At 42.9% G+C, this 131883-nt stretch overlaps 2 protein-coding genes, 1 long non-coding RNA gene and 1 pseudogene across 5 annotated transcripts; 3 read left to right on the forward strand and 1 right to left on the reverse strand.

Annotated features, from left to right (window-relative positions):
- The first annotated feature begins 3392 nt into the window (after positions 1-3392).
- On the forward strand, positions 3393-11161 carry LOC139538710 (Na(+)/H(+) exchange regulatory cofactor NHE-RF3-like). The gene is made up of 9 exons (XM_071341091.1): positions 3393-3499; positions 4928-5137; positions 5446-5662; positions 6284-6420; positions 7544-7739; positions 7983-8179; positions 8833-9036; positions 10377-10751; positions 10921-11161. Exons 2-9 carry the CDS (start codon positions 4931-4933, stop codon positions 10975-10977), a joined length of 1590 nt encoding a protein of 529 aa, XP_071197192.1. The 5' UTR covers positions 3393-3499; positions 4928-4930; the 3' UTR covers positions 10978-11161.
- A 762-nt stretch (positions 11162-11923) lies between these two features.
- Positions 11924-49468, reverse strand: LOC139538712 (Golgi pH regulator-like; annotated as a pseudogene).
- Positions 46981-83442, forward strand: LOC139538711 (OX-2 membrane glycoprotein-like). Of its 3 annotated transcripts, XM_071341093.1 has the most exons (9): positions 47425-47850; positions 48227-48340; positions 49231-49285; positions 49423-49498; positions 49690-50010; positions 52156-52485; positions 66685-66969; positions 72130-72234; positions 79227-83442. In XM_071341093.1, the coding sequence occupies exons 4-9, from the start codon at positions 49426-49428 to the stop codon at positions 79235-79237; spliced, it is 1125 nt and encodes a 374-aa protein (XP_071197194.1). In that variant the 5' UTR covers positions 47425-47850; positions 48227-48340; positions 49231-49285; positions 49423-49425; the 3' UTR covers positions 79238-83442. The 3 variants fall into 3 exon arrangements, with proteins under 3 accessions (XP_071197195.1, XP_071197194.1, XP_071197193.1); XM_071341094.1 differs by lacking the exons at positions 47425-47850; positions 48227-48340 and adding an exon at positions 46981-47056; XM_071341092.1 differs by lacking the exon at positions 48227-48340.
- An 11381-nt stretch (positions 83443-94823) lies between these two features.
- LOC139538713 (uncharacterized) lies at positions 94824-129730 on the forward strand. The gene is made up of 3 exons (XR_011667789.1): positions 94824-95043; positions 112851-113124; positions 125514-129730. It is a non-coding gene; the product is annotated as an uncharacterized lncRNA (long non-coding RNA).
- The last annotated feature ends 2153 nt before the right edge of the window (positions 129731-131883 follow it).

Consider the following 131883-nt stretch of genomic DNA (forward strand, 5'->3'; position numbering starts at 1 on the left):
GTGTGTGTGTGTGTGTGTGGATGCAGACACCAAATCACTTCAGATTTGACTAATGGTTGAGTGAATGCTGACCTCGGGCAGCCCTTGCCCATCAGACTCTCTGTCTCTGACCTAATCGACACAAACACACAAAATAACACACCTATCTGTGTATGACACACACAAACACACATACACACACTTCTTGATTCTCTCCCTCTCTTATCTCTCTGTCTCATTGTCTTCAATCCCATACAACTACAACCAATTCATAAATCTGGCTTGCAGTTGTAGTACAAAATGGGTTTCCTGTCACGACTTCCGCCGAAGTCGGTTCCTCTCCTTGTTCGGGCGGCGCTCGGCGGTCGGCAGCGCCGGTCTTCTAGCCATCATCGATCCACTTTTCATTTTCCTTTTGTTTTGTCTTGTCTTCCCACACACCTGGTCTCATTTCCCTCATTACATGTTGTGTATTTAACCCTCTGTTCCCCCCATGTCTTTGTGCGGAATTGTTTATTATAAGTGCATGTGCACGTTTTCTCTGGTGCGCGACGGGTTTTTTACCCATTTGTTTGTTGTTCTGGTTTCCGGTGGTTTTATGAATAAAACTGCTCCGTTGATTACCCAGTTTTGCTCTCCTGCGCCTGACTTCCCTGCCGCCAGTTACGCACTCCCTTACATTTCCCCTTGAGTGAATATTTATTTATTTTCTCTTCTGTCTTGACAGCAGGAGGCAGAGATCAGCTGAGGGAATCCTCTCAAACCTCTGTCACATGGACCCAGATTACCAGCATCAAGGTATGTATTGGTCCAGGTCTGATTGTAACAGTCCCAGCAAATTCACATTTCAATCTTTAACCCTAACCCTAAATTCAATTGTCAAAGATTGTACTTTGTCATAATGATACCTGAGTTGAGATGCGTCTAGATATCATTGGATAAGCTGTGTGTCTGGCTTTATAGTGACCATCAGTGAGTAAAAGACAGACAGATATGAGTGGATTCATTACTTTTATACTGTTCTAAGCTGTTCACAGAGACTGGAAGAGTTTCATCCAACCAGATCACACAATTTCGATTTTAGCAGACACTATTATCCAGAGCAGATTTCTCACCTAGTCAGCTCGGGGATTCGTACCAAGTGACCTTTCGGTTACTGGCCCACCGCTCTTAAAGGCTAGGCTATGTGACACCCTAGTAGTAGTACCAAACTGGCTCCCCTGACAATAAAACATTCTTCATAGATCAATCAACCATTACATCGAACACTGGCGCTGTCCGAAAACTCATACTATCGTACATTTTAAGAATGTGAAATTTAGAAAATAGTACTCCAAATGAGTCATCTAATGCGTGATTACGTTGACTACCCAGCAAGGTCACCGATGATACAAGTCCATATTTTTTTAATCACTTTGAAATTTGACCTTTGGAACAACTTCTGGTGCCAATGGTTGCATGTTTGAATCCAGCGATTGAAAGTTGCTTTTGAGATTTTTGTTTCAAAGCCTATCCAAAACCTTAACCATTACCTTAACCATTTGGAGTTAATGCCTAATCTTAAGATTTCAGAGTTAATGCCTAAACTTAACCCTAACCGTAAATATTATGGAGTTATTGCCTAAACTTAACCTTAAACAATTCAGAATTTGACATTTGGGACAACTTTGAAATTTGACATTTGAATGAATATCTAATTCTGACGTGAGACTGTGTGAGCTTATTGCAGCCCCGCCATTCGTTCATTTTGGTACAGTGTGTCAATTTATCTGATTATCAGCTGTTGTCAAACATGAGTCGGAAAAGATAAGTGATTTGTACTAGATCAAACACCGAAGTGAGTATGCAGTTTAAGTATGTAGTAAGCTGGTACGGGTATTAGGATACACCCATTGGCTACAGGAGCATCATGATATGCCTATTGAAACTGAAAAGGCACGTGCCTCTCTTTATTCAATTGCGGATATATATTGAACAAACGTAAACGCAACATGTAATAATTTCAACCATTTTACTGAGTTACAGTTCATATAAGTAAGTCAGTCAATTGAAATAAATTCATTAGTCCTTGATCTATGGATTTCACATGACTGGGCAGGGGCACAGCCATGCCTCGGCCTGGGAGGGCATAGGCTCACCCACTGGGGAGCCAGGCTCAGCCAATCAAAAATATTTCTCCCCACAAAAGTGCTTTATTACAGACAGAAATACTCCTCAGTTTCCTCAGCTGTCCAGGTGACTGGTCTCAGACGATCCCGCAGGTGAAGAAGCCGGATGTGGAGGTCCTGGACTGGCGTGGTTACACATTGTCTGTGGTTGTGAGGCTGGTTGGACACCGCCAAATTCTCAAAAAATAAGTTGTAGGAGAACTATGGTAGAGAAATGAACATTCCATTGTCTGGCAACAGCTCGGGGACGTTCCTGCAGTCAGCATGCCAATTGCACGCTCCTTCAAAACTTGAGACATCTGTGGCATTGTGTTGTGTGACAAAACTGCACATTTTAGAGTGGCCTTTTATTGTCCCCAACATAAGGTGCACCTGTGTAAGGATCATTCTGTTTAATCATCTTCTTGATATGCCATGCCTGTCAGGTGGATAGATTATCTTGGCAAAAGACAAATGCTAACTAACAGAGATGTAAACAAATTTGTGCACAACATTTGAGAGAAATATGCTTTTTGTGAAACATTTCTGGGATCTTTTATTTCAGCTCATGAAACATGAGACCTACATGTTGCATTTATATTCAGTATAAATATGCAGTACAAACTTTATTTTCAAGTTTCCTATTCACACAAAATGTTTTCAAAGATATTACATTTGGCCTCAGCCATTCATAAGATGGGTGTGACGCCCCTCATATTGGTGGCTTGGTTTGTTCTGATACACCTTATCTTCATTTAATTCCATCATCTATGGAGAGAAACCGTACTATAAGGAGGACTATCCCACAGATAAAGTCAATTTCCATAATAAAACATGCAATTCTTCCATCCTCGCAATATGCCCACAGTCAGCCAGTCTTTGCTCCCATTAACCCTGCATTATGTTGCCAAGCCTTGATCCTTGACATTGAAAGTAGCTTTCTCCACCATTTTCTGTCACCTTTGACCATCTGCACAGATAACTGGGTTGTGTTTGGGACAGTGGTTTTAAAGGGTTACCTGGACTGGGCTGTTCAGACATTTCATTTGTTTTACCTTTATTTAACTAGGCAAGCCAGTTAAGAACAAATTCTTATTTTCAATGACGGCCTAGGAACAGTGGGTTAACTGCCTTGTTCAGGTGCAGATCGACAGATTTTTACCTTGTCAGACATGCATCTCCCAAGACGCTCCTGCCATGAGACACTGTTAAATAACTCAGCATTTAGGTCAACCTTTGGACTGTCAAAGTCCTTCAGAGAGAGAGAGATGGGGAAAGAGGGAGAGAGAGAGAGAAGACACAGATAGAGATAACACCTGAGCATTAGGAGAGCTCCTCCTTCGGACTGGGACTGGGAGTAGAGACAGGAGGAGGTGAGTGAATGTTCTACTGTTTCTCTAATTAATGCTATATTTATTAACATGGTCAATTCTACGATTTGCTCATTCTTTTTGATATTGCATGTCCTGGTTATCTTATTTTTTGGCGGGTGTTGGCAGGTGTTTTCTGTAAGAGTGTAATTGACACAGAGAAAGATCAGAGATATAGGAGCAGTGGATAGAGGGGGTCCATATAACGCTCTAGGGGTGAGACTTTAGGGTTAATATGTGACATGTACCCCCACACTTTAGTGAGGATTCAAACTCATGGGATATCATCCCTCTAAATAGCATCATGGTTCCACTCAAGGTTTCTTCCCAAATGTAGATGGAGTTTCCTTGCAATTGTCATCTTGTGCTAGCTTATAGGAGTTGAGGACTCCATCTTATTCCAGCAGACACAGCAATCTACAGGGACTATGTAATGGAATAAATGATACAATTTGACATATTACAGTGTTCATCATAATCTAACAGTTGGAAATAGATGAGCAAACTGTAGGACAGATAAATATCAGCCAGAACCACACCCAGACTTACACTACACTTACACCTGAACACACACACGTCCGTCACATCTTTCTTTCTCCCTGTGATAACAGAGTATTATACATTATAAGTATTCCTACGTTGAAATTCTTTATTTGGGGGTCAAAGTTCACACATTCTAGTTAAAAGAGCCCTTCGCACCTTCAGCTGGCCCTGGCTGCCGTTAACCATTAACACCCTGCTCACGGCCACGGGAAAGTTGGCATAGCAGGTTAACCTTCTTCTGGAGATGTCAGCAGTTGGCCTAACTATTCAAACAAAGGTCTTCAAGAGTGTAGATCTTGGTGTGTGTGCGCGTGAGTTAGGGACTCGCCCGTAATGATTGTCAGAATAAACTCCAGAGATCTGTCAGTAAAGTTTCAATCTGTGTAATCAATGACCACGGTCTTCAGCAGAACCCCACACTGTACATCTCTGTGGAAAATCTAGTATTTTTTGTCTCTCTGTTTATATCTCTGTTTCTATATGACCAATCAGATTTATGTTGTGCAATTGTTCCACTCCACACCCAATTGACTTCCATTTATCTGAGGGTGTAGTTACCGTACAGTATGTACCTGTGAGCTGCTACAGAATAGCTACGTTTTACAGCACATTGCGTTATTGGGGTAATTTGGCAAGTCTGACAATGGGGGAGTTTAGGACATTGAGATTAGATAAAATCGGGTTTACCACTGCTACACACAGGGGAGGATCTGAGGGTGAAAAAACATTTTTGTAGGGAGTAGAAGGGAAGTTTGTGTGTGTTAGCATTCTCACACTGTCTGCATTGCATGTTATGGCTGGGTAATAATAGAGGGTGACTGTGCGCACCAGTATGTGGTGTGGTTTAGTGTGGCGTGTTGTGTTCTTACCCTGTGGTGTCTGTTGTAGGACATGGCTGAGTACAAGCCCAGGGTGATAGTTCTGAGTAAGAAGCCAGGTCATAGCTTTGGCTTCTTCCTGAGGGTGGAGAAAGGCGAGGATGGTCACCTGATCAGGAACCTTGAGATGGGTGGGCCGGCCGAGCTGGCGGGTTTGAAGGATGGAGACCGCATTCTCCGGGTCAACGGAACCTACGTGGATGAAATGGACCACTCACGGGTGAGGAGGGGAGTGGAGCTGACAGGGCTAGCAGTTGTCCAATTGCACATTAACCCCTAGCTTCTCCCACTGTTATTGTATTGAAATTATACAGGTGTAAGCAACATGGTAATAGTAAGATAATAGTATGGTAATAACCTTATCCTCTGGTATTGTTCACACCTATCAAATCATGTAAAGTGCCTTGAGTAGGTACCAGTTTGGGTTTGGTAAATGTGGAATTACTAGATACCTCTAGAGCCATAGGTACTGCTGTAACAACATACCATGCTTTGTCCCATCTCTTTGTGCTGTGTGCCCTGGGTTAGGTGGTGGACCTGGTGAAGGAGAGTGGTGCATCCGTCACCTTCCATGTTCTGGATGTGGCGTCCTACAAGCAGGCCAAGACTGAGGGGGTGGACCTTTCTGACCCCCACCCCAAACAGCCCACCATGAACGGAGTGGCAGGAGAGGCACCCAAACCCAAACTCTGCTACCTGGCCAAGTCCAGCGGGGGTTACGGCTTCTCTTTGCGCTCTGTTAAAGGTGAGAGGGGTGGGGCACACACACACACACACACACACACACACACACACACACACACACACACACACACACACACACACACACACACACACACACACACACACACACACACACACACACACACACACAGATGAAATCTCTTTGGTTATTTTTTTGATTGTGTGTTTTACAGCTGATAGGACACATAGCAATTATTGTCATCTCTGTTTTTTTGCTTGTTGATCAAGCAAGAAATAAACACATTATCATTGTCTCGCATAGGCAGCAGCATACCACTCTCCATCCCACTGCTAGCTTCCTTATGAAACTAAGCAGGGTTGGTCCTGGTCAGTCCCTGGATGAGAGACCAGATGCTGCTGGAAGTTGTTTTGGAGGGCCAGTAGGAGGTACTATTTCCTCTGGTCTAAAAAATAAATTCCCCAGAGCAGGGATTGGGGACATTGCCCTGTGTAGGGTGCCATCTTTCGGATCAGTGTCCTGACTCTCCTTTGTCACTAAAAATCCCATGGCACTTATCGTAAGAGTAGGGGTGTTATACTGTACGTCTTTTGCATATCCAATGATAATGATTTTATGGTTCTATTTTAAACTCCATTTTCTTTCCTCCATTTCCTGACCCAGGTGAGGTGGGCATGTTCATGGCAGAGGTGAACCCAGGGGGTGCGGCCGAGAGGGCAGGGGTCAAGGCCAACGACCGTCTGATAGAGGTCAACGGGGAGAACATGGAGAACGCCACTCATGACAAGATAGTAGAGAAGGTTAGGATTCACCCCATATTTACACTACTCTGTGGTGAACTTTAAGTTCAATATCTGTCATGTTATTCTACAGCCTGTCAACACGATGTTCAAATCAAATGTTATTTGTCACATGCTTTGTAAACAACAGGTGTAGATTAACAGTTAAATTCTTATGGGCCCTTCCCAATACACAGAAAAAAAAGAGAAATAGAAAAATAATAACACAAGGAATATATACACAATGAGTAACATCAACGTGGCTATATACATGGGGTACAAGGACCGAGTCGATGTGCAGGGGTACGAGGTAATTGAGGTAGATATGTACATACAGGTAGGGATAAAGTGACTAGGCAACAGGATAGATAATAAGCAGTAACAGCAGTGTATGTGATGAGTCAAAAGAGCTAGTGCAAAAAGGGTCAATGCAGATAGTTAAATAGTAAAGCAATAGCTACCTGGACTAACTATTTAGCAGCTCTATGGCTTGGGGATAGAAGCTGTTCAGGGTCCTGTTGGTTCCAGACTTGGTGTATAGGTACCGCTTGCCGTGCGGTAGCAGAGAGAACAGTCTGACTTGTGTGGCTGGAGTCTTTTTAGGGCCTTCTGACACTGCCTGGTATAGAGGTCCTGGATGGCAGGGAGCTCGGCCACAGTGATATACTATGCCATACGCACTACCATCCGTAGCGCCTTGCGGTCGAATGCCAAGCAGTTGCCTTACCAAGAAGTGATGCAGCCAGTCAAGATGCTCTCAATGGTTTAGCTGTAGAACCATTTGAGGATCTGAGGGCCCATACCAAATCTTTTCAGCCTCCTGACAGGGAAGAGGCATTGTCATGCCCTCTTCATGACTGTGTTGGTGTGTGTGGACCATGGCAATACCTTAGTGATGTGGACTCACTCAGAATGCAAGAGTTGGGACAATGATAATTTGGCAAATCAGTTTTCCTGATTCCATCTTTGTTCTAAGGGCAGCTTTGCCTTGAGAGCAGAAACAAATGTGATTGGTCAAGTTAAGGAAAGATATGTCATAACAAGTCTTTATTCTACATGTCTATTCTTCACAATTCATTTCTATCTGAAAATTCTTTAACATTACACCATACTTAAAGAGCCCCTGTTGTGGCCTCTCTGTCAGGTCAAGGCATCAGGCAGCAGAATCATGTTTCTATTGGTCGATGAGGACACCGACAAGTTCTACAAGAACAAACGCATCAGGCTAGGTGCGGGGCTAGCCACAGTGAAGTTCCTCCCACTGAAGCCACGCATTGTAGACTTGTTCAAAGGATCAGACGGCTATGGATACATCCTAAAAGCTGAGCCTAACAAGACAGGTGTGTGTGCTTGTGTGGTGTGTGAATTTTGAAAACTTGGTTACACTTTACTTAAAGCCAACCAGTACAATGCATTAAGATGCGGTTATAATGACTTTTCAGAATGTATGAATCCCTTATAACAACACATCTACTAATAGCCACATAGGATTATTAATATTAGACTATTAACCAACAGCAGTCATCAGTCTGCATCATTTTAAACAATAAGGACATGCACTGTAAATATCGTCCCACCTGCAGGCCATTTCATCAAGGACATTGACAGGGGCAGCCCAGCTGATAGGGCGGGACTAAAGGAGATGGACAGGCTGGTTGCCGTGGAGGGAGAGGAAGTGGACAGTTGCAGCCATGAGCAGGTGGTGGACAGGATCAGGCAATGTGGCAACAAGTGCTGCCTCCTGGTGGTCGATGAAGACACGGACACGCTCTACAAGATGGTGAGTAGTCAGGGAGAAATCTTTCCTGTTGGATTTAGGAAATAAATGAATGAAACGACAGTCAAAGGAGTTGGCTAAAGCACATAGGCCTACAAATCTGGGTCAGTTTAAGTGTCTCAGAGTAGGAGTGCTGATCTAGGATCAGTTTTTCCTTTTGGATTATATTAAATGAAAGGGGGGAAGCTGATCCTGATGAGCACTCAGAAACTTTTTGAATACTCAGTGAAAGTAACCTCCTTTTCCACTTTACTTCCAGATCATGTCACCTAATCTTTAATATTAATGATAACATTAAATTACATTACATTTGTTGAGTGCTTTTCATTTTCACTCAAAAAGCTATTTCGATCGGGATTCATAATTATATAATTTTATATATATATGTAAAAGTATGTGTTATTCGATTTACTTCTGCCAGATGCCTTTTATAAAGAGTTTGCACTTAAGTCCATTGTGCTACATTTTTGCCCTTTGAAGACCATTCAAAAAGCCTACAGAAGTTTAAAAAAATTAAAGGCTGAGGGGCAGTCATTTCCTGGTAACTATCATTGCATATATTACAGGCTCGGGAAGTGGCCAGAGAGACAGGGCAGTAAAGAAGACTACAGTGGGGATTGAGATGTAGGTCTGAGATTAATTGTGATATTCCACAGGGAGGCGTGTCTCCTCTTTTCTACTTGGAAGAGATGGGATTCCTTCTTCCAGCGAGCCCTCCACCCAGCTACCCAGAGTGCATCCCAGTCCTTGCCCCAGCCACCACAGCGCTCCTCAAGCTGTGTAAGATGGAGAAGACCTCCGCTGGGTACGGCTTCCACCTCAACAGTATCCAGGGGGTCTGTGGCCTGTACATCAATGAGGTAAGTACAATGTAAAGCACCTACTATACTCAATGGGTAGCCAAACGGATAAGATCCTGCATCCCAAATACATGAACTTAACAAGACTGTTAATCAGATATGGGAAATATCAAGGGAACAAAGCACATAATAACCTCAATTTCATACACAACATCAAATCAAATCAAATCAAATCCAATTTTATTAGTCACATACACATGGTTAGCAGATGTTAATGCGAGTGTAGCGAAATGCTTGTGACAACATGACCAAAAGTATGTGCACACCTGCTCGTCGAACATCTCATTACAAAATCATGGGCATTAATATTGAGTTGGTCCCCCCTTTGCTGCTATAACAGCCTCCACTCTTCTAGGAAGGCTATCCACTAGATGTTGGAATGTTGCTGCGGGGACTTGCTTCCATTCAGCCACAAGAGCATTAGTGAGGTCGGGCACTGATGTTGGGTGAATAGTCCTGGCTCACAGTCTGCGTTCCAATTCATCCTGAAGATGTTCGATGGGGTTGAGGTCAGGGCACTGTGCAAGCCAGTCAAGTTCTTCTACACCGATGTCGACAAACTATTTCTGTATGGACCTCCCGTGCACAAAGCAAAACAATTCCAGACAAATTGTCATGCTGAAACAGGAAAGGGCCTTCCCCACACTGTTGCCACAAAGTTGGAAGCACAGAATTGTCCAGAATGTCATTGTATGCTGTGGTGTTAAAGTTTCCCTTCAGTGTAACTAAGGGACCTAGCCTGAACCACGAAAAACAGGCCCATTATTCCTCCTCTACCAAACTTTACAGTTGGCACTATGCATTCGGACAGGTAGCGTTCTCCTGGCATCCGCCACACTCAGATTGGTCCGTCGGACTGCCAGATTGTGAATCATGAGACATCACTCCAGAGAACGCGTTTCCACTGCTCCAGAGTCCAATGGCGGTGAGCTTTACACCACTACAGCCGACGCTTGGCATTGCATATGGTGATCTTAGACTTGTGTGCGGCTGCTAGGCCATGGAAACCCATTTCATGAAGCTCTCGACGAACAGTTCTTGTGCTGACGTTGCTCCCGTTTTGTGAGCTTATGTGGCCTACCACTTGACGGCTAAGCCGTTGTTGCTCCTAGACGTTCCACTTCACAATAACAGCACTTACAGAAATTTGACAAACGGACTTGTTGGAAAGTTGGCATCGTGTGACGGTGCCACGTTGAAAGTCACTGAGCTCTTCAGTAAGGCCATTCTACTGCCAATGTTTGTCTATAAAGATTGCATGGCTGTGTGCTCGATTTTATACACTTGTCAGCAAAGGGTGTGGCTGAAATAGCCAATTCCACTAATTCTCTCTCTCTCAGGTGGTGAAGGGTGGAGCTGCGGACAGGGTGGGTATGGAGGACGATGACATTGTATTGGAGGTGGACGGTGTAAACGTGGAGCAAAGCAGTCACGAGCAAGTGGTGGGGTTGATCCGTAACAGCGGCAGCTCACTGGTGCTCCTAGTGGCTGGGAAGCAGGCCTACGACCACTTCAAAGTCAAAGGGGTGGCCATCACACCCCAGCTCCTCACCCCCGCGCCCACAGCCAGGTCCCCATCCCCACCCCCCTCCCCAGGCCAAAGACTTACACCAGCACAGATAGACACGCCAGCCACTCTGGAGGAAGTCCGAGAGGAGGAGGAGGAGGAGGAGGAAGCTAAGCCATACATCCCACTGCCCCAGACACGAGAGAGAGTGAGTGACATTACAGAAATGTGCTCGAGTGCCTTGGTACCTTCTGAACTAGATTCAAATGACTCTGAATTTATAGACTAAAACCAAAGTATTCAGAAGCAAGTTAGTATCAATTGTATTTGCCCACAATTCGATTGCAGACAATTATTTGACTCTTTCTCTCCCTTAGACTCCATCTGTGTCTTCAGCAGCATCATCTTGCTCGAGTGTTGATGAGAGACTCTGAGAAGTCACCAATGAGAAACAACTTCCTGACCTTTACTGTCTCCTGTCAACCTTTGTACCATGCAGGATAATGTGGATATCTTGGCATAAAAACTCTGATCAAACTAAATACATTCCAATGACAGAGTCTGTTTAAAGGTATGAATGCAATTGGTTTAAAATAGTAATAAATAGTTATGTATTTATTGATGTATAATTTAATTGATCAGTTAGATGCCACTGTTACCCAACAAACATATGGATTGATATGATCTTATTACAAGCACCTGCAATGTAGACAGAGAGCACTAGTAATACCAGTTCAATGTGTTATACTATAACAAAAACCATATAGCAACATCGGCCTGCACCTTAATCATAAAGCTGTCATTTAGATAGCATTTAAATGGTTATTTATTTTAGCAGATCCAAAGAGGCTTTCTGCTCAGATGCCAAATACCGCTCTCACAAAGAGACAAAGTACCCAGTCCCAGATCTGTCTATAAGTCACTATTCACTTATTCTCTGCTTAACTTGTTTGGGCTGCAATCCCGACAAAGGTACACTTATGACAACATCCAGCTCAAGTGCAAGGCCCGAAATTCAAAATCTAGTTTGTTAAAATATTTAACTTTCACACATTAACAAGTCCAATACAGCATATGAAAGGTAGACATCTTGTGAATCAAGCCAACATGTCCGATTTTTAAAATGTTTTACAGGGAAGACAAAATATGTAAATCTATTAGCTAACCACGTCAGCAAAAGAGAGCACTTTTCTAACTCCATCAGTTTTTTACTCCGTCACTAGCTATCACTAATTCGACCAAATAAAGATATATATAGCCACTAACCAAGAAACAACTTCATAAGATGACAGTCTGTTTTTTTTGAAAAATGTGCATATTTATGGTATAAATCATAAATTACATTTCAGCTACAATCAGAAATTGCACCGAAAGCAGCCATAACATTTACAGACACCAACGTCAAATAACTAATTACTCATCATAAAACATATCTGAGAAATACATACTGTGCAGCAATTGAAAGACAGGATTCTTGTGATTCCAGACAATATTTCCGATTTATTAAATGTTTTACAGCGAAAACAAAATGTAGCGCTATGTTAGCATAGCCACAATAGCCAGACACACTTGGGCGCGCACGACCAGTTGACATGCACGACAGATATATGAAATAACATTATAAATTGGGTCTTACTTTGGCTGATCTTTCATCAGAATGTTGATCAGGGTGTCCTTTGTCTAGATGAGTCGTTGTTTTGAGTCAGGATGGCAACTTTCCCTTCTCACTTAGCATTGGCACTGGTCGACTGGCACGGATTTGTCCAACGTTAAAAAAGTCAGAGAACGGAACACGCAAAACTCCCGAAAAAAATTCAAATAATCTGATTAAACTATATTGAAAAAACATACATTACGATGATATGGTCTCATTTATCAAATAAAAACCCAGCCGGAGATTGTTCCCGTCCAAAACAGCAGCAAAACAGAACACAATATCACTCCCAAGACGCGCGCTTCAGACTTCCGGAAGTGGTCGGTCACGTCAAAGAAATAGCTCTTATTCAACCTCTGAACAAGATATTCACTAAATTTCTTCTCTCATACCCTCTTGACACCCAGAGCAAGGCGTACGGAGTGTACGTAGGGTCTTACGTATAATGACCATGTATAGGCATAACGTTGAAGCGAGCATAGATTTCTGACATTCTACTTCTTGGTCAGGGAAAGTGCTGCCAAATGACTTCTGTACCACTCAGAGAAAAAATTAGAACGGTTTTAGAAACTAGAGATTGTTTTCTATCCAATATTAATATTAATATGCATATTGTAAGAGCAAAAATTGATTAAGAGGCCGTTTGAAAATTGGCACATATTTTCCAGTTTTTCCAATACGCCCCCTGCTTAACTGGTATATTTATAGTGGCATTGCAGTACTTAAAATAAAGGGAACGAAGTAACTAATAACCACATAAATGTGTTTATTCTGTAGCTTTCCCACCTGTGTGAAAGCACAGTAGAGTACAGTAGATATTCGCACACATTCACCAACAAACAACCCCAGGTACATGACATGTACAGACTGGACACCATGAAAGATGCTAGCCAATAGCATCATGGACAATGGGGATACATTTCTTCTATAATTTTGAGTATTCTGTTTGTCAAAAATAGAGTGTAAACTTCAGGTAGTGATGGTCTTTACAACCCATTCATACAACAAAGCTAGTGTTGCAGTGAAGCTGGTCTGTGCTGTATACTATGCAGTTCTCCTGTGGTCAGATTCATTTAAGGCTAGAAAAAAACCTGTGTCCAACGGGCCAACAGCACGATGACACATCCTCATCGTTAGCTACATTGTTTTAGTCATTCCCCCCCACGTTCACCCCAACATTAGTCCAGCTTTCCATGGCACCAATTCCCCTCCATTGATTCCCCCCGACACCAATGGTCCAGATGGCCACGCGTCGGCCCTTCCTGATTCAGGAAACACAGGCTAAACCTCTTCTTCTCGCCACCACACAGACGGACCAGAGATTTAAAAAAGAGAACATCTAAATCCCACAGACTCAAAGTTCAGTTCTGGACGCCAGCTGAGCTTCCAGGTAAAGGGTCAAGTTCAAAGTGGGGTCAGGGGGTCATGTGCTCCTCGGGCGCCTGTTTGTGGGCGAGGTAGAGGAAAAGGATGCTGGAGAGGGCACTGACGAGGAAGATAACGTCGAACCATCGGTGGTAGAAGTTGTACTGCAGCTCGCCCAGCACCTCGGTCACCATAGAGCGATACTCTAGAGGCATGCTCATCCTCATGAAGAGAACGGACGAGACAAAGTACATCCCCTGAGAGAAACAAGAGAGAGACACGCAGGATGTCAGTTGTCTTTGCACTAACTTATCTAAAGATTGAATAGACAACTGATCACAAAAAAAGCATTTGCACTGAAATATATGCACTCTGCTCTTTGTCACAAATCTTGCATATAACAAAACACATACTGACCATGATTTGAGCTAGGACCAGCACTATAACATTGGAGGACTTGCTGCTGGAGATGGCATAGAAGAACTAGAGAGAAACAGAGAGTCAAGATCAGTGTTAGGATACATCGTAACATGCCTCGGTAGACTGACTACTTCCTGTCTGTAGTTGGCTTACCTTGATGAGTGTGATGAGAAGGCCTCTAATAGAGGTGACGATGATGATGCCCACCAGGATGAAGGAGATGTGCTGAGACCAGAAGTTTACCTGCCGAGGAGAGGATATGTAAGGAAAACTAGAGCAACAATAGAACACACCAATACAACTTACTATTTCCATTTGGAATTATCCCATAAAGGTGAATATTGAGTACAGAAGGACATTTTCATAAAATGACAACCATTAACATTACTTGAGGTGTGTGTGTGCATGAGTAGCAAAACTCACATCAAACTGAATGCCTAGGTAGTTAACAGTGATCTCAATCCTTCTAGTCACTGGATCAGTCTTCCCAACACGGTCAAACACAATGTTAATGGTGGCCTTAGAGGGACAAAAAAAACAGAGTAACTACAGATATAGTTTTGGGGCCTGATGTGGATATGATAAACTGACTGTATGTGAAGTATAAGGTCATTCTATTTGAAAGCAAAAACAATATGGGTAGAAGAACAAATGTTTTAACTTACAGACACAATACATGTTACTAAATAGAGATCAAAAGACAATGAATATTCTCTAAACTGACAGATACCAAACTCAAACTTGATTTTCTCAGATTCCTCTGTTTCTAAGGCTGTCAAGCAAGCTAACCAGTGCTAGTCGGGCCAAGATGAATCTAGGTCTCAGTCAGACTATGTCTGTAACTCTTACCATAAAGATTTTCCACACACAGTAGATGGAGAAGAAATAACCCAGGAAGTTGAAGTATTTCCCCTGGAATGTCTTGGAGTATTCAATCCGCTCCTACAGTCCAGGAAAGAGTGAAGAGAGGGACAAAGACACATTATTACAATCAACCAAACGTACATAACAATAGGCTTAGCACAAAACACAACACTACACTACCAGTCAAAAGTTTGGACACCTACTCATTCAAGGGTTTTTCTTTATTTTTACGATGTTCTACATTATAGAATAATAGTGAAGACATCAAAACTATGAAATAGCATAAATGGAATCATGTAGTAACCAAAAAAAGTGTTAATGACACACAGCTGTACATTTCAATGAAACATGGTGAAGCCCCAAAATTGCCCTCGCTAGAAGCCTGTGTTTCAGACATAAGGAAGTGGATGGCTGAAAACGTTCTACTTTTAAACTCGGACAAAACAGAGATGCTTGTTCTAGGTCCCAAGAAACAAAGAGATATTCTGTTAAATCTGACAATTAATCTTGATGGTTGTAAAGTCGTCTCAAATAAAACTGTGAAGGACCTCGGCGTTACTCTGGACCCTGATCTCTCTTTTGACAAACATATCAAGACTGTTTCAAAGACAGCTTTTTTCCATCTACGTAACATTGCGAAAATCAGAAATTTTCTGTCCAAAAATGATGCAGAAAAATTAATCCATGCTTTTGTTACTTCTAGGTTAGACTACTGCAATGCTCTACTTTCCGGCTACCCGGATAAAGCACTAAATAAACTTCAGTTAGTGCTAAATACGGCTGCTAGAATCCTGACTAGAACCAAGTAAGTTGGTGGTTGAAGATATCCCTCTAGTGGTGTGGGGGCTGTGCTTTAGCAAAGTGGGTGGGGTTATATCCTTCCTGTTTGGCCCTGTCCGGGGGTATCATCGGATGGGGCCACAGTGTCTCCTGACCCCTCCTGTCTCAGCCTCCAGTATTTATGCTGCAGTAGTTTATGTGTCGGGGGGCCAGGGTCAGTTGGTTATATCTGGAATACTTCTCCTGTCTTATCCGGTGTCCTGTGTGAATTTAAGTATGCTCTCTCTAATTCTCTCCTTCTCTCTTTCTTTCTCTCTCTCAGAGGACCTGAGCCCTAGGACCATGCGTCAGGACTACAGGGCATGATGACTCCTTGCTGTCCCCAGTCCACCTGGCCTTGCTGCTGTTCCAGTTTCAACTGTTCTGCCTGCGGCTATGGAATCCTGACCTGTCCACCGGACGTGCTACCTGTCCCAGACCTGCTGTTTTCAACTCTCTAGAGACCGCAGGAGCGGTAGAGATACTCTTAATGATCGGCTATGAAAAGCCAACTGACATTTACTCCTGATTTATTATTTGACCATGCTGGTCATTTATGAACATTTGAACATCTTGGCCATGTTCTGTTACAATATCCACCCGGCACAGCCAGAAGAGGACTGGCCACCCCTCATAGCCTGGTTCCTCTCTAGGTTTCTTCCTAGGTTTTGGCCTTTATAGGGAGTTTTTCCTAGCCGCCGTGCTTCTACACCTGCATTGCTTGCTGTTTGGGGTTTTAGGCTGGGTTTCTGTACAGCACTTCGAGATATTAGCTGATGTACGAAGGGCTATATAAAATAAACTTGATTTGATTAAACAAATCAAAATATAATCTATATTTTAGGTTCTTGAAAGTAGCCACCCTTTTCCTTGATGATAGCTTTGCATACTCTTGACATTCTCTCAACCAGCTTCACCTGGAATGCTTTTCCAAAAGTTTTGAAGGAGTCCCCACATATGCTGAGCACTTCTTGGCTGTTTTTCCTTCACTCTGCAGTCCAACTCATCCCAAACCATCTAAATTGGGTTGTGCTTGGGTGATTGTGGAGGCCAGGTCATGTGATGCAGCACTCCTTCACTCTCCTTCTTGGTCAAATAGCCCTTCGACAGCCTGGAGATGTTTTGGGTCATTGTCCTTTTGAAAAACCTATGATAGTCCCACTAAGCCCAAACCAGATGGGAAGGCGTATCTCTGCAGAATGCTGTAGTTGTCATCCTGGTTAAGTGTGCCTTGAATTCTAAATAAAAGTTTCACCAGCAAATCACCCCGACACCATCACACCTCCTCCATGCTTCACGGTGGGAACCACACTTGTGGAGATCATCCGTTCACCACTCTGCATCTCACAAAGACAAGTGGTTGGAACCAAAAATCTCAAATTTAGACTCAGACCAAAGGACAGACTTCCACTGGTCTTATGTCCATTGCCTGTGTTTCTTGGCCCAAGCAAGTCTCTTATTGGTCTCCTTTAGTAGTGGTTTCTTTGCAGCAATTCGACCATGAAGGCCTGATTCACACAGTCTCCTCTGAACCGTTGATGTTGAGCTGTGTCTGTTACTTGAACTCAGTGAAGGATTTATTTGGGCTGCAATTTCTGAGGCTGGTAACTTTAATGAACATATCCTCTGCAGCAGAGGTAACTCTGGGTCTTCCTTTCCTGCGGCGGTCCTCATGAGAGCCAGTTTCATCATAGCGCTTTGATGGTTTTTGCGACTGCACTTCAAGAAACTTTAAAAGTTCTTGAAATTCTCCGGATTGACTGACCTTCATGTCTTAAAGTAATGATGGACTGTCGTTTCTCTTTTCTTATTTGAGCTGTTCTTGCCATAATATGGACTTGGTCTTTTACCAAATGGGGCTATCTTTTGTATGCCACCCCTTGTCACAACACAACTGATTAGTTGAAATGCATTTAAGGAAAGAAATTACACAAATTAACAAAGCACACCTGTTAATTGAAATGCATTCCAGGTGACTACATCATGAACACCTTTTGGGTTAATACATGATTCCATATCTGTTATTTCATAGTTACTATTTTCTATATTGTAGAATAATAGTGAAGACATCAAAACTATGAAATCAAAAAAAGTGTTAGACAAATCAAAATATATTTTAGATTCTTCAAAATAGCCATCCTTTGCCTTGATGACAGCTTTGCACACACTTGGCATTCTCTCAACCAGCTTCATGAGGTAGTCACCTGGAATGTATATATATATATTCCAGGTGTGTGTGTGTGTGTGTGTGTGTGTGTGTGTGTGTGTGTGTGTGTGTGTGTGTGTGTGTGTGTGTGTGTGTGTGTGTGTGTGTGTGTGTGTGTGTGTGTGTGTGTGTGTGTGTGTGTGTGTGTGTGTGTGTGTTTGTGTGTGTGTGTAAAGCCTGCATGTCTTTATGTGTGACAAAGAACATAATATGGGGGGGAAATTATTCAGGTACTGCATCTTGATATCTCCTCTGAATGAATAATATTTACACACATTTTTGGGGCACTCAATTCTTTTTAGAATATGGTAACACAGAAAACAGAGTATGCTTTGAACATAAATACTGTTTACTTAAGTAGAATGTTTGGTTGTTAAGCACCAATGTTTTGATTTGGAACTCAATGATTTGGGACTCAGTTTTGGTGGCAACAACCCCAAGACTAGATGTGCAACTGGTTTCTGCTTTTCCAAGACGATCCAATCCGTAGCACAGATGGCACAGGGACATCAGTATCTTCCTGCAAGACCATCAGATTCCATCAACAATGGTAAGAAATATTGTACTGCACACCTGTGGATTGAAATTCTAGCTGCGTGGACCTGACCGGAGGACAATGAGCCCCGCACACTACACAGACCTCAACGCAACAAACTAGTGTGAACCGGATCGAAGCAGAGAGGAGGCCTTTTGGGGCACTGGCAGGGTGAAACGTGTTCACCCTTCCCCAAGTTAAGTAGCCTGCACCTCTTTCATTTCATCCGCAGCCATTGACAATCCTCAAATTCCATTTAGCCATTGGATTGAAAGACAAGTCATTGTGAATTACAGCTATTTTTCTGGCTGAACACTCCCAGTGTCTCCCCCACTGGCTTTTGCTCCAAATACTTTGAATACCTTCACTATCGTGAAGAGGCATTGTCCTCTAAAAAATCCCCAATAACATTACTCTTACATCACCTTATCAAACTTTGTTGATTTTAACATTGAGTTGTGTGAATGTATTATCCATTATTGTTTGTTTTTGCTTTGGTATTACTATTTTGGTTTATTGTGAATTTGTTGAATCATATTTGGAGATGTGTTGTGTATTTGACCTATGGCACCATAGTGCAACATCACCATTTGCTGACAGAATCTTTGTATTTCACTCAGTACACCACCCAGGAAGCCTGCTGCAGCTCAAATAAGAGCGTGCCTGATGTGTGTGTGTGTGGGGGGGGGGGGGGACCACGGAACATTCCAAAAGGACTTTTAAACAGAACTTTCACCGTTTTCATCTTTTTGGACTTTTATTGTGTGGAATGCCCTTCTGCCTGGTGTTTGTTTGAATGGTCTACACAGTAGACTATACAGACTGCTCCTCAACAGTAGTTAGGGCTTTTATCAGGGTTCTACTGGACCGATGGTCAAGCCCCTGTTACGTGTGTGTGTGTTACCTTGGTGGCCTGCAGGTCCACTGTCTCCAGGAAGAGCTGGCGACTCCAGAGCATCCACTTCCTGCTGAATCAGAAACAAATCAGAAGAGGGGGGGGTCAAGGAAACGTCTCTCACACACACACACACACACACACATACACACACACACACACACACACACACACACACACACACACACACACACACACACACACGATGTGAAGGATATTCTCGCTGTGCGTTGGTGAGGTTGTGACACTTTTGATCATCCCCCAGAATCCTGTCTGTTTGTTCTGGTCCTCCCCTCGCTGGTACATCTGCCTCCGCGTCATGGCAATGCTGCACGGACAAAACACAAAACATATGACATCAAACACTGGCACAAGACAACAGCACGTGATTCTCTCTCACGCTCACCGTTTCTTCTTGCTGATGACCATGTCCATGGTCTGAAGAAGTCTCCTCTCCAAGGCAAGAATATCACTCTCTGTCACATTCCTGTAGATAAAGATGTAATGCATCACACAGATATAAATGTAGTAAGGGTACTATGTTTACTGGTGAATAAAAGGGTAGGTCATTTAGGAGTGACGAGTACAGTATGTGAGGTGTAGAGTAGTAGGTGTCTATGTGGAGTTAGAGAATGGAATTGTAGGTAATGTAGTTGTTTAATGCTGTTTTTGACTATACAGACTTAGTACACTAACCGTAGAAAGTAGGACATGTAGGTGTAAGGGCAGTTGACGGCACCAAAGCCGGACAGGAGAGCCATCAGAGTGACCCCATGACACCAACACGACTGATCAGCTGCTCAATGGACAGGATACCTGAGGTACAGAGATTGAACATAATGTTAAACCTGTCTTGCCCCAGCGTTCCGCTAGCGGAACTCCTCCCACATTCCACTGAAAAGGCAGAGCGCGAAATTCAAAAAATATTTTTTTGAAATATTTAACTTTCACACATTAACAAGTCCAATACAGCAAATGAAAGATACACATCTTGTGAATCCAGTCAACATGTCCAATTTTTAAAATGTTTTACAGCGAAAACACCACATATATTTATGTTAGCTCACCACCAAATACAAAAAAGGACAGACATTTTTCACAGCACAGGTAGCATGCACGAAACCAACCAAACTAACCAAGAACCAACCAAACTAACCAAGAAACAACTTCATCAGATGACAGTCCTATAACATGTTACACAATAAATCTATGTTTTGTTCGAAAAATGTGCATATTTGAGGTATAAATCAGTTTTACATTGCAGCTACAATCACAGCTACCATCAAAAATAGCACTGAAGCAGCCAGAGTAATTATAGAGACCAACGTGAAATACCTAAATACTCATCATAAAACATTTCTGAAAAATACATGGTGTACAGCAAATTAAAGACAAACATCTTGTGAATCCAGCCAATATTTCCGATTTTTTAAGTGTTTTACAGCGAAAACACAATATAGCATTATATTAGCTTACTACAATAGTCTACCACACAACCGCATTCATTCATCAAGGCACGTTAGCGATAGCAATAGGCACGTTAGCGTTAGCGAATAAACCAGCAAAAGATTTTAATTTTCACTAACCTTCATAAACCTTCATCAGATGACAGTCCTATAACATCAGGTTATACATACTTATGTTTTGTTCGACAATGTGCATATTTAGAGCTGAAATCAGTGGTTATACATTGTGCTAACGTAGCATCTTTTTCCCAGAATGTGCGGATATTTCTATTAGACTCTCACCTATTCTGACCAAATAACTATTCATAAACATTACAAAAAAATACATGTTGTATAGGAAATGATAGATACACTAGTTCTTAATGCAATCGCAGTGTTAGAATTCTAAAAATAACTTCATTACGACATAGGCTTACGTTATGGCGAGATAGTGCTCAAAACCTGGGCAAAAAACTAATAGTACACAGTTCGACAGATATATGAAATAGCATCATAAAATGGGTCCTACTTTTGATGAGCTTCCATCAGAATGTTGTACAAGAGGTCCTTTGTCAGGAACAATCGTTGTTTGGTTTTAGAACGTCCTTTGTCCCTCTTGAATTAGCAAGCACACTAGCCAAGTGGCGCGAAGCTCTCCATCGTCAACAAACACAGACAACGCAACACGCCTAACGTCCCGAAAAAAATTCAATAATCTAATAAAACTATATTGAAAAAACATACTTTACGATGATATTGTGACATGTATCAAATAAAATCAAAGCCGGAGATAGTAGCTGCCTATAACGACAGCTTTCCAGAAGGCAATTCCAGGTCCATCCTCGCGCTTTCCAGAAAACAGGAAATGGGTGACACGTCATTCCAAGAGGATTCATTCCACCTCAGACCAAGATAAACACCCCATTTCTTCTCTCACTGCCTCTTGACATCTAGTGGAAGGTGTATGACGTGCATGTATACTAATACGTATCATGCCCATTTATAGGCATGCCCTAGAACAGAGCATCGTTTTCAGACTTTCCACTTCCTGGTCAGGAAGTTTGCTGCCAAACGAGTTCTGTTTTACTCACAGATATAATTCAAACGGTTTTAGAAACTAGAGAGTGTTTTCTATCCAATAGTAATAATAATATGCATATTGTACGAGCAAGAATTGAGTACGAGGCCGTTTAAATTGGGCACGATTTTCCCCCAAAGTGAAAACAGCGCCCTCTGTCCTCAACAGGTTAAATTCTATGCCTATCACTGTTACAATCCAGTACCTTCAGATCTACTAGAGGTGTGCATGAGTAGGGGCTACGCGTTGATTTGGAATAGGGCCTTACACACAGCAGGGCTTGACATTAACTTTTTTAGCCACGAAAGTTCAAGTCACTTGTACTCCCCAAAAAAGGACTGTAACACCAAGTGCCAAAAAGGTGTTGCATGACGCAAGGAACCACTTCACAAAATAACATTCATTATTATCCCTGGTACTGACAATGGAAGGCTGCTGGTCTCTGATCCCATCTATTATAAAGTGTCTTCTGCCATTGTGGCCTTGGGCAAGGCACTTAACCCCCACAATGTAAAATACGGCACTGATAGTTTACTGTATAAAACACATGTGGTCCATCAACCTTCCATCTGGATAGCTACTAGGTGTGCAGGCTTTTGATCCAACCCTGCTCAAACACACCAGTCAGCTTATCAAGGTCCTGTTGAGCAGCTGATATTTTACATTGCGGTGTGTTCGAACAGGGCTGGAACAAAAGCCTGCATACCCAGTAGCTTTCCTGGAATCTCCTGGAGGACGGTTGGCCACCCTGCAACATAAAATAATTCCCTCATTCAATGAACCGGGGATCAAAAGACTGAGGTGGGCGAGGTAAGACGTAGGTTAAAATAGTCAGTGTTCAGGGGAGATCCTGACAGCATAGGAGTTACTTGTCAATCAGGCTATTCTAGGGATATTTTTGTAACTTTGTCAGAATTACATGGCCAGTATTGAATAGAAGAGAATCCTAGTCAATAATGAGCGCTTGAGAGATAGTTTATTAACAACTGTAAAAATAAAAAAAATAAAGTTATTTTAGGACATCGGACATGACAATGCATGCTAATAGCTAGACATTAATACATGCTAACAGCTAAATAATTAACTAGCGAGATAGCCAATTCAAAACATAGTTTGTAGTTTGTCTGGTTATCTAGTTAGTTGGACTGGGCGATATGGCCAAAATATAATATCACAGTATTACATTTTATTTTGTAATGTTTTTTAATAATACAGGTTATACATTTGCTTTATGAGTGGTGTGTGACCCTAGGGTGGCAACACATATATTCTAAGTGATTTCAATGGGCCTTTCTCCATTTCTCCAATAGAAAATGTTTCATTTCTGCATTTCCTGTACTCATTTGAGGTCATTTTCACACTGCAATGTAGGGCTGCACTATATGGGCAAACAATCTAGGCTTTATTTTTAACCAAATGTTGCAATTGCGATTTGACTAGCGATTTGGAGCAAAACACTTGGGTGAACTGTTGGAATAATGGAAATTGAATGGTTATTCTAATTCTATAGTTAGAATATAATAATGTGCAATTTGAACACAGTGTTGTTTGACATGACCACGAATGAAAATGCCAGGAGTTATTGTGACAGGGTAGGAACACAGTGTTAAGTGTTTCCTAGGGGACCCTATAATCTTTGGCTACATTGAATGTTTTGTCTTAGCTACTTCATGTAGCTAACAGATTCATGCTTTGTACATTCCTCTTTGATTTAGAAGATACTGTTTCACAAATAACACTGATTTAGGCCTACACCATCACTGGTATTATCAGGCTGTATTACAGGGTTCCCCAACTGGAGGCCCAAGGGCCGAATTTGTCCCCCCAAGTTCTCAGCAAAAAAAACAAAACGTTTCATTGTAGGACATAAAAGATCGTAAACAACACCAGGGAATCAGCACCATGGTGATCAATTTTTTTGTTTCCCCATTTTTCTCCTTAATTTTGTGGTATCCAATTGGTAGTTACAGTCTTGTCTCATCGCTGCAACTCCCGTACGGACTCGGAAGAGGTGAAGGTCGAGAGCCGTGCGTCCTCAAACACAACCCAACCAAGCCGCACTGCTTCTTGACACAATGCCCATTTAACCTGGAAGCCAGCCGCACCAATGTGTCGGAGGAAACACCGTATACCTGGCGACCATGTCAGCATGCACTGCGCCCGGTGCAGTACAGTGAAATTATTATATTTTATTCAAATATTATATATCTGTTAAGGCTTCCAGTGGTCAATTTACAGGCTACATGTTTTTTAAATTTGTATTATGTTCTGGCCCCCCGACCATCCAGTCAAGAATCTTGTTGATGATCCCTGCTGTATAGCTAGTTACGTTTGCTCTGACTCAGTACATTTAGCTGCTAGCATTAGCGGCTAACACGATTTAGACCCAACTTGCTAAAACAAACTAGCAGTTTGCAGATGTAAGAAACACAAACTAATAGTGTGCTTATAGAACGCAAATGGATTTATATTAAGAAGCAAAGTGAAAACAGCATTGTCGTCATTGTCATGGCTCCTCCTCTGCAGTGCAGGGGGCGGTTCCTCCTGCAGGCAGAGGAGGGTCGTTAGTGATTGGAGCCACCTGGGCTCAGGGTATAAAACTGTTCACTAATCTCTCTCTCGCTCTCTCTGCTCCTCCAGGTATGCTCATGATTTGTTTGTTCCTTTGTAGTTTTGCATAGTTTTCACTCAGTCATGTTCACACACACATATTCACGCATCCATGCACTTTACATACACCTTACATTATGATACTTCCACACCTCATTCCTTTTTCTTAGTTTAAGTTAATAGTTTGTTGTAGAATAAAGAACCTTTTTAAATTGGCCTATACCTGTTGTTCGTGTCCCCTCATTTTTGTCACAGGCTATGAGCCGGCTTGTGACATCATCAACATTGTTGCATGTGCTGCATTGACCATGCAGACTGAACCCAAATGTCTCATGGTCGAGGAACAACAAACACGCTCTAGAAGTGACAGGGGGCGGGGCTAGAACTGTGTGGAAAGCAGCATGGAGAGAGAGAGAGAGAGAGAGCGAAGAGATGACTCAAGTAGCGGAGTAAACTATAGAATTGGACGTTACACACGGTGTATCACATTTAACAAACCAAACATTCAAATTCCCTTATAGAAGGTAAAGTAAAAACCCAAACCGGTCCGTGCATCAATACTGGTATATCGTAAATTATGTTATATTGCCCAGCCCTACTAGTTAGTCAGTTGTATATCATTATTTTACCTGCTGCTCAAATGTCTGTCTCTCTCTGGCACACGCAGGTGATGCACACACAATTACCTTTCCAGGATTTTCATTGCTGACCATAAATGAGCTATAACTGGGCAAATAACTCACTAACTAGCAATGAATATCCACAAAATGTGCACACATGGCTAGGCTTGCTTTGAGCTCAAAAACGCATCTCGCAACTGCATGATTGAAAGAGCACTCTTGGCTGTCAATGCAGGCCTACAATAATTATACTACGATGAGCTCTGTAGAGATTAGGAGGGCAGTGTGCAACACATTGCATCCGGAGGACACTGATTCAATTCAGATCAGAGTAGCCTAATTGTTTGATATTTAGATTTTAGCATAATTTTTTTACTTGTCCTTCTGACAATTTAAATCTATATTCTTCTTGACCGACTATTTTTTGTACTTGTCCCGGGCAAGTGTTAATGTCGAGCCCTGCACAGCAGTGGGAGAGTGAGAATAGGGAGAGGGGGAAGGGTAGGCACTCACCGTGTTTGGGACTAAGGATGGGGAAAGGGTCCCCCAACTTCCAGAAGAAATACATGAAGGTAAACCAGATGACACAGGCAAAGAGCAGCTTCTGTCTCTGCACTAGACACAAACACACAATATACACTTCAGAGACTGCGTGTAAGAATCCCCAGCAAGAGAGCACCCATCATACACTGTAGCATCAAACATGGAAGGATCAATTCATTTATGCTACAGCTGGACTAATATGGACAAAATGTCACTCACACAGGCGGATGTTGCTGACGACAAAGTAGCCAATATAAAAAGGCACTACGAAGATTAGAACCAGTAGAATCACATACAGGTTGAACTTCCAGTGGAAATACCTGGAACTGAGGGACACAGATACAAGGACATATATGACACATCAGCTAGCCTATGTTAGCTCGTTGATGAGAGCAAAGTATAATACTGAATAAACGTGGTAACGTAAAGAATGGATTAAACTATTGTACTAACTTAGTTTCTAAGGCACCCAGTATCTCAAAGATGATAAGCTCAAACATGGTGCAGGAGAAGGCAACGGTGATGGAGAACACCACCTGGACCACATACTGTCGTACCTGTTGACCAGAACATGACCACAGGGTTAGATTAGGCTGTAGGTGCGGTCACAAAATATCACTACTGTCTAAGCACCCATGCTGATGTATTAGTCACTTTCTGTTTCATGGTGGTTCTCACAACTGGTCTTATAGGCAGTTCCAGGAACAGAATGACAGCAAGCCATCTAGCTACAGAAATAAAGGCACGGCCAGTAGACTAGCTAAATATCCTTTTCCCCCAAAAAATGTGTCACTGGCCTACACACCCCATAATGTCAAAGTGGAATTCTGTTTATTGAAATGTTCACAAATTAGTAAAAAATGAAAAGCTGAAATGTCTTGAATCAATAAGCATTCAACCTTTTTTTTAGTGCAAGCCTAAATACGTTCAGGAGTAAAATGTAGCTTAACAAGTCACAGACGTTGCATGGACTCACTAATAAAATTATTTAACATGATTTTTGATTGACTACCTCATCTCTATACCCCACACATACAATTATCCGTAAGGTCCCTCATTCGAGCAGCGAATTTCAAAAACATAAAGACAGGGAGGTTTTCCAATGCCTCGCAAAGGGCACCTATTGGTAGAGGGGTAAACATTTAAAAAAGCAGACATTGAATATCCCTTTTGTCCTGAAAACAAAGTGTTATGTTTGGGGCAAATACTGAGTAGCACCCCCCATATTTTCAAGCATAGTGGTGGCTGCGTCATGATATGGGTATGCTTGTAATAGTTAAGGACTGGGGAGTTTTTCAGGACAAAAAAGAAACAGCTAAGCACAGGCATACCCCTAGACGAAAACTAGTCTCTGTCTGCTTTCCACCAGACACTGGGAGATGAATTCAACTTTCAGCAGGACAGTAACCAAAAACACAAGGCCACATCTACACTGGAGTTACTTACCCTGAAGACAGTGAATGTACCTGAGTGGCCAAGTTACAGTTTTGACTTAAATCTACTTGAAAATCTATGGAAAGACTTGAAAATGGTTGTCTAGCAATGATCAACAACCAATTTGTCAGAGCTTGTAGAATTTTGAAACGAATAATGGAAAAATGTTGCACAATCCAGGTGTGGAAAGCTCTTAGAGACTTACACAGAGAGTCACAGCTGTAATCGCTGCCAAAGGTGCTTCTACAAAATATTGACTCAGGGGTGTGAATACTTATGTAAATTTGTATAATGAAATTTTCGATACATTTGCAAAAATGTCTAAAAACATATTTTCACAACTTTGTCATTATGGGGTATTGTGTGTAGAAGGGTGATACAAATATATATTTAATACATTTTAAATTCAGGCTGTAATGCAAAAAAATGGGGAATAAGTCAAGGGGTATGAATACTTTCTGAAGGCACTGTAGCAATAACGTTACTTGTGTAGCTAGTAACTAATATAACATACCTCATAGTCTTTGAACAGCTGCCGCATGAAGAACAGCCACCCAAAGCCAAAGAACAGCACCTGGGAAGAGAGTTGGATGATTTCCACGTTAGTTAACTTGCACCAGACAGTGAGTGTATGTGCAAACATCCTAACGTTAGCTGGCTAAGCAACAAGATCCCAAAATGGTGTGATGCGTTATCTAGCTAACGTAAACTCACGTAAACTCGTACATCGCCTTGATCCGTATAATTGCCCTTATTTTAGCGACCCAAAAACGTAATACTTCCAGATCAACTGTAATGTCAATACCATTGTAAAGCACAATTTCTCCCCTTTCCAACATTATCAATTACATGACCTAAACGCTGCCCGTTTCTGTATAATTCAAGCAGGCAATGAGCCCCGAGCTTAAAAATGTCGGGTGGGGAAGCGAAACTAATGCGTGATAGTGAGAAGGAGAGATGTTGTGTGGGAAAATAGCTTTTTTTCACTCGATCTGTCCAACTTATCACCTTATCGCCTCTAAAATGTAAATAAAACACTATAAAGAGTTTATATAATGTGTCATTACATACATATTTGAAGGTTTGTGTCGAATTTGAATCGGGTTTTTAGGGCGGTGCTAAAGTGATCTTAGAAGTAAACAGCGGCTTTGAGAATGATGACGCAAAAAATTACTAGGTATCCCCCCCTTACCCCCGTCACTGTCCATTTCTTGTTTTTAAACGATGAGAGAAGTGCTACACCTGGTGGAGAGAGATTGTAAGACAGAAATAGTTGCTTTATGCGTGCTGTACGTTACGACATGACACGTCACGATGTAACGGAGGGTCCGTTTTTTCAACTTTTCTCCAATACTATAGAGCCATTACTATGTCGATCAACGCTTGAATAGAAACCTAATTCACACCCCCGATTTTGAAGTCAACACAGTCGCCACAGTCCCATTAGTTTTCTTTGTAGCCTCGTTTGAATGTTGCGGTTGCGCACATTTGTACGGAATGGGGTGAATTTATGTTCAATATCAAACGTTAGTTCTTACCTGTGAGGTGAACATGATCACTGAATCCATAAGAAACAACATTTTGATCAGGAAACCACGGCCTAAAATCTATAGAATACTTCCAGTTCAAAGGTTCTACATTCAGGTCATGTCTGACCACAATACAAATGTCAACTAACACGTAACAACGTGGTTATTTTGTTATTATTTGCATTGTGGAAACGCGTTGTTGACCTGTGAACTTGCTGAACTGAGGTCTACGTCATCAGAATAAGAGGGAAAAGTCCATTCCGTCGCAATAACGTGACGTACCAAAATGCGTTTGGACAGAGAGGAAGAGGCCATGCGAGATGTTTCACTCTCACTAAAATCTGTCCAAAATAAGGCCAATTTGTTTCTATGGGTTTATGTTGGGACAACAACTCCCATTGCTAGAGCGGAGACATGAGCATTTCATAATTATATAGAGATCTCTGCTTGAATGGTTTATTAAGTTTAAAGGGATAGTTCACCCAAATTACATCAAGTCGGTGACCATCGTTTGGTCAAGGCTTTCAAAGTGTGTTGTATTAAGGTTATAAAAATTATCAGACTTGCAACTAAATATTGACTGCATGAACTTGACAAAAATTATGTGATCAAAGGTCATGCAGTTTTTGATTAAGTCGCCAACTGCACCATGCAGCCATCACCTGCATTGTGGGTGGCACTATTGGTCAACCACACATGAGGGTGTTTTTGTTTGACCTACACAAACGTGGCTAAAGACGTGACTGAATCAGGAACCAACTTTTCTTTTATTCTAAAGCAACAGGGGTTACAAATGAAAGTAATATTTGAGACATCTCTCTCATCAATTCATTATACACCTTATGTTTTCATTGTGTTATACTGTAGGGGCGGCAGGTAGCCTAGTGGTTAGAGCGTTGGGACAGTAACCGAATGGTTGCTACATCGAGGTAAAAATCTGTCGTTCTTCCCCTGAACAAGGCATATAACCCACTGTTCCTAGGCCGTCATTTTAAATAAGAACTGGTTCTTAACTGACTTGCCTAGTTAAATAAAAAGTTTATTTTGACATTTATCCAGAAAAACTTTTAAATCAACAATATCAGCTCTGTTGATACTGACATGTTGATCTGAGCCTTGCTGTTGGAAAACCACTAGTGTCTGACTTTCAGCTGTCGCAGATGCACCTCCCCCAACTTTACTCGTCAACTTTTGTCTACAGTAGGCTTCGTTAGGCTTACTGCTCAAACCCACCCGTTGATTTCCTTACCATGTAAGCAGTCTATGGACACAGTCTGGTCTCATAGTCAGACTAGACATAACTTACTAAATGTAAATCCAGGACACTCAAATTAGTATGACATGCTACATTTGGTATGGTTACAGAAGACAGAAGGTTACTTAAGGGGGAAAAAAGGTAGGGAGATTGGTTGTGTAGCTCAAACATCTCATCACAGACAACTTTAGCATAAGCAAATACTTACTAAATTTTAGCTACTGTGCACTGTTTTGCAGGATAGCTATCCCAAAAACTTTAACTTAACTCCTCACCTTAACCCTAGCCTAGCTAATGTTAGCCACCTAGCTAACATTAGCCACAACAAATTGGAATTCGTTACATAGAGGTTTTGCAAATTCGTAACATATTGTACGAATTGCAAATCATACCATATTGTACATATTGCAATTCGTAACATACCATACAAATTGTAATTCGTAACATATCATATGAAATGGATGATGGACATCCACAAATTAATACATACCATACGAAACATAACATATCAGACAAATGAGTGTCCCGGATTTATCCTTACTATGTTACGTCTACCCCTGAGTCCAGGTTGAGGGTCAAGGTTTGACAGCAATTCATGCTTTGGTTTAGTTTCCCTGGCACTGTTTCCACATGCTAACATTTTAGCATTTGTGGCACAAATCCCATTCAAGTCATGGGACCGATATGAGCATTTTTCACGCATCATGTTCATAGCATCTATAAGTGACTTTGTTCAGCTTCACAATCAATTTTAGATACTTTCGGATGATTTGGACATGACCATGACATGGGTAACCGTACAATAGCATAGACCTACATTCTGAACTTTTTATAAATTCCCCCCTATACCATACTTAGTTTGAACCCCGGGAAGTTTGGCAGGAGGGCAGAGCCCTCTACCTAGAGCTCTCCCCTCCACTAAAGTCCTTAGAATCTTCCAAACCAGGATTGAGTTCAGTTCAATTGAACGTTTGCTATGTTGTGGAATGTTTTGTTTCCCAAAACGTTCTTGAACAGACTTTGAGGTACGTTATCTCCATTTGACGGGTGTTGTGGGGTGTCGCTTGAAGCAATGAGTGATGTATTTAACCCAACCCCTGCTAATTTTTCCACTGGTTGTTTAGGACAGTACCGTTTCCGTTTAATTTAATGTTCTATTATGTTTTTTTGTACTGAACACAGCCCAGGTTTGCCACTATACTGTTATGATGGGAGACAAACAACGGACAAGTGTTCAATGGCTACAAACAATTCTTATTTCAATGATTTAGAGCAGGGGGGTCAAACATTCCATGGAGGACCTAGACAACCAGGTGAGGGGAGTTCCTTACTAATCAGTGACCTTAATTCATCAATCAAGTACAGGGGAGGAGCGAAAACCTGCAGGCACTCAGCCCTCCATGGAATGACTTTGACACCAGGGGTGTATTCATTATGCCGATTCTGTTGCAAAACTTATCTTCCCGAATTTGTCTAATAGAAACTCTTGCAACTCTTTGGACTAATAATTACACCTGTAATTTACAGTAAAGATTAGCCTACATAATTTGCAATAGTTTATAAAAAATATGTTTAGGCCTAATGATAATGACTAACAATAAGATTGATGGCCTATATGCACAAGGAGGGCGGTAGTTGCTCGGTTGGGCCTCTTCTGACTGGGCTTCAAACAAATGCTTCCAAAATAGAGTACCACAGTTTGAGTCATAATACCCATAAAACCTAGCTGTCAAATAGGGAAGTGGTTCCAATCGTTTTTCCCAAAGGGGATTTTAGAAAGACTTAAAATAAGGGCTATGTTTTGTGTAGGCTTACCCTGCGGTATGGTTTTGATAACTGTGTCAATCTCTCTAGGACAAGGTGACTATCAATATATTCACCTGTATTTACCCCACAAAAATGTAATGCTAATTAGCTGCTAATGTGGCTATCATAAAGAACTACAAATGCTATGAGGATCTGGACTAGACTGCAGAATCGAGGCAAAGGTAAGAATCTCTAGATTTACTATCAACTGTTAACTAAATGTAGTAATGAATACATTTGCGAAATTTCTTTAAATGGATAATTCTGTGAACTGTGTTGTGCGAGTTTTTAATTGGCACAATACCTGTCCTGTTAGCAAAGGTGACAGCTAGAGATGATGTGCAGGAGCTTGCAGGGATTTGTAGTTTTGCATGATCTCTACTTTAATACCTAATTAACATTTTCGTATGTGAGAGTAAACAGAGCGCAATATATTGATAAAAGTCACCTTGTCTGAGAGATTTACATGGTTATCAAAACGTCATGCCAGGATAAGCCTACACAAAACACAGCCCTTATTTTAAGTGTTTTGAAAAATCCCCTATGGGGAAAAATGATTGGAACCGATGTCCTGTTTGACTGCTAGGTTTTATGGGTATTATGACACCTCCACTGTGGGGCTCTATGATCATGGAATAAAGCCCATAAATGTATGGATTATGTGAGCAGTGCTAACAATATACAGGTAATTATTACAAACATGTTCTGACATGAATGAATATTATTTGTGTATGTCGGCGCTTCGGTGATGTGTGATAGGCTTCATAAGTTTTCCACTTTTTAATATGTCATAGAGAGAGCAATGCAATCTAGAAGACACATATGGCAGAAACTTGCAAAACATTAAACCACTGGGGGTTGTATGTCAGTCAGAATGGACTTGAATGTAATAAATTATGCTTATCTGCAGAGCTCACGGTTGTGTTCAGATCGTAGAGCCTACTCAATAGATCAACACACCTCCAACCACAACCTAACCATCTCCTCTGACCCACGCAGGCAATGGCCTTCAGCCCTATACTGTGTAGGGTTCTAACTTCAGTAACCACATCCTTGTACACAGGAAGTAGAGGCATGAGTATGCAATTTATGCTCTAGAGGCTCTGCAATGGGAGACTGTGTTGCTCTCTGTAGCCATGGCATTAGAGAAACAATTTTGTGGTTCAGCGTAAAGACCGGCAATGACGTTTTATGTAAAATAGAAAAACCCATGGTAGCACTGAGGTGAGAGAGAAGAGCGAGAGAGAGATACAAGGGAAAGGGGGATACCTAGTCAGTTGTACAACTAGGCTATAGTGCATCGTCAAACAGTTGTGATTGAAAGAGGAAACGGGCACCATTGGTCCTACCTGACACAGATCTCATAGGATCAGCTTCTGGGACAAATGAAGTCCCATCATATCATAGTCTTCCTCACTCTCCAGCTCCTCTCCATAGGTAAGAAACATTTATTGATTGTCTTACGATGACCTATTTACTTTAAATTTCCACTAATATAAACATCTCCTCCTTCCTCCCTACAGAGGTCCCAGAGGTGTTGGCTGTGGCTAAGACAATGACAGCTTTTGAGGGTCAGTTCATCATTTTGACCTTACCTAGTGAGCAGATTGAGCCTCAAAGTCAGGTTGAATGGAGATATAGCCAACCTGGGAAAAATAAGCTGCTGTCTATAGTACAGTTTAACAAAGATGGTGACCACAAGACAACCATCTTTAACAACCGGACGCAGATCCAGAATAATGGATCTCTGACTATCCAGGGTCTCCGTCAGGGAGATTCAGGGGATTACACCTGCAGTGTGATCTCCACAGGCAGAACCATCCAGACATACATTGTTACTCTGAATGTGCTGGGGGAGAGGGAATCACACCCAACTGTCAGTGTCATCTCAGGTAAGAGCAGTTTATTTTTATTTTCTGAGGCTATTTTCAGCTCCGAGTCATTTGTAGGAACAGACAGAAGCTCAGACCCCTTGAGCACTATATAAATGATTTAAGTTCAAAAGCTTTAGTGCCAGTTTAGGGTAAAACATTTAATTTCACTGTGTTTGACATTATACAAAAAATGCTGTGTTGTTTGGTTGACCCAACTGCTGTTTTGCAGGCATTGGGTCATTTAATTAGGTAGTTTGCATTAAACACTGCTGGGTTATTGATGCTGGGGGCTGGGTTATTAGGGCTGGGTTATTAAGATATGACCTAGTGTGTCAGATCAGAAGACTGGAGGCATAGTTTAGTAGGGGTGTGGCTTTTTTTTCACCCATGAGAGTAAATGTCATTCATTCCTGTTAATCTATTCTGTTCTATAGTTATCAAACATTAGCATTTTTGTAGCTTCAATGAGCCTTACAGTAGTGTATGAATTCCCCTAAAAGCCTATGTCAAATCAAATCAAAGTTGATTTGTCACGTGCGCCGAATACAACAGTGAAATGCTTACTTACAGGCTCTAACCAATGGTGCGGGGGAAAAAAGGTGTGTGTGTAGGTAAGTAAAGAAATAAAACAACAGTAAAAAGACATTTGAAAAAAGAGTAGCAAGGCTATATACAGACACCTGTTAGTCAGGCTTTTTGAGGTAGTATGTACATGTAGGTATCGTTAAAGTGACTATGCATATATGATGAACAGAGAGTAGCAGAAGTGTAAAAAGAGGAGTTGGCGGGTGGTGGGACACAATGCAGATAGCCCGGTTAGCCAATGTGCGGGAGCACTGGTTGGTCGGGCCAATTTGAGGTAGTATGTACATGAATGTATAGTTAAAGTGACTATGCATATAAGATAAACAGAGAGTAGCAGCAGTGTAAAAGGAGGGGTTAGGGCCGTCCAATGATTGCACGTTGGCGAGTATTATTGACGGTAACGGCAGCTTTCCTAGTTGCCTTCTGCGGGTCCGGACGAGGCATCCTGCTCTTCGTCCTCTGCGTCGCTTCCTTTTGCGAATAATTGGGATGTCTACCCTGTGGGGTGTTTGGAGAATATCGTGTGAGTCCTGCTTGTTGTTGTTGAAGAAATCTTCGTTTAATCCGAGGTGAGTGATCGCTGTCCTGATATCCAGAAGCTCTTTTCTTCCGTAAAATACGGTTGCAGAAACATTATGTACAAAATAATTTACAAATATCGCGGGGAAAAAAACACATAATAGCACAATTGGTTAGGAGACCGTAAACGGCGGCCATCTCCTCCGGCGCCATATGTAAATCTCACTGTTGGGATACAATCAGGTAGTATGTTTATTACCTATTCTAATAAGGTAATCTTACTATTCTAGACGAATGTGGAAAATGCACACAAAATAAGGGGAAATTTGAATGTAAACTTTACATGATGAACAGGAATGACATGGGTGGCCAATATGATCTACCTGAAAGCCAAACCCTAATTAGCCACGCATCCTGAAAATAACCTAAGGATTACACTAAAAAGAGCCAGCTGCTAAGCCAACCCACTATGAGAGTTAAAAAATACACAATTGATTGTTAAATTAACCCATTTTTGGGTAATCCCAACAACCCAACTGTCTGGGTCAAAATTGACCAGTGTGTGTTCTGTCCAATATTTACCCAGCGCTGGGTTACCAAATAATCCAAATTTGGTTGTTTTTAACGCAGCATGTTTTAGTGGCCTGAATATTTATTTTTAGATTTTCAGATTCACAGAACATGACTACAACCAACACTTCATCTAGCACCCCAGATGTGCCAGTTGTTGGGGCTACAGGGGTAGCACTGTGGATTATCATCACAGCGGGTGGATGCTCAGCAGTGTTTCTTACTAGTGTGCTGGCTTTGGTTGCATTTCAATGGAGAAAGAGGCAAAGATCCAGCACAGGTAAACTATTTTGACAATCTTTTTTGGGAGAAAATTGTATCTCAATTTACAATGTTATTTTAAGTGATGTATGTTGCATAATGATTAGGTCCTAGAGCTTCACACGACCTTGTAACCTGACCAAAAAAAAACTCTGGACCCTAGAATTGAATGTATTTAATGTAATGTAACTGATTTGGAGTGAGAGTAACTGATCTGATGTGAGTTAAATGATCCCTTCCACAGATGAACCTGTCTACAGTAACACAGCTTACATCAGACACTGTCATGTCAGGGACGCCTGCCAATCCTGTTAACACTCCGGGAGTTACCAGAGCAACGACACGTTCTAGCGCTGGAAGGGGGATGATAGGAGAAATGTCTTGAGTGATAAGGATGAGAGGGAAAGGAGAGAAAAAGATGTAGAGAAAATAAGAGAGGGATGCAATTCCAGCTTCAAGGTGGAGAGCAAGAACAGGTAATAGGGTGAGATCAGAGATGCATGAGAGAAACTTAATTAAATGTCTAGTTTCAATAAACAATTGAACTGAACTGCAATGTCTTCTTAGTGACTCTTCAATTTGCCTCAGTGTCGAGAACGCAGCTAGGTGAAGTGAACGTTTGCGCTCGCATACTCCCTTAAAATAACTTGGCTTGAAAAACTAGAAAGAAAAGAGTCAATATTAATGTTTGTCCGTCTTGAGACGCTGTAGCCAAATCAAATCAAAAAGTACAATTTCTCAAAATAGGCTGAATTAATCTAAGATAACTCAAGAAATCTGTAATTAATTTTGATGTTTGCAGAGGTCTTAGTCGCACTATTTTCCATCTAAGATGTTTTGTGTAGTATATTTCAAGTGAAACATTTTTGCATGAACATGGTCATCTCACATTGAATGACAACAAACACTTCATTGAAGAATCCCTACTGTTGACCAATCCCCAATGAAGGGGCGTAGACCAAACTCTGAATGCTGGCGAACACCAAAACAAGCAGACACCTTTTTCATAACATGACCATCAACCCAGAAGCACTCGCTTCTGTCATAATGAAGTGCTTTGAGAGGCTAGGGACCATATCACCTCCACCTTACCTGACAACTTAGACGCACTACAATATCGCCCCAACAGATCCACGGACAACGCAATTGCGATTACACTGCTCTATCCCACCTGGACAAGAGAAATATAGTACCTATGTAAGAATGCTGTTCATCGACTACAGCTCAGCCTTCAAAATCATAGTGCCCTCCAAGCTCATCACTAAGCTCAAGGCCCCAGGTTTGAACCACTCCCTGTGCAACTGGGTCCTGGACTTTCTTACAGGCTGACCCCAACTGGTGAAGGTCGGCAATAACCCTTCCGCAACGCTGATCCTCAACATGGGTGCCCAACAGGGGTGTGTGCTAAATCCCCTCCTGTACTCCTTGTTCACCCATGACGGCATGGCCATGCACGCCCACATTTACATCGACGAGCCGCAGTGGAGAGGGTCAAAAGCTTCAAATTCCTCGGTGTGCACATCACTGACTACCTGAAATTTGTCTTGGCCCCTGAGAACCTCACAAAATTCTACAGATGCACCATTGAGAGCATGCTGTCGGGCTGTATCATGGCCTGGTACAGCAATTGTATCATCCGCAACCTCCTGGCTCTCCAGAGTGTGGTGCTGTCAGCCCAACGCATCCTCTGGGGCACACTGCCTGCCCTCCAGGACATCTACAGCACCCAGTGTCACAGAAAGGCCCAAGAGATCAAGACGTCAGCCACCTGAGCTATGGCCTGTTCACCATTAACCCGCCTTTGCCCAGTACCCTGCCTTGAACCTTAGTCACTGTTATTAGTTGGCTACCACCCGACACTCTACCCTGCACTTTAGAGACTGCTTTGCCCTATGTAAACTCAGCAAAAAAAGAAACGTTCTCTCACTGTCAACTGCGTTTATTTTCAGCAAACTTAACATGTGTAAATATTTGTATGAACATAACAAGATTCAACAACTGAGACATAAACTGAACACGTTCCATAGACATGTGACTAACAGAAATGGAATAATATGTCCCTGAACAAAAGGGGGGTCAAAATCAAAAATAACAGTCAGTATCTGGTGTGGCCACCAGCTGCATTAAGTACTGCAGTGCATCTCCTCCTCATGGACTTCACCAGATTTGTCAATTCTTGCTGTGAGATGTTACCCCACTCTTCCACCAAGGCACCTGCAAGTTCCTGGACATTTCTGGGGGGAATGGCCCTAGCCCTCCCCCTCCGATCTAACAGGTCCCAGACGTGCTCAATGGGATTGAGATCAGGGCTCTTCGCTGGCCATGGCAGAACACTGACATTCCTGTCTTGCAGAAAATTATGCACAGAACGAGCAGTATGGCTGGTGGCATTGTCATGCTGGAGGGTCATGTCAGGATGAGCCTGCAGGAAGGGTACCACATGAGGGAGGAGGATAAATAATAAAATGCAAATTAATTACTTAAAAATCATACAATGTGATTTTCTGGATTTTTGTTTTAGATTCTGTCTCTCACAGTTGAAGTGTACCTATGATAACAATTACAGACCTCTACATGCTTTGTAAGTAGGAAAACCTGCAAAATTGGCAGTGTATCAAATACTTGTTCTCCCCACTGTCTATATTTTTAATCTGTAGTCTAGGACCCTATAAAAGTGGAGGGGCCCCATAGCCTCTCCCCTTCTATTAATAGAACACAAGCATAATCAATTATTATAATTAACCAAACATTTGGTGCAGCCCCTATCATGACCCCAATTTGACCCCATCATTTACAACAGACCTACAAGCCCTCAGTCCAGCCTCTCTCAGCCTATTGTGGACAGTCTGAACACTGATGGAGGCATTGTGCGTTCCTGGTGTAACTCGGGCAGTTGTTGTTGCCATCCTGTCCCTCAGGTGTGATGTTTGGTAAATCCGACAACAACTCTATTCTCCTGATTCCTGCTTACAAGCAAAAATGAAAGCAGGAAGCACCAGTGACTCGGTCAAAAAAATGAGGCAGATGCTAAATTACATCAGTCACTGGCTTTATCAAATCAAATTTTATTTGTCACATACACATGGTTAGCAGATGTTAATGCGAGTGTAGCGAAATGCTTGTAAGGGACAATAAGTGCATCGAGGACGTCATCCCCACAGTGACTGTACGTACAGTGGGGAGAACAAGTATTTGATACACTGCCGATTTTGCAGGTTTTCCTACTTACAAAGCATGTAGAGGTCTGTAATTTTTATCATAGGTACACTTCAACTGTGAGAGACGGAATCTAAAACAAAAATCCAGAAAATCACATTGTATGATTTTTAAGTAATTCATTTGCATTTTATTGCATGACATAAGTATTTGATCACCTACCAACCAGTAAGAATTCCAGCTCTCACAGACCTGTTAGTTTTTCTTTAAGAAGCCCTCCTGTTCTCCACTCATTACCTGTATTAACTGCACCTGTTTGAACTCGTTACCTGTATAAAAGACACCTGTCCACACACTCAATCAAACAGACTCCAACCTCTCCACAATGGCCAAGACCAGAGAGCTGTGTAAGGACATCAGGGATAAAATTGTAGACCTGCACAAGGCTGGGATGGGCTACAGGACAATAGGCAAGCAGCTTGGTGAGAAGGCAACAACTGTTGGCGCAATTATTAGAAAATAGAAGAAAATAGAAGAAGTTCAAGATGATGGTCAATCACCCTCGGTCTGGGGCTCCATGCAAGATCTCACCTCGTGGGGCATCAATGATCATGAGGAAGGTGAGGGATCAGCCCAGAACTACACGGCAGGACCTGGTCAATGACCTGAAGAGAGCTGGGACCACAGTCTCAAAGAAAACCATTAGTAACACACTACGCCGTCATGGATTAAAATCCTGCAGCGCACACAAGGTCCCCCTGCTCAAGCAGGCGCATGTCCAGGCCCGTCTGAAGTTTGCCAATGACCATCTGGATGATCCAGAGGAGGAATGGGAGAAGGTCATGTGGTCTGATGATTCAAAAATAGAGCTTTTTGGTCTAAACTCCACTCGCCGTGTTTGGAGGAAGAAGAAGGATGAGTACAACCCCAAGAACACCATCCCAACCGTGAAGCATGGAGGTGGAAACATCATTCTTTGGGGATGCTTTTCTGCAAAGGGGACAGGACGACTGCACCGTATTGAGGGGAGGATGGATGGGGCCATGTATTGCGAGATCTTAGCCAACAACCTCCTTCCCTCAGTAAGAGCATTGATGATGGGTCGTGGCTGGGTCTTCCAGCATGACAACGACCCGAAACACACAGCCAGGGCAACTAAGGAGTGGCTCCGTAAGAAGTATCTCAAGGTCCTGGAGTGGCCTAGCCAGTCTCCAGACCTGAACCCAATAGAAAATCTTTGGAGGGAGCTGAAAGTCCGTATTGCCCAGCGACAGCCCCAAAACCTGAAGGATCTGGAGAAGGTCTGTATGGAGGAGTGGGCCAAAATCCCTGCTGCAGTGTGTGCAAACCTGGTCAAGAACTACAGGAAACGTATGATCTCTGTAATTGCAAACAAAGGATTCTGTACCAAATATTAAGTTCTGCTTTTCTGATGTATCAAATACTTATGTCATGCAATAAAATGCTAATTAATTACTTAAAAATCATACAATGTGATTTTCGGGATTTTTGTTTTAGATTCCGTCTCTCACAGTTGAAGTGTACCTATGATAAAAATTACAGACCTCTACATGCTTTTTAAGTAGGAAAATCTGCAAAATCGGCAGTGTATCAAATACTTGTTCTCCCCACTGTACATACCAGAAGCCATGGATTACAGGCAACATTCGCACTGAACAAAAGGGTAGAGCTGCCGCTTTCAAGGTGCGGGACTCTAACCCAGAAGCTTATAAGAAATCCTGCTATGCCCTGCGACGAACCATCAAACAGGCAAAGCGTCAATACAGGGCTAAGATTGAATCATACTACACCGGCTCCAATGCTCGTCTTATGTGACAGGGCTTGCGAACTATTACAGACTACAAAGGGAAGCACAACCGAGAGCTGCCCAGTGACACGAGCCTACCAGATGAGCTAAATCACTTCTACGCTCGCTGGGGCATGCATGAGAGCATCAGCTGTTCCGGACGACTGTGTAATCACGCTCTCCGTAGCCGACGTGAGTAAGACCTTTAAACAGGTCAACATACACAAGGCTGCGGGGCCAGACAGATTACCAGGACGTGTGTTCCGGGCATGTGCTGACCAACTGGCAGGTGTCTTCACTGTCATATTCAACATGTCCCTGATTGAGTCTAAGACCAACATGTTTCAAGCAGACCACTATAGTCCCTGTGCCCAAGAACAAAAAGGCAACCTGCCTAAATGACTACAGATCCGTAGCACTCACGTCCGTAGCCATTTAGTGCTTTGAAAGGTTGGTAAGGGCTCACATCAACACCATTATCCCAGAAACCCTAGACCCACTCCAATTTGCATACCGCCCAAACAGATCCACAGATGATACAATCTCTATTGCACTCCACACTGCCCTTTCCCACCTGGACAAAAGGAACACTTATGTGAGAATGCTATTCATTGACTACAGCTCAGCGTTCAACACCATAGTACCCTCAAAGCTCATCACTAAGCTAAGGATCCTGGGACTAAACACCTCCCTCTGCAACTGGATCCTGGACTTCCTGAAGGGCCGCCCCCAGGTGGTGAGGGTAGGTAGCAACACATCTGCCACGCTGATCCTCAACACTGGAGCTCCACAGGGGTGCGTGCTCAGTCCCCCCCTGTACACCCACAACTGCATGGCCAGGCACGACTCCAACACCATCCTTAAGTTTGCAGACGACACAACAGTGGTAGGCCTGATCACCGACAACGATGAGACGGCCTATAGTGAGGAAATCAGAGACCTGGCCGGGTGGTGCCAGAACAACAACCTATCCCTCAACGTAACCAAGACTAAGGAGATGATTGTGGACTACAGGAAAAGTAGGACCGAGCACGCCCCCGTTCTCATCGACGGGGCTGTAGTGGAGCAGGTTGAGAGCTTCAAGTTCCTTGGTGTCCACATCAACAACAAACTAGAATGGTTCAAACACACCAACACAGTCGTGAAGAGGGCACGACAAAGCCTATTCCCCCTCAGGAAAGTAAAAAGATTTGGCATGGGTCCTGAGATTCTCAAAAGTTTCGACAGCTGCACCATCGAGAGCATCCTGACTGGTTGCATCACTGCCTGGTACGGCAATTGCTCGGCCTTTGACCGCAATGCACTACAGAGGGTAGTGCGTACGGCCCAGTACATCACTGGGGCTAAGCTGCCTGCCATCCAGGACCTCTACACCAGGCGGTGTCAGAGGAAGGCCCTAAAAAGTGTCAAAGACCCCAGCAACCCCAGTCATAGACTGTTCTCTCTACTACCACATGGCAAGCTGTACCGGATTGCCAAGTCTAGGACAAAAAGGCTTCTCAACAGTTTTAACCCCCAAGCCATAAGACTCCTGAACAGGTAATCAAATGGCTACCCGGACTATTTGCATTGTGTGCCCCCCCCCCCACCCTCTTTTTATGCTGCTGCTACTCTCTGTTTATCAGATATGCACAGTCACTTTAACTATACATTCATGTACATACTACCTCAATTGGGCCGACCAACCAGTTCTCCCGCACATTGTCTAACCGGGCTATCTGCATTGTGTCTATCTGCACCCGTTCCACAGGTGCATTAATTGTTTATGGTTCATTGAATAAGCATGGGAAACAGTGTTTAAACCCTTTACAATGAAGATCTGTGAAGTTATTTGGATTTTTATATGACGTATTACATTATATGACGTGCATAAGCCACTTTTTCCCCCTTTTGTTTCTTTCTTCTAAGTATTGGGTCATTACCAGCACGCCAAGCAAATGATATGATTACGTTTTTTCAAAGGTTTGTGTTCTTGGTTACCATGGCTGTGAATAGTGACAGTGGATGTCAAGGAGGGAGGTTCATATTTTGATGCCTGGAAATGATAGAAAAATAAAGGTAAATATTGCTTATTGTACATCATAGGCTATAATCTCATCAAATTATGTCAGATTTTTTAAAATAATGTTTTAATTATGTGTATTTTAGTATACATTGTATGCTAGCTGTTCAACTGGAGTTAGCATGCTAGAATCCTATTTATGACCAAATACTGTAAAAAATGTATTCCCACCATACGTCATTACCACCACATAAGGAACTGTGATGCTAAGGACAGAATGTGGTGGTAATGACTAAATGTATCAGGTCATACATTTGTTAATTTAAGACTGAAAAGAAACACATTACATATGATCATGGTTAAGTTGAAATTGAACACTTATTTGCTAAAGAAGACTACTACATTTTGTATTATGTTACGGTGATTGAGTAATTTTGATGTTTATTTATGTGACTTTTTCTATAAGAAGCCCCCTAAATTAACCAAGGAGAGGACAAGGACATACATTATATACACAAATGTATGTGGATACCCCTTTTGAAACTTCTTATGGCTGCACTCCCGGTAACGGGATCGATATGACAACAGCCAGTGAAAGTGTAGGGCGCCAAATTCAAAAAACAGAAATCTCATAAATAAAACTCCTCAGACATACATGTGTCTTATACCATTTTAAAGGTAATCTTGTTGTTAATCCCACCAAAGTGTCCGATTTCAAATATGCTTTTCAGCGAAAGCACTACAAACGATTATGTTAGGTCACACCAAACCACAATAAGCACAACCATTTTTCCAGCGAACGATAGTAGTCACAAAAAGCAGAAATATAGCTAAAATGAATCACTAACCTTTGATGATCATCAGATGACACTCATAGGACTTCATGTTACACAATACATGCATGTTTTGTTTGATAAAGTTCATATTTATATAAAAAAAATCTGAGTTTACATTGGCGCGTTACATTCACTAGTTCCAAAAACATCCAGTGATAGTGCATAGCCACATCGTTTCAACAGAAATACTCATCATAAATGTAGATGATAATACAAGTTATACACATGGAATTATAGATATACCTCTCCTTAATGCAACCGCTGTGTCAGATTTCAAAAAAACTTTACAGAAAAAGCAAACCATGCAATAATCTGAGACGGAGCTCAGAACAATAGTCAAATTAGCCGCCATGTTGGAGTCAACAGAAACCAGACATTACATGATAAATATTCCCTTACCTTTGATGATCTTCATCACAATGCACTCCCAGGTCCACAATAAATGCTTGATTTGTTCGATAATGTCCGTTATTTATGTCCAATTAGCTACTTTGGTTAGCGCGTTTGGTAAACAATTCCAAAGTCACAAAGCGCGTTCACTAAAATGTGACGAAATGTCCAAAAGTTCCATAACAGTCAGTAGAAACATGTCAAACGATGTATTGAATCGATCTTTAGAATGTTGTTAACATACATCTTGAATAACGTTCCAACCGGAGAATTACATTGACTTCAGTTGAGCGATGGAACGGAGCTGCCTCTCACGTGAACGCGCGTGGTCAAAGCGTGGTCACCTCATGGCAGTGGTTACTCATTCCTGTCTCCTTTCGCCCCCCCTTCACAGTAGAGTCATCAGCCAAAATTCTATTGACTGTTGACATCTAGTGGAAGCCGTAGGAAGTGAAAACTCATCCATATCTCGCTGTAATTTCAATGGGACCTTGGTTGAAAATCTACCAGCCTCAGAAAAAATCCAAACAGGAAGTGGAATTTCTCAGGTTTTTGCCTGCCATATGAGTTCTCACAGACATAATTCAAACAGTTTTAGAAACTTCAGAGTGTTTTCTATCCAATACTAATAATAATATGCATATATTAGCAACTATGACTGAGGAGCAGGCCGTTTACTCTGGGCACCTCTGTGCACCTTTCATCCAAGCTACTCAATACTGCCCCTGCAGCCATAAGAAGTGAAATGATTGGATTCGGCTATTTCAGCCACATCGGTAGCTGAAAGGTGTTTAAAATCGAGAAAACAGCCGTACAATCTCCATTGACAAACATTGGTAGTAGGATGGCTGGTACTTAAGAGCTCAGTGACTGTCAACGTGGCATCGTCATAGGATGGCATATTTCCAACAAGTCAGTAAGTCAAATTTCTGCCCTAATAGAGCTGCCCTGTTATTCTGAAGTGGAAACGTCTGGGAGCAACAATGACTCAGCCGTGAAGTGGTAGGCCACACAAGCTCACAGAACGGGACCACTGAGTGCTGAAGTACGTAAAAAATGGTCTGTCCTCGGGTTGCAACACACTACCGAGTTCCAAGCTGGCTCTGAAAGCAACGTCAATACAAGAACTGTTCGTCGGGAGCTTCATGAAATGGGTTTCCATGGACGAGCAGCCGCACACAAGCATAAGATCACCATGCTCAATGCCAAGCGTCGGCTGGAGTGGTGTAAAGCTAGCCACCATTTGACTCTGGAGCAGTGGAAATGTTCTCTGGAGTGTTGAATCACGCTTCACCATCTGGCAGTCCGATGGACAAATCTGTGTTTGGCGGATGCCAGGAGAACGCTATCTGCCCCAATGCATTGTGCCAACTGATAAGTTTGGTATAGGAGGAATAATGGTCTGGAGCTGTTTTTTATTGTTCGGGCTAGGCCCCTTTGTTCCAGTGAGGGCAAATCTTAACACTACAGCATACAATGACATTCTAGACAATTCTGTGGTTCCAATTTAGTGGCAACAGTTTGGGGAAGGCCCTTTCCTGTTTCAGACCATTTTTTTCAGCATGGCAATGCCCCTGTGCACAAAGCGAGGTCCATACAGAAATGGTTTGTTGAGATTGTTGTGGATGAATATGACTGGCCTGCACAGAGCCCTGACCTCAACCCCATCGAACACCTTTGGGATGAATTGGAACGCTGACTGCGAGCCGGGCCTAATTGCCCAACATCAGTGCCGGACCTCACAAATGCTCTTGTGGCTGAATGGAAGCAAGTCCCCATAGCAATGTTCCAACATCTAGTGGAACGTCTTCCCAGAAAAGTGGAGGATGTTATAGCAGCGAAGGGGGGGGCCAACTCCATATTAATTCCCATGATTTTGGAATGAGATGTTCGACGAGCAGGTGTCCACATACTTTTGATAATGTAGTGTTTATAAACAAAATCAAACAAGATCCTATAAGATACCAAGAGTATCTTAAGAAACAAAAAAAAGATACCTCAAGAGAAAATAAATTGTGTTGAGAGACTGATTGGAAAGTGGTGTGTTGTGAAATATGATGGTGACCCTTACACTGGTATGATACAAGATGTTGAAAAACCATGAGTCGTGAGGGAGCCAACCGATTATTTGGCCAATGAGAGAGGACATTGTATGGTACATTACCAACCAGAAAATGTGCTTGGGCTTGTCCCTGAGCCTCATCCAGTGACAAAATGGCATGTGATGCTTGATGGCGACGTCTGGGAGGAAATTTGGTCTCTCGTTATGCAATAGAGTGATCGGACCCCTTTTTGCACATTTTTGCCTAAAATGACATACCCAAATCTAACTGCCTGTAGCTCAGGACCTGAAGCAAGGATACATGTATGCATATTATTGATAGAATTTGAAAGGAAAAACTTTGAAGTTTGTGGAAATGTGAAATTAATGTAGGAGAATATAACACATTAGATCTGGTAAAAGATAATGCAAAGAAAAAACATGTGTTCCCCCCCGTAATCTTTGAAATGCAAGAGAATGGCCAAAATGTAATATTCCAGTTTAGGTACAATTTAGATTTTGGCCACTACATGGCAGCAGTGTATGTGCAAAGTTTTAGAGTGTTCCAATGAACCATTGCATTTCTGTTCAAAATGTTGTATCAAGACTGCCCAAATGTACCTAATTGGTTTATTAATACATTTTCAAGTTCATAACTGTGCACTCTCCTCAAACAATAGTGTGGTATTATTTCACTGTAATAGCTACTGTAAATTGGACAGTGCAGTTAGATTAACAATAATTTAAAACTGTGGTGGGGAGCGTAATTGGTGGCAGAGAAGTCAGGCGCAAGAGAGCAGAACTGTGTAATAACCGCAGATTTATATAAGCAAAACCAACGGCATCCAGAACAACAAGAATAAATGGGCACAAAATAACCCGTTGTGCGCTCCCAGGGAACGTTCACAAGCACTACAATAAACAATCCCACACAAAGACATGGGGGGAACAGAGGGTTAAATACACACCAAGCAAATTAGGGAATAGGAACCAGGTGTGAGGAAAAACAAGACAAAACAAATGGAAAATGAAAAGTGGATCGACGATGGCTAGAAGACCGGCAACTCCGAGCGCCGCCCGAACAAGGAGAGGACCCGACTTCGGCGGAAGTCGTGACAAAAACATCATTATATTCTTAAAAAGTATGGTCTCAGCTACTTAGATCTTGTTTCCAGACAGAGTGAAGAAAATATTCAGATACAAATAAGTTTCAATAGGTTTTATTTTCAAAAACATTTAACAAACAAAAGTGTCTGTATTTGCAAAATCAACCTTCAACCTGTTTGGGCTGATTTTACCCTATTTTCTTCTAACAGGAAATCAGGATGGCAGACATTTTAATGGTTGACTGACAGGCTACCCAGACTGCCTCTAATCTTTTAAAATGTCTCAAGGTAAGGTATCTGGTATTAGTGTACCAAGTTTGATAGTTGTCATAAAATTGAACAATTATCAGCTGGGCTACTAGGAGTAAACCGAAGCTACTGTATATGCCTTTGAACTTTCAGTACGCAGCACTAAAGGGCAGCCTGCCCACACCACAAGCTGTTGAATCGATAGCTGTGCCTTTTTGTCTGCACCCCTATTGTGCGGTAAAAGGACATGCAGAGGCATGACCAGTGTTGGCACCATGACATAAACCTACAATTTCATGCATTACGAGAAAACCGGTCTTTTCCTCTGTTGCCCAATGCCCTTTCATATAGATGGGTTAGCGGACAACGTCACGAAAACAATGTCTGCGCTTCCATGGGACAGCATGTTTTTGTGATTCTGGATGGCCAGATTACAAGCAAGATTGACAAAACTCCAATGTGGGGAATTGTAAATAGCTCGTTTCATCTTGTTCTTGATACTATAGCTTGTTTTAACGGATGTCATGTAATTGTGCAAATGTGTATGTTTAAAAATATATATATTGGAGACGAAATATAGTTGACATGTTGTCAACAATCTAAGACAATCTGTTTTGCCCCATAGTTGAGCACGCGTCGGTTTAGTTTTGGAACAAATAACCCGTCCATTCACTCGGTCCTGATTTGAGTAGACTCTCACAGTAGGCGTGATTTTACCCGGACCAGCTCTAAATACACCCGTAATAGACACTCAATGAAATACACGGACCATGAGAGTAAAGTGTGCAATCTAGCTATCAAAGTAACGCCCGCAGGCTACACCAAACACAGAGGTAAGCTATTAAATGTATTGTAAGAGAACGTTTCAGGATAGTGCGGTCAATCCACGAAATGGGCGCGTTTTACGTTGCTGTGATATTGAAGTAGAAATTGACCACCAATATTGAATTTTAAAAGCTTGTTATATTAAATGAAGTGCACTTTAATATAGACCACACGGATAGTCGTTTTTATGTGAATAACGACTTGCTAAAATTCTGCATTTTGACATGTCCCTTGGTGCACCCTCTGTGACTTCTAGGAAGATTTTAACCCCAAAATGTCTCAAGTTTTTACCATCATTGTAAAGCTAGTTATTTTGTTGCTTTGACAAATTCATTTCTGAAGATTATTTAATGTGATTAATTTACGTTTGTCTCTCATTTTAAGGTAAACCCTGTTTTGTGAACGGAACTCAACTTAATATGGTGAAACTATTCCTTTAAATATTTGGTTCAAAAGAAACATTGAAGATATAATAGTAAAATCATAGTGTAAAAGCAGGTGAGCTGGTTCTACTCTTTGTGGTCATTTGCAGGTGTTTCGTGATGGGGAAACTAAGTGATTCTAGCATAACATGTCAATGCTGTTATGCATAGACAGGCTAGACATGATAACCAAACTTTGCATCTGCACTGTATTTTAAGTAAATGTGTTTTTGTAAAATGCCTGTAAATTGTTAAAAGTCGTCCTTGTGGATAGAGTTGCATGGTTTGTTTAACTTTAATCATTGGTGTTTGTTTGAGTCTCAGCATCACTCTGTTACCTTGAAATTGCACTCCTCATACTTTCTGGCACATAGTGTTGTTCTTTATTTGACCTCTTGAGATGGGAACTTGTTTTTTATGAATTAATGGTCAAATCAAGTGTTTTTAGCATTTTTTTCATCTCCCTGTACCTCTGAACCCCTTCCTGCCGAATATGATAGTGGGGGCGCAGCCCAACGTTTTGAAAGCACTGGTCTAAGTGTTCATAGGATAACAGGTTATTTTTCACAAGAACTATTTCAAAGCTGTCAAGTGGCCTAATCTTATTCAAGAAAGTGAAGCGATTGCATTTTACTACACAGCCCTTTCCATTTTAGGCAAAACTCAAAACAGTCTTTTGTTTTTCTTTGAGGTGGGCTAGGCTTTATTCAATTGGATATTTCGAAAGCAAATGCTGGGTTCATGATCATTTATCCTCAATGGACTCAATTGTAGCCTCGGTAGAGCATGGCAACCATTGAATCAAAGGAAAGGCTTGTGTGTAATGGGCGTGGCTGATCCCTTGATGATGGAATGATGCCCTGCATTTTGCCTTAAAATGTCTAAGTTAACTGATCCTATATCTGCACTTCAAAGGCAGATTTCAATACGGGCTTAACCCAAATTCATGTGTGTCATCTTTCCTAGGAGACAGAGCGTAAGATGAGACTCCTATAAACCACTCAAGAAGCGTGTTCATACCGTAAGTTGAAGTCTTTTGGATGATGGCACAGACAGAGGTTATTTGGAACTATTTTAGTTAATGAGTGACTTACCCTGGTCTTGGAGAGCTTTGAACTTTGACCCCAGTCCAATGCCTCTCTACTCTGCCCAATGCAGACTATGATGTGTGAGTCCTCCCTGATGCGATGCCTGCAGCTGTGTGCGTCCCTACTGATGGTGGTCAGACTGCAGTGTGAGTGGACATAGCACTAGACATATTGACAAATTGTTATTTTTATTAGGAAGTTCACATATATTGTAGCAATGCACGTTTCCACCAACCAATATGTTGTATACAGTGCTAGACATTTTACATGCCACAAGTGCATGAGTTGTTTGACTGATCTGCGATCCCTGTTGACCCCTCCCCTATCCGTGTCCCAGGCAAGGTAACGGCTCCTGAGCGCGTGGAGGCCCCAGTGGAGCTCCCCTTCACTCTGTCCTGCATGGTGTCCAAGGGGCATGGGGACAGCCTGAAACAGGTGCGCTGGCTGGATGTCCAGAACAAGACTCTGTTGACCTACGAGCCCAGCCAGAAGGACAGCGTGAGCGGCCAGCAGCATGTAGAGCTGGCCCCCTCCCCCAAGGACACCTCAGCCATCACCATCCGCAGGGTGGGCTTCAGAGACGAGGGCTGCTACACATGCATTTTTGACCTGTACCCCTCGGGATCGCAGGAGGGACACACCTGCCTCACCGTCACATGTAAGTAGAGGAGACCGTTCAGATTGACTCTGCCATTGCGGTGTCACTCTTTGATAGTAGTCTAAGGCTCACACCTGAGTACATGAGCATATGCCAATCATTGTTTCATCATTTTCACTTTCCTGTGTGTCTCTTTCCTGCCCTCATTCCCTCCCTCCTTCTGAATCGGTGATCTTAGGAGTTACTATGCCAACTGAGAGGAACAGAAAGAAAGGACTGAATGTTCTGGTCAGCGGCTTGGGCACTCTGATAAAGTTTAAGAGGAGCCTGTTATTGTTTCTGAATAAAATGTAAACTCTATTTTCTGCACATCCTTTTGTTTGGTGCCCTACATTGTTCTCAGTGGACTCTCAGTGCATGCTACCTATCTGGAGATTAGAAAAACGAATCATACGCCTTTCCCTATTCACTCCTCTTTTGATTAACCTCTACCAGGGTTCCCAAACTGGCGGGTGATTTTATTTCATTGTTGGACATAAGACTGAAAACACCAACATGCAACATTTTCTCCAGCGTGCCAGTGGCCATCGTGCCCACTGAAGTCTGTTACAACGACGAACTGCAGTCAGGAAAAGACCCTTGCGAGGTCGACGAGCACGCAGATGAGCTTCCCTGAGCCGGTCTCAGACAGTTTGTGCAGAACTTGTTTGGTTTTGCACACCCGCCATTTCATCAGCTGTCTGGGTGGCTGGTCTCAGACAATCCCGCAGGTGTAGAAGCTGGATGTGGAGGTCCTGGCCTGGTTACACGTGGTCTGCGGTTGGGAGGCCGGTTGTATGTACTGCTAAATTCTCTAAAACGACATTGGAGGCAGCTTATGGTAGAGAAATGAACATTCAAAGGCTCTGGTGGACATTCCTGCAGTCAGCATGCCAATTGCACGCTCCTTCAAAACTTGAGACATCTGTGGCATTCTTGTGACAAATCTGCACATTTTACAGTGGCCTTTTATTGTCCCCGGCACAAGGTGCACCTGTGTAATGATCATGCTGTTTAATCAGCATCTTGATATGCCACACCTGTTAGGTGGATGGATTATTTTGACAAAGGAGAAATCAAATTCTATTTTTCACATGCGCCCAATAAAACGGGTGTAGACTTTTCCGTGAAATCCTTAAGAGCCCTTTACCAAAAATGCAGTTCAAGAAATAGAGTTAAAAGTTCTCTAGGATAGGGGGCAGCATTTTCACGTTTGGATGAAAAGCATACCCACATTCAACTGCCAGCTACTCATCCCCAGAAGATAAGATATGCATATTGTTAGTAGATTTGGATAGAAAACACTCTGAAGTTTCTAAAAACGGTTAAAAACGGTTAAAACTGAATCATGTCTGTGAGTATAACATATTTTGAGGTCACTCTTTTCAATGGATTTTCATTGGGAATACAGATTTCTAATTGACCTTTCTAATTGAAAAGTTAGATTTTTATAGTATTTATTTGAATTTGGCGCTCTGCATTTTTACTGACTTTTGGCCAAGTGGGACGTTAGCGTCCCACATATCCCAGAGAAGTTAAGAAAATATTTACTAAATAAAAAGTAACCAATAAAATAACAATAATGAGGCTATATACAGGGGGTACCGGTACAGAGTCAATGTGCGGGTGTACAGGTTAGTCGAGGTCATTTGTACATGTAGGTAGGGGTAAAGTGACTATACATATATAATAAATGCTCACTAACATGGGTGTAAAAAATAAATAAAAATTGTGCACAATTTGAGCGAAGTAAGCTTTATGGGAAATTTCTGTAATCTTTTATTTCAGCTCATGAAACATAGGATCAACACTTTAAATTATGAATTTATATTTTTGTTCAGTGTAGTTTATGATCCCTGTTCTATACTATAGAGATGTCAAGACTTCCATCCCCATGTGTTTTGTTTTATGTTCCCATATCAGCATTTTAAATAGAAGCTGTGGGAGCATACTCATGTGTTATTGATGGGTCCTGTGTGGTTACTGACCACTGGCTGAGGGGAGGGGATGCTCATACTGACAAACAGAAACAGCTGTTGCAGACAGAAAGCTAGATGCACAGATAGCATACCATAGTGCGTGTGTGTGTGTACTCGTCTGTCTGTCTCTCTGTCTGTGTCTGCCTTTTTCAGCCTGTGTTAGCATGTTCTTTCCTCTCTCCTCCAGCCCGTGTGACTACAGAGGGTAACAAGACAGCGGTGAGTGGTAAGGCGGCAGCCCTGTCTTGCTCCTATGGCCTGCCAGAGAAGGTACAGCAAGTGCTTTGGAGACATACAGCAAAGCAGCGGGACTCAAGCGCAGTAGCCTCCTATGCCAAATACAGCGACCCCATGATCGAGCCACCCTACCAGGAGAGGGCCAGGCTGACCCCCTCCCTCTCCCACAGCCAGCTGTCCATCAGACCGGTCATCATCCAGGATGAGGGCTGCTACACCTGCGAGTACCACACCTACCCAGAGGGCACCAAGAGCGCTACCGTCTGCCTCACTGTCTTTGGTAGGGTTAAATTAAACATCCTCCTCACTGTCTATAGTAATGAGAGTAATCTATAGTAATGATAATAGATTATAATGCCAGCATACCTACCTTCAGGTGCTTGTGTTTTACACTGTGCTGTGTGGGTGTAACTCAGAGTGAGCCTGAGTAGTGCATGATGTTTGAATCCCCAGCATGATAGTTAATATGATACAGACCTGACTGTGCTGAACGAACCAGACTGGTGAATGCTCTTTCACTCCGTAGAGTACAGTAATATACAGTGCAGACCCTAAGGTGAGGAATAATATGATATGCTGCTATTGTGTTTGGCTGATGGTGGTCAATGTACTCTGAAATTTTAGATTACAGCAGTGGAATGTTTTTGTTTGCTTTTGCATAGTTTCACCTAGTGAAGAGGGGGAGATAATTTGATGTGGGTGTGAATGTATGTGTGTTCATGGGCTCTGACCTCTGTGTCCACTGACAGCATTCACAGTCTTAAATGATGGAAACTATAGTAGTGACAGTGAAAGAGGCAGTATAACAATGTGTAGCTCCTCCTAGTTTGATTACTGCTGCTACAGTATGCTATAGCACAGAGGGGCTCCCTGAACAGCCGTATATTATATATGTGGGCTGGGACTGGGCAGGTCAGGAGTACTGGACCTGCAGTCAGCTCTGAAGGGATCGAGGTAGAAAGGAGTGTCTCTACACACTGCTTTTCCTGACATGGGAATGGCTGAGATGGAGAAGTACAGCCCTTACACAGTAGGGCTGTGTAATTAATGGATGTTGCTGGTAATGACTCTTCAGTGATGAGGTTCAGATGGGATTACATCCAGGTGGGTTATTTCCCTGATTTACTGTAAAAAGTATGAGACCCATGCACAAGTACGCGTGCATGCACATACAGTACACACACGCATTGTTCATTTCCGTGTCAAATCAGTGTTTGATTATCATTAGTTTTCTGTCTGTTTGAAGTTGTGGTGTTTGTGTGATTAAGTGAAACAGAAACACAGGCTGGTGGTGTGTCTGCCTGAGGGAGCACTGCCAGAGAGTTTACATTAGCACTGAAGAATGGATCTATTAAAGGGAGAGGGGGGTGTAAAGTGTGACACCCAAAGTCATGACTGTATTACTGTTTCACGCAGACAGTGATCCCTACTGTCTCATCAACCTTCCCTCTCTCGCGGCTTTCACCTTTCTATCTCTCCTTTTCCCTTTTTCTCTCACTCACTCTCCGTCTTTTCCCTTTCAGCCCAGTCAAACAGCAAGGCTTTTGTCTCAAATGGAACTGCCAACGATTCCAGCAGAAAAGCGTGAGAGATGCCGGAGATAACAATTTTCTTGCACTTTCTTCACCACTGTCATCTCACTTTCTCTCTCACACTCTCTCTACTTCTATCGCTGTCTCTGTTGCTGTCTCTATTTCTATTGCTCTCTGTATCTCTCTCGCTCATTAATGTACTGTATGATATCACAGTGCAATGTTCCGTTGTTTGAATTCCTCTAGGGTTTGCCCCACCTCTACCACAGATCTTCTCCAGGTTGTTGGTTCATATGATTAAGTGTAGAAATGCCTGTGAAGACCATGCTGCCGTCAGGGCCAAATATCTGTGGCCAATTCCATTGAATAACATTCCTTCCACAGCTCTGAGGACAAAACATTTTAAACAGAGGCGATGTGTTGCTTATGGAGCTCAAGTACACACGTACAGTGCATTTGAAAAGTATTTAGACCCCCTCACTTTTTCCACATTTTGTTACGTTACAGCCTTATTCTAAAATTGATTTTTGTTTCCATAAGTATTCAGAGCCTTTGCTATGAGACTCGAAATTGAGCTCAGGTGCATCCTGTTTCCATTGTTCATCCTTGAGATGTTTCTACAATTTGATTGGAGTCCACCTGTGGTAAATTCAATTGATTGGAAAGGCACACACCTGTCTGTATAAGGTCCCACAGTTGACAGTGCTTGTCAGAGCAAAAACCAAGCCATGAGGTTGAAGGAATTGTCCATAGAGCTCCGAGACAGGATTGTGTCGAGGCACAGATCTGGGAAAGCGTACCAAAACATTTCTGCAGCATTTGTATTTATTAGGGATCCCAATTAGCTACTGCTCTTCCTGGGGTCCAAACGCATTAAAGCACTTAAATTACATATAAAACAAAAGATACAACAGTACATCATATAACATTATTACACCACTACATATCTACAATACAAAATGTTTAATACCACCATACAACAATTTCACAATGTATGCGTATGCATGTCTCCTCACAATCCCCTTTGTTCCATAAGGTGTATTTTTACCTGATTAAAAAAAAATCTGATTCTACTGCTTGCATCACTTACCTGATGTGGAATAAAGTTCATTCAGCTTGTCAATAGCTCTTACAAAAACAAGTAGTGATGAAGTCAATCTCTCTTCCACTTTGAGCCATGAGAGATTGACATGCATGTCATTAATGTTCACTTTCCGTGTACTTTTAAGGGCCAGCAGTGCTGTCCTGTTCTGAGCCAACTGCAAAAGTCCCTCTTTGTGGCACCTGCCCAAACTACTGAACAGTAGTCTAGGTGTGACAACTAGGGCTTGTAGGATTTGCCTTGTTGATAGTATTGTTAAGAAGGCAGAGCAGCACTTTATTATGGACATACTTCTCCCCATTTTAGCTACTGTTGTATCAATGTGTTATGACCATGACAGTTTACAATCCATGGTTACTCCAAGCAGTTTAGTCACCTCAACTTGCAAAATTCATTATGAGATGTAGTTGTGGTTTAGGGTTTAGTGAATGATTTGTCCCAAATACAATGCTTTTAGTTTTGGAAATATTTAGGACTAACTTATTCCTTGCTACACATTCCGAAACCAACTGCAGCACTTTAAGTGTTGCAGTCATTTCAGTTGCTGTAGTAGCTGACGTGTATAGTGTTGAGTCATCCGCATACATAGACATACTGGCTTTATTCAAAGCCAGTGGCATGTCGGTAGTAAATATTGAAAAATCTAAGGGGCCTGAACAGCTACCCTGGGGAATTCCTGATTCTACCTGGATTATGTTTGAGAGGCTTCAATTAAAGAACACGCTCTGTGTTCTGTTAGACAAGTAACTATTTATCCACATTATAGCAGGGGGTGTAAAGCCATAACTAGTTTTTCCAGCAGCAGACTATGATCGATAATGTCTGCTGTCTGCTGAAAAGCTGCACTGAAGTCTAACAAGACAGCCCCCACAATCATTTTATCATCAATTTCTCCATCAGTCATTTGTGTTGTGCTTGTTGAGTGTCCTTCCCTATAAGCTTCCTGAAAGTCTGTTGTCAATTTGTTTACTGTGAAATAGGATTATATCTGGTCAAACACCATTTTTTCCACCCGAAGTTCACTAAGGGTTAGTAACAGGCTAATTGGTTGGCTATTTGAGCCAGTAAATGGGGCTTTACTCTTCTTGGGTAGTGTAATGACTTTAGCTTCCATCCAGGCCTGAGGCACACACTTTTTAGTAGGTTTAGATTGGAGATGTGGCAATATCGTCCGATATTATTATCCTCAGTAATTTTCTATCCAGATTGTCAGACCCTGGTGGCTTGTCATTGTTGATAGACAACAATCATTCTTTCACCTCTTCCACACTGACTTTACGGAATTCAAAAGTACCATTCTTGTCTTTCATAATTTTGTCAGATGTACTTGGATGTGTAGTGTCAGTGTTTTTTGCTAGCATGTCATACCTAAGTTTGCTTATCTTGCCAATGAAAGTGATTGAAGTAGCAATATCAGTGGGTTTTGTAATGAATGAGCCATCTGATTCAATGAATGATGGAGTCGAGTTTCCCTTTTTTCCCAAAATGTCATTTTAAGGTGCTCCAAAGCTTTTTACTATCATTCTTTAAATAATTTATAGTATCATAGTAGTTTCATAGTATAGCTTCATAGTATAGTTTCTTTTTATGTAGTTTAGTCACATGATTTCTTAATTTGCAGTACATTTGCCAATCAGTTGGGCTGTCAGACTTATTTGCCATACCTTTTGCCTCATCCCTCTCAACCATAACATTTTTAAATTCCTCATCAATCCAAGGGGATTTAACAGTTTTTACAGTCATTTTCTTAATGGGTACGTGCTTAATAGTAACTGGAATAACACATTTCATAATTGTGTCAAGTGCAGTGTCATAGCAAATATTTTTCACATTATCAACATATGAATCACTACAAAACGTATTGTATGACATCTTATACATTATATTAGGCCCAGCCTTTGGAACTTTGGTTTTCATAGATATGGCTACTTTTTTGGGATCACTACATCCTATTGATGTGGATACTACTTTAAAGCAAATTTTGGCAGCATTAGTGAAGATGTGATCAATGCATGTTCATGATTTCATTCCTGTGCTGATTGTAAATTCCCTGGTAGGTTGGTTGACAACCTGAACCAGGTTGCAGGCACTGGTTACTGTTTGAAGTTTTTTCTTGAGTGGGCAGCTTGATGAGAGCCAGTCAATATTTAAATCACCCAGAAAATATACTTTTCTGTTGATACCACATACATTATCAAGCATTTCACACATATTCTCCAGAAACTGACTGTTAGAACTTGGTGGTCTATAGCAGCTTCCCACAACAATGGGTTTAAGGTGAGGTAGATGAACCTGTAGCCATATTACTTCAACAGTATTTAACATGAGATCAAATATATTTATATAGCCCTTCGTACATCAGCTGATATCTCAAAGTGCTGTACAGAAACCCAGCCTAAAACCCTAAACAGCAAGCAATGCAGGTGTAGAAGCACGGTGGCTAGGAAAAACTCCCTAGAAAGGCCAAAACCTAGGAAGAAACCTAGAGGCACCAGGCTATGAGGGGTGGCCAGTCCTCTTCTGGCTGTGCCGGGTGGAGATTATGAACATTTGAACATCTTGGCCATGTTCTGTTATAAATGACCAGCATGGTCAAATAATAATAATCACAGTAGTTGTCGAGGGTGCAGCACCTCAGGAGTAAATGTCAGTTAGCTTTTCATAGCCGACCATTAAGTGTATCTCTACTGCTCCTGCGGTCTCTAGAGAGTTGAAAACAGCAGGTCTGGGACAGGTAACACGTCCGGTGAACAGGTCAGGGCTCCATAGCCGCAGGCAGAACAGTTGGCCAGGTGGACTGGGGACAGCAAGGAGTCATCATGTCAGGTCGTCCTGAGGCATGGTCCTAGGGTTCAGGTCCTCCGAGAGAGAGAATTAGCGAGAGCATACTTAAATTCACACAGGACACCGGATAAGACAGGACAAGTACTCCAGATATAACAAACTGACCCTAGCCCCCCGACACAAACTAATGCAGCATAAATACTGGAGGCTGAGACAGGAGGGGTCAGGAGACACTGTGGCCCCATCTGATGATACCCCCGGACAGGACCAAACAGGCAGGATATAACCCCACCCACGCACAGCCCCCACACCACTAGAGCGATATCTTCAACCACCAACTTACCATCCTGAGACAAGGCCGAGTATAGCCCACAAAGATCTCCGCCACGGCGCAACCCAAGGGGGGGCGCCAACCCAGACAGGAGATCACGTCAGTGACTCAACCCCTGTAATAGGGTTAGAGGCAGATAATCCCAGTGGAGAGAGGGGAACCGGCCAGGCAGAGACAGCAAGGGCGGTTTGTTGCTCCAGAGCCTTTCCGTTCACATTCACACTCCTGGGCCAGACTACACTCAATCATAGGACCTACTGAAGAGATGAGTCTTCAGTAAAGACTTAAAGGTTGAGACAGAGTCTGCGTCTCTCACATGGGTACGCAGACCATTCCGTAAAAATGGAGATCTATAGGAGAAAGCCCTGCCTCCAGCTGTTTGCTTAGAAATTCTAGGGACAATTAGGAGGCCTGCGTCTTGTGACCGTAGCCTACGTGTAGGTAGGTACGGCAGGACCAACTCGGAAAGATAGGTAGGAGCAAGGCCATGTAACACTTTGTAGGTTAACAGTAAAACCGTGAAATCAGGAGGCTAGCACTGGAGTAATATGATACATTTTTTGGGTTCTAGTCAGGATTCTAGTAGCCGTATTTAGCACTAACTGAAGTTTATTTAGTGCTTTATCCGGGTAGCCGGAAAGTAGAGCATTGCAGTAGTCCAACCTAGAAGCAACAAAAGCATGGATTAATTTTTCTGCAGAATTTTTGGACAGAATTTCTGATTTTTGCAATGTTACGTAGATGGAAAAAAGCTGTCCTTGAAACAGTCTTGATATGTTCGTCAAAAGAGAGATCAGGGTCCAGAGTAACGCCGAGGTCCTTCACAGTTTTATTTGAGACGACTTTACAACCATCAAGATTAATTGTCAGATTTAACAGAAGATCTCTTTGTTTCTTGGGACCTAGAACAAGCATCTCTGTTTTGTCCGAGTTTAAAAGTAGAACGTTTTCAGCCATCCACTTCCTTATGTCTGAAACACAGGCTTGTAGCGAGGGCAATTTTGGGGCTTCACCATGTTCCATTGAAATGTACAGCTGTGTCATCCGCATAGCAGTGAAAGTTAACATTATGTTTTCGAAGGACATCCCCAAGAGGTAAAATATATAGTGAAAACAATAGTGGTCCTAAAACGGAACCTTGAGGAACACCGAAATTTACAGTTGATTTGTCAGAGGACAAACCATTCACAGAGACAAACTGATATCTTTCCGACATAAGATCTAAACCAGGCCATTACTTGTCCATGTAGACCAATTTGGGTTTCCAATTTCTCCAAAAGAATGTGGTGATCGATGGTGTCAAAGGCAGCACTAAGGTCTAGTAGCACGAGGACAGATGCAGAGCCTCGGTCTGATGCCATTAAAAGGTAATTTACCACCTTCACAAGTGCAGTCTCAGTGCTATGATGGGGTCTAAAACCAGACTGAAGCATTTCGTATATATTGTTTTTCTTCAGGAAGGCAGGGGGTTGCTGCGCAACAGCTTTTTCTAAAATTTGAGAGGAATGGAAGATTCGATATAGGTCGATTTTTAGTTTTTTATATTTTCTGGGTCAAGGTTTGGTGTTTTCAAGAGAGGCTTTATTACTGCCACTTTTAGTGAGTTTGGTATGTTCAACATAGGAGGGCCAAGCACATGAAGCAGCGCTTTAAGTAGTTTAGTTGGAATAGGGTCCAGTATGCAGCTTGAAGGTTTAGAGGCCATGATTATTTTCATCATTGTGTCAAGAGATATAGTACTAAAACACTTAAGTGTCTCTCTTGATCCTAGGTCCTGGCAGAGTTGTGCAGACTCAGGACAGCTGAGCTTTGGAGGAATACACAGATTTAAAGAGGAGTCTGTAATTTGCTTTCTAATGATCATGATCTTTTCCTCAAAGAAGTTCATGAATTTATTACTGCTGAAGTGAAAGCCATCCTCACTTGGGGAATGCTGCTTTTAGTTAGCTTTGCGACAGTATCAAAAATAAATGTAGGATTGTTCTTATTTTCCTCAGTTAAGTTTGAAGAATAGGATGATCGAGCAGCAGTGAGGGCTCTTCGATACTGCATGGTACTGTCTTTCCAAGCTAGTCGGAAGACTTCCAGTTTGGTGTGGCGCCATTTCCGTTTAAATTTTCTGGAAGCTTGCTTCAGAGCTCGGGTATTTTCTGTATACCAGGGAGCTAGTTTCTTATGGCAAATGTTTTTAGGGGTGCAACTGCATCTAGGGTATTGCGCAAGGTTAAATTGAGTTTCTCAGTTAGGTGGTTAATTGATTTTTGTACTCTGACGTCCTTGGGTAGGCAGAATGAGTCTGGAAGGGCATCAAGGAATCTTTGTGTTGTCTGACAATATATAGCACAACTTTTGATGCTCCTTGGTTGGGGTCTGAGCAGATTATTTGTTGCGATTGCAAACGTAATAAAATGGTGGTCCGATAGTCCAGGATTATGAGGAAAAACATTAAGATCTACAACATTTATTCCATGGGACAAAACTAGGTCCAGAGTATGACTGTGGCAGTGAGTAGGTCCAGAGACATGTTGGACAAAACCCACTGAGTCGATGATGGCTCCGAAAGCCTTTTGGAGTGGGTCTGTGGACTTTTCCATGTGAATATTAAAATCACCAAAAATTTGAATATTATCTGCTATGACTACAAGTTCCGATAAGAACTCAGTGAGGAACGCTGTATATGGCCCAGGAGGCCTGTAAACAGTAGCTATAAAAAGTGATTGAGTAGGCTGCATAGATTTCATGACTAGAAGTTCAAAAGACGAAAACGTCATTTTTTGGGGTGGTAAATTGATATTTGCTATCGTAAATCTTAGCAACACCTCCGCCTTTGCGGGATGCACGGGGGATATGGTCACTAGTGTAACCAGGAGGTGAGGCTTCATTCAACACAGTAAATTCATCAGGCTTAAGCCATGTTTCAGTCAGGCCAATCACATCAAGATTATGATCAGTGAGTAGTTCATTGACTATAACTGCCTTTGAAGTGAGGGATCTAACATTAAGTAGCCCTATTTTGAGATGTGAGGTATCACGATTTCTTTCAATAATGGCAGGAATGGAGGAGGTCTTTATCCTAGTGAGATTGCTAAGGCGAACACCGCCATGTTTAGTTTTGCCCCACCTAGGTCGAGGCACAGACACAGTCTCAATGGGGATAGCTGAGCTGACTACACTGACTATGCTAGTGGCAGACTCCACTAAGCTGGCAGGCTGGCTAACGCTAGATAAACTAATATCATCAACCATGTGTAGTTAACTAGTGATTTATGATTGATTGATTGTTTTTTATAAGATAAGTTTAATGCTAGCTAGCAACTTACCTTGGCTTCTTACTGCATTCGCGTAACAGGCAGGCTCCTCGTGGAGTGCAATGAGAGGCAGGTGGTTAGAGCGTTGGACTAGTTAACTGTAAGGTTGCAAGACTGAATCCCGGAGCTGACAAGGTAAAATTATGTCCTTCTGCCCCTGAACAGGCAGTTAACCCACTGTTCCTAGGCCGTCATTGAAAATAAGAATGTGTTCTTAACTGACTTGACTAGTTAAATAAAGGTGTAAAAAAATTTTTTTGCCATTCCGATTAATCAGTCGACCTCTAGTCTGGGAGCAAGACATCTGTGTCCGCGACGGGGCTGGTTTTCTTTTTGTAATCCGTGATTGACTGCCACATATGTCTCGTGTTTGAGCCGTTGAATTGTGACTCTACTTTGTCTCTATACTGGCACTTTGCTTGTTTAATTGCCTTGCGGAGGGAATATTTGCACTGTTTTGTATTTGGTTGTGTTTCCGGTCGCCTTGCCATGATTAAAAGCGGTGGTTCGCGCGAATGCTGCCATCAATCCACGGTTTATGGTTAGGGAAGGTTTTAATGGTCAGAGATGGAACGACGTCTCAGATGCACTTGCTAATAAACTCGCTCACTGAGTCAGCGTATACGTCAATGTTATTGTTTGAGGCTATCTGGAACATATCCAAGTCCACGTGATCGAAGCAATCTTGAGGCGTGGAATCCGATTGGTCAGACCAGCGTTGTATTGACCTGAGCATGGGCGTTTCCTGTTTTAGTTTCTGTCTATAGGCTGGGAGCAACAAAATGGACTCATGGTCAGATGTGCCGAAGGCAGGGTGGGGGAGGGCTTTGTATGCATCGCAAAAGTTTAAGTAGCAATGATCCAGAAAGCTACCAGCTCTTGTCGCACATTTGATATGCTGATAGAATATAGGAAGTATGGTTCTTAGGTTAGCTTTGTTAAAATCCCCCGCTACAATAAATCGCAGCCTCAGGATGTATGGTTTTCATATTCTAGTGGAGTTCTCTCAGGGCCGTCGAGGGATCTACTTGGTGGGGTTAAACACGGCTGTGACTATAATCGAAGATAATGCCGGTCGGCATTTGATTGTAAGGAATTCTAGGTCTGGTGAACAAAAGGACTTTACTTCCTGTATGTTGTTGTGATTACACCATGAGTTGTTAATCATAAGGTAGACACCCCCGCCCTTCTTCTTACCAGAGAGATGTTTGTTTCTGTCGGCATGATGCGTGAAGAAATCGGGTGGCTGTACCGACTCTGACAACATATCCTGTGTGAGCCATGTTTCCGTGAAACAGAGAACGTTACAATCTCTGTCTCTCTGGAAGGCAACTCGTGCAACTCGTCCACGTTGTTATCTAGAGATTTTACATTGGCGAGTAATATGCTCGGAAGTGGTGAATGGTGTGCTCGCCTTCTGAGTCTGACCAGTAGGCCGCTCCATCTGCCTCTTCTGCGGCGACAGCATTGTTTTGGCTCGGCCTCTGGGATAAGATCGCATTTCCAGAGTGGAGGTTGGAATAAAGGATCTGCTTCGGGAAAGACATATCCCTGGTCGTAATGATGGTAAGTTGACATCGCTTTTATATCCAATAGTTCTTCTCGGCTGTATGTAATAACACTTGAGAATTTCTAGGTTAACAATGTAAGAAATAATACATAGAAAACTATGTAGTTATTTGTTTTTTTAAGAACCTAAAGTGAGGTGACCATCTCTGTCGGCGCCATCTTGCACTGAGGTATTCAGGGAAATTAGGGGGACATGCATTAAGTTACTTACATTGTGTCTGCCAATGCCCCTAGTATAATGTACATTTGTTGCAGCACTTTGACGACACAATGGTAGGGATTAACAGAGCTGGTCTTGGTCATTGATAAGCCATTGTTTCAACGCAGCCTTGAAATGCATTTAGAGTCCAGGAGCCAAGATGATTTGGATGGACTCTGTCATTCCTGTAGAGCAGTGGTTCTCAAACTTGTTATAGTCCCGTACCCCTTCAAACATTCAACCTCCAGCCTGCGTACCCCCTCTAGCACCAGGGTCAGCGCACTCTCAAATGTTGTTTTTTGCCATCATTGTAAGCCTGCCACACACTCACTATACGATATATGTATTCAACATAAGAATGCGTGTGAGTTTGTCACAACCCGGCTCGTGGGAAGTGACAAAGAACTCTTATAGGACCAGAGCACAAATAATAATACAATAATAATCAATAATTTTGTTCTTTATTTAGCCATCTTACATATGAAACCTTATTTGTTCGTCAAAAATTGTGAATAACTCACCACAGGTTAATGAGAAGGGTGTGCTTGAAAGGATGCACATAACTCTGCAATGTTGGGTTTTATTGGAGAGAGTCGGTCTTAAATCATTTTCCACACAGTCTGTGCCTGTATTTCATTTTCATGCTAGTGAGGGCAGAGAATCAACTCTCATGTAGGTACGTGGTTGCAAAGGGCATCTGTGTCTTAACAGCGCGATTTGCCAAGGCAAGAAACTCTCAGCGCAGCCCTATCCAGAAATCTGCCAGTGGATTCTAATTTAAATTAAATTTTCACAGAACCGCTTGTTGCAATTTCGATGAGGCTCTCTTGTTCAGATATCAGTAAGTGGACTGGAGGCAGAGCATGAAAGGGATAACGAATCCAGTTGTTTGTGTCGTCAGTTTCGGGAAAGTACCTGCGCAATTGCGCACCCAGCTCACTCAGGTGTTTGGCTATATCACATTTGACATTGTCCATAAGCTTGAGTTCATTTGCACACAAAACAATCATGCAATGATGGAAAGACCTGTGTGTTGTCCTTGTTAATGCAGACAGAGAAGAGCTCCAACTTCTTAATCATAGCCTCAATTTTGTCCCGCACATTGAATATAGTTGCGGAGAGTCCCTGTAATCCCAGATTCAGATCATTCAGGCGAGAAAATAATCCAGATAGGCCAGTTGTGTGAGAAACTCGTCATCATGCAAGAAAAAAAAACGTGTCAATACCTTGCCCCTTGATAACCAGCGCACTTCTGTATGTTGTAAACGTTTACATGGTCGCTGCCCATATCAGTGCATAATGCAAAAAATACATGAGAGTTCAGGGGCCTTGCTTTAACAAAGTTAACCATTTTCACTGTAGTGTCCAAAGTGTTTTTCTAGCTGTCAGGCATTCCCTTGGCAGCAAGAGCCTCTCGGTGGATGCTGCAGTGTACCCAAGTGGCGTCGGGAGCAACTGTTGCATGCGCGTTACCACTCCACTATGTCTCTCTCACGGCTTTTGCGTCATCTGTACAGATACCAACACATCTTGACCACCAAAGTCCATTCGATGTCACAAAGCTGTCCAGTACTTTAAAAATATCCTCTCCTGTTGTCCTGATTTCCAGTGGTTTGCAGAAGAGGATGTCTTCTTTAATTGACCCCCCATAAACATAACGGACATATACCAGGAGCAGTGCCAGGCCCGCCACGTCTGTCTCATCCAGCTGTAACGCATGTAATTCACTGGCTTGTATGCGAATCAGTAATTGTTTCAGAACATCTCCTGCCATGTCACTGATGCATCGTGAAACAGTGTTGTTTAAGACATTGTCTCTAGTTTTTTGGGGCCTTTTCCCCCAGCATTGTCCCAGCCATTTCCGCAGCAGCAGGAATAATTAAGTCCTCCACAATAGTATGGGGCTTTCCTGTCCTAGCCACTCGGTAGCTCACCATATAAGACGCTTCTAGCCCCTTCTTATTAATGGTATCTGTTGCTTTTATGTGCATGTCTTACTACTCGAAAGTCGTCTTTATTCTCGCTCAAAATACTCCCGTGGACTATTTTTCAAATTGTCATGTTTCGTTTCTAAATGTCTGCGCAAGAGTGAAGGTTTCCCGCGAGAGAGTAATGGTTCACGTGATTGGATGTTAATTATTTGACATTATGTTATTTCGCTGAACACTAGATGGTTTAATTTTCATTTTGGGCAGTGAAACGAGGCTACTCAGGCGAGGGGGGGGGGGGGGAACTCACCCACGTTGGAAAATATAAATGTACTGTGAGGATTATATATTTTTTTTATCAATCACATTTTTATTTGGCATACCCCCGACGGCATTGCTCGTTCCCAAGTTTGGGAATACCTGCTGTAGAGTATCTTCTGTTTCCAGAAGGTGTCAGTTATCTTTAAAAGTGATTCCAGCAGAGCTACAGTAATATTTTTGACAGATGTATAATGCCAGTAGCCTGCTGAATCTTTCACACCAGCGGCTCAATGATGGTACTGGACCTGAAATTATTGGCAGTTTTTTTTTAAGTCTTTTAATGCAAAAATCTGTTCTTTTAAAATTCATTTTCAGATGTTCCAAGCTAGCCCTCCTGATGTTGTTTGACCCCACATGGACTACGACAGCGTCCGCTCCCAGCATCTGTCGTAGAACAGACGGACTGTACTCGTGCTCCTGAGTAGCACAGGGTTTTTGCATTGGGAACTGAGATGTTTCTCACCATAGAGCTGCTGGTGATGTTGAATGGGCCAGTCTCTCAGGCAGCCTCACGGTCTGATGAGGGTGGGAGCTCTGAGGATCTGAACCCGAGGTACAAGCTACAGGAAAGGGAGACAGAACAGAGGACGAAGACGCAGGTACCTACGGATCCGATGTCAAATGGGAATGGAAATCAATTAACCGAGGTCTCTCGTTCAGCTTACGTTGCGCTGGGAGTCTAGATAGGATCGAGGGAAAGCAAAGTCCAGAGAGATCCTTGATGAAAGCGTTCAGGACCTCAGTCTGGAGCGAAGGTTCACCTTCCAAATTGCAGAGGAGAATGTGAGAAACTCTCCAAATGCAGGTGTGCCAAGCTTGTAGCGTCATTCCCAAGAAGACCCAAGGCTGTAATCGCTGCCAAAGGTGCTTCAACAAAGTACTGACTAAAGGGTCTGAATACTTATGTAAATGTGATATTTCCATTTATTTTTTATCATTTTCAAAAATGTCTAAACCTGTTTTTGCTATGTCATTATGGGGTATTGTGTGTAGATTGAAGGGGGGAAACTATTTAATACATTTTAAAATGAGGCTGTAACGTAACAGAATGTGGAGAAAGTCAAGATCTAAATACTTTACGAATGCACTGTATTCACAAGCTTAATGTATTCACACATTGATATCATCTGTGACATTGATTCTCTGCCCAAATAAGTTTGGATATCCTCTGTTTATCTTTCTTAACTATACTCTGTTATTGACATCAGAATCACAAAACTAGACACGTTTCAGTGGTTAACTTGGTGTAACCCAACTAAAGCTTTTAGATTTTCTTTTGTGTTCCAGGTAATCAAAAAGAGTCTCTATCCAGGACAAAGTCATAGTTAAAGTAGGTCACCCAACTGAAGAACGCTGATTCAGTAAACCCAATATTGATTTTTGGTTGTATCTGTGTCTTCCCCAGTACTGCCTAAGCCCCAGGTGAGCTACAAGAGCACGTCTCCAGGGGTTATTGAGGCCAACTGTACAGCCGTGTCCCGGCCCCCGGCGGAGATAGTGTGGAACGTGGAGAGGGACAACCGAACTATGGGACCCCCTGTGACATCACAGGTCCAGCAGGGGGATGGGACCACCCTAGTCATCAGCACCCTCAACGTCCAATCAGGGCTGCTGAAGGATGTGTCCGTCAAATGTCTGGTCCACCATAAGGGTCTGGAGTCACCCATCGCTGTTTCTATGAATACCAAGAGTGAGTGAGACACACACACACACACACACATTGGGAGGATGCAAATATCTCAATTTATATTGACTTCGAGCTTACACTTGTTTTTAAGTTAGCTGCTTTTGGAAAAAGTAGCCTGACAAAACCAAAGCCAAGAATACTGATCCCTGAGGGATGGATGTGAACATTGTCTGGCAAACATTTAATGACTTATCGTAAACAGTGTGTAAGAGTTTAGATCTGTTTTTGTTGAAGTCATTGCCAAGCAGGTTTAGTTTACACGCTCAAAGGGTCACCTCCAAAATGATTGTCTCCCTTGATAAAAATGAGCAAAAAAGACTATGAAGTAAATAATACAAATACTGAGCTATATTGCTATTTCGTTTAACAACAATTTTTTTTCTCAAAGATAAGGGTCAAAATGATTGGCACCCCTGTTTCAGTACTTTATGCAACTTCCCTTGTGAGGATAACGACACAGACTTTTTCTATAATGTTTTATGAGATTGGAGAACACATTGGGAGGGATCTTAGACCGTTACTCCATACAAAATGTTTACAAACCCTTTAAATCCTTTGGTCTGCGCTTGTGGACTGCCCTCTTCAATTCAAACCCCAGGTTTTCAATGGGATTGAAGTCTGGAAACTGATATGGCCACTGCGAAATTTAGATTTTGTGGTGAAATTACCATTTCTTTGGGGATTTTGACTTGTGCTTGGTTGGGGTCATTGTCTTGCAGCCCAATAAGATCAAAAATCATCACCATATTGTAGATATTAGGTTATTTCCTGCACAGGCATCCTTTTCGTTGCCAAACCCACTGCTGGTGTACGTGACCTATTTTCGACTAATCTGACCATAGCACCCGGTTCCCATCCTAGTGCCAGTGCCGTTTAGCAAACTCAAAGTGTTTACATTCTTGGTTGCTCCCAATTAAGCCTTTTTTTCTGACAACCCTTCCAGAAAGCCTATTAGCGTGCAGGTTGCGTCTAATTGTAGATTTGGAGACCCCAAGATGCGACAAATCAAATCAAATCATGTTTATTTTATATAGCCCTTCGTACATCAGCTAATATCTCGAAGTGCTGTACAGAAACCCAGCCTAAATCCCCAAACGGCAAGCAATGCAGGTGTAGAAGCACGGTGGCTAGGAAAAACTCCCTAGAAAGGCCAAAACCTAGGAAGAAACCTAGAGAGGAACCAGGCTATGAGGGGTGGCCAGTCCTCTTCTGGCTGTGCCGGGTGGAGATTATAACAGAACATGGCCAAGATGTTCAAAATGTTCATAAGTGACAAGCATGGTCAAATAATAATCAGGAATAAATGTCAGTTGGCTTTTCATAGCCGATCATTAAGAGTTGAAAGCAGCAGGTCTGGGACAGGTAGGGGTTCCATAACCGCAGGCAGAACAGTTGAAACTGGAACAACAGCAAGGCCAGGTGGACTGGGGACAGCAAGGAGTCATCATGCCCGGTAGTCCTGACGTATGGTCCTAGGGCTCAGGTTCTCCGAGAGAGAGAGAGAAAGAAAGAGAGAAGGAGAGAATTAGAGAGAGCATACTTAAATTCACACAGGACACTGGATAAGACAGGAGAAGTACTCCAGATATAACCAACTGACCCTAGCCCCCCGACACATAAACTACTGCAGCATAAATACTGGAGGCTGAGACAGGAGGGGTCAGGGGACACTGTGGCCCCATCCGATGATACCCCCGGACAGGGCCAAACAGGAAGGATATAACCCCACCCACTTTGTCAAAGCACAGCCCCCGCACCACTAGAGGGAAATCTTCAACCACCAACTTACAATCCTAAGACAAGGCCGAGTATAGCCCACAAAGTTCTGTAATTCTCAAAGCTCTCCCTCGCCCTCCATTTGGCAAATCTGACCACAATTCTATCCTCCTGATTCCTGCTTACAATCAAAAAATAAAGGAGGAAGCACCAGTGACTTGGTCTATGAAGCAGATGCTAAACTACAGGACTGTTTTGCTAGCACAGACTGGAATATGTTCCGGGATTCTTCCGATGGCATTGAGGAGAACACCACATCAGTCACTGGCTTTATCAATAAGTGCATCGAGCACGTCGTCCCCACAGTGACTGTAAATACATACCCCAACCAGAAGCCATGGATTACAGGCAACATTCGCACAGAGCTGTCGCTTTCAGGGAGCGGGACTCTAACCCGGAAGCCTATAAGATATCCCGCTATGCCCTCCGACGAACCATCAAACAAGCAAAACTTCAATACAGGACTAAGATCGACTTGTACTACACCGGCTCCGACACTCGTCGGATGTGGCAGGGCTTGCAAATTATTACAGACAACAAAGGGAAGCACAGCTGAGAGCTGCCCAGTGACACGAGCCTACCAGGCGAGCTAAATAACTTCTATGCTCGCTTCGAGGCAAGAAACACTGAAACATTCATGAGAGCATCAGCTGTTCAGGACGACTGTGTGATCACGCTCTCCGCAGCCGATGTGAGTAAAACCTTTCAACAGGTCAACATTCACAAGGCCGCAGGGCCAGATGGATTACCAGGACGTGTATTCCGAGCATGTGCTGACCAACTGGCAAGTGTCTTCACTGACATTTTCAACCTCTCCTTGTCTGTCTGTAATACCAACATGTTTCAAGCAGACCACCATAGTCCCTGTGCCCAAGAACACTAAGGTAACCTGCCTAAATGACTACCAATTCGTAGCACTCACGTCTGTAGCCATGAAATGCTTTGAAAGACAGGTCTATGGCTCACATCAACACCATTATCCCAGAAACGCTAGACCCACTCCAATTTACATACCGCACCAACAGATCCACAGATGATGCCATCTCTATTGCACTCCACACTGCCCTTTCCCACCTGGACAAAAGGAACACCTATGTGAGAATGCTATTCATTGACTACAGCTCAGCATTCAACACCATAGTGCACTCAAAGCTCATCACTAAGCTAAGGATCCTGGGACTAAACACCTCACTCTGCGACTGGATCCTAGACATCCTGACGGGCGGCCGTGGTAAGGCTAGGTAACAACAAATCCGCCACCCTGATCCTCAACACGGGGGCCCCTCGGGTGCATGCTCAGTCCCCTCCTGTACTCCCTGTTCATGACTGTACGGCCAGGCATGACTCCAACACCATCAAGTTTGCTGATGACACAACAGTGGTAGGCCTGATCACCGGCAATGACGAGACCGCCTATAGGGAGGAGGTCAGAGACCTGACTGTGTGGTGCAAGGCCCACAACCTCTCACTCAATGTGATCAAGAATAAGGAGATGATTGTGGACTACAGGAAAAGGAGGACTGAGCACACCCCCATTCTCATCGAAGGGGATTTGGCCTCCTTGGCGTCCATCACCAACAAACTAACATGGTCCAAGCACACCAAGACAGTCGTGAAGAGGGCACGACAAAACCTATTCTTCCTAAAGACTGAAAAGATTTGACATGGGTCCTCAGATCCTCAAAAGGTTTTACAGCTGCACCATCGAGAGCATCTTGACTGGTTGCATCCCTGCCTGGTATGGCAACTGCTCGGCCTCCGACCGCAAGGCACTACAGAGGGTAGTGCGTACGGCCCAGTACATCACCGGGGTCAAGCTTCCTGCCATCCAGGACCTATATATATATATATATATATATATATATATATATATATATAATCAGGCTGCGTCAGAGGAAGGACCTAAAAATTGTCAAGGACTCCAGCCACCATTGTCATAGACTGTTCTCTCTGCTATCGCATGGCAAGCGGTACCGGAGTGCCAAGTCTGGGTCCAAGAGGCTTCTAAACAGCTTTTACCCCCAAGCCATAAGACTCCTGAACAGCTAATCAAATGGCTACACAGACAATTTGCACCCTCCCACGCTGCTGCTGCTCTCGTATTATCTATGAATAGCCACTTTAATAACCCTACCTGCAGTGTACATAATTACTTCAATTACCTCTCCACCGGTGCCCCCGCACATTGACACATTGACTCTGTACCGGTACCCCCTGTATATTGTTATTTACTGCTGCTCTTTAATTATTTGTTTTTCTAACTTTTTCTTTTTGGTATTTTCTTTCAACTGCATTGTTGCTTAAGGGCTTGTAAGTAAGCATTTCACTGTAAGGTCTACACCTGTCACATGCGCAGACTACAACAAGTACAATTTTATTTTATTTTAATCTGTGGCCCTTGGATTTCCTTTGCCTCCTGAAACATCTTCCTCACTGTGCGTGAGGACAAGATACTGTACACATGCGTCCTTTTACAGCAAGTTTACCACTGTTCCAGTGGTTTTAAATGTCTTATTATTGCCCTAGTAATGGTAAGTGGTATATTTATTTATAAAACATTTTTTTACCCATTGTTGGATTTATGAAGGCCAAGTAACCTAGCTGTTAAGCGCGTTGAGCCAGTAATCAAAAGATTGCTGGTTAGAATCCCCAAGCCGACTATGTGAAGAATCTGTCTATGCCTTTGAGCAGAGCACTTAACCCTAATTGCTCCTGTAAGTCGCTCTGGATAAGAGCATCTTCGAAATTACTTAAATGTAAAAGGTAATGTAAATGTCTCTTAATTTTTTTGTTCTTTGCCTTTCCCCATGGTAATGGATGACAAAGTGTTTATACCCCAGTGAAACGGGAAGCCATGGAAGGCCACAATTCTGCTGTTTCTTATTAAACTGAGATTAATTTAAAGTACTATGTTATTGCTGATTAGATTTTTTTAATACGAATATTTAGGGGTGCTGATAATTATGACACTTATCTGTTTGAGATTAGTTGTATTACTTGTTCAACAAAATGTATTTCTCAAAGTGATTGGGAAATTATATTATTTTACATTAATACATTATTTTGTTGTTGCATACAATATACTGTAGCTCAGTATTTGTTTATTTTTGTACTTTTTGCTCCATCTTTATCAATTGTACCAATAATTTGGGAGGTGACTGTACGTAATGAAATGAAAACTGTTAATCTGAAGCTGTTTAAACCAATTAACATTCTTGATACTTTTATGAAGTTTGATTTGTGGGCAGATTTTTTTCCTTTCTCTCTCTCTCTCGCTCACTGAATCTGTCTCTCGATCCTCTGTCTCTCGATATCCTCTCTATCTCATCAGTTTCACTCTGTTTCTATCGCTGTTCTTTCTCCCTCCCTCCCCCTCTCCCTGTCTAGTTGGGACAGCTTTGACCATCCTGATCTCGGTGACCACTGTAGCTGCTCTGCTGGTCATAAGTCTCTGCTTCTGCCTCTGGAAGTGTTTCTTGCGGAAAGAAGACGGTGAGTGTGTGTGTGTATCCCCCTCCATCGACCGATCTCAATGGAGGTGTTCACTTCCCCCATAAGAGTCCTTATCCAAGAACAATACTTTTTTACTTTGGCCCAGAGGAAAGCGGGAGAAAGGTCCTCCTCGGTTTCTGTGTGAGAAATGTTCTGACCTCATTGACCTTGCTGGCTATTTTTGAGCTCTCAGGCTAATAGTTGTCACCACCATGATTCCATGCAGCTGGGATAGGGTTTTTCTCCAGGATTCATTCAGGGTGTGTTTCTGTGCGTATTGTGGGAATTGTGTAACTACAGTGTGTTTGTCCTGTGTATGTTTATTGAGTGAGTGCTACAGTATAGTGTTCCTGTTCCTTCAGTTTCCTGGTATGTTCTAGGCATGTGTTAAAGTTTTCCTGACTGCCTCACCACCTTGACATTAATTTCAGAGGAAGTTGATCTTGAATGACCTGGTCGCTGCTGTTTGGATGAGAGGTTTATGATACCACGGTGTGTGTGTGTGTGTGGCAGGTGCCACCCTCATAGTACATTACTACTGTTTGGATGAGAGGTTTATTGTGTGTGTGTGGAAACACCCTCATAGTACAGTAGAGGATGGATCTGAGGTCATTATCACCTTAATTAATTGTGTGTGTTTGAGCATGTACAGTAGGCATGGAAACACCCTGGGATTTAAGTGACCCAATTTTGTGTGTGTGCCTTGGTCTCAGTGATGCCAGAAGGCAAAAGGAAGTGTGATACCAGGGGACAAAAGGGTTATGGAATTATGCATCCTTGGAAATATTGAACCTGTGGTTGGCATTTGTATGATTTATGATGCTCTAAAGTAAAGAGGATCATTGTTTGCTAAATATAACCAGAAACTGGGACAAAGATGCATCCATTCCTGGCTCTTAAAATTCCAGGCATGACTTATGTGAGTTGGAGGAATTGAACTCTGTCCATGTCCCTATGCTGACAGCTGTCTTCAGTCACTACAGAGTAACTACAAATATGAAACATTGCAGCTGGCCAGATAGAGCTGTTTTTAACTCATCTGTTTTAGATGCTATAGTTCTTCTAAATGGTACAGAGAACCAATACAAGAAGCTAACATCCCAACTCCACATGGGGGGAATTGAGTCTGCTTGCCTATTACCTACACTCGACCTGGAAAGCTACCGATGATGGTAGGAGTGTCCATAGAGTCAGCTATCTGCCATACTGTATTTTTATTTTGAGTCTTGAAGGTTTTTCTCCTCAGGGCTTGAGGGAAGCCAAAGTCCGCTACCCAAGAGGTGTAAAGCGGCGTTTACTGATTCTAACAGCAGACCTATTAGCTTGCTGCCTGCTCTTAGCAAACTGTTGGAAAACATGGTGTTTGACCAAATACAATGACATTTCTCTGTAAACAAATTGACTACTGACTTTTGGCATGCTTATATAGAAGGGCACTCAATATGTACTGCCCTAACACAAACAAACATATGATTGGTTGAAAGGAATTTATAAGAAGAAGATTGTGGGAGCTGTACTGTTAGATTTCAGAGCAGGCTTTGATATTATTGACCATTACATGTTGTTGAAAGAACATGTTTTATGGCTTTTCAATCTCCGCTCTGAATCCACGATATGGCAATCTAAGAACTCAGAAGGTTTTCTTTCATGCAAGCATCTCTGTCAAACATGTAAGGTGTGATGTACCGCAGGGCAGCACTCAAGGCCCTTGGTATTACTTTAGATTGTAAACTGTCATGGGCAAAACATAGATTCAATGGTTGTAAAAATGTGGAGAGGTACAGTGCATTCGGAAAGTATTCAGACCCCTTCACTTTTTCCACATTTTGTTAGGTGACTGCCTTGTTCTAAAATACAGCATAATGACAAAGCAAAACAGGTTTTTATAAATTTTTGCTAATAAAAAAAAAAATTGGATTTCACATAAGTATTCAGACCTTTTACTCAGTACTTTGTTGAAGCACCTTTGGCAGCGATTACGGCCTCGAGTTTCATTGGATATGATGCTACAAGCTTGGCACACCTGTGTCATGACTCTCCTGTGAGGATCCAAATATCAGGTTACCATGGATCAACTTCTACCAGAGTATTGATGTGGGGGTTTTGTGACACCTCACACCCGGTCGTAAACTTCTGCAGCAGAGGACCATTTTTAGCTTTTAGTATTGGTGGTTGGAACGTCCTTTTGTTACAGAGACCTTTTGCTGCCCAAAAACTCTAACTACCAAAAGTGGACACTGGAATAATATTCCTAACATCCGATAGTGGGGAATGATGAGAGATGATCTATGGAATATGAATGTCGATTTTGTAATGTCATTAAAAATGTTATAAAAATGTTATTACGAAAATATTGTAAGTATACACACTGTAAATGTCAGGGTTACACTGATTATGTAAATTCTGATAATGTTTTGTTAGGATAGGAATATGAATTTAGTTTTCTAATGAAATCATAGTTTTTGATGATACTTTGTCCCAGTAAGTAGCCATGCCCGAGGGAGCTCAGAGTGTATCAGCGTGACGGAAACGCCCCCTTTTTACCAGAGAATAGAAAGGATTAGTTGAGAATTAACATATGGGACCAGAAGGACTCAAGCTGCAGGTTAGTTCTCCATTGGTTACGAGCCTGAAAATCAACACGAAGTGAAGACGACAAAGTAGCCCCTCTAACAATCAATGTTACGGCTGAGTAGCTGTTCTATCTAAGAAAGTGAATAAGTAGAACCGTCCTGTTACTCTCTTCAAATCATTGTCAACTACACTGCTCTCATCAGTCCACTGGGGATCATCGACGTGGCTGATTAGCTGTCTTCAGAGAGCGGCTCTTCCTGGGAGTGAACGTAAACACCACCCTGTTAGTCTGCTTCAGACTTCAGGACAAGGACATTGTGACCTCTTGTGGACAATCAGATCCTTACACTTAAGAGCTCGGGAGAAGGACAACGGAACCATTTCCACGAAGGCCTGGGTGCAACAGAGATAAACGACGAAGGAAGACATCCAAACACGTAAATACATTAATTACTTCTTAACCCAAATGGGCGGCGGTTCGGGGCAAAGTATTATGATTACTGTGAGCGTAGTTCCAAGTGTATAAGTTTCTCTCACTTTCTCCCTTTGTTCCTCTACTCCTCCCTCTTTTCATAAACAAGCAGTCATGTTGTTGTTAGTCCGCTAGGGACCTGTTTCTAATGTATTAAGTTTCTAATCAATAACCTATACCGTGTGTGTGATCATTTAGTTAGTAAATAAATAAATCAATTTGTGTGATACGGAATGATCAGTAAAGCTGTGGTTTCTGCAGAAGCAAGGAGTATGCGTCGTTTAGAATTATGAGACTAATATGAGATAATGATTATCGACATATCTGGGGTTTCATTCGGGAGATGGTAACGCGTTAAACAACTTATTCTGTGGTGCTCCAAATCCTAATGAGTTAATTGTTACATGATGAAATTAATCGAGTAACAATTAAACCTAAACTCAGCAAAAATAGATTCGTCTCTTTTTCAGGACCCTGTCTTTAAAGATCATTTGTAAAAATCCAAATAACTTCACAGTTCTTCATTGTAAAGGGTTTAAACACTGTTTCCCATGCTTGTTCAATGAACCATAAACAATTAATGAACATGCACATGTGGAATGGTCGTTAAGACACTAACAGCTTACAGACGGTAGGCAATTAAGGTCAGTTATGAAAACTTAGGACACTAAAGAGGCCTTTCTACTGACTCTGAAAAACACCAAAAGAAAGATACCCAGGCTACCTGATGATCTGCCTGAATATGCCTTAGGCATGCTGCAAGGAGGCATGAGGACTGCAGATGTGGCCAGGGCAATAAATTGCAATGACTGTACTGTGAGATGCCTAAGACAGCGCTACAGGGAGACAGGACGGACAGCTGATTGTCCTCGCAGTGGCAGACCACGTGTAACAACACCTGCACACCCGAACATCACACCTGCGGGACAGGTACATGATGGCAACAACAACTGCCCGCGTTACACTAGGAACGCACAATCCCTCCATCAGTGCTCAGACTGTCCGCAATAGGCTGAGAGAGGCTGGACTGAGGGCTGGACTGAGGGCTTGTAGGCCTGAGTAAGGCAGGTCCTCACCAGACATCACCGGCAACAATGTCGCCTATGGGCACAAAGCCACCGTCGCTGGACCAGACAGGACTGGCAAAAAGTGCTCTTCACTGACGAGTCGCAGTTCTGTCTCACCAGGGTTGATGGTCGGATTCTCGTTTATCGTCGAAGGAATGAGCGTTACACCAAGGCCTGTACTCTGGAGCGGGATCGATTTGGAGGGTCCGTCATGGTCCGGGGCGGTGTGTCACAGCATCATCGGACTGAGCTTGTTGTCATTGCAGGCAATCTCAACGCTGTGCATTAAAGGGAAGACCTCCTCCCTCATGGTACCCTTCCTGCAGGCTCATCCTGACATGACCCTCCAGCATGACAATGCCACCAGCCATACTACTCGTTCTGTGTGTGATTTCCTGCAAGACCGGAATGTCAGTGTTCTGCCATGGCCAGCGAAGAGCCCAGATCTCAATCCCATTGAGCATGTCTGGGACCTGTTGGATCGGAGGGGGAGGGCTAGGGCCATTCCCCCCAGAAATGTCCGGGAACTTGCAGGTGCCTTGGTGGAAGAGTGGGGTAACATCTCACAGCAAGAACTGGCAAATCAGGTGCAGTCCATGAGGAGATGCACTCCAGTACTTAATGCAGCTGGTGGCCACACCAGATACTGACTGTTGCTTTTGATTTTGACCCCCATTATTCCATTTCTGTTAGTCACATGTCTGCAGAAGTTGTTCAGTTTATGTCTCAGTTGTTGAATCTTATGTTCATACAAATATTTACACAGTTGACAGTGAGAGGATGTTTTTTTTGTTGCTGAGTTAGTTGATTCGATACATAACAGTCATCAGATTAATGTTTAGTCACGTCACAACACCTGTATTTGGGGAGTTTTTCCCATTCTTCTCTGCAGAGCCTTTCAAGCTCTGTCAGGTTGGATGGGGACCGTCGCTGCACAGCTATTTTCAGGTCTCTCCAGAGATGCTTGATCGGGTTCAAGTCCGGCCTCTGGCTGGGCCACTCCAGGACGTTTAGAGACTTATCCCAAAGCCACTCCTCTGTTGTCTTGGCTGTGTCCTTAGTGTCGTTGTCCTATTGGAAGGTGAACCTTCGCCCCAGTCTGAGTTCCTGAGCGCTCTGGAGCAGGTTTTCATCAAGGATCTCTCTGTACTTTGCTCTGTTTATCTTTCCCTCAATCCTGACTAGTCTCCCAGTCCCTGCCGCTGACAAACATCCCCGCAGCATGATGCTGCCTCCACCATGCTTCACCGTAGGGATGGTGCTCAGTTTGGCTGGGCGGCCAGCTCTAGGAAGTATCTTGGTGGTTCCAAACTTCTTCTTCTTGGAGACGACTGTTCTTGGGGACCTTCAGTGCTGCAGAAATGTTTTGGTACTCTTCCCCAGATCTGTGCCCCGGTCCAATCCTGTCTCGGAGCTCTACGCACAATTCCTTCGATCTCATGGCTTGGTTTTGGCTCTTACATGCACTGTCAACTGTGGGACTTTATATAGACAGGTGTGTTACTATCCAAATCATGTCCAATCAATTCAAATTACCACAGGTGCACTCTAATCAAGTTGTAGAAACATCTCAAGGATGACTCATGGAAACAGGATGCACCTGAGCTCAATTTCGAGTCTCATAGTAAGGGTCTGAATACTTATAGAAATAAGGTATTTCTGTTTTAGATTTTTAATACATTTGCAAACATTTCTAAACATCTGTTTTTGCTTTGTCATTATGGTGTATTGTGTGTAGATTTCATGAGGGGAAAAAATAATTCAATACATTTTAGAGTAATGCTGTAACGTAAGAAATTGTGGAAAATGTCAAAGGGTCTGAATACTTAACAAATGCACTGTATGTCCATAATAGAAACACTCTACTTTTTTGACACAACACTCCAAAAAGCAAGTCCTGCAGGCTCTAGTTTTGACTTACCTTGATTATTCTCCAGCCGTGTGGACAAGTGCTGCAAAGAAAGACCTAATTAAGCTGTAGTTGGCCCAGAACAGAGTGAGATGTCTTGCACTTCATTGTAATCAGAGGGCTAATATAAATTCTATATATGCCAGTCTCTCTTGGCTAAGAGTTGAGGAGAGACTGACTGCATCACCTATTTTTATTAGAAACATTCATGTGTTGAAATTTCTAAATTAACACACAGCTCTGACACACACACACTTTTTTGTGGGCCCCAGGAGGAGTAGCTTCTGCTTTCACAACAGCTAATGGGGATCCTAATAAAATACCTGTTCTGTACTTGCTGCCCTACCGTTGGCCTCTTTCTGTGTGGACTGTGGGGTAAACTAAATGAACCTCTGTTTCATCGCTGGTTTTAGCATTGCCACTTTATGGCTCTATGGAGAATGGGGATATTATACACAAAGGATAGTATGGGGACAATAACAAATAACTGTGGGTACAAGTATAAGACAGACATTTGTGGTGGAGAACCATGGTCAGACTGCCAGCCAGGCTTAGATGGGTTTAACACAGTATAACACGTTTAATAGAGCACAATATTCTGATCCTAAAAGGAGAAAGATTAAGTCTCTGAAATCTTCCCAGAGGCCTCACACAGTGCCAGTAAATTAGATGGGAGAATTTGAGTTACAGTATGTGTTGATTGTCTGTGTGTTTCCTTGATACTGGTTAACAGACTTTGAGGCAGATATAGGCCTTAAGTGGAAACTTGATTTAAATGCCTGGTTGGTCTCACTGCGTTATGGAGCCTCTATCACACATTGACCATCTGAACCCAATGACCCAGCACTGACTTCTATCTGACCTTGTTCATTTCAGTTACAGTTATTATATAATGTAATTTTGCTCTACTTGCTTTAGTGTATTGTATCTCTCTTTTTCCTCTCTCTTTCACCCTCTCTCCTCTGCACAGATGCAGTCTAAAAGGAGGAAGTGAAACTCAGCCACTCAGCGACTGTTCCTCAACATTCTACTGCACTTTCAGAAGTTAAGCAAGGCCCACCTCAAGAAGGCACAGAATACAATCTGTCGTGACCAGCATCACAGGGTCACTGAGAAACTGAATCCATCAACACAACATCTTTTGTTTCGTCACAATGGTTCGTATTCACGAGTTTGAAGTGTTTCAGAGTAGAGGTGCTGATATGCGATCAGATTTCCCTTTTAGATCATAATGAATAAGATAATATTGACTGAGGAGACCTGATCCTAGATCTGCACACCCACTCAGACTGTTTGTGAATACTGGCCAGTATGATCACAACACATCCTAACAGAACAGCTCTGAACCTAACCTTGTCCTCTGGTAACCCCAATTGGCATCCATATCTATCATGAAGTGTGATGCTGACTGAGTATTTTGTTCTTGTAACTGCTTTGGTTTCTTTGTGGCATTTTAAAATATTTTCCCAAGATGAATGTGGTTTGCACGACCTAATGGACCTAGGTTGTAGGAAAACTCTGAATGATGTGAAAATACATTTTAGTATTCAGTGATCCTAATGTCTTACGATACACTGAATGCAGATGAGTAAAGTTATTGTGTTGGATTTTACACTTTAATGTCCAAACTTTAGACCACTGCAACGCAGCTCCTGTGGAAGACCTGTCCTGTTTGAATCCCCTAGAATATATTGTTTTGATTCTACTCTTGATGTAATCTTAATTTATCATAGCCTATCTGTAAGCTTTCAACCCCAGGACCCAGATTCACAAAACACTTCAAACGCAAAACTTAATTAGAAGCTTCATAAGAAAAGCTTTGTTAGTACAAATCCTCAAACATTTCTTTAAGAATTCATGCTTTTCTTACGAACTTCTCAAATATCTTTTTACAAACTTTCTTTTTAAGATGATTGTCGCAAAGCAACTGAACTAGCTCGTTATCTTGCGGGCAAGGGCAATCTTATTAGCATATTTCTTACTGCGATAACTGGAGAGAAAATTGGGGGTGGGGGATTTAAAAACAATCAATACTGGAACTTTCACATGAAGTTTGAGTCAATTAAACATGTTCAATTGCTTTCATTATCTTATTTTCTCACTTCCATGCATTTAAGCCCAGGCTTTAGCTATCTTGAAATTAACAACATTTCCAAGAGGAAATCCACTAACTTTATTTTAGAATCACATTTCTTCTTAACAATTTTCTGAGGAAGAAACTTAAGAACATTTTAAATAACTTTATTGAGGAATAGCAACTTTTTGTAAGTGTATAAAGTTAAGAAAAAATTGCACTTAAGAATACATTTCTTTTAAAGATTGTTTTGTGAATCTGGGCCCAAATCTCACACACATTGTAGACCTCTTACTCAGAACTGTAGCAGGGTTGGAGAGTCTGTGGTAGACTATGGTCAGATAAAATTATTTCATTGCCATTTAAGGATGAATAAATGTGGTTATAAGTAAGAATGTCAGCGTGTGTGTTTTCAGATCAATCAATCAAATGTATTTATAAAGCCCTTTTTACATCAGCCGACGTCAAAGTGCTATACAGAAACCCAGCCTAAAACCCAAAACAGCAAGCAATGCTGATGTAGAACCACGGTGGCTAGGAAAAACTCCCTAGAAAGGCAGGAACCTACAGTTGAAGTCGGAAGTTTACATACACCTTAGCCAAATACATTTAAACTCAGTTTTTCACAATTTCTAATATTTAATCATAGTAAAAATTCCCTGTCTTAGGTCAGTTAGGATCACCACTTTATTTTAAGAATGTGAAATGTCAGAATAATAGTAGAGTGATTTATTTCAGCTTTTATTTCTTTCATCACATTCCCAGTGGGTCAGAAGTTTACATACACTCAATTAGTATTTGGTAGCATTGCCTTTAAATTGTTTAACTTGGGTCAAACATTTAGGGTAGCCTTCCACAAGCTTCCCACAATAAGTTGGGTGAATTTTGGCCCATTCCTCATGACCAAGCTGGTGTAACTGAGTCAGGTTTGTAGGCCTCCTTGCTCGCACATGCTTTTTCAGTTTTGCCCACAAATGTTCTATAGGATTGAGGTCAGGGCTTTGTGATGGCCACTCCAATACCTTTACTTTGTTGTCCTTAAGCCATTTTGCCACAACTTGGAATTATCCTTGGGGTCATTGTCCATTTGGAAGACCCATTTGCAACCAAGCTTTAACTTCCTGACTGATTTCTTGAGATGTTGCTTCAATATATCCACATAATTTTCTTTCCTCATGATGCCATCTATTTTGTGAAGTGCACCAGACCCTCCTGCATCAAAGCACCCCCACAACATCATGCTGCCCCCCCCTCCCCGTGCAAGCCTCCCCCTTTTTCCTCCAAATATAACGATGGTCATTATGCCAAACAGTTCTATTTTTGTTTCATCAGACCAGAGGACATTTCTCTAAAAAGTTTGATCTTTGTCCACATGTGCAGTTGCAAACTGTAGTCTGTAGCTTTTTTATGGCGGTTTTGGAGCAATGTTTTCTTCCTTGCTTAGCGGCCTTTCAGGTTATGTCGATATAGGACTCGTTTTACTGTGGATATAGATACTTTTGTACCTGTTTCCTCCAGCATCTTCACAAGCTCCTTTGCTGTTCTGGGATTGATTTGCACTTTTCGCATCAAAGTACGTTCACCTCTAGGAGACAGAACTCGTCTCCTTCCTGAGCTGTATGACGGTTGCGTGTTCCCATGGTGTTTATACTTGCGTACTATTGTTTGTACAGATGAGCGTGGTGCCCTCAGGCGTTTGGAAATTGCTTCCAAGGATGAACCAGACTTGTGGAGGTCTACAGTTATTTTTCTGAGGTCTTGCCTGATTTCTTTTGATTTTCCCATGATGTCAAGCAAAGAGGCACTGAGTTTGAAGGTAGGCCTTGAAATACATCCACAGGTACACCTCTGTTATGCTAATTGACATCATTTGAGTCAATCAGAAGCTTCTAAAGCCATGACATAATTTTCTGGAATTTTCCAAGCTGTTTAAAGGCACAGTCAACTTGGTAAACTTCTGACCCACTGGAATTGTGATACAGTGAATTATAAGTGAAATAATCTGTCTGTAAACATTTGTTGGTAAAATTACTTGTCAAGTAGATGTCCTAACCGACTTGCCAGAACTATAGTTTGTTAACAAGAAAGTTGGAGTTATTGAAAAATGAGGTTTAATGACCCAAACCTAAGTGTAAACTTCCGACTTCAACTGTAGGAAGAATCCAAGAGAGGAACCAGGCTCTGAGGGGTGACCAGTCCTTTTCTGGCTGCACCGGGTGGAGATTATAACAGTACATGGCCAAGATGTTCAAACGTTCATAGATGACCAGCAGGGTCAAATAATAATAATCAGTGGTTGTAGAGTGTGCAACAGGTCAGCACCTCAGGAGTAAATGTCAGTTGGCTTTTCATAGCCGATCATTCAGAGTTCGAGACAGCAGCAGGTGCGGTAGAGAGAGTCAAAAACAGAAGGTCCGGGACAAGGTAGCACGTCTGAACAGGTCAGGGTTCCATAGCCGCAGGCAGAACAGTTGTAACTGGAACAGCAGCACGACCAGGTGGACTGGGGACAGCAATCTGTTTTCAGATTCCATGGTGAGATGTTTTGATGTGATTTTTAGTAGAATACGCCATGGTGAGATTCTATGGGTGCCTTCTGAGGAATTCTATATGGCTGGTTGGCTGCCAGTACTGCTAGGGTGTATTTAAAAAAAAAAAAAAGCCACCAACACATTTTAAAGTGGCCAGGTCATCAGTATTATTAGGTCTCTGCAGATTCAAGCTTCATGAAATTCTGACCTTATTTTATTAGCTTGTATAAGCGTAGGACATGAAGCAGTCAAGGTTGATTTGCTTTTTAGGAGAAAACTATCATGGTTTGCTATCATATTTCATCTAGGTTTTTCTCTGTGTCGTCATACACATCACTACTTGTTCGGATCTTTATTTCTACTCTGTACATTGATTGCTGTGATCCGGGGTGTAAGCATTGAATATGTGTGTGGAGGGCTGTCTTACCAGGTAACATGCTTTTCATAATGTCAGTCACCTCACATGCAGAAATGCAACTAGCCACATTAAAGGTTAACACGGCTCCCCCCGTATGAAGGAAGATGCTGTTGCTTGAAAATGTATGATGTCATGAAATGTAAAATAAAGAAATTAGAAATAGGTGGTATGTTATTGCTTATTGAATACATTTGCAATTTATACGGAAAATGTCAAGTTGAAATATTTTCTGGAGGTTTTTGATTATGCGCCTCAGGAATGGAATTCTGGGTGCAGTCTCTGTACACCTGTATTAACCTTAGAGAAAGAGGAAAAGGTGGAGGTATTCTACTCTTGGCTGTTTGTACAGATCTGGCATCCATATGCACTTTGTTCCAAGTCTGTTTTATCCTGAGCCAGGGGTTTGAGAGGGGCACGGAGCTTTGGAGAACACACTCACAGCTGCAAATCGTCCAGCATCAATCTGTAAGGCCAGTTCTACAGAGAAGGTGGGTTGGAGTGTTTATTAGTTCTGCGCCCTTTTTTTCCCAATGTTTGTAATAGAGCCTCTAGCATGGCTGGGGAAATGATTGTGTGTCTTCAGGACTAAATCAAACCCAAAAGTAATAATCAGCTGTAACAGTTTTCACAGGCTCATTGTAGACACAAGAAATTTGGATACTTGCTCCACCAGTATAAGGTTTGGAATCTGCCAAGATTCTCGTGCATTCCTCCCATTAGGCTGCATTGGCCTCCAGTGATGCAAACAGCTTCCCTTATACTAGGAGATTTATTCTATTGTGCTGCTTGGGTTGATTTTGAACCAAACCCACAGTAATACGCTTCCCACCCACCTTTTCTGCTCTGTCATAAAGAATGACTTCAGTCCGGTTCCAATCTGCCATGTCTCTCCAGCTGTCCCCATCTACCACCCCTCCCTCCGATTGTGTGTTCTCTCCATCCTTCTGGTGGCTGAAAGAGGGCTTTGTCCACTAAATAAAACACACACAGCCACTAGTGTGTCCAGGCCTGCAGATAAGACCAACACGCAGATATGAGAGCATGGGCCAATTTTATGTATGTGTTTGTTACAAGGGAAAAGGTCAGAGGCAGTGACTGACATACGCTCATATTAGGGGGATGAATTCCATTCAGCCCAATCTAAAGGGAGATTCATTAACCCTTTGATGGCCTTCTTAATTACACTATAATATAAACCCCCTTAATTTATAATGTATGTCCTCATGTCTCAGCAGGTCCTAACGGCCTTGTTTTTATCTAACTAAATTATGATTGTGGAGCCTTATGCTGCAATAACCAATACGTCCACATGGCGCAGGCAAAGGCTTAGTCAGTGACGCCGAAGGAGAAGGCTGTCGTTTTACGACCCCCGTAACCTATATTGTGTGTTTTTTCGTGGTATTTGTAAGTTATTTTGTACATAATGTACAAAATTGGCTACATTGGGTAGCCAATTTGTAGGGGTACCGGTTAGTCGGGCTAAATGAGGAAGTATCTACATGAATGTATAGTTAAAGTGACTGCATATATGATAAACAGAGTAGCAGCAGCGTAAAAGAGGGGTTGGGGTGGGACACAATGCAAATAGTCTGGGTAGCCATTTGATTACCTGTTCAGGAGTCTTATGGCTTGGGGGTAAAAGCTGTTGAGAAGCCTTTTGGTCCTAGACTTGGCACTCCGGTACAGCTTGCCATGCGGTAGTAGAGAGAACAGTCTATGACTGGGGTGGCTGGGGTCTTTGACAATTTTTAGGGCCTTCCTCTGTCACTGCCTAGTGTAGAGGTTCTGGATGGCAGGCAGCTAAGCCCCAGTGATGTACTGGGCCGTACGCACTACCCTCTGTAGTGCCTTGTGGTTGGAGGCCGAGCAGTTGCTGTACCAGGCAGTGATGCAACCAGTCAGGATGCTCTCGATGGTGCAGCTGTAGAACCTTGAAGAAATCTGACACGTTGGCTGGATTCACAACAAGTGTAGCTTTAATTTGGTGTATTGCATGTGTGATTATATGAAAGTTTAATTTATTTCATTTTTATTTGAATTTGGCGCTATTATCTGAGGACAGCACCCCATCAAACAAACACAGACAATCAAATTTCATCCCACCAGGCGCGACACAAAACTCAGAAATAACGATATAATTCATGCCTTACCTTTGAAGAGCTTCTTCTGTTGGCACTCCAATATGTCCCATAAACATCACAAATGGTCCTTTTGTTCGATTAATCTTCAAAATGTCTATTTATTTGATCCAGAAAAACACCGGTTCCAACTCGCGCAACATGACCAAAAAATATCTAATAAGTTACCTGTAATCTTTGTCCAAACATTTCAAACAACTTTCCTAATCCAATTTTAGGTATTTTTTAACGTAAATAATCAATCCAATTTAAGACTGGATAAACTGCGTTCAATAGCAGATGAAAACAAAGTGGAGTGAGCTTTCAGGTCGTGCGCCCCAACCACAACAGTACACTAGACTCGACCCTCCTTCTGAACACTATTTCTAAAGACTGTTGACATCCAGTGGAAGTGATAGGAACTGCAAGCAAGTGCCTTAGAAATCTAGATCCACATAGAAAACCCATTGAAAATACTGTCACCTCAAAAAAACATTTTCCTGGATGGTTTGTCCTCGGGGTTTCGCATGCCAAATAAGTTCTGTTATACTCACAGACATCATTCAAACAGTTTTAGAAACTTCAGAGTTTTTTTCTATCCAAATCTACTAATGATATGCATATCCTAGCTTCTGGGCCTGAGTAGCAGGCAGTTTACTTTGGGCACGCTTTTCATCCGTAATTGTGAAAATACCGCCCCCTAGCCTAGAGAGGCTAACTGGTGTCCCCGCATATTTACTCTGTACCGGTACCCCCTGTATATAGCCTCGCTATTGTTATTTTAATGCTGCTTTTTAATTATTTGTTACTTTTATTTTCAATTTTTTTAGTTATTTGTTTTTTACTTAACTTCTCTGGGATATGTGGGACGGTAGCGTCCCACATTGCCAAAAGCCAGAAAAAATGTAGCGCGCCAAATTCAAATATATTACTATAAAAATCAATCTTTCATGAAATCACACATGAAAGACACTAAACTAAAGCTACACATGTTGTGAATCCAGCCAACGTGTCTGATTTCAAAAAGGATTTACGGGGAAAGCACACCAAACAATTATGTTAGCTCAGTACATAGCCACAGAAAAACATAGCCATTTTCCCAGCAAAAGATAGTAGTCACAAAAAGCAGAAATAGAGATAAAATTAATCACTAACCTTTGATGATTTTCATCAGATGACACTCATAGGCCATCATGTTACACAATACATTTATGTTTTGTTCGATAATGTGCATATTTATATCCACAAATCTCTGTTTACATTGGCTCCATGTTCAGAAATGCCTCCAAAATATCCGGAGAAATTGCAGAGAGCCACGTCAAATAACAGAAATACTCATCATAAACTTTGATGAAAGATACATGTTTTACATAGAATTAAAGATACACTTGTTCTTAATGCAACCGCTGTGTCAGATTTCAAAAAAACTTTACGTAAAAAGCACACCATGCAATAATCTGAGACGGCGCTCAGATTTAACAACATTTCTCCGCCATGTTGGAGTCAACAGAAATACGAAATTATATTATAAATATTCCCTTACCTTTGATCATCTTCATCAGAATGCACTCCAAGCAATCCTAGTTCCACAATAAATCGTTATTTTGTTCGATAATGTCCATTACTTATGTCCAAGTAGCTACTTTTGCTAGCATGTGTAGTACACGTGTCCATACGCTCGCGCAGATGCAGGCAAACGTCCAACGAAAACTTCAAAACGTTATATTACAAGTCGAATAAACTGGTCAAAGTAAGTAGAGAATCAATCTTCAGGATGTTGTTATCATATATATCCAATAACGTTCCAACCGGAGCATTCCTTCATGTCTGTAGAAGTTATGGAACGCAAGGCGATATCATGAGGAAAGCTCACTGGTTTGGCTATATGGTGTGCTCAACATTTCACATAAACCATGGAAAGCCCCCAACCTGTAGCCAGCACAAGCATACAAACACGTGCATCTGTGCATAAATATACACCAACACACACACACACTCACTCACTCACTCATACTGAGTGAGTAATATGCACACATATAGACACAGGCACACACACTTAGTCACACACAGGGACATAAAATGTTCGGTATGAGTTATTTTTCCCTGTTATATCCCCAAATCATCACTAATAATCACTAAAGTGGCTCAGTGGTTTCTTCATTATAATAAATATTTTGATAGTCAATAACAAATGATGGTTTATCATCATTATGTGTGAGATAACGTTTGTGATACACACTGCTAGCTGACATTATTTTGCTCCTCTAACTCTGAGGTGTGATGTGAAGGAGGGTTCACACTCAGAAGCACATATTCTCCAGCTCTAACCCTTGCCCACCTGTCTCACCCCAATCCCCCGATCTTTAAATCATATTTTTTTTCTCAGAAATACTGCTGCACTGCGGTTAACACACTGCTCAACATTTCCATGACACCAGGAAGAGTGTGTCATAGAGTGTGTGAGTTACATATATATAAAAAAACATGAATCTCCCCAAGGAGTAACATTTTCATCCCAAAAATATGTTCAGCTTTCCTCTTTTTCAGTGAGAAGATCCATCAAAGAAGACAACTTAAACAGTAAAGCAGTCAGCAGCACCGTGCCGTTATGGTCTGGATGAGGTCTCTTTCAGAGCCTATGGGCTCAGTGAACTCGGATGGCTGCGTACTCTGAGCATTCATCCTGGATGGTTGGGATATGGGGGGGGTTTCGGGGACTCTCTAGGGGTCTGGTGGTTTGACCCTTTTTTATTTTATTTATTTTTATTTTATTTCTATTTGACCTCCAGCTGTGATATCCGAGGAAGGCAGAGTTCCGTTTGTCATCAGGAGGCTGTGTGCCGATGCCCTGTTGATGTGTTTGCCATAGGGACCATTGTTGTAGAGATTGCCGGAGTGGGCAGGGTTTGGTGTGAATGGTGATGATGGAAAGGTTCCCTTAGAGCAGGAGGAGAGGTCTGGACATGGTGCTGCCTGTGTGGACATTTCCATTAAACACAGAGAAAAACAATTAGACAAAGTCAGGACAGCAAGGCTTCCATTTTGTACAAATTTAGTGTATTGAGGACAAGTTTTGTCATGATAGCAAATGACCCATTGGTTAATAGTAAGATGCTATAAGATTTCCTTACCTGCTCCTTTATCCCGTTATTTGTTGACAATGTTGGTCCTGAATGATGTGTATATTTTAGAAAGTTAAAGTGACATGTTTGCTGTATTTCAACCTTGTACACAATAAAAGTTTTCAGTATTAAATGGGTCTAAAAAAAACTGGAGCTGAAGCTTACCTAGAGAAAACGATTTAGTGTGGAGGTGCTGACTAACGGTAAATAAACTGTAAGCTATAAAAACAAAGAGTCGCACACTCTACATGTATAACCTCCCAGCAATTTATTAAAAAAAACACAAATGTTTCGGCATCATTGTGCCTACTGGGAGGTTATACATATGGAGTCTGCAACTCTCTTTGTTTTTATAGTATTAAATGGGTAACAGCATTACTCACCTTTTACATCCATAAAGGCAGAGGAATGAGATTGCTGTCACCACGACCACCAGCAGTACTGTTCCCACACAGATGTAAACATACGGCAGCCAGCTCAGATATTTCTCATCATGCTTTGCATTTGGTGAGTCGTCTGTTAGAGTAGAAACAGAGGTCTTAAAACTTCTTATGGCTGCAGGGGCAGTATTGAGTAGCTTGGATGAAAAGGTGCCCAGAGTAAACTGCCTGCTCCTCAGTCCCAGTTGCTAATATGTGCATATTATTATTAGTATTGGATAGAAAACACGCTGCAGTTTCTAAAACTGTTTGAATGATGTCTGTGAGTATAACAGAACTCATATGGCAGGCAAAAACCTGAGAAAAAAATCCAACGAGGAAGGGGGAAATCTGAGGTTTGTAGGTTTTCAACTCATCGCCTATCGAAAACACAGTGGGATATGGGTCAGTTTGCACTTCCTACGGCTTCCACTAGATGTCAACAGTCTTTAGAACCTTGTCTGATGCTTCTACTGTGAAGTGGGGCCGAAGGAGAGGGGAATGAGTAAGGTCTGCCATGAGCTGACCATGCTCTGACCATGCGCATTCATGTGAGAGCGAGCTCTGTTCCATAGCACTTCAGAAGACAATGGATGTTTCCGGATGAAACATTATTGAAGATTTATTTTAAAATCATCCTAAAGATTGATTCAAAACATCGTTTGACATGTTTCTACTGACTGTTACGGAACGTTTTGACATTTCGTCTGCTTTTAGTGAACGCGCTTCGTGACTTTGGATTTGTTTACAAACACGCTAACAAAAGTAGCTATTTGGACATAAATGATGGACATTACCGAACAAAAAGAACATTTCTTGTGGGAGTCCTGGGAGTGCATTCCGACGAAGATCAGCCAAGGTAAGTGAAGATTTATATTGCTATTTATGACTTTTGTTGACTCCACAATTTGGCGGGTAACTGTATGGCTTCCTTTTGTGAATGAACGCTGTTCTCAGATTATTGAATACTGTGCTTTTGCCGTAAAGCTTTTTGAAATCTGACACAGAAGTTGCATTAAGAACAAGTTTATCTTTCATTCTATGTAAAACATGTATCTTTCATCAAAGTTTATGATGAGTATTTCTGTTATTTGATGCTTGTTTGTAGGTGACCAAATACTTATTTTCCACCATAATTTGCAAATAAATTCATAAAAAATCTTACAATGTGATTTTCTTATTTTTTTTTCTCCTTATTTTGTCTGTCATATTTGAAGTGTACCTATGATGAAAATTACAGGCCTCTCTCATCTTTTTAAGTGGGTGAACTTGCACAATTGGTGGCTGACTAAATACTTTTTTGCCCCACTGTATATATTTTCCGAATGTTGAAACCAGGCTCATTTTTGGTTCTGAATGAAAGTTGAAAATAAGTCATTTAAGTCATCTATGATTGGTTCAGATTTGGACCAAAAGGCCGGTCCGGAACTGCACTAAAAAGGTTGTCCAAAAGTCGGCGTCGGGCCGTGCTTACTGAGGTGTAGCCTACAGTGTTGTCTGAAATGTGTGGTAAGCCAACCATTTGTAAAACACCAGAAAACTACGCCCAATAGCTGTCGGCTCTGCTTACTGGGGTGTAGGCTACCATCTCAGCCAGCAATTTCATTTTATGAATGCCCATCCATGTGGTAGGCCCACCGTTTGTAAAAGCATTATTTTTATTAGTCCTGATTCCTGTGAGTAATCAACTTGGCTATTTACGCTCTGAATATCAGCTACCCAACTTCATCAGAAGTTATCCTATTCCTATTTGCAATGTTTTTACACAGCGGGAAATGTATAATTTACTGTGTTAAATGAGGCCTCTCCTTTAACATATCCCCCGCGCATCCTGCAAAGGTGGAGGTGTTGCTAACATTTATGATAGTAAATTTCAATTTACAAAAAAAAAAATACTGCGTTTTCTTCTTTTGATTTTGAGCTTCTAATAATGAAATATATACAGCCTAATCAATCACTTTTTATAGCTACTGTTTACAGGCCTCCTGGGCCGTATACAGCGTTGCTCACTGAGTTCCCTGAATTCCTATCGGACCTTGTAGTCATGGCAGATAATATTCACATTTTTGGTGACTTTAATATTCACATGAAAAAGTCCACAGACACACTCAAAAAGGCTTTCGCAGCCATCATTGACTCAGTGGGTTTTGTCCAAAATGTCTCTGGACCTACTCACTGCCACAGTCATGCTCTGGACCTAGTTTTATCCTGTGTAATAAATATTGTGGATCTTAATGTTTTTCCCCATAATCCTGGACTATCATACCACCATTTTATTACATTTGCAATCACAACAAATAATCTGCTTTGACCCCAACCAAGGATCATCAAAGCCGTGCTATAAATTATTGGACAACCCAAAGATTCCTAGATGCCCTTCCAGACTCCCTGCACCTACCCAAGGATGTCAGAGTACAACAATTGGTTAACCGCTTAACTGAGGAACTAAATTTAACCTTGTGAAATACCCTGGATGCAGTCGCACCCCTAAAAACAAAAACATTTGTCACAAGAAACTAGATCCCTGGTATACAGAAAATACCAGAGCCCTGAAGCAAGCTTCCAGAAAATTGGAACGGAAATGGCGCTCCACCAAACTGGAAGTCTTCCGACTAGCTTGGAAAGACAGTACCATGCAATATCGAAGAGCCCTCACTGCTGCTCGATCATCCTATTTTTCCAACTTAATTGAGGAGAATAAGAACAATCCCAAATGCATTTTTGATACTGTTGCAAAGCTAATTAAAAAGCAGCATTCCCTAAGAGAAGGAGGCTTTCGCTTCAGCAGTGATTAATTCATGAATTTCTTTGATGAAAAGATCATGATCATTAGAAAGCAAATTACGGACTCCTCCTCCTTCTCCAAAGCTCAGTTGTCCTGAGTTTGCACAACACTGCCAGGACCTAGGATCAATGGAGACATTCAACTTTTTTAATCCTACAGTATATCTCTTGACACATTCATGAAAATAGTCATGGCCTCTAAACCTTCAAGTTGCATACTGGACCCTATTCCAACTAAACTACTGAAAGAGCTGCTTCCTGTGCTTGGTCTTCTTATGTTGAACATATTAAATGGCTCTCTATCCACCGGATGTGTACCAGACTCATTAAAAGTGGCAGTAATAAAGCCTCTCTTGAAAACACCAAACCTTGACCCAGAAAATGTAAAAGTCTATCAGCCTATATCGAATCTCCCATTCCTCTCAAACATTTTTGAAAAAGCTATTGCGCAGCAACTCACTGCCTTCCAGAAGACAAACAATGTATACGAAACACATCAGTCTGGTTTTAGACCCCATCCTAGCACTGAGACTGCACTTGTTAAGGTGGTAAATTACCTTTTAATGGCGTCAGACCAAGGCTCTGCATCTGTTCTCGTGCTCCTGGACCTTAGGGCTGCTTTTGACACAATCAATCACCACATTCTTTTGGAGAGATTGGAACCCTAATTGGTCTACACGGACAAGTTCTGGCCTGGTTTAGATCTTATCTGTCTGAAAGATATCAGTTTGTCTCTGTGGATGGTTTGTTCTCTGACGAATCAATTGTAAGTTTCAGTGTTCCTCAAAGTTCCGTTTTAGGACCACTATTGTTTTCACTATATATTTTACCACTTGGTGATGTCCTTTGGAAACATTATGTTAACTTTCACTGCTATTCGGACGATACACAGCTGTACATTTCGATGACACATGGTGAAGCCCCAAAATTGCCCTCCCTGGAAGCCTGTGTTTCAGAGTTAAGGAAGTAGATGGCGGCACATTTTTACTTTTAAACTCGGACAAAACAGAGATGCTAGCTCTAGGTCCCAAGAAACAAAGAGATCTTCTGTTGGATATGACAATTAAATGGAAGCAAATGAACGAAATGTGGACCTACCTGAATGTGTCCAATAGAAACTCTCGTATTGCTCTGTTTGCTTCGATTTGGTTCTTAAAAGGTTAAAGGAGTAATTCACTATTTCAGTTTGAAATGGCTGTTTAAAGAAAACTGAACCATGGTTTACAGTTTCTCCTGAGTGGCGCAGCGGTCTAAGGCACTGGACCTCAGTGCAAGAGGTGTCACTACAGTCCCTGGTTCAAATCCAGGAAGGGCCGGGAGACACTGTGGGCCCGTCCAACGATACCCCCAGACAGGGCCAAACAGATAGGATATGACCCCACCCACTTTGCCAAAACACATAGGGCGGTGCACAATTGGCCCAGTGCCGTCCAGGTTTGGCCATCATTGTATTTAAGAATTTGTTCATAACTGACTTGCCTAGTTAAATGAAACTTGTTTTTGACAGTATGGAGGACAATAGCACGAGGGAATTTAGAAGGCAGGAATTCAAACTTTAATTCCATAGGCTGGGATCCATACTATGCAGCTGTTCCAAGAGCACATTTTTCACTGGCTGTCCACTGGGTCGTAGGCTATTCATTACACCGATTCTGTTGCTTAAGGATCCTCCCCTTTTTTTAAATTTTTGCCTAAAATGAAATAACCAAAACTAACTGTAACTCAGGCCTTGAAGCAAGGATATGCATATTCTTGGTACTATTTGAAAGGAAACACTTTGAAGGTTTGTGGAAACGTGAAAGGAATGTAGGAGAATATAACACAATAGATCTGGTAAAAGATAATACAAAGAAAAAAAAAACCGTTATTTTGTATTTTTTTGTAACATCATTTTTGAAATGCAAGAGAAAGGCCATAATGTATTATTCCAGCCCAGCTACAATTTTGATTTTGGCCACTAGATGGCAGCAGTGTATGTGCAATGTTTTAGACTGATCCAATGAACCATTGTATTTCTGTTCAAAATTCTGTGTCAAGACTGCCAAAATATCTCAAATAAAACTGTAAAGAACCTCTGCATTACTTTGGACCCTGATCTCTCTTTTGACGAACATATCAATAATCTTTTAGTCCAGAAATGATGCATAAAAGCTTTTGTCACTTCTAGATTAGACTACTGCAATGCTCTACTTTCCCGGCTACCCGGATAGAGCACTAAATAAACTTCAGTTAGTGCTAAACACTTCTGCTAGAATCTTGACTAGAAGCAAAAATGTTTATCATATTACTCCAGTGCTAGCCTCTCTACTGGCTTCCTGTTAAGGCTAGGGCTGATTTCAAGGTTTTACTGGTAACCTACAAAGCATTACATGGGCTTGCTCCTACCTATCTCTCCGATGTGGTCCTGCCGTACATACCTACACGTATGCTGCGGTCAGAAGACGCAGACCTCCTAATTGTACCTAGAATTTCTACGCAAACAGCTGGAGGCAGGGCTTTCTCCTATAGAGCTCCATTCTTATGGAATGGTCTGCCTATCCATGTTCTCGACATTTAAGTCTTTTTTGAAGACTCATCTCTTTAGTAGGTGCTATGATTGAGTGTAGTCTGGCCCAGTGGTGCGAAGGTGAATGAAAAGGCACTGGAGCGACAAACCACCCTTGCTGTCTCTGCCTGGCCGGTTCCCCTCTCTCCACTGGGATTCTCTGCCTCTGACTCTATTACGGGGGATGAGTCACTGGCTTACTGGTGCTCTTCCATGCCATCCCTAGGAAGGCTGCGTCACTTGAGTGGGTTGAGTCACTGACGTGATCTTCCTGTCCCGGTTGGCGCCCCCTCGTGTTCGTGCCGTGGGGGAGATCTTTGTGGGCTATACTCAGCCTTGTCTCAGGATGGTAAGTTGGTGGTTTGCGGATATCCCTCTAGTGGTGTGAGGGCTGTGTTTTGGCAAAGTGGGTGGGGTCATATCCTATCTGTTTGGCCCTGTCCGGGGGTATCGTTGGACGGGCCCACAGTGTCTCCCGGCCCTTCCTGTCTCAGCCTCCAGTATCCATGCTGCAATAGTTTATGTGTCGGGGGGCTAGGATCAGTCTGTTATATCTGGTGTAATTCTCCTGTCTTATCCGGTGTCCTCTGTGAATTTAAGTCTCCTCCCTCTAATTCTCTCTCTCTCCCTCTCCCATCCCAGAGGACCTGAGCCCTGGGACCATGCTTCAGGACAACCTGGCCTGATGACCCCTTGCTGTCCCCAGGCCACTTGGTCCTGCTCCAGTTTAATGTCACGAACGTCGTCATGGAAATGACCAGAACAAGGTGCAGTGTGGTGAGCGTACATTTTTTCTTTATTAAGAATGTCGCCAACAAAACAAGAAACACCAAAAACGAGCGTGAAGCTTACTAGGGCTATACAGGCCACTAACAAAGACAACTACCCACAACTAAGGTGGCAAAACAGGCTGTCTAAGTATGATTCCCAATCAGAGACAACGATAGACAGCTGCCTCTGATTGGGAACCACACTCGGCCAAACACACAGAAATACAAAACATAGAATGCACACCCCACATCACACCCTGACCTAACCAAAGAGAGAAATAAAACGGCTCTCTAAGGTCAGGGCATGACAGTACCCCCCCAAAGGTGCGGACTCCCGGCCGCAAACCTGAACCTATAGGGGAGGGTCCGTGTGGGTATCTGCTCCGGTGCGGGACGCAGACCCCGATCGACCTCTTGCTCTCCCCACTTTGGTGGATCTTCTCGTGCAGGGACCCTCGCCGCAGGCCCCGGACTGGGGACCTTCTCCGCAGGCCCCGGACTGGGGACCCTCGCCGCAGGCCCCGCACTGGGGACCCTCGCCGCAGGCCCCGCACTGGGGACCCTAGCCGCAGGCCCCGCACTGGGGACCCTCGCCGCAGGCCCCGCAATGGGGACCCTCGCCGCAGGCCCCGGACTGGGGACCGTCGCCGGAGGCCCCGGACTGGGGACCGTCGCCGGAGGCTCCGGACTGTGGCCCGTCGCCGGAGGCTCCGGACTGTGCCCCGTCGTCGGAGGTTCCGGACTGTGGCCCGTCGTCTGAGGTTCCGGACTGTGGCCCGTCGTCTGAGGTTCCGGACTGTGGCCCGTCGTCTGAGGTTCCGGACTGTGGCCCGTCGTCGGAGGTTCCGGACTGTGGCCCGTCGTCGGAGGTTCCGGACTGTGGCCCGTCGTCGGAGGTTCCGGACTGTGGCCCGTCGTCGGAGGTTCCGGGCTGTGGCCCGTCGTCGGAGGTTCCGGACTGTGGAGACGCACTGGAGGCTTGATGCGTGGGACCGGTACCGGTCTCACCGGACTGGGGAGACGTATGGGAAGCCTGGTGCGTGGAGCTGCCACAAGGCTCACCAGGCTGGGGAGACCTACTGGAGGCCTGGTACATGGAATCGGAACAGGTCTTGCCGGACTGGGGAGATGCACTTGAAGCCTGGTGCATGGAGCAGGAACCGGATACACTGGGCCGTGGTGGCGCACTGGAGTTCTCAAGCGTAGAGCCGGCACCATCCGCCTGGCTGGATTTAACTCTAGCCCGGCCGATGCGGGGAGCTGGAATATAGCGCACCGGGCTATGAGTGCGCACTGGAGACACTGTGCACATCACTGCATAACACGGTGTCTGACCAGTCACACTCTCCCCACGGTAAGCACGGGGAGTTGGCTCAGGTCTCCAACCTGACTCAGCCAATCTCCTCGTATGCCCCCCAAAACCTCTCGTGCCTGCTCCGCTGTACTGTACTGTACTGTACTCCTCATACTGTCGCCACTCTGCTTTCGCCGCCTCTATCTCCTCCCTTGGATGCCGATACTCTCCAGCCTTTGCCCAGGGTCCCTTGCCTTCCAAGATCTCCTCCCATGGTCATTCCTCCAGAAAACGCTGCTCCTCCCAGCCACGCCGCTTGGTCCGTTTGTGGTGGGTAGTTCTGTCACGAACGTTGTCGTCGTGGAATTGACCGGCCCAAGGTGCAGCGTGGTCAGTGTACATTTTGTCTTTATTAAGAACGTCGCCAACAAAACAAGAAACACCAAAAACGAACGTGAAGCTTACTAGGGCTATACAGGCCACTAACAAAGACAACTACCCACAACTAAGGTGGCAAAACAGGCTGCCTAAGTATGATTCCCAATCAGAGACAACGATAGACAGCTGCCTCTGATTGGGAACCACACTCGGCCAAACACACAGAAATACAAAACATAGAATGCCCACCCCACATCACACCCTGACCTAACCAAAGAGAGAAATAAAGCGGCTGTCTAAGGTCAGGGTGTGACATTTAAACATTTCTGCCTGTGGCAATGGAACCCTGACCTGTTTACAGGACATGCTACCTTGTCCCGGACTTGCTGTTTTCGACTCTCTCTCTCTACCACAGGGCTGTGTAATTAATGGATGTTGCTGGAAAGGGTTCTTCAGAGACAAGGTTTAGGTGGAATTACTTCCAGGTGGATTCTTTCCCTGACTTACTGTAAAAAGCATGAGAACCATGCACACATACGTACACGCGTGCATGCACATAGTACACACACACACACACACACATCGTTCATTTAAAATCTGTGTCAAATCAGTTTTTGATTATTATTTGTTTTGTCTGTTTGAAGATGTGGTTAGTGGTGTTGGTGTGATTAAGTGAAACACAAACCCAGGCTGGTGGTGTGTCTGCCTGAGGGAGCACTGCCAGAGAGTTTACATTAGCACTGAAGAATGGATCTATTATTAAATAAAATAAAATAAAATTGTATTTGTCACATGCACCGAAAACAACAGGTGAAAACCTTACAGTGAAATGCTTACTTACAAGCCCTAAACCAACAATGCTGTTTTAAGAAAATACCAAAAAACAGTAACAAATAACAGTAACAAATAATTAAAAAGCAGCAGTAAAATAACAATAGCGAGGCTATACACAGGGCGTACCAGTACAGAGTCAATGTGCAGGGGCGAGGTAATATGTACATGTAAGTAGAGTTATTAAAGTGACTATGCATAGATAATAACAGAGAGTAGCAGCAGCTTAGAAGGGGGGGGGGGGGGGGGCAATGCAAATAGTCTGGGAAGCCATTTGATTAGATGTTCAGGAGTCTTATGGCTTGGGGGTAGAACATGTTTAGAATCCTCTTGGACCTTAACTTGGCGCTACAGTATTGCTTGCCGCGCGGTAGCAGAGAGAACAGTCTATGACTGGAGTCTTTGAGGGGGGGCAATGCAAATAGCAGAGAGAACAGTCTATGACAAGGTTGGCTGGAGTCTTTGACAATTTTTAGGGCCTTCCTCTGACAACGCCTGGTATAGAGGTCTGGTATAGAGGTCCTGGATGGTAGGACGCTTGGCCCCGGTGATGTACTGGGCCGTACGCAGTACCCTCTGTAGTGCCTTGCGGTCGGAGGCCGAGCATTTGTCATACCAGGCAGTGATGCAACACGTCAGGATGGTCTGGATGGTGAGCTGTAGAACCTTTTTGAGGATTTGAGGACGCATGCCAAATCTTTTCAGTCTCCTGAGGAGGAATATGTTTTGTCATGCCCTCTTCACGACTGTCTTGGTGTGCTTGGACCATGTTAGTTTGTTGGTGATGTGGACGCCAAGGAACTTGAAGCTCTCCACCTGCTTCACTACAGCCCCTTCGATGAGATTTGGGGCATGCTCGGTCTTCCTTTTCCTGTAGTCCACAATCATCTCCTTTGTCTTGATCACGTTGAGGGAGAGGTTGTTGTCCTTGCACCACACGGTCACGTCTCTGACCTCCTCCCTATAGGCTATCTCATCATTGTCGGTGATCAGGCCTACCACTGTTGTGTCATCGGCCAACTTAATGATGGTGTTGGAGTCGTGCCTGGCCGCGCAGTCATAAGTGAACAGGGAGTACAGGAGGGGACTGGGCACGCACCCCTGAGGGGCCCCTGTGTTGAGGATAAGCGTGGCGGATGTTACCTACCCTTACCACCTGGGGGCAGGGAGGTGTTTAGTCCCAGGGTCCTTAGCTTAGTGATGAGCTTTGACGGCACTATGGTGATGAACGCTGAGCTGTAGTCAATGAATAGCATTCTCACATAGGTGTTCCTTTTGTCCAGGTGTGAAAGGGCAGTGTAGAGTGCAATAGAGATTGCATCATTTGTGGATCTGTTGGAGCGGTATGCAAATTGGTGTGGGTCTAGGTTTTCTGAGATAATGGTGTTGATGTGAGCCAAGACTTGCCTTTCAAAGCACATCATGGCTACAGACGTGAGTGCTACAGTGTGGTAGTCATTTAGGCAGGTTACCTTAGTGTTCTTGGGCACAGGGACTATGGTGGTCTGCTTGAAACATGTTGGTATTACAGACTCAGACAGGGAGAGGTTGAAAATGTCAGTGAAGACACTTGCCAGTTGGTCAGCACATGCTCGGAGTACACGTCCTGGTAATCCATATGGCCCTGCGGCCTTGTGAATGTTGACCTGTTGAAAGGTTTTACTCACATCGGCTGCGGAGAGCGTGATCACACAGTCGTCCTGAACAGCTGATGCTCTCATGCATGTTTCAGTGTTACTTGCCTCAAAGTGAGCATAGAATATATTTAGCTTGTCTAGTAGGTTTGTGTCACTGGGCAGCTCTCGGCTGTGCTTCCCTTAGTTGTCTGTAATAGTTTGCAAGCCCTGCCACATCCAACGAGTGTTGGAGCCGGTGTAGTACGATTCGATCTTAACCCTGTATTGTGGCTTTGCCTGTTTGATGGTTCATTGGAGGGCATAGCGAGATTTCTTATAAGCTTCCGGGTTAGAGTCACGCTATCTTGAAAGCTGCAGCTCTACCCTTTAGTTCAGTGATTGTAATCCATGGCATTTGGTTGGGGTATGTACGTTCAGTCACTGTGGGGACGACGTCATCGATGCACTTATTGATGAAGCCAGTGACTGATGTGGTGTACTCCTCAATGCCATCTGAAGAATCCCGGAACATGTTCCAGTCTTTGCAAGCAAAACAGTCCCGTAGTTTAGCATCTGCTTCATCTGACCACTTTTTATTGAATGATTCACTGGTGCTTCCTGATTTAATTCTTTGCTTGTAAGCAGGAATGAGTAGGATAGAATTGTGGTCTGATTTGCCAAATGGAGGGCGACGGAGAGCTTTGTACATGTCTCTGTGTGTGGCGTAAATGTGGTCTAGAGTTTTTTCCCCCTGGATGCACATTTAACATGCTGATAGAAATTAGGTAAAACTGATTTAAGTTTCCCCGCATTAAAGTCCCCGGCCACTAGGAGCGCCGCCTCTAGATGAGCATTTTCCTGTTTGCTTATGGCGGTATACAGCTAATTGAGTGCGGTCTTAATGCCAGCATCGGTCTGTGGTGGTATGTACACAGCTACGAAAGATACAGATGAAAACTCTCCAGGTAGATATTGTTGTCTACAGTTTATCATGAGATACTCTACCTCAGAGGAGCAAAACCTCAAGACTTCCATAGATATTGTCCACCAGCTGTTTTTTTAGAAATATACATAGACCGCCACCCCTTGTCTTACCAGAGGCTGCTGTTCTATCCTGCCGATAGAGTGTATAACCCACCAGCTGTATGTTATTCATGTTGTCGTTCAGGTATGACTCGGTGAAACATAAGATACTAAAAAAAATGATGTCCCGTCGGTAGGATATACATGCTTTTTGTTCGTCACATTTAATTTCCAGCGATTGTGCGTTGGCTAATAGTACGGATGCCAAAGGCAGATTAGCCACTCGTCGCCTGATCCTCATAAGGCACCCCGATCTCCTTCCATGAAATCTCTGTCTCTTTCTCCTGCGAATGACGGGAATGAGGGCCTGTTTGGGTGTCTGGAGTAAATCCCTCTCGTCCGACTCATTAAAGAAAATTATACGTCTAATTAAAGGTGAGCAATCGTTGTTCTGATGTCCAGAAGCTCTTTTTGGTCATAAGAGACGGTAGCAGCAACATTATGTTCAAAATAAGTAGTGAAAAACGCGAAAAAACAAACAAAATAGCACGGTTGGTTAAGAGCCAATAAAACGGCAGCCATCCTCTCCGGCGCCATCATACAGAGCAGGGGGGGTAAAGTGTGACACCCAAAGCCATGACTGTATTACTGTATTGCAGACAGTGCTCCCTACTGTCTCATCAACCCTCCCTCTCACTCTCTCTTTCCCCTTTTCTCTCATTCTCACTCTCCCTCGCTCTCTCCGTCTTTTCCCTGTCAGCCCAGTCAAACAGTAAGGCTTTTGTCTCAAATGGAACTGCCAACGATTCCAGCAAAAAAGCGTGAGAGATCCCAGAGATACAAATTTTATTGCGCTTTCTTCACCACTGCCATCTCACTCTCCCACTTTCTCTCTCACACTCTCAATTCAATTCAAGGGGCTTTTTTATTTATTTTATTTTATTTCACCTTTATTTAACCAGGTAGGCAAATTGAGAACACGTTCTCATTTACAATTGCGACCTGGCCAAGATAAAGCAAAGCAGTTCGACACATACAACAACACATAGTTACACATGGAGTAAAACAAACATACAGTCAATAATACAGTGAAAAATAAGTCTATATACAATGTGAGCAAGTGAGGTGAGAAGGGAGGTGAAGGCAAAAAAAATATATAGAAAAATAAATAAAAATATAAAAAGGCCATGGTGGCGAAGTAAATACAGTATAGCAAGTAAAAAAAAAATATATATATATATATTTTAAATAAATAATAATAAAATAAACACTGGAATGGTTGGTTTGCAGTGGAAGAAAGTGTAAAGTAGAGAGAGAAATAATGGGGTGCAAAGGAGCAAAATAAATAAATAAATACAGTAGGTAAAGAGGTAGTTGTTTGGGCTAAATTATAGATGGGCTATGTACAGGTGCAGTAATCTATGAGCTGCTCTGACAGCTGGTGCTTAAAGCTAGTGAGGGAGATAAGTGTTTCCAGTTTCAGAGATTTTTGTAGTTCGTTCCAGTCATTGGCAGCAGAGAACTGGAAGGAGAGGCGGCCAAAGGAAGAATTGGTTTTGGGGGTGACCAGAGAGATATACCTGCTGGAGCGCGTGCTACAGGTAGGTGCTGCTATGGTGACCAGCGAGCTGAGATAAGGGGGGACTTTACCTAGCAGGGTCTTGTAGATGACCTGGAGCCAGTGGGTTTGGCGACGAGTATTAAGCGAGGGCCAGCCAACGAGAGTGTACAGGTCGCAGTGGTGGGTAGTATATGGGGCTTTGGTGACAAAACGGATGGCACTGTGATAGACTGCATCCAATTTATTGAGTAGGGTTTTGGAGGCTATTTTGTAAATGACATCACCGAAGTCGAGGATTGGTAGGATGGTCAGTTTTACAAGGGTATGTTTGGCAGCATGAGTGAAGGATGCTTTGTTGCTGAATAGGAAGCCAATTCTAGATTTAACTTTGGATTGGAGATGTTTGATGTGAGTCTGGAAGGAGAGTTTACAGTCTAACCAGACACCTAGGTATTTGTAGTTGTCCACATATTCTAAGTCAGAGCCGTCCAGAGTAGTGATGTTGGACAGGCGGGCAGGTGCAGGCAGCGATCGGTTGAAGAGCATGCATTTAGTTTTACTTGTATTTAAGAGCAATTGGAGGCCACGGAAGGAGAGTTGGCATTGAAGCTTGCCTGGAGAGTTGTAAATAAAGTGTCAAAAGAAGGGCCAGAAGTATACAGAATAGTGTCGTCTGCGTAGAGGTGGATCAGAGAATCACCAGCAGCAAGAGCGACATCATTGATGTATACAGAGAAGAGAGTCGGTCCAAGAATTGAACCCTGTGGCACCCCCATAGAGACTGCCAGAGGCCCGGACAACAGACCCTCCGATTTGACACACTGAACTCGATCAGAGAAGTAGTTGGTGAACCAGGCGAGGCAATCATTAGAGAAACCAAGGCTGTCGAGTCTGCCGATGAGGATGTGGTGATTGACAGAGTCAAAAGCCTTGGCCAGGTCAATGAATACGGCTGCACAGTATTGTTTCCTATCGATGGCGGTTAAGATATCGTTTATGACCTTGAGCGTGACTGAGGTGCACCCATGACCAGCTCTGAAACCAGATTGCATAGCGGAGAAGGTATGGTGGGATTCGAAATGGTCGGTAATCTGTTTGTTGACTTGGCTTTCGAAGACCTTAGAAAGGCAGGGTAGGATAGATATAGGTCTGTAGCTGTTAGGGTCAAGAGTGTCCCCCCCTTTGAAGAGGGGGATAACCGCAGCTGCTTTCCAATCTTTGGGAATCTCAGACGACACGAAAGAGAGGTTGAAAAGGCTAGTAATAGGGGTGGCAACAATTTCAGCAGATAGGTTTAGAAAGAAAGGGTCCAGATTATCTAGCCCGGCTGATTTGTAAGGGTCCAGATTTTGCAGCTCTTTCAGAACATCAGCTGACTGTATTTGGGAGAAAGAGAAATGGGGAAGGCTTGGGCGAGTAGCAGAGGGGAGGGCAGTGCTGTTGACCGGGGTAGGGGTAGCCAGGTGGAAAGCATGGCCAGCCGTAGAAAAATGTTTATTGAAATTCTCAATTATAGTGGATTTGTCGGTGGTGATAGGAAACACTATCTTCAGTGCAGTTGGAAGCTGGGAGGAGGTGTTCTTATTCTCCATGGACTTTACAGTGTCCCAGAACTTTTTTGAATTTGTGTTGCAGGAAGCAAATTTCTGCTTGAAAAAGCTAGCCTTGGCTTTTCTAACTGCCTGTGTATATTGGTTTCTAGCTTCCCTGAAAAGTTGCATATCACGGGGGCTGTTCGATGCTAATGCAGAACGCCATAGGATGTTTTTCTGTTGGTTAAGGGCAGTCAGGTCAGGAGAGAACCAAGGGCTATATCTGTTCCTGGTTCTAAATTTCTTGAATGGGGCATGCTTATTCAAGATGGTGAGGAAGGCATTTAAAAAAAATATCCAGGCATCCTCTACTGACGGGATGAGATCAATATCCTTCCAGGATACCTCGGCCAGGTCGATTAGAAAGGCCTGCTCGCTGAAGTGTTTCAGGGAGCGTTTGACAGTGATGAGTGGAGGTCGTTTGACCGCTGACCCATTACGGATGCAGGCAATGAGGCAGTGATCGCTGAGATCTTGGTTGAAAACAGCAGAGGTGTATTTGGAGGGCAAGTTGGTTAGGATGATATCTATGAGGGTACCCGTGTTTACGGAATTGGGGTGGTACCTGGTAGGTTCATTGATAATTTGTGTGAGATTGAGGGCATCAAGCTTAGATTGTAGGATGGCTGGGGTGTTAAGCATGTTCAAATTTAGGTCGCCTAGCAGCACGAGCTCTGAAGATAGATGGGGGGCAATCAGTTCACATATGGTGTCCAGAGCACAGCTGGGGGCAGAGGGTGGTCTATAGCAGGCGGCAACGGTGAGAGACTTGTTTTTAGAGAGGTGGATTTTTAAAAGTAGAAGTTCAAATTGTTTGGGAACAGACCTGGATAGTAAAACAGAACTCTGCAGGCAATCTTTGCAGTAGATTGCAACACCGCCCCCTTTGGCCGTTCTATCTTGTCTGAAAATCTTGTAGTTGGGGATGAAAATGTCAGAATTTTTGGTGGTCTTTCTAAGCCAGGATTCAGACACGGCTAAAACATCCGGGTTGGCAGAGTGTGCTAAAGCAGTGAACAAAACAAACTTAGGGAGGAGGCTTCTAATGTTAACATGCATGAAACCAAGGCTATTACGGTTACAGAAGTCATCAAAAGAGAGCGCCTGGGGAATAGGAGTGGAGCTAGGTACTGCAGGGCCTGGATTCACCTCTACATCACCAGAGGAACAGAGGAGGAGTAGGATAAGGGTACGGCTAAAAGCTATGAGAATTGGTCGTCTAGAACGTCTAGAACAGAGAGTAAAAGGACGTTTCTGGGGGCGATAAAATAGCTTCAAGGAATAATGTACAGACAAAGGTATGGTAGGATGTGAATACAGTGGAGGTAAACCTAGGTATTGAGTGATGATGAGAGATATTGTCTCTAGAAACATCATTGAAACCAGGTGATGTCATCGCATATGTGGGTGGTGGAACTGAAAGGTTGGATATGGTATAGTGAGTAGGGCTAGAGGCTCTACAGTGAAATAAGCCAATAAACACTAACCAGAACAGCAATGGACAAGGCATATTTACATTAAGGAGAGGCATGCTTAATCGAGTGATCAATAAGGGTCCAGTGAGTAGAGGTTGGTTGAGGTCACGGCGATCCAGACAGCTGGCCGGGTAGATTGCTATCGGTAGCAAGATAGCATAGGATGGAGGTCTATTTTTAGACACCTCGTGCGTTTCCGTCGGTAGATTAGTGGGGTTCCGTGTGGTAGAGGGGATCAATCCAATTGGCAAAATAGATATAGTGACCCAAGAAAAAAATTGTCCGATATACTTATTCAGATAGCAGCCGATAAGACAGCTAACGATTAGCGGGCCCCAGATGAGCGTTCAGGTAACGTCGCGACGGAGGTGCCAGTTGGATAACTCCCTCGGGCAGATAACGTCGGCAGTCAGTCGTGAAGGCCCGGTGGGGCTCCGTATCTGCAGCAAAAAATAAAAAAAAATATATATATTTTTTTAAACTGGTCCGGATAGGTGACTGTAGCCCAGGAATGGCTGATGGAACTCCTCAGCTGGCTAGCTCCGGAATGATTTAAGTTTGCTCCGGGATCGACGTAAGCCAATAGTCACATGGTTTGCAGCTAGCTAGCTGCGAAATCAAGGTGCAAATGTCCAGAGCCTGCGGCTGAAATCCGGGGAAACTGAGAGAGAAAAAAGGCCCGGTATGCTCCGGTCCGAGTCGCGTTGAACAAAAGTGCCGGTAGATTATCGAGCTAAAGGAATAGCTGATGACCACAAAACGTGGGCAGCTGAAACACCAACGCTAGCCAGCAAACCGGCTAACTTCTGGGCAGCTTCAGATTAGCTTCTGGCTAGCTTTCGGCTAGCTTCTGGTTAGCTTTCTGGCTAGCTTCTGATTAGCCCCTGGCTAGCTTCCACTGTGGATTTTCAGATTTGAGGTAAATAATACTTTTTTTTGTAATTGGTGAGGCGGGTTGCAGGAAAGCTTTTGCAGGAAAGCTTTTGTAGTTGAGTTCTTGGATAATAAAATATATAAAAGATATGCAAAGAAAGGTGTAAATATATATATATACAGGACACGACAATACGAGGACAGAAATGACGTCTGAACTGCTAAGCCATCTTGGAATGGAGGGGAACGGAGTACACACATGCTTTATTGGCATGGGAAACATGTGTTAACATTGCCAAAGCAAGTGAGGTAGATAATATACAAAAGTGAAATAAACAATACAAATTAACAGTAAACATTACACATACAGAAGTTTCAAAACAATAAAGACATTACAAATGTCATATTATATATATACAGTGTTGTAACAATGTACAAATGGTTAAAGCACACAAGTTAAAATAAATAAGCATAAATATGGGTTGTATTTACAATGGTGTTTGTTCTTCACTGGTTGCCCTTTTCTTGTGACAACAGGTCACAAATCTTGCTGCTGTGATGGCACACTGTGGAATTTCACCCAGTAGATATGGGAGTTTATCAAAATTGGATTTGTTTTCGAATTCTTTGTGGATCTGTGTAATCTGAGGGAAATATGTGTCTCTATGGTCATACATTGGGCAGGAGGTTAGGAAGTGCAGCTCAGTTTCCACCTCATTTTGTGGGCAGTGAGCACATAGCCTGTCTTCTCTTGAGAGCCATGTCTGCCTACGGCGGCCTTTCTCAATAGCAAGGCTATGCTCACTGAGTCTGTACATAGTCAAAGCTTTCCTTAAGTTTGGGTCAGTCACATTGGTCAGGTATTCTGCCACTGTGTACTCTCTGTTTAGGGCCAAATAGCATTCTAGTTTGCTCTGTTTTTTTGTTAATTCTTTCCAATGTGTCAAGTAATTATCTTTTTGTTTTCTCATGATTTGGTTGGGTCTATTTGTGCTGTTGTCCTGGGGCTCTGTGGGGTGTGTTTGTGTTTGTGAACAGAGCCCTAGGACCAGCTTGCTTAGGGGACTCTTCTCCAGGTTCATCTCTCTGTAGGTGATGGCTTTGTTATGGAAGGTTTGGGAATCGCTTCCTTTTAGGTGGTTGTAGAATTTAACGGCTCTTTTTTTTTGCAGAATTCTGCATGCAGATTCTCAATTTGGTGTTTGTCCCATTTTGTGAAATCTTGGTTGGTGAGCGGACCCCAGACCTCACAACCATAAAGGGCAATGGGCTCTATGACTGATTCAAGTATTTTTAGCCAGATCCTAATTGGTATGTTGAATTTTATGTTCCTTTTGATGGCATAGAATGCCCTTCTTGCCTTGTCTCTCAGATCGTTCACAGCTTTGTGGAAGTTACCTGTGGTGCTGATGTTTAGGCCGAGGTATGTATAGTTTTTTGTGTGCTCTAGGGCAACGGTGTCTAGATGGAATTTGTGGTCCTGGCGACTGGACCTTTTTTGGAACACCATTATTTTGGTCTTACTGAGATTTACTGTCAGGGCCCAGGTCTGACAGAATCTGTGCAGAAGATCTAGGTGCTGCTGTAGGCCCTCCTTGGTTGGTGACAGAAGCACCAGATCATCAGCAAACAGTAGACATTTGACTTCGGATTCTAGTAGGGTGAGACCGGGTGCTGCAGACTGTTCTAGTGCCCGCGCCAATTCGTTGATATATATGTTGAAGAGGGTGGGGCTTAAGCTGCATCCCTGTCTCACCCCACGACCCTGTGTGAAGAAATGTGTGTGTTTTTTGCCAATTTTAACCGCACACTTGTTGTTTGTGTACATGGATTTTATAATGTCGTATGTTTTACCCCCAACACCACTTTCCATCAATTTGTATAGCAGACCCTCATGCCAAATTGAGTCGAAGGCTTTTTTGAAATCAACAAAGCATGAGAAGACTTTGCCTTTGTTTTGGTTTGTTTGGTTGTCAATTAGGGTGTGTAGGGTGAATACATGGTCTGTTGTACGGTAATTTGGTAAAAAGCCAATTTGACATTTGCTCAGTACATTGTTTTCATTGAGGAAATGTACGAGTCTGCTGTTAATGATAATGCAGAGTATTTTCCCAAGGTTACTGTTGACGCATATTCCACGGTAGTTATTGGGGTCAAATTTGTCTCCACTTTTGTGGATTGGGGTGATCAGTCCTTGGTTCCAAATATTGGGGAAGATGCCAGAGCTAAGGACGATGTTAAAGAGTTTTAGTATAGCCAATTGGAATTTGTTGTCTGTATATTTGATCATTTCATTAAGGATACCATCAACACCACAGGCCTTTTTGGGTTGGAGGGTTTTTATTTTGTCCTGTAACTCATTCAAGGTAATTGGAGAATCCAGTGGGTTCTGGTAGTCTTTAATAGTTGATTCTAGGATTTGTATTTGATCATGTATATGTTTTTGCTCTTTATTCTTTGTTATGGAGCCAAAAAGATTGGAGAAGTGGTTTACCCATACATCTCCATTTTGGATAGATAATTCTTCGTGTTGTTTGTTTAGTGTTTTCCAATTTTCCCAGAATTGGTTAGAGTCTATGGATTCTTCAATTACATTGAGCTGATTTCTGACATGCTGTTCCTTCTTTTTCCGTAGTGTATTTCTGTATTGTTTTAGTGATTCACCATAGTGAAGGCGTAGACTCAGGTTTTCCGGGTCTCTATGTTTTTGGTTGGACAGGTTTCTCAATTTATTTCTTAGATTTTTGCATTCTTCATCAAACCATTTGTCATTGTTGTTCATTTTCTTCGGTTTTCTATTTGAGATTTTTAGATTTGATAGGGAAGCTGAGAGGTCAAATATACTGTTAAGATTTTCTACTGCCAAGTTTACACCTTCACTATTGCAGTGGAACGTTTTACCCAGGAAGTTGTCTAAAAGGGATTGAATTTGCTGTTGCCTAATTGTTTTTTGGTAGGTTTCCAAACTGCATTCCTTCCATCTATAGCATTTCTTAATGTTACTCAGTTCCTTTGGCTTTGATGCCTCATGATTGAGTATTGCTCTGTTCAAGTAGACTGTGATTTTGCTGTGGTCTGATAGGGGTGTCAGTGGGCTGACTGTGAACGCTATGAGAGACTCTGGGTTGAGGTCAGTGATAAAGTAGTCTACAGTGCTACTGCCAAGAGATGAGCTATAGGTGTACCTACCATAGGAGTCCCCTCGAAGCCTACCATTGACTATGTACATACCCAGCGTGCGACAGAGCTGCAGGAGTTGTGACCTGTTTTTGTTGGTTATGTTGTCATAGTTGTGCCTAGGGGGGCATATGGGGGAGGGAATGCTGTCACCTGCAGGCAGGTGTTTGTCCCCCTGTGTGCTGAGGGTGTCAGGTTCTTGTCCAGTTCTGGCATTTAGGTCGCCACAGATTACATTTACATGTCCCTGGGCCTGGAAATGATTGATTTCCCCCTCCAGGATGGAGAAGCTGTCTTCATTAAAGTATGGGGATTCTAGTGGGGGGATATAGGTAGCACACAGGAGGACATTTTTCTCTGTTAAGATAATTTCCTTTTGAATTTCTAGCCAAATGTAAAATGTTCCTGTTTTGATTAATTTAATGGAGTGAGTTAGGTCTGCTCTATACCAAATTAGCATTCCCCCTGAGTCCCTTCCCTGTTTCACACCTGGTAGTTTGGTGGATGGGACTACCAGCTCTCTGTAACCTAGAGGGCAACCAGTGGGTCCGTCTCCTCTATACCATGTTTCTTGCAGGATGACAATGTCTGCATTACCGATTTCTTTGGTGAAGTCCGGGTTCCTGCTCTTTAGGCCAAAGGCAGATGACCACAGGCCTTGGATATTCCAGGATGATATAGTGAAGGCTTTTTGTTCCATAAAGTGTCCAATGTTGTTGGTCGTGGTTTGGCCTCAGGCCAGTAAGTGTGAGCAGAGCCTGCTGAGCATCTGGTACATGCCGTTGGCTTGGGCGAGTGTAAGAGTGGGGGTTGGGCCTGTTTGCCCGCTCACTACCTGGGCCTATGTGTGACTTCCATGTTGATGCCCTCTTTGCGGGGGTGGGGTGCATGGGGTGGGCAGGAGTGGCATAGGTCTGATCTGAGGGGGCCTAAATTGGGTGTGGGCATGGTTGATGTGGGGGGGTGTTGATTGGTTGGGGTGTGGATGTGTCTGGGGGTGCTGTGGTCTGGATGTAAGTCCTCTTGGCGTGGGTCCTCTATGTGTAGGTCCAGGGGGGGGTCCTGAAGGTCTTGGAGGGTGTCTCGCTGGTCTGGGTGGGGTGTCTATTGATCTGTTGCTCCTGTGTGAAGTGTTGGGGCTGCGTTTGAGAGCGATGTCCTTTAGAGTCCGGGCAAAGGTGGGCACTGCTGCCTTGTAGAGGTGGACCTGGTCATAGAGGCTGTTCAAGTCCAGGGTGGAGTGGTGGGCCAGAAAGACATTTGGTTTTGAGGCACAGTCACGGGAAATGCTTGCGTTTACCCGCTGTATTGTAGCAGGGTGGAAGTCTTTTCGTGGTAGCAGGGTGGAGATAACCACTTGTGCGTTGGGGAAAGTAGAAGAAGCTTTTTCAATCACTCCCTTCAGTGCTGTGGCCACCCTTTCCTGCTGTGCTCTCAGGTCGTTTGTGCCTGTGTGTATTATTATGTGGCTAGGTGAGCCTAGTTTGTCCTCAGACAGAAGGTCTAGGGCGCGCTGGGTGTTTGGACACCAGAGTTTAGACACACTGTGTTTGGGAAAACGTTTTTTTTCTTCTATATATTTCCCATTTGAGTCCATAAGGAGAACAATCTGTGTCTTGTGTTTGTCCTCAGTGGGTGTGGGGGGGGTTGTCAGGAGGGCTATCAGGGTGGCTGACAGGGGGGGTGCTCAGAGGGGGTGAGAGCTGCTGGGCTTGGGGTTTTTCTTTTGTCCGTTCTGCTGTGATGTCGACTCTATGGTCAGGGTCTGGTGTGGACTGTTCTGCTGTGGTGTCGAGACTTTTGTCGGGTGCTGAGGTGGGCTGTTCTGCTGGCGTCTCTGTGGGGATGGCCACTCTCTCTACTTCTGTCTCTATCGCTGTCTCTATTGCTGTCGCTATTGCTGTCTTTAGTTCTATTGCTCTCTGTCTCTCTCTCTCTCTCTCATTAATGTACTGTATGATATCAAAGTGCAATGTTCTGTTATCTAAATTCCTGCGGGGTCTGCCCCACTTCTACCACAAATCTTCTACAGATTGGTAGTTTATAAATGCCTGTGAAGACACTCTGCTGCTGTCAGGGCCAAATATCTCTGTCCAATTCCACTGAATAACATTCTTTCCACAGCTCTGAGAACAGAACATTTTAAACCGAAGTGATGTGTTGGTTATGGAACTCAAGAACACAAGTATAGTGCATTTGGAAAGTATTTAGACCCCTTCACTTTTTCCAAATTTTGTTACCTTACAGCCTTATTCGAAAATGTATTAAATTTTTAAAAATCCCTCAAAAATTACATTAGAAATAACCTTGTTCAAGTATTCAGAGCCTTTGCTGTGAGACCTGAAATTGAGCTCAGGTGCATCCTGTTTGCATTGATCATCCTTGAGATGTTTCTACAATTTGATTGGAGTCCACCTGTGGTAAATTCAATTGATTGGACATGACTTGGAAAGGCACACACCTGTTGCATAATGTCCCACAGTTGACCGTGCTTGTTAGAGCAAAAACCAAGCCGAAGGAATTGTCCGTAGACGTCCGAGACAGGATTGTGTCAAGGCACAGATCTGGGGAAGGGTACCAAAACATTTCTGCAGCATTGAAGGTCCCCAAGAACACAGTGGCCTCCATCACTCTTAAATGGAAGAAGTTGGGAACCACCAAGACTCTTCCTAGAGCTGGCTGCCCAGCCAAACTGAGCAATCAGGGGAGAAGGGCCTTGGTCAGGGAGGTGACCAAGAACCCGATGGTCACTCTGACAGAGCTTGAGAGTTCCTCTGTGGAGATGGGAGAACCTTCCAGTAGGAAAACTATCTCTGCAGCACTCCACTAATCAGGTCTTTATGACAGAGTGGCCAGATGGAAACCACTCCTCAGTAAAAGGCACATGACAGCCCGCTTGCAGTTTGCCAAAAGGCACCTAAAAGACTCTCAGACCATGAGAAACAAGATTCTCTGGTCTGATGAAACCAAGATTGAATTCTTTGGCCTGAATGCCAAGCGTCACATCTGGAGGAAACCTGGCACCATCCCTACGGTGAAGCATGCTGTTGGCAGCATCATGCTGTGGGGATGTTTTTCAGCGGCAGGGACCGGGAGACTAGTCAGGATCGAGGGAAAGATGAATGGAGTAAAGTTCAGAGAGATCCTTGATGAAAACCTGCTAAGGACCTCAGACTGGGGCGAGGTTCACCTTCCAACAGGACAACAACCCTAAGCACAAAGCCAAGACAAAGCAGGAGTGGCTTTGGGACAAGCCTCTGAATGTCCTTGAGTGGCCCAGCCAGAGCCCGGACTTGAACCCGAACATTTCTAGAGAGACCTGAAAATAGCTGTGCAGCCTGACAGAGCTTGAGAGGGTCTGCAGAGGCCAATGGTAGAAACTCCCCAAATACATGTGTGCCAAGCTTGTAACATCATACCCAATAAGACTCAAGGCTGTAATCGCTGCCAAGGATGCTTCAACAAAGTACTAGGTAAAGGGTCTGAATACTTAAGTAAATGTGATATTTCTGTTTTTTAATTTGAAATATGTTTTTGCTTTGTCATTATGGGGTATTGTGTGTAGATTGTTGAGGGAAAAAAATTATGTAATCCATTTTAGAATGAGGCTGTACCGTAACAGAATGTGGAAAAAGTCAAGGGGTCTGAATACTTGCCAAATGCACTATATTCACAAGTTTAGTGTATTCACACATTGATGTTACCTGTGACATTGATTCTCTGCCCAAATAAGTCTGGATATCTTGTACTCCCTCGTCTGTTTATCTTTCTTAACTACACTGAGTTATCGACGTCAGAATCGCAAAACTAGACACGTCTCAGTGGTTAACTTGGTGTAACCCAACTAAAGCTTTTAGATTTTCTTTCGTGTTCCAGGTAATCAAAAAGAGTCTCTAGCTAGGTCCTAGTCATAATAACAGTAGATCACCCACCTGAAAAACATTGATTCAGTAAACCCAATATTGATTTTTGGTTGTATCTGTGTCTTCCCCAGTACTGCCTAAACCCCAGGTGAGCTACAAGAACGCGTCATCGACGCCAACTGTACAGCCGTGTCCCGGCCCCCGGCGGAGATAGTGTGGAACTGGGAGAGGGACAACTGAACTATGGAACCCCTGTGACATCATAGCTCCAGCAGGGGGATGGGACCACCCTGGTCATCAGCACCCTCACTGTCCAATCAGGGCTGCTGAAGGACGTGTCCGTCAAATGCCTGGTCCACCATAAGGGTCTGGAGTCACCCATCGTTGTTTCTATGAACACCAAGAGTGAGTGAGACACACACACACACATTGGGAGGATGCAAATATCAAAATGTTTATTGGCTCAGAGCTTACACTTGTTTTTAAGTTAGCTGCTTTTGGAAAAAGCGGCCTGACCAAACCAATCCAAAGCCAAGAATACTGATCCCTGAGGGATGGATGAACGTTGTCGGCCAAACATTAATGACTGATCCTAAACAGTGTGTAAGAGTTTAGATCTCTTTTTGTTGAAGTCATTGCCAAGCAGGTTTAGTTTACACGCCCAAAGGGTCACCTTTGATTGTTTCCTTTGATAAAGATGAGCAAAAAAGACTATGAAATAAATAATACAAATACTGAGCTATATTGCTATTTCTTTTAACAAGTCATTTTTTTTCTCTCAAAAAGATAATGGTCAAAATGATTGGCACCCCTGTTTCAATAGTTTGTGTGACTCCCCTTGTGATTATAACGACACTGAGTGTCACGACTTCCACCGAAGGTGGCGCCTCTCCCTGTTCGGGTGGTGGCCGCTGTCGCCGGCCTACTAGCTGCCACCAATCCATTTTTCCTTTTCGTTTGTGTCTGTCTGTATTGTTTACACCTGTGTCTGATTAGTTGATTTCGGTGGGTATATTTTACCTCCGCTGCCTGCTAGTCTTTGTGCGGGATTGTTTTCTGTGGTTACGTTATTTAGGGATGCGTATCTGCACCACGAGGTTTCTTTTCTCACGGCAGTTGTGCCGTTAGGTATGGAGTTTAGGAGTAGAGGTTTCTCCCCCGTGTGTATGCGCTTTATTTCCCTGTGTGTGTGGCAACCTCGTTTGGGAGTGTTTCAGTCCCATGTTGTAGTTGTGTTGGGACTGCTCATTAAACTATTTTGCCATTGGGAATTCCTTACTCTCCTGCTCCTGTTTCCTGCACCTCCCTCCGTTAGGAGGCACGTAACACTGAGCCTTTTTCTATAATGTTTTATGAAATTGGAGAACACATTGGGAGGGATCTTAAACCTTTCCTCCATACAAAATCTTTCCAAACCCTTGAAATCCTTTGGTCTGCTCTTATGAACTGCACTCCTCAATTCAAAACCCAGATTTTCAATGGGCTTGAAGTCTTGCTGGAAGATCCACTTGCAGCCACGTTTCAGCTTCCTGGCAGAGGCAACCAGCCCAATAAGAGAAAAAATCATCACCATATTTCACAGGAGATATGAGGTTATTTTCTGAGTAGGCATCCTTTTCAATGCCAAACCCACTGCTGGGGTACATGGCCCAAAAACTATATTTTTGACTAATCTGACCATAGCACCCGGTTCCCATCCTAGTGCCAGTGCCGTTTAGCAAACTCAAGGCGTTTACATTCTTGGTTGCCCTCAATTAAGCCTTTTTTTCTGGCAACACTTCCAAAAAGCCTATTGGTATGGAGGTCGTGTCTAATTGTAGATTTGGAGACCCCCCTCAATCTGTGGCCTTTGGAATTCCTTTGCCTCCTGAACCGTCTTACTCAGTGTGTGGGGACAAGATACTGTATATACACTACCGTTCAAAGGTTTGGGGTCACATAGAAATGTCCTTGTTTTTGTACCCGCAAAACACCAGTCTCAACGTCAACAGTGAAGAGGCGACTCCAGGATGCTGGCCTTCTAGGCAGAGTAGCACACAGCATTGTACGTTGTTTCTTGGCAATTTCTCGCATGGAATTGCCTTAATTTCTCAGAACAAGAATAGACTGACGAGTTTCAGAAGAAAGTTCTTTGTTTCTGGCCATTTTGAGCCTGCAATCAAACCCACAGATGCTGATGCTCCAGATACTCAACTAGTTTAAAGAAGGCCAGTTTTATCGCTTCTTTCAGCAGAACTACAGTTTCCAGCTGTGCTAACATAATTGCAAAAGGGTTTTCTAATGATCAATTAACCTTTTAAAATGATAAACTTGGATTAGCTAACACAACGTGCCATTGGAACAAAGGAGTGATGGTTGCTGATAATGGACCTCTGTACGCCTATGTAGATATTGCATTAAAAATCTGCCGTTTCCAGCTACAATGGTAATTTACAACATTAACAATGTCTACACTGTATTTCTGATCTATTTGATGTTATTTTATTGGACAAAAAATTGGCTTTTCTTTCAAAAACAAGGACATTTCTAAGTTACCCCAAACTTTTGAACAGTGGTGTATGTGTCCTTTTCCAACACGTTTACCACTGTTCCAGTGGTTTTAAACTTCTTAATTATTGCCCTAATAAGTGGTATATTTATTTCTAACAAATAAAAATCACTCTCCATCGACCGATCTCAATGGAGGTGTCCACTTCCCCCATAAGAGTCCTTATCCAAGAACAATACTTTTTTACTTTGGCCCAGAGGAAAGCAGGACAAATTTCCTCTTTGGTTTCTGTGAGCTCTCAGGCTAATAGTTGTCACCACCATGATTCCATGCAGCTGGGATAGGGTTTTTCTCCAGGAATCATTCAGGGTGTGTTTCTGTGTGTGCCATGGGAATTGTGTAACTACAGTGTGTTTGTCCTGTGTATGTCTCTTGTGTGAGTGCTACAGTATATTGTTCCTGTTCCTTCAGTTTCCTGGTATGTTCTGGCATGTGTTGAAGTTTTCCTGACGGCCTCACCACTTTTGAAATTAATTTCAATGGAAGTTAATCTTGTGTGTGTGTGTGTGTGTGTGGAACCACCCTCATAGTACAATACTACTGTTTGGATGAACGGTTTATGGTGCATCAGTGTGTGTGTGTGGAAACACCCTCACAGTACAATAGAGGATGGATCTGAAGTCATTATCACCTTCATTAATTGTGTGTGTTTTGAGCATGTACAGTAGGCATGGAAACACCCTGGGATTTACTAGTGACCCAATTTTGTGTGTGCGCCTTGGTCTCAGTGATGCCAGAAGGCAAAAGGAAGTGTGATACCCGGGGAGAAAAGGGTTATGGAATTATGCATCCTTGGAAATATTGAACCTGTGGTTGGCATTTGTATGATGTATGATGCTCTAAAGACAAAATAACCATTGTTTGCTAAGTATAACCAGAAACCCTCAGAGACAAATTCCTGGCTCTTAAAATTCACAGCCATGATTTATGTTAGTTGAAGGAATTGAACTCTCTGTCCATGTCCCTATGCTGACAGCTGTCTCCAGTCACTACAGAGGAATTACTAATATGAAACATTGCAGCTGGCCAGATAGAGCTGTTTTAACTCATCTGTTTTAGATGCTATAGTTCTTCTAAATGGTACAGAGAACCAATACAAGAAGCTACCATCCAACTCCACAGGGGGGAATTGAGTCTGCTTGCCTATTACCTGCACTCGACCTGGAAAGCTACTGAGGATGGGAGCTGACTCTATGGCCACTCCTACAGTATCTATCATACTGTATCTTTAATCTGAGTCTAGAAGAAGGTATTTCTCCTCAGGCCTTAAGGGAAGCCAAAGTCATTCCGCTACCTAGAGGGGTAAAGCGGCCTTTACTGATTCTAATAGCAGACCTACCAGCTTGCTGCCTGCCTGTTCTTAGCAAACTGTTGATTGGAAAACATGGTGTTTGACCAAATACAATGCTATTTCTCTGTAAACATTCTGCATGCTTATAGAGAACGGCACTCAATATATACTGCCCTACCACAAACAAACTGATGATTGGTTGAAAGGAATTTATAAGAAGAAGATTGTGGGAGCTGTACTGTTAGATTTCAGAGCAGGCTTTGATATTATTAACCATAGTCTGTTGAGAACTTTTTATGGCTTTTCAACCGGTACCATGTCATGGATTCAGAGCTATCTATCTAATAGAACTCAGAGGCTTTCCTTTCATGCAAGCCTTTCTGTCAAACATGTAGGGTGTGGTGTACCGCAGGGCAGCACTCAAGGCCCTCCACTCTTTTCACCAATGACCGGCCACGGGCATTAAACAAAGCCTGTGTGTTCATGTATGCTGATGACTCAACCATATCACTACCGTTCAAAAGTTAGGTGTCACTTAGAAATGTCCTTGGTTTCCATGAAAACATGAAATAAGGGTTGAGATCCGGTGACTGTGCTGGCCACTCCATTATAGACAGAATACTACCTGACTGCTTCTTCCCTAAATAGTTATTGCATAGTTTTGAGCTGTGCTTTGGGTCATTGTCCTGTTGTAGGAGGAAATTGGCTCCAATTAAGCTCCGTCCACAGGGTATGGCATGGCGTTGCAAAATGGAGTGATAGCCTTCCTTCAAGATCCCTTTAACCCTGTACAAATCTCCCACTTTACCACCACCAAAGCACCCCTAGACCATCACATTGCCTCCACCATGCTTTACAGATGGTGTCAAGCACTCCTCCAGCGACTTTTCATTTTTTATGCGTCTCACGAATGTTCTTCTTTGTGATCCGAACACCTCAAACTTAGATTTGTCTGTCCATAACTCTTTTTTCCAATCTTCCTGTGTCCAGTGTCTGTTCTTACATTTCTTAGTGAACCCAAACCTTTGAACGGTAGTGTACGTGTCAGCAACCACAGCTAATGAAGTCACTGAAACCCATAACAAGAGATTGCATTCAGGTTTGGAATGGGTGGCCAGTAATAAACTGGTCCAGGACATCTCTATATCTGGTAATTAATGGTGTGGCTGTTAAACAAGTTGAGGAGACTCAATTACTTGGTGTTTACTTTAAATTGTCATGGTCAAAACACCAATTAAATGGTTGTAAAGATGGGGAGAGGTACAGTGCATTCGGAAAGTATTCAGACCCATTCACTTCACATTTTGTTAGGTTACGGCCTTATTCTAAAATTGATGGGGAAAAAACTCAGCAATATACACATAATACAGCATAATGACAAAGCAAAAACAGGTTTTTATACATTTTTGTGAATTTCTTAAAATTAAAAAATGGAAATATCACATTTACATAAGTATTCAGACCTTTTACTCAGTATTTTGTTGAAGCACCTTTGGCAGCGATTACAGACAAGTCTACTTGAGTATGACGCTATAAGCTGACTCTCCTGTGAGGATCCAAAGATCAGGTTACCATGGATCAACTTCTACCAGATCCCTCTCACCTGCAGAGGGGAGGAGTAATTGATTTGAGGGTTTTGTGACACCTCGCGCCTGGTCGTAAATTGTATGCAGCAGAGGACCATTTTTAGCTTTTAGTATTGATGGTTGGAGTGTCCTTTTGTTACAGAGACCTTTTGCTGCCCAAAAACTCTAACGTCCAAAAGTGGACACTGGAACAATATTCCTAACATCTGAATGTGGGAATGATGAGAGATGGTCTATGGAAAACTAATGTTGATTTTGTGATGTCATTAAAAATGGCATCTGTCATTAAAAACAACAACTTCCATGGTGCCCCAAATCCTAATGAGTTAATTGTTACATGATTAATTTAATCGAGTAACAATTAACCCTAGTTAATTGATTTGGTACATAAGTCATCAGATGAATGTTTAGTCAATAAACCTGTATTTGCAGAGTTTTTCCCATTCTTCTCTGCAGATCCTCTCAAGCTCTGTCAGGTTGGATGGGGAGTGTCGCTGCACAGCTATTTTCAGGTCTCTCCAGAGATGTTCGATCGGGTTCAAGTCCGGCCTCTGGCTGGGTCACTCAAGGACATTTAGAGACGTATCCCAAAGCCACACCTGCGTTGTCTTGGCTGTGTACTTAGGGTCGTTGTCCTGTTGGAAGGTGAACCTTCGCCCCTGTCTGAATTCCTGAGCGCTCTGGAGCAGGTTTTTATCAAGGATCTCTTACTTTGCTCCATTCATCTTTCCCTCAATCCTGACTAGTCTCCCAGTCCCTGCCGCTGACAAACATCTCCACAGCATGATGCTGCCCCCATACTTCACCGTAGGGATGGTGCTCAGTTTGGCAGGGCGGACAGCTCTAGGAAGAGTCTTGGTGGTTCCAAACTTCTTCCATTTAAGAATGATGGAGGCGACTTTGTTCTTGGGGACCTTCAGTTCTGCAGAAATGTTTTGGTACCCGTCCCCAGATCTGTGCCTCGACACAATCCTGTCTCGGAGCTCTATGCACAATTCCTTCGATCTCATGGCTTGGTTTTGGCTCTGACATGCACTGTCAACTGTGGGACCTTTATATAGACAGGTATGTGACTTTCCAAATCATGTCCAATCAATTGAATTTACCGCAGGTGCACTCTAATCAAGTTGTAAAAACATCTAACGGATGATTAATGGAAAAAAAATATGCACCTGAGCTGAATTTCGAGTCTCATAGTAAGGGTCTGAAATGTTATGGAAATAAGGTATTTCTGTTTTTGATTTTTAATACATTAGCAAGCATTTCTAAAAACCTGTTTTTGCTTTGTCATTATGGTGTATTGTGTGTAGAGTGATGATGGGCAAAAAATAATTCAATACATTTTAGAATACGGCTGTAACGTAACAAAATGTGAGAAAAAGTCAAGGGGTCTGAATACTTTCCGAATGCACTGTATGTCCATAATAAAAAAGACGCTCTACTTTTTTTGACACAACACTCCAAAAAGCAAGTCCTGCAGGCTCTAGTTTTGACTTACCTTGATTATTCTCCAGCCATGTGGTCAAGTGCTGCAAAGAAATACCTAAGTTAAGCTGCAGCTGAACCAGAACAGAGCTGCACATCTTGCTCTTCATTGTAATCAGAGGGCTAATATAAATACTATGCATTCCAGTCTCTCTTGGCTAAGAGGAGAGACTGAAGGCATCACTTATTTTTATAAGAAACATTCATGTGTTGAAAATTCCAAACAGCTCTGACACACACACTTACCCCACTAGAGGTCTTTTCACAGTCCGCAAATCCAGAACAAATTCAAGAAAGTGTACAGTTTTATATAGAGGCATTATTGCTTGGAACTCCCTTCCATCCCATCTCATGTAGGTCTGTCCTTGAGCTGTTCTTGTTAATCAATGTTCTGTATTATGTCATGTTTCTTGTGGACCCCAGGAGGAGTAGCTGCTGCTTTCGCAACAGCTATGAGCTTGATGCCCTGATAAGCTCCTTTCCTGAGGACGGCTCACCTCTCACAGTTCTGGGTGACTTTAACCTCCCCACGTCTACCTTTGACTCATTCCTCTCTGCCTCCTTCTTTCCACTCCTCTCCTCTTTTGACCTCACCCTCTCACCTTCCCCCCCTACTCACAAGGCAGGCAATACGCTTGACCTCATCTTTACTAGATGCTGTTCTTCCACTAACCTCATTGCAACTCCCCTCCAAGTCTCCGACCACTACCTTGTATCCTTTTCCCTCTCGCTCTCATCCATCACTTCCCACACTGCCCCTACTCGGATGGTATCGCGCCGTCCCAACCTTCGCTCTCTCTCCCCCGCTACTCTCTCCTCTTCCATCCTATCATCTCTTCCCTCTGCTCAAACCTTCTCCAACCTATCTCCTGATTCTGCCTCCTCAACCCTCCTCTCCTCCCTTTCTGCATCCTTTGACTCTCTATGTCCCCTATCCTCCAGGCCGGCTCGGTCCTCCCCTCCTGCTCCGTGGCTCGACGACTCATTGCGAGCTCACAGAACAGGGCTCCGGGCAGCCGAGCGGAAATGGAGGAAAACTCGCCTCCCTGCGGACCTGGCATCCTTTCACTCCCTCCTCTCTACATTTTCCTCTTCTGTCTCTGCTGCTAAAGCCACTTTCTACCACTCTAAATTCCAAGCATCTGCCTCTAACCCTAGGAAGCTCTTTGCCACCTTCTCCTCCCTCCTGAATCCTCCTCCCCCTCCTCCCCCCTCCTCCCTCTCTGCAGATGACTTCGTCAACCATTTTGAAAAGAAGGTCGACGACATCCGATCCTCGTTTGCTAAGTCAAACGACACCGCTGGTTCTGCTCACACTGCCCTACCCTGTGCTCTGACCTCTTTCTCCCCTCTCTCTCCAGATGAAATCTCGCGTCTTGTGACGGCCGGCCGCCCAACAACCTGCCCGCTTGACCCTATCCCCTCCTCTCTTCTCCAGACCATTTCCGGAGACCTTCTCCCTTACCTCACCTCGCTCATCAACTCATCCTTGACCGCTGGCTACGTCCCTTCCGTCTTCAAGAGAGCGAGAGTTGCACCCCTGCTGAAAAAACCTACACTCGATCCCTCCGATGTCAACAACTACAGACCAGTATCCCTTCTTTCTTTTCTCTCCAAAACTCTCGAACGTGCCGTCCTTGGCCAGCTCTCCCGCTATCTCTCTCAGAATGACCTTCTTGATCCAAATCAGTCAGGTTTCAAGACTAGTCATTCAACTGAGACTGCTCTTCTCTGTATCACGGAGGCGCTCCGCACTGCTAAAGCTAACTCTCTCTCCTCTGCTCTCATCCTCCTAGACCTATCGGCTGCCTTCGATACTGTGAACCATCAGATCCTCCTCTCCACCCTCTCCGAGTTGGGCATCTCTGGCGCGGCCCACGCTTGGATTGCGTCCTACCTGACAGGTCGCTCCTACCAGGTGGCGTGGCGAGAATCTGTCTCCTCACCACGTGCTCTCACCACTGGTGTCCCCCAGGGCTCTGTTCTAGGCCCTCTCCTATTCTCGCTATACACCAAGTCACTTGGCTCTGTCATAACCTCACATGGTCTCTCCTATCATTGCTATGCAGACGACACACAATTAATCTTCTCCTTTCCCCCTTCTGATGACCAGGTGGCGAATCGCATCTCTGCATGTCTGGCAGACATATCAGTGTGGATGACGGACCACCACCTCAAGCTGAACCTCGGCAAGACGGAGCTGCTCTTCCTCCCGGGGAAGGACTGCCCGTTCCATGATCTCGCCATCACGGTTGACAACTCCATTGTGTCCTCCTCCCAGAGCGCTAAGAACCTTGGCGTGATCCTGGACAACACCCTGTCGTTCTCAACTAACATCAAGGCGGTGGCCCGTTCCTGTAGGTTCATGCTCTACAACATCCGCAGAGTACGACCCTGCCTCACACAGGAAGCGGCGCAGGTCCTAATCCAGGCACTTGTCATCTCCCGTCTGGATTACTGCAACTCGCTGTTGGCTGGGCTCCCTGCCTGTGCCATTAAACCCCTACAACTCATCCAGAACGCCGCAGCCCGTCTGGTGTTCAACCTTCCCAAGTTCTCTCACGTCACCCCGCTCCTCCGCTCTCTCCACTGGCTTCCAGTTGAAGCTCGCATCCGCTACAAGACCATGGTGCTTGCCTACGGAGCTGTGAGGGGAACGGCACCTCAGTACCTTCAGGCTCTGATCAGGCCCTACACCCAAACAAGGGCACTGCGTTCATCCACCTCTGGCCTGCTCGCCTCCCTACCACTGAGGAAGTACAGTTCCCGCTCAGCCCAGTCAAAACTGTTCGCTGCTCTGGCACCCCAATGGTGGAACAAACTCCCTCACGACGCCAGGACAGCGGAGTCAATCACCACCTTCCGGAGACACCTGAAACCCCACCTCTTCAAGGAATACCTAGGATAGGATAAAGTAATCCTTCTGACCCCCCCCCCCCTTAAAAGATTTAGATGCACTATTGTAAAGTGGCTGTTCCACTGGATGTCATAAGGTGAATGCACCAATTTGTAAGTCGCTCTGGATAAGAGCGTCTGCTAAACGACTTAAATGTAATGTTAAATGTAATTGGGATCCTAATAAAATACCTGTACTGTACTTGCTGCCCTACCGTTGGCCTCTTTCTGTGTGGACTGTGGGGTAAACTAAATTAACCTCTGTTTCATCGCTGGTTTTAGCATTGCTTTGGCTCTATGGAGAATGGAGGTATTATACACAAAGGATCGTATGGGACAATAACAAATAACAGTGGGTATAAGTATAAGACAGACATTTGTGGTGGAGAACCATGGTCAGACTGCCAGCCAGGTTTAGATGGGTTTAACGCAGTATAACACGTTCAATAGAGCACAATATTCTGATCCAGATTTAAAACTCCGAAATCTTCCTGGAGTCCTCACACAGTGACATGAAATTAGAGGGGAGAATTTGAGTTATGTGTTGATCATCTGTGTGTTTCCTAGATGCTGGTTAACACACTTTCAGAGGCAGTTATAGGCCTGAAGTGGAAATTTGATTATATGCCTGGTTGGTCTCACTGCATTCTGGAGCCTCTATCACACCCCAACCATCTAGACCCAGCACTGACTTCTATCTGACCTTGTTCATTTCAGTTACAGTTATTATAAAAATTCAAAAGGCACTTGCACATCTGAGCAATTTTTTTTGCAGGTGCATGGTAACAGTTGAATAAAATGAGAAAAAAAGAAAAACCCGCACACTGCTCTTGATATTAAAGAGCAGTGATACTAAGCTTTACGTATCGGCCTCATGACCTTCGTCAGAGCTTTTGTGAGTGTCTTAAATTAGCACCCTTATGTAGACAGCCCCACCCATATCCTTCCACGCATCGCATCGACTCCAACCCCATTCGATGAGTGGAACGGCTATGGGTGGTGCGATGTCTACAAACTCACAAAAGCTCTGACGAAGGCTGTGAGGCCAATATGTAAAGCTTATTAAAACCTGTTGGGGATGAGGGCGCTGTTGTGGCTATTTATGCTAATCGTGTAATTTTTTGAAACGGCTTCCCACAAAGTTCTTGATCGTACAATATGCATATTATTATTATTATTGGATAGAAAACAGTCTATAGTTTCTATAGGAGTTGAAATTTTGTCTCTAAGTGGAACAGAGCCCATTCTACAGCAATTTCCCTGACATGGAGTCAGATTCCAGAAATTTTGGCCACTGATCTGGAGTCAGTTAAAAGGCCACTGTTATTGCTATGACTATACGGACACTGCTTACGTCTTCCCCTGGATGTCTTTACGTGATGACGATTTGAATCGGGTCGATTGCACGTTCACAGGCACTATAAATTAAAAAACCCTGAGGCTAGTCAGTCTTTTGGAGCTGCGTCATGCGCATAGAGGGCACCGACCCGCACCTGTTCCAAGCATTAGTGGAGGGAGTAATATTACTCGGGTCATGTTTCTACTCGTTATGGGAGTTAAAAACATCATAAGGTAGTTAATTTAAAGCGTTTTATAGCAATTTATATCCGTTTAGTGCGATTTTGGGACATTTATTTCTGAAAGGCTGTGAATTGCTGGGCACGCTTCCAGTTCATCCCGAACGCAGTTGGCATTTCCACATGGCAAGAGGACAGCTTTCCACCAAAAGACGATTGGACCCAAGAAAGGATCCTTTGCCCAAGATACCGATGGAAGAACAGCTCAAAGTAGGACATTTTTATTATGATAAATCGTGTTTCTGTCGAAAAGTTTTAGTGGCTTCGGACGCCATGTTTTTTGACGTAGCTTCGCTCGGCGCAAGCTGTATTGAAAAGTAAGGATAATTTAAAAAATGTAATTCCGCGATTGTATTAAGAATTAAATTGTCTATCAATCCCTGTCCACCCTATATTTTTTAGTCACGTTTATGAGTATTTATGTATAAGAGTAGATCACTGTCTAAGTGGCGCACAGACTTTTTCTGACCAGCTGAGCTACATTCCACATTGTCTAACCATGATTTTGGTGGCTAAATATAAACATTTTCGATCAAACTCTATATGGATTGTGTAATATGATGTTACAGGAGTGTCATCTGAAGAATTCTGAGAAGGTTAGTGAAAAAATTAATATATTTTGGCGATGTTTACTTTTATCGCTCACTTTGGCTAGAATCAATGCTGGGCTGCTATGTGCTATGTGCTATGCTAATATAACGATTTATTGTGTTTTCGCTGTAAGACACTTAGAAAATCTGAAATATTGTCTGTATTCACAGGATCTGTGTCTTTCGATTCGTGTATGCTGTGTATTTTTACGAAATGTTTGATGATTAGTAAGTAGGTAAACACGTTGCTCTAAGTAGTTTTTCTATTCCATTTGTGACGGTGGGTGCAGTTGTAACCTATGCCATCTACCTGAAATATGCACTTTTTTCTAACAAAACCTATCCCATACCATAAATATGTTATCAGACTGTCATCTGATGAGTTTTTTTATTGGTTAGGGGCTATAAATATCTTAGTTTAGCCGAATTGGTGATAGCTACTGGTGTTGGTGGACAAATAAAAGATGGTGGATTATGCTAATGTGTTTTTAGGTAATAGATGTACATCTTTACATATTGTGTCTTCCCTGTAAAACATTTAAAAAATCGGACATGTTGACTGGATTCACAAGATCTGTGTCTTTCATTAGCTGTATTGGACTTTAATGTGTGAAAGTTAAATATTTAAAAAAAATATTTTTTTTGAATTTCGCGGCACTGGTTTTTCAGTGGGGGTGGGGGGGGAGTGCCGCTAGCGCCACTCTCATCCTAGACAGGTTAAAGAGCAGTTACAGTTATTATATAATGTAATTTTGCTCTACTTGCTTTAGTGTATTGTATCTCTCTTTTTCCTCTCTCTTTCACCCTCTCTCCTCTGCACAGATGCAGTCTAAAAGGAGGAAGTGAAACTCAGCCACTCAGCGACTGTTCCTCAACATTCTACTGCACTTTCAGAAGTTAAGCAAGGCCCACCTCAAGAAGGCACAGAATACAATCTGTCGTGACCAGCATCACAGGGTCACTGAGAAACTGAATCCATCAACACAACATCTTTTGTTTCGTCACAATGGTTCGTATTCACGAGTTTGAAGTGTTTCAGAGTAGAGGTGCTGATATGCGATCAGATTTCCCTTTTAGATCATAATGAATAAGATAATATTGACTGAGGAGACCTGATCCTAGATCTGCACACCCACTCAGACTGTTTGTGAATACTGGCCAGTATGATCACAACACATCCTAACAGAACAGCTCTGAACCTAACCTTGTCCTCTGGTAACCCCAATTGGCATCCATATCTATCATGAAGTGTGATGCTGACTGAGTATTTTGTTCTTGTAACTGCTTTGGTTTCTTTGTGGCATTTTAAAATATTTTCCCAAGATGAATGTGGTTTGCACGACCTAATGGACCTAGGTTGTAGGAAAACTCTGAATGATGTGAAAATACATTTTAGTATTCAGTGATCCTAATGTCTTACGATACACTGAATGCAGATGAGTAAAGTTATTGTGTTGGATTTTACACTTTAATGTCCAAACTTTAGACCACTGCAACGCAGCTCCTGTGGAAGACCTGTCCTGTTTGAATCCCCTAGAATATATTGTTTTGATTCTACTCTTGATGTAATCTTAATTTATCATAGCCTATCTGTAAGCTTTCAACCCCAGGACCCAGATTCACAAAACACTTCAAACGCAAAACTTAATTAGAAGCTTCATAAGAAAAGCTTTGTTAGTACAAATCCTCAAACATTTCTTTAAGAATTCATGCTTTTCTTACGAACTTCTCAAATATCTTTTTACAAACTTTCTTTTTAAGATGATTGTCGCAAAGCAACTGAACTAGCTCGTTATCTTGCGGGCAAGGGCAATCTTATTAGCATATTTCTTACTGCGATAACTGGAGAGAAAATTGGGGGTGGGGGATTTAAAAACAATCAATACTGGAACTTTCACATGAAGTTTGAGTCAATTAAACATGTTCAATTGCTTTCATTATCTTATTTTCTCACTTCCATGCATTTAAGCCCAGGCTTTAGCTATCTTGAAATTAACAACATTTCCAAGAGGAAATCCACTAACTTTATTTTAGAATCACATTTCTTCTTAACAATTTTCTGAGGAAGAAACTTAAGAACATTTTAAATAACTTTATTGAGGAATAGCAACTTTTTGTAAGTGTATAAAGTTAAGAAAAAATTGCACTTAAGAATACATTTCTTTTAAAGATTGTTTTGTGAATCTGGGCCCAAATCTCACACACATTGTAGACCTCTTACTCAGAACTGTAGCAGGGTTGGAGAGTCTGTGGTAGACTATGGTCAGATAAAATTATTTCATTGCCATTTAAGGATGAATAAATGTGGTTATAAGTAAGAATGTCAGCGTGTGTGTTTTCAGATCAATCAATCAAATGTATTTATAAAGCCCTTTTTACATCAGCCGACGTCAAAGTGCTATACAGAAACCCAGCCTAAAACCCAAAACAGCAAGCAATGCAGATGTAGAACCACGGTGGCTAGGAAAAACTCCCTAGAAAGGCAGGAACCTACAGTTGAAGTCGGAAGTTTACATACACCTTAGCCAAATACATTTAAACTCAGTTTTTCACAATTTCTAATATTTAATCATAGTAAAAATTCCCTGTCTTAGGTCAGTTAGGATCACCACTTTATTTTAAGAATGTGAAATGTCAGAATAATAGTAGAGTGATTTATTTCAGCTTTTATTTCTTTCATCACATTCCCAGTGGGTCAGAAGTTTACATACACTCAATTAGTATTTGGTAGCATTGCCTTTAAATTGTTTAACTTGGGTCAAACATTTAGGGTAGCCTTCCACAAGCTTCCCACAATAAGTTGGGTGAATTTTGGCCCATTCCTCATGACCAAGCTGGTGTAACTGAGTCAGGTTTTTAGGCCTCCTTGCTCGCACATGCTTTTTCAGTTTTGCCCACAAATGTTCTATAGGATTGAGGTCAGGGCTTTGTGATGGCCACTCCAATACCTTTACTTTGTTGTCCTTAAGCCATTTTGCCACAACTTGGAATTATCCTTGGGGTCATTGTCCATTTGGAAGACCCATTTGCAACCAAGCTTTAACTTCCTGACTGATTTCTTGAGATGTTGCTTCAATATATCCACATCATTTTCTTTCCTCATGATGCCATCTATTTTGTGAAGTGCACCAGACCCTCCTGCATCAAAGCACCCCCACAACATCATGCTGCCCCCCCCCTCCCCGTGCAAGCCTCCCCCTTTTTCCTCCAAATATAACGATGGTCATTATGCCAAACAGTTCTATTTTTGTTTCATCAGACCAGAGGACATTTCTCTAAAAAGTTTGATCTTTGTCCACATGTGCAGTTGCAAACTGTAGTCTGTAGCTTTTTTATGGCGGTTTTGGAGCAATGTTTTCTTCCTTGCTTAGCGGCCTTTCAGGTTATGTCGATATAGGACTCGTTTTACTGTGGATATAGATACTTTTGTACCTGTTTCCTCCAGCATCTTCACAAGCTCCTTTGCTGTTCTGGGATTGATTTGCACTTTTCGCATCAAAGTACGTTCACCTCTAGGAGACAGAACTCGTCTCCTTCCTGAGCTGTATGACGGTTGCGTGTTCCCATGGTGTTTATACTTGCGTACTATTGTTTGTACAGATGAGCGTGGTGCCCTCAGGCGTTTGGAAATTGCTTCCAAGGATGAACCAGACTTGTGGAGGTCTACAGTTATTTTTCTGAGGTCTTGCCTGATTTCTTTTGATTTTCCCATGATGTCAAGCAAAGAGGCACTGAGTTTGAAGGTAGGCCTTGAAATACATCCACAGGTACACCTCTGTTATGCTAATTGACATCATTTGAGTCAATCAGAAGCTTCTAAAGCCATGACATAATTTTCTGGAATTTTCCAAGCTGTTTAAAGGCACAGTCAACTTGGTAAACTTCTGACCCACTGGAATTGTGATACAGTGAATTATAAGAGAAATAATCTGTCTGTAAACATTTGTTGGAAAAATTACTTGTCAAGTAGATGTCCTAACCGACTTGCCAGAACTATAGTTTGTTAACAAGAAAGTTGGAGTTATTGAAAAATGAGGTTTAATGACCCAAACCTAAGTGTAAACTTCCGACTTCAACTGTAGGAAGAATCCAAGAGAGGAACCAGGCTCTGAGGGGTGACCAGTCCTTTTCTGGCTGCACCGGGTGGAGATTATAACAGTACATGGCCAAGATGTTCAAACGTTCATAGATGACCAGCAGGGTCAAATAATAATAATCAGTGGTTGTAGAGTGTGCAACAGGTCAGCACCTCAGGAGTAAATGTCAGTTGGCTTTTCATAGCCGATCATTCAGAGTTCGAGACAGCAGCAGGTGCGGTAGAGAGAGTCGAAAACAGAAGGTCCGGGACAAGGTAGCACGTCTGAACAGGTCAGGGTTCCATAGCCGCAGGCAGAACAGTTGTAACTGGAACAGCAGCACGACCAGGTGGACTGGGGACAGCAATCTGTTTTCAGATTCCATGGTGAGATGTTTTGATGTGATTTTTAGTAGAATACGCCATGGTGAGATTCTATGGGTGCCTTCTGAGGAATTCTATATGGCTGGTTGGCTGCCAGTACTGCTAGGGTGTATTGAAAAAAAAAAAAAAGCCACCAACACATTTTAAAGTGGCCAGGTCATCAGTATTATTAGGTCTCTGCAGATTCAAGCTTCATGAAATTCTGACCTTATTTTATTAGCTTGTATAAGCGTAGGACATGAAGCAGTCAAGGTTGATTTGCTTTTTAGGAGAAAACTATCATGGTTTGCTATCATATTTCATCTAGGTTTTTCTCTGTGTCGTCATACACATCACTACTTGTTCGGATCTTTATTTCTACTCTGTACATTGATTGCTGTGATCCGGGGTGTAAGCATTGAATATGTGTGTGGAGGGCTGTCTTACCAGGTAACATGCTTTTCATAATGTCAGTCACCTCACATGCAGAAATGCAACTAGCCACATTAAAGGTTAACACGGCTCCCCCCGTATGAAGGAAGATGCTGTTGCTTGAAAATGTATGATGTCATGAAATGTAAAATAAAGAAATTAGAAATAGGTGGTATGTTATTGCTTATTGAATACATTTGCAATTTATACGGAAAATGTCAAGTTGAAATATTTTCTGGAGGTTTTTGATTATGCGCCTCAGGAATGGAATTCTGGGTGCAGTCTCTGTACACCTGTATTAACCTTAGAGAAAGAGGAAAAGGTGGAGGTATTCTACTCTTGGCTGTTTGTACAGATCTGGCATCCATATGCACTTTGTTCCAAGTCTGTTTTATCCTGAGCCAGGGGTTTGAGAGGGGCACGGAGCTTTGGAGAACACACTCACAGCTGCAAATAGTCCAGCATCAATCTGTAAGGCCAGTTCTACAGTGAAGGTGGGTTGGAGTGTTTATTAGTTCTGCACCCTCTGTGTGTTCTCTGGGCTTGGGATGCAGTAAAACAGATTGTCAGAAAATGTATTATTAGAGATCAGATTGTGATTGTGTGATTGTGTGTCTTCAGAACTAAATCAAACTAAAAAGTAATAATCAACTGTTACAATTTTCACAGGCTCATTGTAAACACAAGAAGTTTGGATACTTGCTCCACCAGTATAAGGTTTGGAATCTGCCAAGATTCTCGTGCTTTCCTCCCATTAGGCTGCATTGGCCTCCAGTGACGCAAACAGCTTCCCTTATACTAAGAGATGTATTCTAATGTGCTGCTTGGGTTGATTTTGTACCAAACCCACAGTAATATGCTTCCCACCCACCTTTTCTGCTCTGTCATAAAGAATGACTTCAGTCCGGTTCCAGTCTGCCATGTCTCTCCAGCCGCCCCCATCTACCACCCCTCCCTCCATCCCTCCCTCCGACGGTGCGTTTTCTCCATCCTTCTGGTGGCTGAATGAGGGCTTTGTCCACCAAAGAAAACACACACAGCTACTACTGTGTCCAGACCTGCAGATAAGACCAACAGGCAGATATGAGAGCATGGGCCAATTGTATGTATGTGTGTGTTACAAGGACAAAGATCAGAGGGCAGTGACCTTTGTGATGGCATCGAAGAACATGGCTAACGTTTACATTCTCCCAACCAATTGTGCTATTTTCTTTGTTTTAAATTGAGTTTTGTGTAACTAGTTTATTAACTTATTGTGTACATAATGTTGCTGCTACCGTCTCTTATGACCCAAAATAACTTCTAGACATCAGAAAAGCGATTACTCACCGTGGACTGGAAGAAACGTTTTCCTTTAACGAGTCCGACGAGAAGGATAACCTGCTTTCACTGGAATAGGCCCAGATCCACAACTTTTGCATGAAGAAAAGACGGCGGAAAAGAGGCCGCAGATCGGGCACCCTTCTGAGAACTCGGAGGCGAGCAAGTAATCTCCCATTGCCTTCCATTCTTCTTGCTAACGTGCAATCATTGGGAAATAAAATTGATGACCTACAATTAAGATTATCCTACCAACGGGATTTTTTTTAAAAACTGTAACATCTTATGTTTCACTGAGACGTGGCTGAACAAAGATATGGACAATATAGAGCTAGCAGGATTTTCCATGCACCGGCAGAACAGAGACACTACCTCTGGTAAGACGAGGGGTGGGGGTGTGTGTCTTTTTGTCTATAACAGCTGGTGCGCGATGTCTAATATTAAAGAAGTCTCGAGGTATTGCTCGCCTTAGGTAGAGTACCTTATGATAAGCTGCAGACCACACTATCTACCAAGAGTTCTCATCTGTTTTATTCGTAGCTGTCTATTTACCACCACAAAGCAAAGCTGGCACTAAGACCGCTCTCAAACAACTCTATAAGGCCATAAGCAAAGAAGAAAATGCTCACCCAGAAGCGGCGCTCCTATTGGCTGGGGACTTTAACCTTTACCGAACCTCAACCCCGTATCCGGGATCACCCCCCACCCCCCACACACTGATTAGCATAGATAGCATAGCTTCAGAAGTAGATAGTAGCATCTAAATATCATTAAATCACAAGTCCAAGACACCAGATGAAAGATACAGATCTTGTGAATAAAGCCACCATTTCAGATTTTTAAAATGTTTTACAGGGAAGACAAAATATGTAAATCTATTAGCTAAACACGTTAGCAAAATACACCACTATTCTAACTCCATCAGTTTCTTACTCCTTCAGGTGCTATCACCAATTCGGCTCAACTAAGATATTGATAGCCAATAACCTATAAAAAAAACCA

The sequence above is a fragment of the Salvelinus alpinus genome, chromosome 14, assembly GCF_045679555.1.
Source record: "Salvelinus alpinus chromosome 14, SLU_Salpinus.1, whole genome shotgun sequence".
Classification (NCBI taxonomy): domain Eukaryota; kingdom Metazoa; phylum Chordata; class Actinopteri; order Salmoniformes; family Salmonidae; genus Salvelinus; species Salvelinus alpinus.

Coding starts and splice junctions, on each gene's coding strand:
- LOC139538711 (XM_071341094.1), top strand. CDS start 49,426: ATGATGTGTGAGTCCTCCCTGATGCGATGCCTGCAGCTGTGTGCGTCC. Junction 49,499..49,689: donor GATGGTGGTCAGACTGCAGT/GTGAGTGGACAT, acceptor TCCGTGTCCCAG/GCAAGGTAACGGCTCCTGAG. Junction 66,970..72,129: donor TGTTTCTATGAATACCAAGA/GTGAGTGAGACA, acceptor CTCCCTGTCTAG/TTGGGACAGCTTTGACCATC.
- LOC139538710 (XM_071341091.1), top strand. CDS start 4,931: ATGGCTGAGTACAAGCCCAGGGTGATAGTTCTGAGTAAGAAGCCAGGT. Junction 7,740..7,982: donor AGCTGAGCCTAACAAGACAG/GTGTGTGTGCTT, acceptor TCCCACCTGCAG/GCCATTTCATCAAGGACATT. Junction 8,180..8,832: donor CGGACACGCTCTACAAGATG/GTGAGTAGTCAG, acceptor GATATTCCACAG/GGAGGCGTGTCTCCTCTTTT.